Below are 144,179 nucleotides of genomic sequence, written 5' to 3'. Positions count from 1 at the left end.
TGATTTTTTTACCAAGTGCTGAATGCCGAATATGTGTTTAAGTTTCACCATTTAGCTGCCCTTCAGACATCCTGTTCTGGAACACGTTCTGATTTCTCCATTATGCTTAGCTTTGGAAGATTAGTATATATTTATTGGGCAATGATATCAAAGAAAGAACTGTTTCAGAAGCACTACGTAACAGCCAACGATTTGGCTAAAAGTTAACCATACTCTTTCCAATTGTATCTAGAATTTGCTTGAAGTAATTTATCGAAATCATTCAAACTACAAAGACAGAATATTGTGTTAAGCTACTGTTTCTGTTATTAGCCATCGATGATGCTTCATGCAAACATAATACAACATTTACTGCCCTAAAATAATCTTCTTGTAATTGTGAGAACATTTTTTCACTCTAAACTGGTATACGATGAGCCATTGTTGACTTAATGACTAGTTATAAGAAATTTTGTATTGTATTTACTCGAAACGTGGTCGCTACATCAATATTTCATCGCTACACACACTCTAGAAGTTAAGAGGAGCGGCCCGTGCCTATTTCCCCGTGTACAGTTCAATTTATTTAGACTCTTCTGTTGTCACCTGATGTGGGAAGCCGCTCGCTGCTGCGCTGATAGGTTCGTATTATGATGCATTAGTGCTGCGGAGAATTTCCATAGAACAAGCATCCGTAGCTGACAACTGAATATGTTAGATATCGGCGTATCAGCTCTCCCTAGACGGGTGTCTGTCAGTAGATTGTATAATGCGTCGCTAATGACGATCGAGAGCTTTTCGTCATTGCCGAAAACATATAAGAGTACACCGCTTATAGTCTTCCCAAAACTTCTGGCAGTAAATACCATTTATGCACAGAGACATCGAAGAAATCTGCGTGAAAACGATTACTGGAAGGGACGAAATAGTATTTGACGAACTGGATTCGGAAAGTGAGGTATTCCATTCTTCGAATTATAAATCAGTCACAATTCCTCTCTGATTACACAAATACCGATACCTACACATTTAGACGCATAGGACATTCTTGAAATGGAAATCATTACAGAAGAGGGGTCGGAAGAAGAAAGTGTTAATCCTTAATGTAGCAACCATCACTGTGATCATTTGTTGTGTTTTCTAATGCAGAAAATGCTGGTAATAAGTCCATTTGTTCGGTTATAAAGAGCTGTCTACTACATAAATTGTATTACCCTATTGTATTTATGGTCTTGTCTTTGAATTTAACCAATACATTAAGGACAATAACTTCAAAATTACGCCGAGCACTTTATTCTGCCGACCCCTTTATTTATCTCTGTGTACATAGGGATAACTTGTGACTTATAAGATCTTCGACAATTGAAAAATCAATATCGATGTTTTTTCTGATCCAATGGGTTTGATGAGGCTAAACGAAATACGAAGCAGCAGCTGCGACCGGTTTGTGCTTCAACGTCATTATCAGCAGCATCTGCGGAAGATGAGTGCATTTTAAGAGTAAACTTACAGTTCGCTACCGTAGCTGCGCCTGTAGCCGAGGTCGCTACCATCACCAGTATCTTACCGCTAACGGAGAAGTGGTAGTGCCGGAAGTTCCTGATTACAAGATAAGCGAAATTGTACAACGGTAATCTGGAATCTCTCTGTAGCATCTCATGAAGGGTAGGCATGTGATATCGTTGAATACGTTCAGTCAGTCGGATGTGAGTGCTAAGATTGGCGATACTCTTGGTGTGTGTCAACACGGGATTTCATCCTCTGCCGTGTACCTCTCTCTCTCTCTCTCTCTCTCTCTCTCTTTCTCTCTCTCTCTCTCATCGTCCTTAACATAAAAATGACTCTGCACACACATGTATGGAACAGTTAACTTGAATCACAACATTTACATTTCGCGAAGGAAGGTGCCTTCTGAAAACATAGAAATAAAATCTTTCTGGGTGAAACCCAAGAAGAACTTCAAAATAAAAATCCCGTACGGCATTATTTAGCTCACTATAGCGAAATAACAACTGCAAATGTAATGCAATATGCGTAGTAAGGCCAAAAGGCCAAATAACATTTGCTTAAATTATCACTGAGTTGTCGTTATAAAACGTCATAAAAGTCAAATACCTCTAGGTGTTTATCCGAAGTCATATATGGTGGTAAGATCACACTGTGCTAGTTATGGAGAAAGCTAAAACCAAATTGATAGTATTTAGAAGAATCCTAGAAGTGTATGATTCGTATATTAAGGAGGTCATAAACAAAGAAGGTTACATGTAGTACTGAGCATTGTTCGTCAGCAGTGAATATTTACTTAAATGAACTAACAGGAGCAGCACGGAAGATTCAGCCTAGGAGAACGCAATTTGTCGCGTGCTTTTTCAGTTTGAGCAAGAGCGTGGAAAATATTTTCAACGAACTTCAGCGGTAGATGTTGTACATCACAGAAAGGCGTATTCGGTAAAAAAATTCCGAATTTTTTAAATTATTAAAAGGATTTGTTACTTTGTTCTGCAGATATCTTTAGTTGCAAACATGATGGCTAGAGCATGGAGATCTGAGCTTATGTAGAGGTCGTGAAAAGCATTTATTCTCGTATCAGAGTCTCAAACGAAGTATGGATAGGGAAATGATACTGGTAGACTCTTTTTCGATCGTTACATGGCTGGCAGTGATTTGCATTGTACAGCTGTGGGTGTATAAATATTAAATGCTCAATCTACGCTTTCATTCAATTAAAAGCCAAATTAATTCTTCATTGCCTAGTCTGTGTGTGAGAGAATATATCGCATTAATCGAAACGTAAATAATAATATTTTATTTTTTGAAGTAGAATATTTTATGCCTCTTATTAAGCAGAACAAGCTACGCTTCAGCTCAAACCGCAGCAGATACATATTTCAAGAATATTATTTAACAATATTTAAATAATAAAATAAATGTATGTTACAGTCCGCGGTAAAGAATGCAGTAAACTCCATTTCGCCACACATAGTCAATCGATATGGCACTGTTACTTCTTCACAAGCTTTCTGATGGTGAAGATTTGGTTTAGGGAGTAGTTAGACCCCTAATTAAAATTAAGGGCAGAATTAAGCACATTGAAAATCATCTAGAACTGTCTTTAAACCAATCCGAATTGAGACAGATTGTGAACAGGCTGCCAATTTAGGCATTTGGTAAATTTAAATATGTTCACTGGACAGTGGTTTCATAAGCCGAAACGAGTTGTGAAAATAAATAAATAACAACATAAGTGAAGAAAAAGCACCTCAGTCATACAATAAATATTTTGCAGTGGTACCCTCCATGTTAAGAAATTCAGCTGACCGATAGTGAGAGCCAACACAAACTCACACTCTATATGCGAAATTCGTAAGGTAATTTTCGGAGCAGGGGGTGTTTTTGTAGAGCCGGGATTGACACGTGTGGATTCCCAGGACCCACACGGCTGACTTCTCGGGCGCGAACCGCTTCCGCACTGAGTTAGCGGAGTGTGTACACGGCGGAGGTACAGGTATTGGCCTCGAGGCAGCGGGCTACGACCAGTCCTCCGATCGTGCGGCTCAGCTGGTGCTTCCCATGCGCTGCTCTGTCCAGAAGGCCGTTGATAAATGGTTGCGTCGACGGCCCGTATTCGCGCTCGGGAGCCGAGATAAATTAATGTCCAGCATCGAATACCGTGCTTTCCTGATGCATATATTGCTGCAGCCTAGGAGCTCCTCGTAGCTTTGTATCGGCGAATGAATTGAAAGAGTGACGTATACAGATTTTTTTGTATACAGTTTGAAAGAAATGTAGGGGTGCATAAAGTATTACTCAGTACATAATGGATAGGGACGATGGGACATACATTTCGTACTTCGTAATGCAGTTGGTGTTTTTCAGTCCGAAGACTGGTTGGAGGCAGTTCTCCACGTTAAGTCTACCTTGTTCAAGTGTCTTCATGCAGTTAAACCATCTTGTTCTAGTTAAAATTTGGTCTCTTTCTACGCTTTTTATGATATTAATACATTACTTTCTCCTTTATTCAAAGTTTCTTTAATATTCCTATAGGTAGCATGTATCTTTTCATATCCAGGCATACTTCAGTGTCTTTGCATTTTTCCTCATTCTTACTGTACCATTTTGAGTTTCCCGCAATTTCATTTTAGACGAATGTATTCCTTCTTATCTGCTTCATTTTCAGCACTTAAATTTTTTTCCAACCTAATTTATAACCACATGTGTCATCCACAGATTTCTTCTGGATCTTGTCGTTTTGCCTACTTGTTCCTCTACTTTTTCGCCTCTAAAAGGTTCCCATTCATCTTCTGTTGTAGTCGTTTCCCGCATTGCTGTTGTGGTTTAAGTAATATTCCCTCTGAAACTCTCAACAATTAGTGATTCTTTTCATTTAGTGAAGTCTGAAGTCCCATCTCCTTAATTTCTCACCTTTTTGTAGGGTCCTCAAGGTTAGTCTGCAACCGAGAAAGAAAAAAAAAAAGAGTGATCAGTGACCACATATTCCCCTAGGAATTTTTTGCTGTTTCAAATCTGATTACGAAGTATCTGTCTTACCACTATGTAATCTGTCCAGTATCTCGAGGTTTCTAGCACACACACAAGCTTTTTATCATGATTCTGGAACCGAGCTCTGGGGATGATAAAATTATGCTCTGTGTAAAATTCTACCAGACGACTTCCCCTTTCATTCCTTTCTCCCAATCCAAGTTATCTGTCTTTCCCTTCTCTTTCCTAGATTCAAATTCCAATCCATTTCTCAATTCCATTTTTGTGTCTCTTAATGTACTAAATAATTTATTTTATCTTACACGTATTTTACAATCTGTTTATCATTTGCGAGCTAGTAGGCGCATATTCTTGTACAACTTGTTGTGTCGCAGCTTTGTGTTTGTCTTGGCAGCAATAATACGTTAGTCGGCCGCTGTGGACGAGCGGTTCTAGGCGCTTCAGTCCGGAACAGCGTGGCTGCTACGGTCGCAGGTTCGAATCCTGCCTCGGGCATGGGTGTGTGTGATGTCCTTAGGTTAGTTAGGTTTAAGTAGTTCTAAGCCTAGGGGACTGATGACCTCAGATGTTAAGCCCATAGTGCTTACAGGCAATAATACGTTCATTATGATGTTTATAGTAATTCAGCTACTTTCCTAGTTTCTTGTTTACTCTGGCATTACCATCATACTTTACTAAAGCTCACTACATTTGACTTCAGCTTATCTCTTTCACTTTTAACCTAACATACCTCCGTAATTATGGGATCTAACATTTCGCGCTCCAACCCACAGAACGCCAGATTCGTATTCGCGGTGACAACAGCCCCCCCCCCCCCCCCCTGCATTCCCTGGCCTACATCGAAGATCCGAATGAAAAGCTATCGTACCTGTTAATTAGTTTTCACTCAAGATTATGTTATTGTCATTTAGCCATACAGTAAAACTGTTTTCAGCAGTTTGAAGTACCAATATAGAGTGGCCATGTTGGTTAATGTTAAAAGGTCAGACCAGTTATTCACCATGAGTGTTGTCCCTTCAACTACAGAAAACGCTGCTTCCCCTCTTCAGGAACCATATGATAGTTTGGTCTGTCCACATACACCCGTCACATGTGGCTGCACTTGCGATACAGCTATCTGTATCATTGAACTAAGCAAATCACGCCATCATGGCAAGGTACGTGGTTGATAGTAGTAGTCGTAGCGCAGGTATCTCCGGACATGCAGTCGTATAATCTTGCATGTTGCTTTAAAGTATGTTTATATCTACAACCATCTCACACTGATTATTTAGAAAACTTTGATGACTTGGTTTTAATTTTAACATAATTCTCGCCTTATTTTTAGAACAGTAATACATCTCTACATTACATTTGCAGTCATGGTATCACAGTATCTCCTATCTGATAAGGTTTTAGCTTTTGCATTGTTTTATTTTAGTACTGGTGCAATCTTAGCGGACACGTCTTCTTTGGAGTTGTAACAAAGAAAAAAGAGTATGCCCAAAGTTGTGTATGTCAGTGTGGACCTGAAGCTAGGATAAATTTTTGAAGTAAGCATTATGTTTGCATTTGAGCCTCAGGTAGTGAGAAAAACACCGCATCCAACGATAATTCTTTATCTGTCTGTTCTATTAGCTTATTAGCTAGGTCTATTAGCTGTCCGAGTAACAATACTCAAGAACGGTTCGGACAAAAGTGCTGGAAGCAGCCTACTTCATAAATAAGTTACATTTTTATTCTCTCAGTGAGTTTTACCATAGCGTATTCTTTTCTGACAATTAGATTAAATTGATGTAAGGTTTTAGTGTTAGAGTCCAAGCGCTGCCTAATATGTTCTGGTATATCGTTTAGTCAAAAAATATATTTTCATTTGTACATTATATGTGTTGACATTGAGAATAAATTGTGAATATTTCCACAAAGTTACATTAATATCGAACTCATCCTGATTTTCGTAAGAAATTTCTACTGGTACAAGTATTGTCCACAGATCAACGTCTTCAGCTGACTGCCTCAAAGAATTCCAAATGAAACTTGTCACGTTATTTACGTATTTTGTTTACAGTGGTGATTCTGTCATTTTCTCTAGGTATGCCCACCAATATCTTCGCTTTAGACGATGTTTCCCTAGTGAAGAGGTTTTGTGATCTCTCAGGTTTTCTCGGTGTGATTGACTGATGGTGTGCTTTCGGATGTTCAGTCTACGCTTCCCACGCCCGGGTTCCCGGGTTCGATTCCCGGCGGGGTCAGGGATTTTCTCTGCCTCGTGATGGCTGGGTGTTGTGTAATGTCCTTAGGTTAGTTAGGTTTAAGTAGTTCTAAGTTCTAGGGGACTGATGACCTAAGATGTTAAGTCCCATAGTGCTCAGAGCCATTTGAACCATGTTCAGTCTAGATGTTGATATAATTAAATTATATAATTAGCATTTCGATTACCGACCAGTTCATCTCCTTCAGGTGCTTTGAGGTGTGTTGTTATACGTACTCGTTGTCTGGGCTCCAACCAGAGTGCTTGAAGTCTGGGCGGCTACTGGGCACAACGAAACTGATCTCACTACCTGAAGAAAACGACTGTTTCATAAAATGAAATAAAAAATCAGATGAACACCCGAAATACCACCATTATTGGTTTTTTATTTGATTACACATGGTAAAGGCGACAGCGTATCAATATATTCAGTAATGTGAGCAGTAGTATGGAAATGTATCAAAGACGGTCAGAAAGGCAGACTACTTTTATCGAGATCTATGATGCAACACTCAAAATACCAATTCTAATGGGAGCAAGTAGAGGCTGTGTCTGCTTTCGAAAAAAATACTATATCATACTTAGCGTTTTTATTAGTCTTAGCAAATAACCAACAGGGAAAAAGTTACGAATTGCCTCGCACTCGAATCCACCGTCTATCAATGAAACAGGAATGCATCAAGATAAGACGAGTCATGCAACAGATGCCAAATTTTTGATTAAGTGGACAACGGCTAAACTACAATGAAATGGTAATAGATGACAGGCTGATCATAGCTTGTATCTACCCAACCATACGGGCTGAGAATATTATTAAAGACTCAGTGAATCATACATGAAATGTGAATATGTTAATGTAAACACTTATCTCAAGAACTAAACAAGTTGCTAGACGGTAGAGAGCGTCTTCCGGAGTGCATATGTGCTGAACCTCAGGGCACCGGAGGTTGAGACTCTGAGGACGCTGGAGGATGCGCTGCAATTTACTCTGTGTACTGCAAAGCACGCATCGGGGCTCCTGCGTCGCGAACGCATTAGTTGGATTCAGCTGTGCATAATGCATGAAGTCAGACCTAGTCGTCTAGTGTGGAACGAGCTTCTCGTGATACCGAAGGACACGCCATGGGATTCACGCAAGCTGCATTTAGCAGTCTCATTACGCTTTCTTAGCCGTGACGAAGCTCACTGTGAGTTATTACGACTCGAGAGGACGTTTCAAACTACGATCATAAACATATTTGGAACGTCGTGGAAGTGTAATACTTTCTGTGACAGTATATCAGCTGACTATGGTCTCCAGACTACGAAGACAACGGCTACTAGTGCCGAATACGAGCATATTTCTTCCATGCGATTCCTTTCCAGGGTCCGCCGTTGAATGAATAAAACATGTGAGTACTTTCAAACCGTAGTACTCTGGGAAATCAAACAATTTTCCACTTAACGACGGAAAAAATCACAAAATAATTGATGTAGGGTAATGAAATTGGGAAGGGAGTGCGATAGGGTTGTAGCCTCTCCCCGATGTTATTCAATCTGTATATTGAGCAAGCAGTAAAGAAAACAAAACAAAAATTCGGAGTAGGTATTAAAATCCATGGAGAAGAAATAGAAACTTTGAGGTTCGTCGATGACATTGTAATTCTATCAGAGACAGCAAAGGACTTGGAAGAGCAGTTGAACGGAATGGACAGTGTCTTGAAAGGAGTATATAAGATGAACATCAACAAAAGCAAAACGAGGATAATGGAATGTAGTCGAATTAAGTCGGGTGATGCTGAGGAAATTAGATTAGGAAATGAGACACTTAAAGTGGTGAAGGAGTTTTGCTATTTGGGGAGCAAAATAACTGGTGATGGTCGAAGTAGAGAAGATATAAAATGTAGACTGGCAATGGCAAGGAAAGCGTTTCTGAAGAAGAGAAATTTGTTAACATCGGGTATAGATTTAATTGTCAGGAAGTCTTTTCTGAAAGTATTTGTATGGAGTGTAGCCATGTATGGAAGTGAAACGTGGACGATAAATAGTTTGGACAAGATGAGAATAGAAGCTTTCGAAATGTGGTGCTACAGAAGAATGCTGAAGATTAGATGGATAGATCACATAACTAATGATGAAGTATTGAATAGAATTGGGGAGAAGAGGAGTTTGTGGCACAACTTGACAAAAAGAAGGGGCCGGTTAGTAGGACATGTTCTGTGGCATCAAGGGATCACAAATTTAGCACTGGAGGGCAGCGTGGAGGGTAAAAATCGTAGAGGGAGACCAAAAGATGAATACACTAAGCAGATTCAGAAGGATGTAGGTTGCAGTAAGTACTGGGAGATGAAGAAGCTTGCACAGGATAGGGTAGCATGGAGAGCTGCATCAAACCAGTCTCAGGACTGAAGACCACAACAACAACAATCAATGAAATTTCGGGAATACACTGGTCTAGGTAATATATTTACGTGATTAACATTGCAAGATCACAGGTTAATGTAAGTGCTGGATAAACCATTGCAAACGTGAAATGCTGGTACATTAACAACCGGTGTGACGGCCAAAATGTTGAATGCAAGCACGCAGACTTGCATGCATTCCGGTGTACAGGCGCCGGATGTCTGTGGAATGGAATTCCTTTCCTGTTGCGCCTGGTCGGTCATTACAGGGATGTTTAATGCTGGTTGTGATGCTCAGGAGTTTTAATCCGAGGAAGTCCCACATGTGCTCGATTTGTGACAGATCTCGTGATCGAGCTCGCCAAGGCCACATGTCGACTCTCTGTACAGCATGTCGGGCTACAACAGCGGTATGTGGTCGAGCGCTATCCAGTTGGAAAACACCCCCTGGAATACTGTTCATGAATGGAAGCACAACAGGTCGAATCACCAAACTGACGTACGACCTTGAAGTCTGGATGCATGGAATAACCAAGAGACTACTCCTGCTGTCATACAAATTTTCACCATAGACAATAACTCCAGGTGTACTTCCAGTACGTCTAGCACGCTGATAGGTTCTACATCTACATCTACATCCACACTCCGCAAACCACCTGACGGTGTGTGGCGGAGGTACCCTGAGTACCTCTATCGGTTCTCCCTTCTATTCCAGTCTCGTATTGTTCGTGGAAAGAAGGATTGTAGGTATGCTTCTGTGTGGGCTCTAATCCCTCTGATTTTATCCTCATGGTCTCTTCGCGAGATATACGTAGGAGGGAGCAATATACTGCTTGACTCTTCGGTGAAGGTATGTTCTCGAAACTTTAACAAAAGCCCGTACCGAGCTACTGAGCGTCTCTCCTGCAGAGACTTCCACTGGAGTTTATCTATCATCTCCGTAACGCTTTCGCGATTAATAAATGATCCTGTAACGAAGCGCGCTGCTCTCCGTTGGATCTTCTCTAGCTCTTCTATCAACCCTATCTGATACGGATCCCACACTGCTGAACAGTATTCAAGCAGTGGGCGAACAAGCGCACTGTAACCTACTTCCTTTGTTTTCGGATTGCATTTCCTTAGGATTCTTCCAATGAATGTCAGTCTGGCATCTGCTTTACCGACGATCAACTTTATATGATCATTCCATTTTAAATCACTCCTAATGCGTACTCCCAGATAATTTATGGGATTAACTGCTTCCAGTTGCTGACCTGCTATTTTGTAGACAAATGATAAGGGATCTACATCTACATCTACATTTATACTCCGCAAGCCACCCAACGGTGTGTGGCGGAGGGCACTTTACGTGCCACTGTCATTAACTCCCTTTCCTGTTCCAGTCGCGTATGGTTCGCGGGAAGAACGACCGTCTGAATGCCTCCGTGCGCGCTCTAATCTCTCTAATTTTACATTCGTGATCTCCTCGGGAGGTATAAGTAGGGGGAAGCAATATATTCGATACCTCATCCAGAAACGCACCCTCTCGAAACCTGGCGAGGAAGCTACACTGCGATGCAGAGCGCCTCTCTTGCAGAGTCTGCCACTTGAGTTTATTAAACATCTCCGTAACGCTATCACGGTTACCAAATAACCCTGTGACGAAACGCGCCGCTCTTCTTTGGATCTTCTCTATCTCCTCCGTCAGACCGATCTGGTACGGATCCCACACTGATGAGCAATACTCAAGTATAGGTCGAACGAGTGTTTTGTAAGCCACCTCCTTTGTTGATGGACTACATTTTCTAAGCACTCTCCCAATGAATCTCAACCTGGTACCCGCCTTACCAACAATTAATTTTATATTATTCTATATTATTTCTATGTATTCGCAGCACATTACACTTGTCTACATTGAGATTGAATTGCCATTCCCTGCACCATGCGTCAATTCGCTGCAGATCCTCCTGCATTTAAGTACAATTTTCCATTGTTACAACCTCTCGATACACCACAGCATCATCTGCAAAAAGCCTCAATGAACTTCCGATGTCATCCACAAGGTCATTTATGTATATTGTGAATAGCAATAGTCCTATGTCACTCCCCTGCGGCACACCTGAAATCACTGTTACTTCGGAAGACTTTCCCCATTGAGAATGACATGCTGCGTCCTGTTATCTAGGAACTCTTCAATCCAATCACACAATTGGTCTGATAGTCCATATGCCCTTACTTTGTTCATTAAACGACTGTGGGGAACTGTATCGAACGCCTTGCGGAAGTCAAGAAACACGGCATCTAACTGTGAACCCGTGTCTATGGCCCTCTGAGTCTCGTGGACGAATAGCGCGAGCTGGGTTTCACACGACCGTCTTTTTCGAAACCCATGCTGATTCCTACAGAGTAGATTTCTAGTCCCCAGGTTGGTCGCGAGCCCTCTCCTTACCTGCTTCTAACGAACACAAGGCCATCACTGGCATCGAGGCAGAACCAGCTTTCAGCTTTCATCAGAAAAAATAACAGACCTCCAGCCTGCCCTCCAACGAGCTCTCCCTTGACGGCACTGAAGTCAGAGATAGCGGTGGTTTGGAGTCAGTAGAATGCACGCTACACGCTATCTGGCTCGGAGCTGTCCTTGAAGTAACCGATTTACAACAGTTCGTTGTGTCGTTGTGGTGCCAACTGCTGCTCAAATTTCTGCTACAGATGCAGTACGATGTGCCACAGCCACATACCGAACACGATGGTCGTCACTCTCGGTAATGTCACGTAGCTCTCCGGAGCCCTGTTTTCTTGTGACCATACATTCTCGAGATCACCGCTGTCAGCAGTCATGAGCAGTGGTTACAATCCTGCCAAGTCTTTCTGAAATATCGCAGAAGGAACATCCAGCATCCCGTAGCCTTATAACACGACCTCATTCAAACTCAGTGAGATGATAATGACGTCCTTGTCACCATAAAGGCATTCTTAACTAGCATTAGCTCACCATGTCCAATCTCGAAGGTAACAAGTGCTGATGACGGTGACAGTGGGCACTTAAAGCAAATCTGATCTGCATCCTCATAGTGGAACTACTAGCGTCATTCTTATACGACTGGCATGAAATTTGAATAAACATCATCTTTCAGATTTAGGATCACGCCTACCAACTGCTCTTTATCCCGCGTAACTCCTTCTTGGTGTTGCGATTTTTGTCCGTCAGTGTATTTAACAACGCACGTACATTGACTAACGCGTACTGTAGGAGAAGTAAACTAAAATCAAACGAAAGTACCTTGCACGTAAGACAACATACTGATCGGCACACTTTAGCATAAAGTGGCAGCAAAATGTAACTGTCATAATTACTGGACTAATTATGGAATGTGGGAAATTGCCTGAGTTTTCAGGGAACGATTCGGTTCATGTTCAAGTCTGATTCTTGGTAGTGTATTTATGTCGAAGCACGTATGTGAGCTGATGAATAAAATATTTGTGCAGATGTGTGGTATTCATGAAGATGATGTAATTCGAGGAAATATAACCTTCACTCAATCCAGGAAACAATATTCTTATATCGGGTTGAGCTTATAAGTTGGTTAGAAGATCGTATTTGTTAATGGTCTGGCCAGGTGTGACCACCATGTGTGCATTTCCCAGCGCAGTCGAAGGTTCTAGTGCGAATGAGCTGTGCACCGAATGAAGAGCAATATCAACAGCCACTCTAGTGAGTTACCGAAATCTTGTATCAGTTTTCTGATCGAATGGTCTGCACCGAATTATGCAAGATATGTTTAAGGAACTGCATGTGTGCTTACCGCGTAATTACAGACGGTAGTCAGATTGACTCCCCACTGTTAGATACTGGGCAGTTTCAAATTGTTGTACTTCGGTTAGCCACACCGTCCTGTCAGTACCTTCAAACTAATCTTTCATTAGTCTGCATGTGCAGCGTCGAGACCGAGCATCAGTTTCTCACTGACGAGGGGAGGCCGCCAATTGTGAAATTCAGATTCGGTCCATACTGCGCATAATAAAAGCTCATGGCCAGAGGTGTAATGTGGCAAAGCACCAAGATGCACTTCTCAGCCGTTGTCGAGAAAATCGACAGTTAAAAGAAACCATTGCGGTGAAATACTCGCTACGATTAATGATTCTTTACAGCGTCGTGGCGCAGCGGTAAGCGCTTGGGTTCGTAATCCCAAGGTCGCCGGATCGAATCTCGCGCTATGCAATTTCTTTTTTTTAGTATTTGTTTTTTTATAATTCAAATAATATATATATATATATATATATATATATATATATATATATGTTGTTGTTGTTGTGGTCTTCAGTCCTGAGACTGGTTTGATGCAGCTCTCCATGCTACTCTATCCTGTGCAAGCTTTTTCATCTCCCAGTACCTATTGCAACCTACATCCTTCTGAATCTGCTTAGTGTATTCATCTCTTGGTCTCCCTCTACGATTTTTACCCTCCACGCTGCCCTCCAATACTAAATTGGTGATCCCTTGATGCCTCAGAACATGTCCTACCAACCGATCCCTTCTTCTGGTCAAGTTGTGCCACAAACTTCTCTTCTCCCCAATCCTATTCAATACTTCCTCATTAGTTATGTGATCTACCCATCTAATCTTCAGCATTCTTCTGTAGCACCACATTTCGAAAGCTTCTATTCTCTTCTTGTCCAAACTATTTATCGTCCATGTTTCACTTCCATACATGGCTACACTCCATACAAATACTTTCAGAAATGACTTCCTGACACTTAAATCAATACTGGATGTTAACAAATTTCTCTTCTTCAGAAACGCTTTCCTTGCCATCGCCAGCCTACATTTTATATCCTCTCTACTTCGACCATCATCAGTTATTTTGCTCCCCAAATAGCAAAACTCCTTTACTACTTTAAGTGCCTCATTTCCTAATCTAATTCCCTCAGCATCACCCGACTTAATTAGACTACATTCCATTATCCTTGTTTTGCTTTTGTTGATGTTCATCTTATACCCTCCTTTCAAGACACTGTCCATTCCATTCAACTGCTCTTCCAAGTCCTTTGCTGTCTCTGACAGAATTACAATGTCATCGGCGAACCTCAAAGTTTTTATTTCTTCTCCATGAATTTTAATACCTACCCCGAATTTTTCTTTTGTTTCCTTTACTGCTTGCTCAATATACAGATTGAACAACATCGGGGAGAGGCTACAACCCTGTCTTACCCCCTTCCCAACCACTGCTTCCCTTTCATGTCCCTCGACTCTTATAACTGCCATCTGGTTTCTGTACAAATTGTAAATAGCCTTTCGCTCCCTGTATTTTACCCCTGCCACCTTCAGAATTTGAAAGAGAGTATTCCAGTCAACATTGTCAAAAGCTTTCTCTAAGTCTACAAATGCTAGAAACGTAGGTTTGCCTTTCCTTAATCTTTCTTCTAAGATAAGTCGTAAGGTCAGTATTGCCTCACGTGTTCCAGTGTTTCTACGGAATCCAAACTGATCTTCCCCGAGGTTGGCTTCTACTAGTTTTTCCATTCGTCTGTAAAGAATTCGTGTTAGTATTTTGCAGCTGTGGCTTATTAAACTGATTGTTCGGTAATTTTCACATCTGTCAACACCTGCTTTCTTTGGGATTGGAATTATTATATTCTTCTTGAAGTCTGAGGGTATTTCGCCTGTTTCATACATCTTGCTCACCAGATGGTAGAGTTTTGTCAGGACTGGCTCTCCCACGGCCGTCAGTAGTTCCAATGGAATATTGTCTACTCCAGGGGCCTTGTTTCGACTCAGGTCTTTCAGTGCTCTGTCAAACTCTTCACGCAGTATCGTATCTCCCATTTCATCTTCATCTACATCCTCTTCCATTTCCATAATATTGTCCTCAAGTACATCGCCCTTGTATAGACCCTCTATATACTCCTTCCACCTTTCTGCTTTCCCTTCTTTGCTTAGAACTGGGTTTCCATCTGAGCTCTTGATATTCATACAAGTCGTTCTCTTATCTCCAAAGGTCTCTTTAATTTTCCTGTAGGCGGTATCTATCTTACCCCTAGTGAGATAGGCCTCTACATCCTTACATTTGTCCTCTAGCCATCCCTGTTTAGCCATTTTGCACTTCCTGTCGATCTCGTTTTTGAGACGTTTGTATTCCTTTTTGCCTGTTTCACTTACCGCATTTTTATATTTTCTCCTTTCATCAATTAAATTCAATATTTCTTCTGTTACCCAAGGATTTCTACTAGCCCTCGTCTTTTTACCTACTTGATCCTCTGCTGCCTTCACTACTTCATCCCTCAAAGCTACCCATTCTTCTTCTACTGTATTTATTTCCCCTATTCCTGTCAATTGCTCCCTTATGCTCTCCCTGAATCTCTGTACAACCTCTGGTTCTTTCAGTTTATCCAGGTCCCATCTCCTTAAATTCCCACCTTTTTGCAGTTTCTTCAGTTTTAATCTACAGGTCATAACCAATAGATTGTGGTCAGAGTCCACATCTGCCCCTGGAAATGTCTTACAATTTAAAACCTGGTTCCTAAATCTCTGTCTTACCATTATATAATCTATCTGATACCTTTTAGTATCTCCAGGGTTCTTCCATGTATACAACCTTCTTTCATGATTCTTAAACCAAGTGTTAGTTATGATTATGTTGTGCTCTGTGCAAAATTCTACCAGGCGGCTTCCTCTTTCATTTCTGTCCCCCAATCCATATTCACCTACTATGTTTCCTTCTCTCCCTTTTCCTACACTCGAATTCCAGTCACCCATGACTATTAAATTTTCGTCTCCCTTCACAATCTGAATAATTTCTTTTATTTCATCATACATTTCTTCAATTTCTTCGTCATCTGCAGAGCTAGTTGGCATATAAACTTGTACTACTGTAGTAGGTGTGGGCTTCGTATCTATCTTGGCCACAATAATGCGTTCACTATGCTGTTTGTAGTAGCTTACCCGCATTCCTATTTTCCTATTCATTATTAAACCTACTCCTGCATTACCCCTATTTGATTTTGTGTTTATAACCCTGTAGTCACCTGACCAGAAGTCTTGTTCCTCCTGCCACCGAACTTCACTAATTCCCACTATATCTAACTTCAACCTATCCATTTCCCTTTTTAAATTTTCTAACCTACCTGCCCGATTAAGGGATCTGACATTCCACGCTCCGATCCGTAGAACGCCAGTTTTCTTTCTCCTGATAACGACATCCTCTTGAGTAGTCCCCGCCCGGAGATCCGAATGGGGGACTATTTTACCTCCGGAATATTTTACCCAAGAGGACGCCATCATCATGTAATCATACAGTAAAGCTGCATGCCCTCGGGAAAAATTACGGCTGTAGTTTCCCCTTGCTTTCAGCCGTTCGCAGTACCAGCACAGCAAGGCCGTTTTGGTTATTGTTACAAGGCCAGATCAGTCAATCATCCAGACTGTTGCCCTTGCAACTACTGAAAAGGCTGCTGCCCCTCTTCAGGAACCACACGTTTGTCTGGCCTCTCAACAGATACCCCTCCGTTGTGGTTGCACCTACGGTACGGCTATCTGTATCGCTGAGGCACGCAAGCCTCCCCACCATCGGCAAGGTCCATGGTTCATGGGGGGATATATATATATATATATATATATGTGCATATATATGCATATATGTGCATATATATGCATATATGCATATATATGCATATATGTGCATATATATATATGTGCATAATTGTTGCAAATGATTGCCGGGAATTATATATATATATATATATATATATATATATATATATATAATTCCCGGCAATCATTTGCAACAATTATGCACATAATAAGTTGTTGAAAGTCGTTTGTCGTGGAAAAACTGGCTACTATATATAATTCCCGGCAATCAGTTGCAACAATTATGCATATAATAAATTGTTGAAAGTCGTTTGTCGTGGAAAAACTGGCGACTTCGAACATCATTATGTTTTCCGCAAACAAAGTTGTATTTCACAAATGTTATTAATTGTCTTCATAATGTTAACCACGTATAGTTAACGGAAGACGTAGAAACGATATTCCGAAACGAATACGTATAGTGTAAGTCAAACGTTCGAATTAGAATAGGGACCCCACGAACACAAATTTGCTGTGGCAGGTATGAAATATAAACTCCGTTACTCGCTCGTTACACTTAAATGACAGATGTTGAATGGGCCGAAACCAGCCGCCGCATAACAGCGTAGTTGCCTGCTAACTTCGAAAGAAGGTAGATGCGGTCCCTAGCGCAACTTATAACAGTGTCGAAAATCAGTGCGGACGGGAGAGCTTTGGTGCACCCTGTTAAAAAAAAACGGAAAAATGGAGGCGGTACAATTGGAGAGCGATCCGCCTTCACCAACATGCATAAGCATTTCATTAATACTTTATATATATATATATATATATATATATATATATATATATATATATTTGAATTACAAAAAACTAATAATAAAAAAAATTGCATGGCGCGAGATTCGATCCCGCGACCTTCGGATTACAAACCCAAGCGCTTACCGCTGCGCCACGACACTGTAGAGAATTATTAATCGTAGAGAGTATTTCACCGCAACGGTTTCTTTTAACTGTCGATTTTCTCGACAACGGCTGAGAAGTGCATCTTGGTGCTTTGCCACATTACACCTCTGGCCATGAGCTTTTATTATGCGCAGTATGAATCGAATCTGAATTTCACAATTGGCGGCCTCCCCTTGTGAGTTATTTGTTACTGAATGTAGCGATACGCTTTATGGAATCACTGTGACTCCACATCTGTGACTGCGTGCGAAAAATTAGTTAAGCCTCATGTATTAATTTATGTACCTGGGAAAAGATTTTAACTATTTAACAGCAAACAAAATCAATTTACACCTTAAATCCTTGTATTCGTCGGGAAGTGAGAACATCAGTCAGGGAAGGTTGTGGGCAAAGAAGAGGAGCAAACAGCATGAGATGGAGATAAACTGACAACTAGAAAATATTGCTCAGAACGTCTAAGAAAACTAAAAGTATCTGTTGGGTATCATAAGTGTATTTGACATAGCATTTTTTTTTCTAAAAGAGAGTGCTATGTTACATTATTTATATCTAACGCAATAAAGCACAATATTTATTACCTTCTAAGTAATAAATAATTAAGTAATTTAAATTCCTCTCAGAAAACTGTATAATTCTGTAACTCAAGCAACAGTTGTTACGTTTTATAAATACTTCGTTGTTAAATAAAATTTTGATTTACTAAATGTGGTAATTTCCCTCCCTAATTCTTCTAAACTCTCCTAATTATACATAAACTAAAGAAAAGTTGTGATAATAAAGAATGAAAGAAAAACGGAATGTACAGAGTCAGTCTGACACCATGTCTGTAGTTATGTAACATGAATTCACGTCTGTAGTTTGGGGTGTACGGTGGTGAGATCCAAATGAATATTTCATAGTTGTTATATGAGTTTGCTGCATCCATTCGCGCTGTTCCCACCATTGCTTCTAACAGAAATGTTGTCACTTAGTATTCCACGCGTGTAAGCAGAAGGGGATGCCGGAAGTGGCGCAGACACGCAATGTGTCGTGCTGAAGGCAAAACGCGCCAATACCGCGGCAAATGTGCGGGTCATGGTTGTAGTCTCAAACTGAATCTTTTATACTACCCAAGTTTTCTACTGAGTATTTCTGAAAGGAAGGTATTTATACAGGCGGGTGAGAGAGTTACGTTTGCAGCTGCAGTTGCAGTTAATCTTAATCGTTTAAAAAGATGTTACAACGCAGAAAATAATAAAAGACAGACTGCAACCGTGTTAAATTCTTCTGTAACAGGCACCAAAACATTTCATCAGGTTAATTCTAACAGTCCATGATCGATTTATTGATTAATATATCTTGAAATTGGTTCAAATGGCTCTGAGCACTATGCGACTTAACTTCTGAGGTCATCAGTCGCCTAGAGGCAGGATTCGAACCTGCGACCGTAGCGGTAACGCGGTTCCAGACTGAAGCGCCTAGAACCGCACTGCCACACCGGCCGGCTGTCTTGAAATTAAACAAAATGAAGATGTATGTCGTGAAAAATCGTTACTATGAGTATCGTAAGATTGTGAAAAAAGATGCAATTTATTTGAAAAAGAAAATATAGTTAGGTAAAAGAAACTAGAGGATTATGTGTAGATAGAAGCAATAAAATGTGAAAGTAAAGTAAAAATGGGAGAAGCGTAGAAAGTAAAAAATAACACCGTATAGAATTTTTTTCTGGAAGATGTGGAGGAATCGTCTTAGCTTCATGATTGGAAAGTTTTTGTTTCTTCATATACGTTGAAATTCAAGCATTCTGCATTTAGTATGACTCCTACACGACTGTGTAATACTGTGTTTTTCATGTTATCGGCGACAGAGGCAATAATTGATATTGAAAGCTAACAATCTGTTGTAGGCTGGGCGTATATAGAAACGATAGGGTAATTACAGATAACTGGACATCTGGAGATCGCTCTCGATGTAGCTGAAAGGGTTGTCTACAGAACTATGGTACATAGCACTTTTGTGTCTACGTGTTCTGACGAAGCGCCGCCGTGCAATGTAAAGGACTCTCGAAAATATTGCCAAGGTATAAGGAAAAGATTAGTCAAGAAAATTCTGAGCAGTTATCGAGATCGCTAGTCGTAAATATAAAATCATATATTTACTTTAAATAACAGCAATTGTGACTGCAAAGAATATACAGATTTTAACGCAAGTAATCTAATTTATGCCAACTCATCACGTATTGCAATTAGGAGACGCTAACTACAAATCCAGATGTGAAATGTAGAATAAATTTATTTAAAAACTGTATTACCCAACTAAACTTCAGTTAACGGAGGATGAGTAGACCGTAAACATGAAATCATATTTGCAAAGAAATATACGGGACAGTTTCGGCTCTAGAGCCATTTGCATGTGGATTTGACTATGCAAGACCATTACTGTATGGCCGGCCGCGGTGGTCGTGCGGTTCTAGGCGCTCCAGTCCGGAGCCGCGCTGCTGCTACGGTCGCAGGTTCGAATCCTGCCTCGGGCATGGATGTGTGTGATGTCCTTAGGTTAGTTAGGTTTAATTAGTTCTAAGTTCTAGGGGACTGATGACCACAGCAATTGAGTCCCATAGTGCTCAGAGCCCATTACTGTATGTTAAATGACATGTAAGCTACAACTGGGGTATCTAACCATGCAGTTTATTATACCGCTGGTAAACACGTAATCATGAATCCTTCAGAACGAAGCAAAGAGCATGTGTTCACTCTTGCTTTCGAGCAAACAGTCTTTCTATCTCTGCAAATACTGACTCTTGGCAGAAATAATGTCGTCCTACAAGAAGTTTGAAGTTACTGGTGAAGCAAATCTGAAAAAATTTGATTATCTCATCTGTTGAATTTGAAATAACAAATGCTGAAAATTGTGTATATCTTTTGAAATATGTAATACCTATAAAACAATGTACAGAACATGATTTGCTGAATATTTCGAATTTCAACATCAATTTACTAACACTGTTTCCTACATAAAGGTATTTTAACAATTGTATCATCAGTTCCCCGGATGAGTGACCACTGCACATTCAGATACAACTCTAGTATTGAAAACTGGAAGCGACGGTAGTTGTTAAACTCTTACAATGATTCGATTTATTTAGGCGTTACAGGCTGTATGACAAAAGCTCAGAACGTGACACCCTGTTTTTCTGAATCTGGAAAGCACAGTTTTAATTAGTGAATGCCGATTTTATGGCAACTGGAACGGTAGTTTTCACTGATGTGATACCTTTTCTTCAAAATGTACTACTTTCTAATTCGAGTTTCAAAATATACAGACGAGCCAAAATGTGACCACTGCACACCGCGAGTCTGAACACCGCCTCGTGGCGCCGCAGGCTCTAACGCGACAAGAAAAGTACCAGGTGATCAAAAAGTCAGTATAAATTTGAAAACTGAATAATCACGGAATAATATAGATAGAGAGGTAGAAATTGACACACATGCTTGGAATGACATGCGGTTTTATTAGAATAAAAAAAAATACAAAAGTTCAATAAATGTCCGACAGATGGCGCTTCATCTGATCAGAATACCAATCATAAGCATAACAAAGTAAGACAAACAAAGATGATGTTTTTTACAGGAAATGCTCAATATGTCCACCATCATTTCTCAACAACAGCTGCAGTCGAGGAATAATGTTGTGAACAGCACTGTAAAGCATGTCCGGAGTTATGGTGAGGCATTTGCGTCGGATGTTGTCTTTCAGCATCCCTAGAGATGTCGGTCGATAACGATACACTTGCGACTTCAGGTAACCCCAAAGCCAATAATCGCACAGACTGAGGTCTGGGGACCTGGGAGGCCAAGCATGGTGGAAGTGCCGGCTGAGCACACGATCGCCGGCCGGGGTGGCCGAGCGGTTCTAGGCGCTACAGTCTGGAACCGCGCGACCGCTACGGTCGCAGCTTCGAATCCTGCCTCGGGCATGGGTGTGTGTGATGTCCTTAGGTTAGTTAGGTTTAAGTAGTTCTAAGTTCTACGGGACTGATGACCTCAGAAGTTAAGTGCCACATTGCTTAGAGCCATTTGAACCATTTTTTGAGCACACGATCATCACCAAACGACGCACGCAAGAGATCTTTCACGCGTCTAGCAATATGGGGTGGAGCGCCATCCTGCATAAACATAGTACGTTCCAGCAGGCTGGGGATGATGCGATACTGTAACATATTGGCGTACCTCTCACCCGTCACGGTAGCAGTTACAAAACCGGAATCACGCATTTCCTGGAAGAAAAAGGGCCCGATAACGGTAGATATGGTAAATACAACCCATACCGTGACTTTCTCGTCGTGCAATGGAATTTCCACGACAGTTCTAGGATTTTCGGTAGCCCGAATTCTGCAAAATGGTTCAAAGGGCTCTGAGCACTATGCGACTTAACTTCTGAGGTCATCAGTCGCCTAGAACTTAGAACTAACCTAAGGACATCACACACATCCATGCCCGAGGCAGGATTCGAACCTGCGACCGTAGCGGTCGCTCGGCTCCAGACTGTAGCGCCTAGAACTGCTCGGCCACTCCGGCCGGCCCAAATTCTGCAGTTGTGGGCGTTGACAGACCCTCGGAGTGTGAAATGAGCTTCGTCGGTCCACAACACGTTACTCAACCAATCGTCATATTTTGAAACGCCCACACCGCAAATGCTCTCCGCTTCACTAAATCGCCAGGTAAAAGTTCATGATGCCAATGGATTTTGTACGGATAGCATCGGAAGATACGCCTCAGTGCCAACCAAACAGTAGTGTATGGAATGTCGGTGCGACGTGCGACTGCACGAGCGCTGATTTCCCCATGCATAGACGAACCCGTTATAGTCGCCATTTCTTCCTGAACTGTCTCAGCAGCATTACGCCTTGTGCTCGGTAGGCCACTACGGGGTCTAACGTCTAAACAACCCGTGGCTTCGAACTTCTAAATCATTCTCGCCACAGCTGCATTTGTCAACGGAACTTTACCCGTTCGAATCCCCTTCCTATGGCGATAGGATCGTAACGCTGAACTAGCACATTCCCCACTTTAATAAAAGCGCCGTTTCAGGTAACGTCAACATGCTGCGACTGCTGCCGCATCTGATTCTATCTCTCATTACAGCTCCTTTTATACGCGATTGTCCTGCGCAGTCACTGTCGTTTTGCTGTCCAGCACCATCTGTCGGACATTTTGTGAACTTTGTTTTTGTTTTAATAAAACCCCATGTCATTCCAAGCATGTGTGTCAATTTTTACCTCTCTATCTACATTATCCGTGGTTTATTAAGTTTTCAAATTTATACTGACTTTTTGATCACACGGTATATAAGCGGGGAAGAACAAATGGGGAACCATTCTAGTGACGAGAGGGGCCAAAAATGTGGAAATTCATTGTTATAAACGAGTTTCACGAAGGATAGATTTTTTATGGCCCTGCGCATGGGAAAAAATTCTCGCGTACTACTCTCATGAACATCTATGGAGATGTTCGACGTCCAGGCCTCGTGGATATCGGAGACATATCCGTTCTTTGAGGCGGGACAGGTGGCAATCTCTGTCAGATACGACGACAGAGTACAATACTGGTGCAGGCACAAGTGTTTTGAGGCACACTGTCCAGCATGCATATTGCGCCTCGTAGCAGACGCACCGTATCTCATATCGTGTTGACCTGACGACGTTGTCGGTTACGATCACTGTGGGCACGAGATCATCGAGACGCCGTCATACGCGAGGACTGGCTGCTCGAAACATGCATGGCGCCAAAGACGCCGGGCGGTGGGGTTAGCATTATGCTACGGAGAGCAAAAACTTTACCTACCACAGGTTATGTGGTAGTAATCTAAGCTGTTAATTACGTGAACATTGTTATGGACCACGTACATTCCCACGTGCCTGATATCTTCCCCCGTCGTCAGTGGTATCTTCCAGAAGTGTGGTCAGAAAATATCTGAAACGCTTGTAGGGATGTTGCAGGGCAGGTTGTACTGCGATATGAATGTTACGAAAAAAATTCAAGTTTCAGCTAACGAGACAAAGCACTCGTTGGGCAACACAGCCTCTGGTAGGCAGCTTGAATGTGAGCGCGCGACGCCCCGATTGGCTAAATTCTCTGCTAAATAACTCGGAAACGGAGCAACGTATCGAATTTTTTTCTTAAAATTTATGTCTCAGTACAACCTGCCCTGCAACACCCTACAAGCATTTCACACATTTTCTGACCACCCTGTATGTCCATGTCACAATACGAGAATCGTTTTACAATGGTTTGAGGAGCGTGATAATTACCTAACTCTGATGTATTGGCCACCAAAATCCCCTGATCGGAACCAGATGGACCACAAATGTGACTTTATCTAGTGCCTGCTTCGCGTTCACCTGCAGGTAAATTACGGGAACTGCGTGACCTGTGCGTAGACATCTAGCGCCTTATACTTCTCGGTGCCTGCCAAGGACTTGACGGATCCATGGGTGTCAGAATACAGAAATAGTTTGGAAAAACAATTTTCAACATTACTAGTTCATGGAAATGTAAGTTGGCATATTTCTTACCTTAAAAGCGTTCAACGACGTGTAATAATCCTGGCTTGATAGTATAAGCATTGTCAAAAAGGATTAAAAGTTTTAGAAAAATATCTCCTAACATACCTCCTCTTAGAAACTGGATATGCCTCATGGAAAACACAGTATTGTATTCTTGCACCACAACACATTAAAGAAAAAAAATGGTTCAAATGGCTCTGAGCACTATGGCACTTGACTTCTGAGGTCATCAGTCCCCTAGAACTTAGAACTACTTAAACCTAACTAACCTAAGGACATCACACACATCCATGCCCAAGGAAGGATTCGGACCTGCGACCGAGCGGTCACGTGGTTCCAGACCGTAGCGCCTAGAACCGCTCTGACACCCCGGCCGGCACAACACATTTCACCAGTGCTATTGCATCACCTGTCGATACACTGATTATTCTGATAAGAACGTTAATCTACTTAGAATTACTCTTATACAACTAGTTTTTTTGTTTTTGTGTACTGTATATTGGACTGGGGACTTAGAAACGACGGAATAGGCTTCGTCCCCGCCGTAGCCCTCAGTGGTTCACCCCCACAAGAGGCTATAGTAGTCCACTAACCCCACCACCGCCCCACACCGAAGCCAGGGTTATTGTGTGGTTCAGCCCTCAGTGGACACCCTCCCCCCTCCCCCCACCCCTCCTCCCTCCGGGAACGCCTCATAATACCACACGAGTGTAACCCTAATGTTTGCGTGATACAGTAATTATGGTGCACGCGTACGTGGAGACAGTGTTTGCGCAGCAATCTCCGACATAGCGTAACTGAGGCGGTATAAGGGGAATCAGCCCGCATTCGCTGAGGCAGATGGAAAACCGCCTTAAAGTTTTTTTGTTGACTTTGTGTAGTAACAGTTTTAACTAACATAAAAACTAATTTTAGAATAAATAGTGTTCACATTGACGATGCTACCGTAGTGGCGAAACATGTCTAAGTGAAAAGAGTCAAAACCACAGTTTGCGAAAGATGGTTCAAATGGCTCTGAGCACTATGGGACTCAACTGCTGTGGTCATAGGTCCCCTAGAACTTAGAACTACTTAAACCTAACTAACCTAAGGACATCACACACATCCATGCCCGAGGCAGGATTCGAACCTGCGACCGTAGCGGCCGTATATATATATAATATATATATACACGCAGACACAAAACTATCATCTCTCTCAACTAACTAAACACCGGTCTTTATAACTGTTTATTGTTTCTGATGGTGTACTTCGTTAATGAAGAATGCAGTATATTCATTAAACTGCTACTAATAGCTGTTGAACATATAAAATGGTAACAAAAATAGGTTTCCGTCCGACTGCGAACAATGAAATGAATTTCATAAAGTGCGGAATACTTATTACTGTAGGTCAGTAGATAAGAAATGTTCGACTTTTATTTTGTGAAATTGATTTTTTCTGCAAAGTACATGAAATTCAGAAATGTGGCGAGAAATGACATAAATAATAATAATATAAATAGTAAACAAATTATGAAATTACCAGTATTTTATTGAAGGCACACTACAGAGTTCATATCAGAAATACGCGAGTAAGACCTTTGGCGTGGTATCATTTATTGATTAATTTTATATTATAAAGACTATCCTTTTCATTTTGCTAAACATGTAGGTACCGATTGCTCATAATTCGGCAATTCTGATAATTTCGTCTCATGACAACCAAGCGCAGTTACTAACCACACACATATGTGTGTGTGTGTGTGTGTGTGTGTGTGTGTGTGTGCGCGCGGGCGCGCACGCGCACGCGCGCTCGAACTTGTGTAAGTAAGTGAAAGAGAAAGGAAGAGAGAGAGGTTGAGTGTGACCCGTTTCAAGGATACAGCATGGTTGAATGACAAAAGGCCACAGACTGGATGCCACATGTTTTGGAAATTTAATCCAGGGGTGCTTCTGGGTCACAAAGTGACTCACACTAGGGCAGTATGTCACAATAGTTTTAACACATACGCTATTTGTAACGCTTATCTTCCTTCTTATTAACTCGTACAGTCACTTTAGTCCCAACAGAAATATCCAAAAATTGATTTTCTCTGCGTAAATGTTTCTCAGATAGTCCGCTGAGAATGATGAATGGCGACGCTCAGTTACTGTACAACCCTTTATCTTAATTTGTTATTATTTATTTTTCCTCGGCGTACATGAGTGAGGGGAGAACCATCACCCTTATTCAGCGGAAGGGTTTATAACATACGAAAGCTGATTTCAAGTATTTAATGACTCAACATACGTATAATTTAAAACTTAAAATACAGTTATTTTTGCGTGTTTTTGTAATTTCAAATAGACGGATTACTTTTTTTGACCTTGGTTTTGGGTTTTCAGTTAATGAGGGTGGTAATTTTTATGATAGTTACTTGGGAATCATGACACAGAACGATGCTGTTTTGGAGGTTTTATAGGTGAGGTATGGTAAACGTGAATTCCATGAAAATGAAAGGTATTGCGGACCTTTCGTAAATTTTTGCTGGGCATGCGAGGAATGAGATGGACGGGGGAGGAAGACATCCTGATCTAAGCTGTTGGAATGCGGAAAAGAGAAGCCTTGTCGCGCGAAAGAGCGTGGAAGATCCTTTGAGGGTGGGTAGCGCTCTTACGGATTTCATTGCCAGGTGGAGGCAGGCAGTTTATGTTCCATCCTTAGAGAAGGTGCGGAGTACAGATATAAGTGCTAATAAAAGCGAGGCGAAGTACTGGGCTTAGGGGAGAAACGACGTGATTTTGGTATCAAGTTATGGAAATAACGTTCGCTATGAGAGAATAGGGGGAGGAACTTGATGATTTGGTGAAGAGTTCGTCTCGGATAGGATAGGCGTATAGCATTACTCGCGTATGTCGACAGTTAACAGACTAAGCGCGACTTCAGCAATTTTTCTACTACAGAACCCCATTGATATAATTTGTAAGTTCTGACACTGGCGACCTCTCAATCGGTTACTACTGCTTTAATTTGCAGAGTGTCATAATGCAGGTCCACAGCAGTGCAGGTCCGCAGCAGAGATATCTCTCTTTGTTAGCGCCACCCCTCTCACTGTCGCCGCGCACGACGTTTTTCGCCATGTTAATCGATATGCTCTTGTCAACGCAACTCTAATACAATTAAGGCTTAATGGATGAAACAGGTAAAGTTTCTGTTAGAATAACTGACAGAAAAGAGGTGGGTCAACTGGCACTCTTACCTCTCATGGTTGTCTCCATTCTTTACGACACAATATGCGATACTGTTTTTATTTCTTCTAACACATGTTCCCAGTAACTGAAGTTTCGGCGCATTTTTAAGTATAGATAAGTACCAAAGAATGTAAAACACACAACGAGAAAATTTCATCAATCTCTACGACTTCGAGACCTCCGTTGTGTCACTAGGACAATTCTATAGTTTTAGGTACAGTACTATTTTAAAAATACGGAATCAAGCTGGACCAGACGATGAGCGAATATATTTATCGTCCATCTAGATTTAGAAAAAGAGCTATTTTATTTCCTCACAGAATAACACAACAACTACAAAAAACTGATTATAGTGATAACTCCGTGAGCACAGTGGAAATGAGACAAATACATCACCGAGTTTAAGTGTATGAAGAATTTTACAAGTTAATGATGATACCAATAATAAGAAGTGGTGATATGTATTACGCCACAAAAACATTTCGAGTCGTACACACACTTCTCGGTCGTTTGAAATGGCCTTACCACGATTACCCGTCAAAGGTGTCATGTTATCGCAACACACAGAGTCAAATTCGAATGGATTGTGTTAGATCCGAATGTTATACGCAATATGTCTCTTCTTGATAAACAAACTGCGTGACATCACTCCGCAGGAATGCGCTAGACTTAATGGTGTTATCTACGACACAGAATACATGGCAAGTGTGCGCAGCTAAATCTAAATACACTCCTGGAAATGGAAAAAAGAACACATTGACACCGGTGTGTCAGACCCACCATACTTGCTCCGGACACTGCGAGAGGGCTGTACAAGCAATGATCACACGCACGGCACAGCGGACACACCAGGAATCGCGGTGTTGGCCGTCGAATGGCGCTAGCTGCGCAGCATTTGTGCACCGCCGCCGTCAGTGTCAGCCAGTTTGCCGTGGCATACGGAGCTCCATCGCAGTCTTTAACACTGGTAGCATGCCGCGACAGCGTGGACGTGAACCGTATGTGCAGTTGACGGACTTTGAGCGAGGGCGTATAGTGGGCATGCGGGAGGCCGGGTGGACGTACCGCCGAATTGCTCAACACGTGGGGCGTGAGGTCTCCACAGTACATCGATGTTGTCGCCAGTGGTCGGCGGAAGGTGCACGTGCCCGTCGACCTGGGACCGGACCGCAGCGACGCACGGATGCACGCCAAGACCGTAGGATCCTACGCAGTGCCGTAGGGGACCGCACCGCCACTTCCCAGCAAATTAGGGACACTGTTGCTCCTGGGGTATCGGCGAGGACCATTCGCAACCGTCTCCATGAAGCTGGGCTACGGTCCCGCACACCGTTAGGCCGTCTTCCGCTCACGCCCCAACATCGTGCAGCCCGCCTCCAGTGATGTCGCGACAGGCGTGAATGGAGGGACGAATGGAGACGTGTCGTCTTCAGCGATGAGAGTCGCTTCTGCCTTGGTGCCAATGATGGTCGTATGCGTGTTTGGCGCCGTGCAGGTGAGCGCCACAATCAGGACTGAATACGACCGAGGCACACAGGGCCAACACCCGGCATCATGGTGTGGGGAGCGATCTCCTACACTGGCCGTACACCACTGGTGATCGTCGAGGGGACACTGAATAGTGCACGGTACATCCAAACCGTCATCGAACCCATCGTTCTACCATTCCTAGACCGGCAAGGGAACTTGCTGTTCCAACAGGACAATGCACGTCCGCATGTATCCCGTGCCACCCAACGTGCTCTAGAAGGTGTAAGTCAACTACCCTGGCCAGCAAGATCTCCGGATCTGTCCCCCATTGAGCATGTTTGGGACTGGATGAAGCGTCGTCGCACGCGGTCTGCACGTCCAGCACGAACGCTGGTCCAACTGAGGCGCCAGGTGGAAATGGCATGGCAAGCCGTTCCACAGGACTACATACAGCATCTCTACGATCGTCTCCATGGGAGAATAGCAGCCTGCATTGCTGCGAAAGGTGGATATACACTGTACTAGTGCCGACATTGTGCGTGCTCTGTTGCCTGTGTCTATGTGCCTGTGGTTCTGTCAGTGTGATCATGTGATGTATCTGACCCCAGGAATGTGTCAATAAAGTTTCCCCTTCCTGGGACAATGAATTCACGGTGTTCTTATTTCAATTTCCAGGAGTGTAGCAACATATTATAATTAACAGTCTTGAGACATTCACTTTTTCTGCAGTTTAGTCATATGATTTGATTCAATCGACAATTTTAAGGCAAATGCTGGGATCGTTCCTTCGAAAGTGCACAGCTGCTTTCCTTCTCTATCCTTCCCCAGTCCGGGCTTGTACTCCATCTCTAATAACCTCGTTGGCGACTGGAGTTAAACACTAATCTCCTCCTTTTCTTCGATGGACAGTTCACTGCTGTATTTATCCACTGAAGAGCAAAATCAGTGTACGAGTCTGTAATCGTTTTTAACACTTCTTTCCTAGTAATTTTTACTCTAGACCCTACCGTGTTTCGTTTAGTTCTTAGTGTTACCACTTTCGTCCTACGCTATCATCAGATTGTGTTCAACAAAGTGAAAAACGTTACCTAAATAACGATGTAACAATAAAAAATAAGTACTAGGCTGTATGGCGTAACATGATAGTCTTAAGTGTTCTGATGAAAGTATCAACTTGAATGTCACTCTATTCACATGTACTATTAAGTATCGCCACCGTCTGCGAGTGAGTAAAGGGTCTCTGAGCATATCTTCTCCATTTATTAATGCATACACAGTTACACTGGCATTCACATCTGTATCAGAGAAGCACTCTAGGATGGTTTGTTACGCCTTTCAGTTCTAACATGCTTATTTTGTACTGTTAGATTCTATCACATTAGTGATTTCTCATTTTGTTTAATAAAATCTGATGATGGCTTGGGCAGACCTGTAACACTGTGAAATGTATGAAATACTGAGCAGTATAGATTGAAAATTACATACTGGGTGCTTTAGGTTTTAGTTAACGTAAACAAATCAAAGTCAGCTGTTGCAAATTACACAGTGACGTTAAAATGAAACTTCCACAGCGCAGTAGTGACCAAGCTGACGACAAAGTTACAGCTCTAGAAATCGTCAACGACAAAGATTTATCGTCACCAACACCGTCACCACCACCATTACCGAAGTACTTGCAACATCTTCAGTCACATGTAGGCCTATACTTTTCAAGCCCCTGTGGAGTGAATAGTGAAGAGTGGCTCACACCAATATAACTACTCCAAGTATCACTCCATTCTAGTTTGGAGCTAGGGAAAAATAACATGATACGTACACACCTATATCTTCCTTGCAGTATTCTCACAGCCCCTAAGTTTAACGTGCGATGGAGGTAGTAATGGCTCTGAGCACTATGGGACTTAACATCTATGGTCATCAGTCCCCTAGAACTTAGAACTACTTAAACCTAACTAACCTAAGGACATCACACAACACCCAGCCATCACGAGGCAGAGAAAATCCCTGACCCCGCCGGGAATCGAACCCGGGAACCCGGGCGTGGGAAGCGAGAACGCTACCGCACGACCACGAGATGCGGGCATGGAGGTAGTAGATCAGCTGCACAACCTACCTGGAATACCGGTATTTTAAGCAGTACTTCGCAATGACAGTGTCGTGTTTTTCCCATTTCGTATGGAATGCATCAACATGTTGAAATCCTAGAAGTGCGACTCTGAATTCAAGATGTCTGAGAAGAAGAGAAAACTCCAGAACTGTACTCTAGCAGATGTCGCTCTATAGCAGGGGCGGCGAATATTTCAGCCCGCAGGCCGGGCCCTTCTGCGAGTGCCAAACCGCTTCACATTTATTCACCGCCAAGTGACACTGTCTGAGCGCAGTTGTATTGCGTACTGCTTCGCTTTATTATTTGGAATTTCTCAACATAATAGTCACAAACAAACAAATTTTCAGCATTATTTAATTATTTGTGGAGCGCTAAGGACAACAATTTTTACCTGGTACAAACTGTTGGCATAAGGACAGACGCAGACAATTTCAAAGTTTCGCACTCAAGTTGCAATGTAATCGTGACCTGCGTAGCTTCATAATCGAAAAAAAGTCTTTCACACAAATATGGCGATCGAAATATTGTAGCATTTTTGTACCCTCATTATAGAGATTGGGAATCTCTACCTGAAAAAGTAATGCAAACGTCCTGGACAGTTTTAACGTAAAAAGATTTGTCATTAAAACGGGAATTAGGTCAGTCAGTTTCATCTGCACAAGCACGGGGGCGCTTTCAATTGAACGGCCTCGTAAGCAGTTCGGTAACAGATGAAAGGTTGGCAGCGTACTCAAACGCTCTATAAAACAATCCTTGTAATTGTGTCAAGGCCACAGTGAATTCTTTAAACCTCGCATTTTGTTTAATGCCAGTTAGTTTAGTGAACTCGACAGTCTTCGGCGGAATGTGTCCCTTCTACAAGGTGATTTTCTTTTTAAATGCGTCACCATCAAATCAAAAAGAAGTTTACCTTGCCTTGTCTCCCTGTGGGCAGTGCACTCTCAAGTTCAAATGTTTCAAATGGCTCGGAGCACAATGGGACTTAACATCTGAGGTCATCAGTCCCCTAGACCGTAGAACTACTTAAACCTAACTAACCTAAGGACATCACACACATCCTTGCCCGAGGCAGGATTCGAACCTGTGACCGTAGTAGTCACGCGGTTCCGGACTGAAGCGCCTAGAAACGCTCGGTCAACGCGGCCGGCGCTGTTACATCAAAACTAGTTTCAGAACGTGATTCAGAAGTTCGGATTAACTGGTGATTTGTGGCGATTTGGAAAAGTTCTCCTTAGACAGACCGACGGCCATGTGCACCACAAATTGTTGAAGAATTTACTCTTGCCGTGGCTGAGAATACTGGACGCAATGTGCGACCTTCAACCAGTGCGCGAGCCTTGCCGCGACAGCTGAACATTCCCTGGTCCACCGCTCGAAAATTACTGCTAACAATTGTGAAATAGTATCTGTACAAACTTCAAAATTGTCTAATGACCCTGTGGTTTGATCCCTTTACTGCCCAAAGCAACCAACCAACCTACAAACTTCCAGGTTGTCGTGGTCATCGCACTGAGCAACTTTTGTAACCTGGAACGAAATCATGTTACCATTCTTTCTTTTCTTCCTTTCTTTTGCTTGTGCCGCTTTTCCTGCGGATACGCAGGGTCGGCATGGTTAATCGGATGTGGTAATGTTAGTTGAAATGGTGGCCGGATGCCCTTCCTGCCGCCACACTGTACCCCCCGGGAAGGAATTAGTGTACCCCAACTGTCTGCGACTAGGGTAATCCATGGAATAGTGCGAAAGTGTTCATATGTCTGTGAGCAGTGTAACTGATACGCGACGTGGGGACCAGCCCGGTATTCACCTAGGGGGATGTCGAAAACCGCCTAAAAACCACATACAGGCTGGCCGGCACACCGGCCCTCGTCGTTAATCCGCTGGGCGGAGTCGATCCGGGCCGGCGCGCCAACCCGAGTCCAGGAAGCAGCGCGTTAATGCGCTCGGCTAACCTGGCGGGTCGAAATCATGTTACCATCTCATGTGGAAATTAAAATGAGTTTCTTTAATGGTTTATTCGTTATTTCTCTTCTGCGTGTCCTACGATCAGGCGTTTTTCATGGGGTCAGTCTCAAGTAGCGAAAGTTTAATTATAACAACCATGTATTTCAAGTTTTCAGAAGTCATTCAACACAATATACATTCCATTGTCAGTAGCTTTCACTGACCTCATCTATGCATTACACTTTATATACCTTCTTAGTGTTACCCCTAATCATTTAAATAACATGACTGGATTCTGGAGACTGCAATAAATACTGTAGCTTGGTACAGTAAGGATATGTCTTTTTTATGAACATATTCTACGGTTTATCCACATTTAAGTGGACGAACTTTACGAGTAACTTTGCGTTTTCTTAGAATAATCCTGCGATTTTACGTTCCTATAGATAGTAGCATCGTCAGTGTACACTCTAAAGGGTTCCGCTAAAGCTAACTCTATGTAGTCAATAGATTACGAATATTGAGGACATTAAGGCAATTCTGTCACACTTTTCGTAATACTCCTGGTGTTACTTTCGGTTCTGTTAAACACTTGCCGTACATTATAGCACACAGGTCGTGGTGGACAGCAGGTTTGTATTGCATGATCTGCAATGGAGTGACTTCACGACTTCTCCGTTTGCTCTCTGATCTTATAACGCTAATTTCAGTCCGGTTATCAACACAACGTATCGGAAAGACAACACCTTGTGGAACCGCGATGCCGCTGATCGCTGTCTGGCGTTACACAACATTTTTACCTTCAATGAGCTGCTGTTACAAATAAAACTTTACCTAGCATTTACAAGTATGGCGGAATGTGATATAGGTGCACAATGGTATAAACCTCTATTAGAAGCAGCTACTTAAAATGAGTGCTGTAGCCATCTTGTCGATAAACCGAATTGTATCGCCGGCCACAGTTTGACATTTGGAGCGATCCAGCGATTGCACGAAAATCAAGTGGAATGGAAATTTGGAAATTTGTGGTAAGATCTTATGGGACCAAACTGCTGAGGTCATCGGTCCCTAAGCTTACACAGTACTTAATCTAACTTAAACTAACTTACGCTAAGGACAACACACACACCCATGCCCGAGGGAGGACTCGAACCTCCGACTGGAGGAGCCGCGTGAACCGTGACCGGACGCCTGAGACCACGTGGCTACCCAACAAGGCGAGTGTAAAGGAAGAGAGAAATGATTATGTTCTTTTTTTACAATTATTTACGTAATTGATTTTTTCTAATTATTTAAATTTTTTATCCACAGTGCTTTACATTTTAAGAACACAAATAGCCATGCAAGTAACGTAATAATTTATGCTCACAGCCAAGTTATTGACTAGACACAGATCGCTGTTTTCCAAACTTCTTCGAACTGCCATTCCCTAAATTTCATGGAGGCACCACGTCGATATAGTCAACTTCTTCCTCGTGCGCCTTTCTATGCACAAACCTCTTGTCTTGGGCGAACTACATCACTACACACAAACATATATAAAAAAATACGATCAAAAGACCCAAAGTTTCATGCGAAGCATTCTCTGCCATATAACGACGTAAGTTTTCAACCTATGCTATGGGTTGCGAGAGTGTATGCATCTAACATCAGAAAAGAAAGTGTGACGTTGTCACGAACTAGAGTCACAGCAAGAGCGGGATCTGACAATACAGTGCCAAGGGGGTGTCACCCGTAATACAGGAGAAAATATTAAGCACAGAAATATACTTCAGACCTCAGCCTGCTATACGTAAAACCAATCTCACCGTGGATTGTTTCACGTAAAAGTGACTTTCCCAGGGACGCGCATTTTATTATTGTGAGCTGGTCGCAAATGACTAATCTTATGTGGTGGTCAGTTTTTCGAATTTTTGAGAGAAATCCCACTGGTAGGTATTTACAGACGTTATAAATTTGGATACGTCACAGCGGAACTCTTAGTCCAAGACCAGTGTTGCGTGAGATGCGAACGATGCAATCTGAGTGGTAGAATTTTGGCGGAGAGTCGTTCGTGCCAACAAAATAGTACTTAGAATATTTTAGCATGATCTTCAGCACTGTCATTTTGTCTGTGTTAAATAGGACTACTAGTTGCTACGACAGTAATTCAGTTTCTCACTATAAACTGGATGATGGCTAAAATTTATCGCGGCTGTTTGGCGTGGTACCCTGTAGCTGTTTTAGTGCACAGCGAATCTGTTGTATTTGCCCTCTGTTGAATTAATGAAATTAAATTCTAAACTTAATTGAACTAAAGTTCGGTCTTATTACTGCAGATGGAACTTCATTTAGCGTTGGAGGTTGTTTAACGCTAAAACCATGTTAAGCTTGGGGATTAGCAAGTTGTTCCTAACACAGCATACAACCGACTGTGCAAGACCACCAATTACAAATTTTTTATTGATCTTCTTCGACTCAATAAACAATCCATTTCAAATATACTCTAATTTGTTTGCCACTGTTATTTAATGGTTCAAATGGCTCTGAGCACTATGGGACTTAACTTCTGAGGTCATCAGTCCCCTAGAACTTAGAACTACTTAAACCTAACTAACCTAAGAACACCACACATCCATTCCCGAGGCAGGATTCGAACCTGCGATCGTAGTGGTCGCGCGGCTCCAGACTGTAGCGCCTAGCACCGCTCGGACACTCCGGCCGGCACTGTTATTTAGTAACTATGAATATTCGCTTTATGTTTTTGCCATTGCAAATTATTTTAGCTCTTTTTCAGTATTACAATGTTTCGTATACAATAGGTGTGGCATTAAATGCGGCGGATGTGCCACGAACACCTCCCTATACACGACGTAACAAGAGTCAAAACTAAATGGAAGATTGCATAATAGAACAGAGGCCTCCATTTTGTTGCTGGACGTGTGTGGGGTGTGTGGGGTATGTGAGGTGTCGCTAGTCAAAACTTGCGTATCGACCGCACGATTGGGTAGTTAGCGTTTTTGCGTGATCTCTAGTTTCAAACGTTATAGTGTATTCTGAAGTATTTATTTTTGTTTTCCTCTCTCGTATCAAAAAATAAATGAAAAATGAAATATCTGAATTTAACTTACCGTCGACGTAGAGGTAATTTGTGATGACGCACTGAAGCAGTTTCTTGTTGCACACTGCCGGTATTCTACCGAAACACAGTTTTTATAATTCACTGTTACTTTGGTTCATTAATCATGTTGATTAATCTCAGAAAAGAAAAAGAAAATTACGAGGTACTCGTACAGGCGAACAGGAGAAAGTTCAAGAATCGTAAACAGTGTAGCGCCTCGTGTATAGCTATAAATCTTGGACCACCAGCGTCACTTCTACGTGCGTTGATCAGAATAAATGAAGCAGCCGGTGGATGTGAAACACGCCAGGCGCCATCAGACGGGCTGCACTTGTTGCTTCTGTATTCCCCGCGCCGCTTCTTTTGTCTCTGGGCCCGGGCCGCGGCTCCTCAGACGCCTTTCCTTTACTATTGTGCGTTGGTTTTCTCTGTCGCAGCCCTCTTTTTACTCAGTTATTTCATTTACTGAAGGTTCGTAACGAAATGTAATTCTTCGCCTGCTTCCGCAACGAGCTAAAATTTGCTGAGTTTTCTGTAGCATTAAGACCACGCTGTAACACATCTTGTCCTGTCCCATTAATTATTTCATTTCTATGAACTTACTGTACTGCAATATGCATCTATATTTCATTTTTATTTCCTCGTTAGCTTTACTACGTATAGTATGATGCAATTACCGAACGTCAAAAAGGCGATGAGCAAATCGGTTTCGAACTACATGTTTCAGACGGCCATCAACTTTTTACCAGTAGGCTACCTAATGCCCTATTATTTATTAACTTTTACATTGCCCACTTTTTAATTCTCGTATATTTTCATTAACAATTTTTCAGTGTAACCTTCTAGCTTTTTTGACCCGTTTACTCTCTTTCACTTCGACAGCACAACTGAAATCTCTCAAAACTAACAGAAATTGTTTTGGAAGGTGAAACAATATTTTATTCAATTTGCGACTGCCAGAAACAACCTAGCTATAGTCTTGTAAAACATTTGAATGAAGAGATCGATTACCATTGGAAAAAAAATTAGACAACTATTGGCTTGCTGATTAGTTCGTACACGATTCCGAAAACAGAAAAATATTACGGATAGCCTCGATATTTGAGATGAGAGTAGGAAAGGTAAACGACGCACAGAAACCTAGACCTGAATTGCAAAAACTATGTTAAATCTAGTATCTGAAGCAACAGCAGTAAAGAAGCTCCTTCTCAAACACCTTTTCGCTTATTTCACTAGTAAAATTACAAATTAATTGAAAAATATTAACGACTTACGTATGCCTAGTTGCAAACACGGCACGAATAAACGGATCAGATAAAATCACTAATCTCCCCAACACCAACGCATTGGTTTATGAAACACGCCTTACACTCATTGTTATAACACGCATCATGATAATATCTCATACAGATTTTCTATGCACAATCACAGGAACAGCGATAGCTTCAAATTCTAAAAGTACCAATCAATGAAATATTAAAAATTAGACACTGTAAGAACATAAAAGTAATTAAGGATGAGAAAAATAAAACACACGCCAAAGAAGTTATCACGAAGGGTTGCCGAACAAATGCGATCCACCCTAAGAGCTACATCAACACGATGAACACCACATGTCACATCGTCAGTCACAAAATAGCCACATCTCGCTTGCAGCTACAAAACATAAACATATTTCTATTGACGAGCGCCACAGAAAACCTGATTACCAAAAGCATCGTTTATATCACATGACACACTTCGTCATCAGATGTTTCAACGAGATTTTCCCTTTTGGTTGGAAGCCTATCCGTAATTTTGTTTAAGAGCAGTCATAGGGCTGCTTTAAACACTATCTGATAAAAAGTATTAGGTCAGCTATTAGCGGGTAATAATATGGGGTGTGTCCTCCTTCGCCTTTATGATAGCTCGAATTGTGTTAGGGATACTTTCAATGAGGTGTCTGTATGTCTATGTAGGAATAACCGCCCAATCTCCTTCAGGAGTCGAAACCAGAGAATACGGTGATGGACGCTGGGGTTTGGAGCGAAATCGACGTTTTTCTAAATGTGTTCCATTAGTTTCAGATCGGTACTCTAGGCAAGCCAGTCAGTTCAATTCTGGTATCTTATTTTCCAAAAACCATTGCGTCACAGATGCTGCATTATGACACGGTGCATTGTCATGCTGATACATACAATCATAGTCTCTGAACTGTTCCTCTACTAAGCAATTCAGAGGCTCTATTACATAATCTTGCAGTTCCTGTGTCCTCTTTTAGTTCACAACATGCCCACCCATTGCTTGCTAGCCACCGACTGACTCATGCTACACAGGAGCCTTGCAGCTCGACCGCCGGATCCACCTCCTCCATTCCCGTCTAGAAAGTTCCGTTGTGGAGGGACTTCTATCCAATTGTTACACGATTACAAATCTACTTTTCGTAATCATGAACCAGTACTGCAATTAAATTTTTAGTTCTTACGTTCCTTTACAACCCATTACTTTTGAAATTATATTCTCAGACTAATTACAAATACATAAATTATGATAAATAAAGAATAAAACATTTACATCGATGTTACATCCAAGAGAATAGTTATACAGAAGTCACATTAGGTAAAAACAGAAAAAATTTTGGTAAGACCACTATAGTTAATATCACTAGTTGTGTTAGAAGGGCTCGTGCTTTCTATGAGAAGGCAACTCAGTCCCGCTTCATCCTGGAACTAGGCCACCAACAACACCGCACGCCGACAACGCCCTCGTCGGATATGCTGCGAGAATAATTTCTCCGCAATAACCCGAGGACAGCTCACTCTCACATCATATGAGGCCAATGCTGCTGCTAGAATTATTTTTCTGCAGCAGCCTGAGGACAAACGCATCTCCATATCACCTGAGCCTTACCCAGCAAGTCAGATAATCATAATGCCACATGAAGAGGTTCTGCAAAAAAATGGCTCTCAGCACTATGGGACTTAACTTCTGAGGTCATCAGTCCCCTAGAACTTAGAACTACTTAAACCTAACTAACCTAAGGAGATCACACACATCCATGCCCGCGGCAGGATTCGAACCTGTGACCGTAGCGGTCACGTGGTTCCAGACTGTAGCGCCTAGAACCGCTCGACCACTAAGGTTCTGCAGGAATAACATTTTAATGTTTGACCCGCACACATGCCAAGCTAAGATAAGCGACTAGTACGCTCCAGTTTTGAGCACAGTCAGATGTCTTTTTACAAACTGTAAACCTGATGGGATTTGTTGCTTCTTCTAACTAACAGCAGCTATCTACATTGTCTCTACACTTCGCAGCCACCTTACGATGTGGGACTGAGAGTACCACTACCTTTTCCCTCCTTCCCTGCTCCAGTCACGAATGGTACGTGACAAGAAATAATGCCAATAAATCTCGGCATCAGTTATAATTTATCAGATTTTCCCTTACACTGCGGAATAATACTCAGGAATAAATTACGTTTTTTAAGATTATTGAAATTACATTCAGTCTGGTATCTGCTTTACCTGATATTCTTCGTTATGTGATCATTCAACTTGAGGATGCTCCGGAAGTTAATACTGAGACTTTTACGGTAGCTAATGCTAGCAGTGGTTTGCCCCCAGTAGTCTAATCTATATATGTGCAATAGTCTTCATTTATTTACGTTCAGGATCCGCAGCTAACGACAGTAAGCCACAAGGCGCGGGCCTTAACGTAATTCGCTAGTAGGACCGAACTCTGGCGAGTCCTGACCACCTTACGGATGTTCTAAAGACAATTATGTTTGTAGAAATCGATATCGTATTACAGAAGGTATCTTTGCCGTGAACCTGCGACTTCAAACCACGTGAAATAAATTAATAGTGAAAGTTGCAAACTTGATAGCCAACTTTCAGTTTCTCATAATTTTGCTTTTGAATTGATTTAACGATTTTTGCACATTTTGGTTTTGTTCAACTTTTGTTTCTTAACTAGGCTTTTATCTGGCTTAAATAGGTGAAGAAGCTTACCTTGGTTTCGTAACGACTTTCTAACCACGCTATTGGACCACAGTGGGTCTCCTCTATCGCATCAGCCTTGTTCAATACTTACCTGCATAAGACGTATTGAACAATGTTTTTTTGAGTTTTATCCATTTTTTCTCTCCACATATTCGTTCTCAGGGCTGAATACTTGACGATGACAAATAATATGAAATTTGTTTCATGACACTCTGGCTAAGCAAGTATATTTCCTACTTTTCTCAACGTTCCTTGTATTACCTGTCGTCATTGATGCTATCACACCCTTATGATCACTGGTGCGCTCCTTTAAGTTGACTTGTTCGAAAAGTTTGATTCTGTTAAATACTAGGTGGTCTGAGACGTCGCTCTCAAGCGCTCAAGCGCTGCTTATCTAATTACCTGCTCGAAGTAATTTTCAGACAAGACATTCGAAATAATCTCACACGAATCTGTGTGTCTGTGAACAATTTTAATCCCATGAATCTCACATTTCACAGCTGGCACGTTGTATCCTCCACCTATTACAAACTTACTCGTAATATTCTCCAAGTTTTCATTCGGTCTGCCACTACAGCTCGCGAACCACGTGGCCTTTAAAAGCATCCTTTTACCATTATAATTGGCCCCGTTTTGAAGCTTAATTTTTCCAAATCACTTCACATTCTGCATCTGTAATAACGTCACTTGATACTATAGAGTTCTATACGACACCTTTACGGTACCTGTCACGATTAGTGGGATTCTCCGAAACGCGTACACCTAAGAAATCTTTGTTAATACTGTACCAAAACTATACTGCTGACAACAAGTTTGCAACATCAGCAGAAGTAACAAATTTAAAAAATGCATATTGCGCGTGTACAGTATACTAGGAAGAATCATCAAAAATTAAACAGTGAAGCACTTTGCATCGCTTTGTACATCTGTCTACAACTCGCATCCTGTAATAATTCATCCATTTTCTATACCGCCTTCTCTTATCGTTCCACCTTCAAATCCAGTACATTAAGTGGAAACGTCACTTTCAGATCGCAATATCCTATCTAGTAATCATAATTCGAGGAACATGCTCTTGCTACACAGATATTCCATATACCACTCACCTCTATGCCTTGTCCATCCTCTCCCGCAAGAACTCCTACAATTTCTCACTTTCTGACCCTTTCTCGCCCCCTAAAAGTACACTGTCCCTAGCACTCAGTGTTTTTAATATTTCATTATAGTAAAGTCAAAAATGAACATGCTCGTTTTTAATCATTACGAGCCCGGTAGTCACATCTTTGCACCATCGACATTCTCATCTCTCTGAAATTTTAACTGTAAAATATGCTGTTAGTTTTAAAATACATCAAATTGTCAGCTACGCGTAACTTTTAAAACCACAGCTACCACCACATTTGTTTTATGTCGTGTTACAAACTTTAACTCAATAGCGATCTCTTCTGCTGCCAACCTATCCTCACATGAGACATCATTTTTCAGTGGTTCGTATGAAGATACCTGAGAAACGTTCAGCCTAAATCTCGAGATGAGAATGAAATTTCGTGCTGGTAAGGAAACAAAGATTGACTGTAGTCTGAAACATCATCGACCCACAGACAGGGTGATTCAGCCGCGCGGAGTGGCCGCTCGGTTTGAGGCGTCATGTCACGGGCTGCGCGGACCCTCCCGCCGGAGGTTCGAGTCCTCCCTCTGGTATGGCTGTGTGTTGTTCTTACAAGGGAACCTCCCCATCGCACCCCCCTCAGAATTAGTTATAAGTTGGCACAGTGGACAGGCCTTGAAAAACTGAACACAGATCAATTGAGAAAACAGGAAGAAGTTGTGTGGAACTGTGAAAAAATAAGCAAAATATACAAACTGAGTAGTCCATGGGCCACATATGCAACATCTAGGACACTAGAAACGCAGGAGTGCCGTGGTCTCGTGGTAACGTGAGCAGCTGCAGAACGAGGGGTCCTTGGTTCAAGTCTTCCCTCGAGTGAAAAGTTTACTTTCTTTATTTTTGCATAGTTATTATCTGTCCGTTCGTTCATTGACGTCTCTGTTCACTGTAATAAGTTTAGTGTCTGTGTTTTGTGACCGCATCGCAAAACCGTGCGATTAGTAGACGAAAGGACGTGCCTCTCCAATGGGAACCGAAAACATTTGATCGCAAGGTCATAGGTCAACCGATTCCTCCACAGGAAAACACATCTGATATATTCTATACGACACTGGTGACGGCATGTGCGTCACATGACAGGAATATGTTGTCGACCCACCTAACTTGTACACTTGGCGAATGGGTAAAAAGATTCTTCTACCTTGCCCGATTTAGGTTTTCTTGTGGATGTGATAATCACTCCCAAAAAAGTGATGAAAACATAAAGAGTTTGTCACATAAACTGAAAATAAAAAATTAAGTTTTCACTCGATGGAAGATTTGAACCAAGGACCTCTCGTTCCGTAGCTGCTCACGTTACCACGAGACTACAGCGCTCCTGCGTTACCAATGTCCTTGATGTTGCATATCTTCCCATGAACTACTCAGTTTGTATATTTTGCTTATTTTTTCACAGTTCCACACAACTTCTTCCTGTTTTCTCAATTGGTCTGTGTTCAGTTTTTCAAGGCCTATCCACTGTGCCAGCTTATAACTAAATCTGCGGGGGGTGCGATGGGGAGGTTCCCTTGTTAGCATAAGTTAGTTTAAGTAGGGTGTAAGTCTGGGGCCCGATGACCTAAGCAATTTGGTCCCTTAGGAATTCACACACATTTGAACATTTGAGGGTGATTCAGCGGCGCCTACTGCTGGCGTTTCACGCAACCCACAACACATCTGCATCAGGAACGCTATCCAGACAAGCGACAGCTTCGTAATCGATTTAAGTTCCCTCTCAGGGCTTTGGGCGACTCTTACCAAACGGAAACATATTTTCAAAAGTAGAAGTGAGGATTGGCCATGAGTTAACGTTATTTTTGGACCAAGATATATCTTATGTCTGCCATACTTATCCAAGTGTGTCCAATCTTTGTTCGTGGAATTAGCGGTGTACTCATACAGGTTTTGGGTGTCTCTGTAAGTTTAAACCGTTTATACTGATTCAGGAACAATCCTCACAAAGTGCGTTTCACCATCTAAAACAGGGAAATTAACAGGCGATATTAAATTGGGAATCATGGAAGTAACAGTTTTCTGGTACATAACTTAATGAAAAATTGATATATGACTCACCGCGTTAATGTGATAAAGTAGTTTCATACGCAAAATTTTGTATGCTATGTCTAAGATGTCTTCAGTTACTTTACCAGTTATTCTGCGACATTTTGACACTGCGCATCACGCCTCCAGAGTGAATTGGACAACAGCATTGCTCTGTCATGTGGAGTTGCGTAAACCGAATCGGTAGGGGCAACTAAATTACGATGTATATTACTTTTCTGTGTGAACATGTAACGAAATTGGAAACGATATAAGTGGTATCGATGGCAAATTTCTGTCAGCTGAATTTATTGATGAAACTGACAAAGTAATTTTTCCGTAGCATTAAACCACACTACTTGAAATTTCTATGAAGTGAATGCATGAGGGCAACAATGAAAGTGTAACAATGACTGTACTTCGTTTAAAGTAAGCGTGAATTGGGTGCAGGAGGAAGTATCTGCAAACGCTACACTTTATAAGAAAATAGGCCTGTTTTGTAATGTGCAATATCTATCATACTGCTGATTTGTATAGATTCAGAGTGAATCTTTGGCTCTGTAGTGGAATGTATACGCTACAATGACATTTTCTGAAGGATTAAAACTGTATACTAGACGGTACACAGCTGAGCTACCCATTCAAGCCTCACTTCCTGACATTACAGCACATACTTCAATGCAGAGTGCGAGAACGTCAAAAATAATTTTAAAATGATTTAGACAAAATATGTGAATGGTGTGTTGGGAGAATGGTGGAATGACGGGCCGGGGAGGCCCAGTGACAGACTGGTGCTCGAGGGAAATACTTTATTATACTTCAGTTACACATTTCGTCATTGTCCACGTGAGGGAGATAGACCCCACTCCGGTGTGGCGGGCTGGCAATGGACAGTGTGATGTAGACGTCAGGTCAGTCAGTTGACGAGGGCCCTGATGTCAGTGGTGCTTCCCTCCTTGCACTGCAACGAGTTCCGCTGTTGAACGACTGTGCCCAGGCGATGCAGGCCTGGTTCGTGTCCACCGCGGTGATAAGGGAAGACTGCTGTGCAAGGGGTATGACCTGCTGCCCCCTGGTAGGAGTCTGGCAGCATCAGACACAGACGGCAGGTGGGCGCAGCTGTGGCATCACGTCCCACAGGGTGGACTTAGTGTGAGAGTTGGCTGCCCTGACCTGGTCTCGAACCCATGGCTGCAGCCTGTGATACCCAGTCATCTCGTTGTGTAGCGTAGCCATTGTGCTGTTGGACTCCGGCAGGATCTGCCTCAAAATTTATAGTTATTTCTACGCCTCCAGGGCGCATTTGGTGCACTATTAGCCATCCCCCGGTCACGTAACTCATAACATGGTGTTGTGACACTGCCCTGTCCACTCTGGCTAATAACACTGCACGGAGCGCGGCTAGCCTGTCTCGCAATCCTTTACGTGCGTTTTGCTGTAACCCATATGTTGCCATACTGTTCTTACCAGCCAGCGGTGGCTAACACAACACTCCATAGTAGCTTTCTTACAAATTTCTACACGTTTTACTTAAAACCAATTAGCCACGCTACAGATGTGAAAGGCGGTAATTGATCATGATCAAAGAAAAGTGGGTGTTCTTCCACATATGAGCGAAGAGACTGTCTGTGAAATGCTGTTACATAATAAATGATACAAGTTTAGAGAATATTGAACTGAAGCTCTAGGGATTACTGTTAGCAATAACTTAAATTCGAATGATCATATAAAAAGATTATAGGGGTGGTCAGTCTAAGACTTCCCTTATTGGTAGAACACTTAAAAGATCTAGAAAATCCGCTAAAGAAATTTCTTGACTATGCCTGGCCATCCTCTCCTATTTTAGTGTTAGAAATATTGGATACTTACCAGATAGGTTTTAAAGAAGATCTCTACAAAATTCGAAGAAGGGCCGCTAGTTTTGTACTATCATGAAATATGGGAGACAATGTCGCGGACACCACGATTATAAGAAATTAGGACGGTAATCATTAAAACAAAGGCATTTTTCTCTGCCGCGATATCCTTTGACTAAATTTTAATCATCAACGTTCTCCTCCGAATGTTAAAATATTTTATTGCCTATCATTTATGAAGGGAGAAATTATCATCGCAATGAAATAAGAGTTATGGGAGTTCGCAGAGGAAGCATTGTGCTTCATTTTTCCCACGTATTCTTCGAAAGTGTAACGGCGAGATGTAGTCTGAAAGTATACCCTCTACCAACCATTTAAGTGTTAATTGTACAGTAGCCATGCAGATGTCATTGAAAGCACTTTTCAGAAAATAACAAGTACGTGGTGGCCAAACATCCTCCACCATGCCATGCCTCTCATGTGTGATATGCACGAATAGGTCCGCGGAGCTTGGGGAGTGGATGAGAGATACTGGAAGATTGGTGCTTGGAATCCGGATTCGTGCCTGTGTAGCTCAGCTGTGTGAGAGAAGTGGCTGCAAGTCCTAGTACTGTGGACAATTTTCATATGTGAAGACGTTCATTTCTGTACGTATTAATGTACGGAGGAAATTCAAAAAATTGCTTTCCAAAAGAAAAGCGTTGATGGATGACTTTGCGCTAGTGTCATGAAATAAACATATATATTTAAGATATGAAGACATGAGAAACGAAACAATCTGTGAAACTGTTATCTTAAAGTCCGTGACGGTAGGTACGATAGTCAGAAATTGAATGTTTCACTTCCGCGTGACGTGTTCGATATCTTCACGTAACACGAATTCAACGATCTGCATGAAAAAAGAAATATAAAAACTAAAAATGCTTGGAAGTAACTATTTTTATGTTACTGATGGTGTGATATTGAGTATGTGTGCTGCTATATGTCTTCTATTTCTCGAACAATAACGTGGAAAGCACAGGGCAGACGCTGGTGTTTAGCTTCTGTGAAGCTATCGTTCGGGGCTACATAATGCAGTGTGGCGGATTACTGGTACCTCCAAACGCTCGCTTTAATTATAATTTGTTGCGAGTGCACTGTTTCATTTCGTGTGTACTAATTTCAAGTACCATTTCACTCGTGTTCGCGGATAAAGCCCAAACGGTCGGTTTATTTTCGAGGGTTTAAAAGTGCATCGACGAATACATTAACATATCGAACGCGTTACACCACAGAATCTGCCTCGGAGTTGAGTTCGAAAATACTGTGTGCCGCTGCTGCTACGACAGACTTAAATGCAGGGTCGCTTTTCATATTCGCTCTGTGAGAGGATGAATCTTTAGTGATTCAGTTTCTAATCAAACATGTAATTTCTTAAAGTATCCCGTCTCTTTCGTTACTTGTGTGACTGCACTGCACACAAATAACGTGACAGAGAATTTGCCTTTAGGCATTGCGATTTTTTGTGGGCACGTTTTGTTTTGCACCCTTCGACTCGATAGTTAACTGAAATTAAAACGACAAAAGATATTCACGTTACATATAATTTTAAAGGCACTTTCTAATTTTTACTATGTGACTTGATAACCAAATGAAAATAAATCATAAAACGATTGTCACGCTATCAATTCCTTTCACCTCGACACTGACATAAAGCCGGCTTCTTACTGGTAGTTACTCTTCCTTAATATCTTCATTGTGTTTGCAATACGCATGTAATGACTGCGTTCTGAATAATAGGAATACATCCACAACATTCCATTCTACGCAGTTTCAAATAGACATTCAGAAACATATTGGATTACGTAGTGAAAATTATGGCCGAGACTACAGTTACGCCGGCCGCGGTGGCCGTGCGGTTCTAACGCTGCAGTCCGGAACCGCGGGGCTGCTACGGTCGCAGGTTCGAATCCTGCCTCGGGCATGGATGTGTGTGATGTCCTTAGGTTAGTTAGGTTTAAGTAGTTCTAAGTCCTAGGGGACTGATGACCTAAGATGTTAAGTCCCATAGTGCTCAGAGCCATTTGAACCATTTTGAACTACAGTTACGCCGTTGCTTTATACAAGAAGTTAAGATAATGGTATATTAAGTTATCTTATTGTCCTATAACTTAACATCTTGAACGAGGAGAGTTGCATCAGATACAGTGAATTTCAACCTTATTACACAAAAGTTTGAAACTTGATCTGGCAATGAACACAGATGGTCGGAAATGAACCGCGTGAAAATTATAAAAAGATTTACTTGCAACTTAAAGCTGACCTTCAGTTATCATCTTACGTCCGATTCTTATATTTTGAAACTTCGAGTATGCTTAAACGGTACAACGTAATTAGCTTGTAAAACTGACAACTAAAAACCATCTTCAGTTGACAGCACATATTCTTCCAGTGAGCAAAGAAGATAAGCGAAGGAGAATTCAGCTTATATTTCTGAACAGTAGATATGACACCAGGAAAGAAATGTAGCCATGGACATAACTGTCATTTTATTAATGGCAAAATAGCTATCGAGTGCGAATTTCGCAACTGAAGCGGGAAAACGTTAAGAAGGAGCAGACAAAGGATGGAAAGTACACACACAGCCTTATCGTTACATAAAATACAGTCCTCACTGCATAAAAAAATCATCTTGTTTGTCAATAATTAGAATTTAGTTTATTTTCCATAATTTGAGGGTTGACCTCAGGCGTGTAGATTTAGCTGTAAATCTTTCACATTTTTCTTTCTTGTCGAAAATTGGCATGATGAGGCCCTTTACTTTATCATTTCGATAAATATGTTAATGTAATTACTCGCAAAACCGGTACGGCTGTCTCACCCTTTCACCTCAAACATACTTGTCGCGATTTCCGTAAGTAATCAGTATTTATTTTACCTCTATAAACAGCATAATGAAGACACCGGGCGAGCAAAGTATCGACCATGAGCGAAACCTGCAAATGCAGATGTCACGCAATGCGGTGTACACGCACAGCTTGCTAAAAGCCATCTGTTAAGTCACGTCTCATGAAGGTTACGCTTACATTCCAGTGGAAAAGTTCACAACACGTTTTACTGTACATACATGTAATGTCTAAATTCAACCGTAGTAGGAATGTCAAAGTACGATGACTACATTTCTGCAATGATATATTCCACTTGATTTTTTTCTGAGATGTGGTTGCTCTCCTACTGTCTGAGCTGGTTTCTAGCAGTATAGATCCTTTTTCCGATACTGAAAATAGAAACGAATTCTATTGTATAGCTCACCGACATCAAGTTCATTACAGATTTTTCAGAATGTTGCAGGACTACGTCACTTATAGAGAATACGCCCCTGAGTGAGGTTTACGCATTGATTAAAGCAGTGGGCGCGCATGTGAAAGGATCAGGAAAGGAATTCTATCGCACACATTTTTCAGACTTTTATAGGACTAATGCTTTCTGTATACATCAATGATCTGCCACTATACACCGGAGACGATTTTTCTTTTTTTTGCAGCCAAGTGCCATTGTGAACAAACGTAAGGCAAACGATTTTAGTAAACAGTGGAGTGAGTATCGTCAACTCGTGGACTGTAGACGACAGAGTGTTGCATAACTGCAACAAAACAGAATGCACATAATTTCTAATAAGAATTACTCGCAAAAGCGAAATTTTGCTACCCCAACGCGACCAGATAATCTGTACACACTGTCCACTCACAGAGTATAATCTTAGCCCGCATCGGGGAAAGATGAGGAAGAAACCTGCACGTACTTTCCAGGGGAACCATCAACAACTTGCTTTAAGCAGCTCAGAGAAATCGCGGAAGATCTAAATTTGATTTGTCGGTCAGAGATTTGAATCCTGATCTTTTAATATGCGCGTCCACTGCCTTAATCAATATGTAAACCTCTCCCAGGGACGTATCCTCTTCAAGTGGAACTGAGCACTATGCGACTTAACTTCTGAGATCATCAGTCGCCTAGAACTTAGAACTAATTAAACCTAACTAACGTAAGGACATCACACATATCCATTCCCGAGGCAGGATTCGAACCTGCGACCGTAGCGGTCGCTCGGCTCCAGACCGTAGCGCCTAGAACCGCACGGCCACTCCGGCCGGCCCGCTTCAAGTATTTTCCAGAACGTAGTCTTTTGTTGTAATATGTTATTTGTGTGTATATATTACAGCAAACGTTTTGTTTTCATGTTTCTTCAGTTTTTTATTTTAACATTTTTATCCTCATTTCGTGAGTTACATAGTTACTTATTACACGGCCGAATAGTTTTGGATTATCTACTCTCGTGGCTCCCGAGAAAGAAATGAACGCAGAGTACCATCTCAGCTGCAGAAGGCTGTGTCAAAGAAGCTACTGTGACACTTCAAAGCATCCAATCCAGTAGAGATTTACGTAAACCATGGAAAAACTAAATCATGACGACTGGACGTTGATTTTAACCCAGCTCGTGGCAAATACGGAATAATAAGTTTAGATTTCGAAGTCCCGTCGTCAGCTAGGTTCAAATGGTTCAAATGGCTCTGAGCACTATGGGACTTAACATCTATGGTCATCAGTCCCCTAGAACTTAGAACTACTTAAACCTAACTAACCTAAGGACATCACACAACACCCAGTCATCACGAGGCAGAGAAAATCCCTGACCCCGCCGGGAATCGAACCCGGGAACCCGGTCACCTAGGTCATTAGAGGTGGAGCATTACGTTAGACTAAAGAGAGAGAGAGAAACACAGAGAGAGAGAGAGAAAGAGAGAGAGTGACAGAGAGAGAGAGAGAGAGAGAGAGAGAGAGAGAGAGCGAGAAATAATTGCCAGGAACTATTCCAGCATTGGCGTCCCTTACTGTAGAAAAGTCACAGTAAACCTATATCGAAATTTTCGTACAGGTATTTGAACTTCTCACCTCCAGAACACGACTTCAGAGTCTTGACCATTACATTTTGTACGTCGGTTACTGAGTACACGTCCAAAGCATAACCGGTGCGTCACCTCCATACGCTATGCAGCTCTTTATGTAGTGATTAAGACGACTGCGTCAATGTAGTTTCGTGTTTGCATTGTAGATGGAAAAGGAATATCAATTGTCGGCACATAGCACCTGTCTTTCGAATAGCACCAATTGAGCCGTCAAGCGTAATGTCTACATCGTATAGACCGATCACCGTCAAAAGTGTGACGTCATAAGATAATTAGTTGAGAACATGAACTAAATTAAAAATATTGGCTCACTGCCTTATGCTCAGGGATTGGAAACCACCACGTACGCTCAGTTTGCTTGCCAAATACCTCTAATTAAAATTACTTCTTACATCTGAAATTTACGAACATACACACATCAAAAAGTTTTGGATCATCTTGTTTCCGAGAGTTCCGAACCTGTACAGAAAATTGGAATAGAGATCAACATAAAAATCATTTCCGCCCTTTTATTGCTAATGAAAACCACACAATGCATGTTGTACCACCATACAGCAAGATCTTCAAACGTGGTGGTCCACATTCTTGTACACACCGGTACCTCTAATACCCAGTAGCTCGTCCTCTTCCATTGATCCATGCCTATATTCATCGTGGCATACTATCCACAAGTTCATCAAGGCACTGTTGGTCCAGATAGTCCCACGCCTTAACTGCGATTCGGCGTAGATCCCTCAGAGCGGTTGGTGGGTCACGTCGTCCATAAACAGCCATTTTAAATCTATCCTAGGAATGTTCAATAGCGTTCATGTCTGGAGAACATGCTGGTCACTCTAGTCGAGCCATGTCGTTATCCTGAAGGAAATCATTCACAAGATGTGCACGATGGGGCGCGAATTGTCGTAGATGAAGCCGAATGCCTCACCAACATGCTGCCGATATGATTGCACTATCGGTCGGAGGATAGCATTCACATATCATACAGTCGTTACGGCGCCTTCTATGACCACCAGCAGCGTACGTCGGCCCCACATAATGTCACCCCAAAACAGCAGGGAACCTCCACCTTGCTGCACTCGCTGGACAGTGTTTGTAAGGCGTTCGGCCTGAACGGCTCGCCTCCAAACACGTCTCCGACGATTGTCTGGTTGAAGGCATATGCGACACTCGTCGGTGAAGAGAAGGGATGGCAATCCTGAGCGGTCCATTCGGCATATTGTTGGGCCCATCTGTGCCGCGCTGAATGGTGTCGTGGTTGCAGAGATGGACCTCGCCATGGACGCCGGGAGTGAAGTTGCGCATCATGGAGCCTATTGCGCACCGTTTGATTCGTAACACGACGTCCTGTGGCTGCACGAAAGCATTAGTGAACATAGTGGCGTTGCTGTCAGGGTCCCTCCGAAACATAATCCGTAGGTATCGGTCATCCACCGCAGTAGTAGTCCTTGGGCGGCCTGAGCGAGGCATGTCATCCACAGTTCCTGTCTCTCTGTGTCTCCTCCATGTCCGAACAACATCGCTTTGGTTCACTCCGAAACGCTTGGACACTTCCCTTGTTGAAAGCGCCTCCTGGTACAAAGTAAAAATGTCAACGCGATCGAACCGTGGTATTAACCGTCTAGGCATGGTTGAACTTCAGACAACACAAGACGTGTACCTACTTCCTGGTGGAATGACTGGAACTAATCGGCTGTCGGACCCCCTCCGTCTAATAGGCGCTGCTCATGCATGGTTGTTTACATTTTTGGGCGGGTTTAGTGACATCTCTGAACAGTCAAAGGGACTGTGTATGTGAGACAGTATCCACAGTCAACGTCTCTCTTCAGAAGTTCTGGGAACCGGGGTGATGCAAAACTTGCATGTGTCTATAGCCGGACCAAGCATAGTAACGTTGTGGGTACGGAAACGCCTCGGCAGTGTTACGTGGGATAGCACTGCAGTTATGTTGTCGGAAGTGGATATGGAATAAAAGCAAAGAAGAGAACGATTCTCTGTGTTAGTACGTAACTTTCTCTTCTCCCTCAGCGTCTGTAGCTCAGCGATCAGGCTGTCCTACGCCAAGCAAGGACCCTGTCATAAGTTCCCGTAATTGTCAGGTTTTTCTTTGGTGAGCAGACCATAAAGGACCGCACATAATGTCGTGAGGACAAACAATAGGCTATTTAAATTAAAAGTAGCGCTTCTCTTAAACAGAAAGATACACTATGTGATCAAAAGTATCTGAACACCTGGCTGAAAATGACTTAAAAGTTCGTGGCGCCCTCCATCGGCAATGCTGGAATTTAATACGATGTTGGCCCACCCTTAGCCTTGATGACAGCTCCATTCTTGCAGGCATACGTTCAATCAGGCGATGGAAGGTTTCTTAGGGAATGGCAGGCCATTCTTCAAAGAGTTCTGCACTGAGGAGAGGTATGAATGTCGGTCGCTGAGACCTGGCACGAATTCGGTGTTGCAGAACATGCCAAAAGTGTTCCATAGGATTACAGGGATGTTATTGTTGTGTAACCACTCCGCCACAGGCCGTACACTATGAACAGGTCCTCGATCGTGTTGAAAGATGCAGTCGCCATCCTCGATTTGCTCTTCAACACTGGGAAGCAAGAAGGTGCTTAAAACATCAATGACTGTGCAGTGATAATGCTACGCAAAACAGCAAGGGGTGCAAGCCGCTGCATGAAAAACATGACCACACAATAATACCACCGCCTCCGAATTTTACTGTTGGCACTACACATGTTGCCAGATGATGTTCACCGGGCATTCGCCATACCCACACCCTGCCGTCTGATCGTCACTCGACACAACTTTTTTCCACTGTTCAATTGTCCAATGTTTACGCTCCTTACACCAAGCGAGGCGTCATTTGGCATTTACCAGTGAGATGTGTGGCTTATGAGCAGCCTATCGATCATGAAATCCAAGTTTTCTCACCTCCAACGTAACTGTCATAGTACTTGAAGTAGATCCTGATGCAGTTTGGAATTCCTGTGTGATGGTCTGGATAGTCCAATTAGACTGTTTGCCGATGATGCTGTTGTCTACAGGAAAGTAGTATCACACGAAAGTTGTGAACAGATCAATGAGGATTTGCAGAAAATAAGTGCGTTGTGTAATGACTGGCAGTCATCTCTCAATATCAGTAAGTGTAACCTATTGCGTATAACAAAGCGAAAATCCCCATTAATGTACGAGTACAAAATAAATGCCCAGTCAGAAGCGGTAACATCCGTCAGGTATCTGGGTGCGACTATTCGAAATGATCTCAAATGGAACGATCAGATTACACAAGTAACGGGTAAGGCGAACTCTATATTGCGGTTTATTGGTAGAATCCTGAAGGGATGCAGTCCTTCAACAAAGGAAATTGCTTACAATACTTTAGTTCGTGCAGTCTTTGAGTATTGTTCGTCTGTATGGGACCCTTACCAGTTGGGTCTGATTCAAGAGATTGAGAAGGTCCAAAGAAGAGCGGCTAGTTTCGTGACTGGTACATTTAGCCATCGCAAGAGCGCTCAAATCTCATAGAAAGTTTGAAGTGGGACACACTTACTGACAGACGACGCGCTAAACGGAAGGGGCTGCTCACTAAATTCCAAAATCCAATCTTCGCCGAGGATGTAGATCATATATTATTACGATAAACTTTCAAATCGTGCAGTGATCGCCATTCAAATATAAGGGAACTTAGAGCTCGTACTGAGACGTTCAAACAATCCTTTTTCCATCGCGTGATCCGGGAGTGGAACAGTGGGGTGGAAATATGACTTTGGCACGAGTGGTGCCCTCCGCCACACACCGCTTGGTGGCTAGAGGAGTGTATAGGTAGATGCAGGTGTAGATAGATGACTGCCGATTGCAAATTACAACCCTCTTCCACTGTCGGCGATCTCTGTCAGTCAACAGACGTGGTCAACCTGTACGCGTTTGTGCTGCACATGTCCCTTCACGTTTCCACTTCACTATGACATCGGAAACAGTGGACTTAGGTATGTTTAGGAGTGTGGAAATCTCGCGTACAGACATATGACACAAGTGACACCCAATCACCTGACCACGTTCGAAGTCCGTGAGTTCAGCGGAGCACTCCATTCTGCTCTCTCACGATGTCTAATGACTACTGAGGTCGCTGATATACAGTACCTGGCAGTAGGTGGCAGTACAATTTTTTGGAGTGTCCGATACTTTTGGTCACATAGTGTAACAACTTCGGGGAATGATGTGCTGACCACATACCCCTCCATACTGCATAAAATGAAGCTGTTATCAGAGGTGGTCTTTCAGAATTGTAAGGTCTTCAGGACCAAAACGCAAAGCTATTTTTTCAGTACTTGGATAACGTGGTTATGGAGCTTAATGTCCTTGGAGCACCATCAACAATTTCCCATCTCTTTACAACAGTAGACGTTACAGAGAGGTTTGAAATTTAATCCACGATAGTGACAACTAATCTTGTCAGGGAGAATACGCCACTAACTGTACTTCGCCTGTCGACTAAGTATCAGATGATGAGCGGCGGATTTCGAAACAGTTAAGCTTGCACTTTTTCTCTCATCTACGCTCCGTTTATACAACTGCACATTTTGATTCATTGGTATTTCTATGGCCGAAATCAATCTGTATCAGACCACGGTACTCCATATACTTCACGTACAGTTGTGCTTCATGGATTTGTTTTTCTGCTGAATCTTATAGGTCGTCGTTCGTTATCCTATCTTTCCGTGCCGTCTCGTAATCTTTTCTTTGTCTCTTGCCCTAAAGCGGGATGGAGCCGAATCGGCAAACTGAATTTAATTGTCTTTACACGAGGTTTTGGATTGGTAATAACCACTTATTGTTCCTGTCAGCTTTCTCCACTGGATGATCTATCGTAATTAATGCTGTAAATGCATATGATTGGAAGTACACGATGCTATAAGCAAAAAAGTCTAGTAAACATGGACCCTAAACATATCAGTTCTGCTGCAAACTCGTTGCATTTCGTACTTTTGGAGCAGGTAGTATGGACCAAAACAATAAAAATTGTGTAGTAAACGTGGTGTCTAAAATGCATACCTTAACAGCTAAGAGCTCTTGTTCAATAGAAGAGATGTGTTTCACAGTAGTGACGATGAAGAAGTGCTCATAGCTTTTAAGGTACGTACTTTAGAGCCCATGTTAGAAGGACACTTTTTCCTTGTTTTGGTCCATACTACTCCCTTTCACAATACGCGAAGCCAAGAGCTTGCAGTAGAAGGGATTTGTTTCACAGTATCGAAGATGAAGAAGTGAACATAGCTCTTAGTGTATGCACTTTAGATCCCATATTTAGTATACATTTTTGCTTCTAGTATCGTTAACTTTCAACTGTACGCGCTTACGCCGTTAATTACGATACACCCTGTATAATACACTTTAATAGAACACCATGTACCACTGCTTTAGTTGAACCTTCGCGTGACTAATTTTCTTATCATCCACAGGCGAATCATCTCAAAGTCAAATTCTCACAATCGATCCGTGGAGTTACTGACCACGACACACGCTAACAGCTCCACCAACCGACTACCGCTGCCCGTGGCGCTAAAAACAGGACAAAACTAACTCTTTGTTGTTGCCAGAGAGGCAGTTTTACTTATTCGCAAAACTCGCCGATGCTATTGCTTGCTAGGCTGGTATGAACATATCAGTATTCCCACCTTGCTGTGAGAACGTAATCTGAAACCTTCTAAGTATTTTATTTTCATTCACGTTATGACAATTGTCTAACGTTCATATCACGAAAGAAATACACTGCTGCAAAATAAATTAGCACACCTGGAAAGACGTCATAGATTTTGGTCCGATGACGGCAGATGACACCTGCGAGGTGGTAGATGTACTGATATTGGTTCCAACGTCGTCTGTGAACAGCTAGCGCAGTGGCATAGTTACCAGAGTGCGATCTGTGTCAACTCTTTACCAGGGAATTCTCTCAGTCAGAAGGCCCAGTGTGGGACAAAGGGGTGAAAAAAGCAGGCAACCATGGCATAGAGACGTACTCGTCTTCCTCCAGCCAAATGAGCGACTTTGAAAGGGGTCAAATTGCGGCCTTCCGAGTGCTGGGATGGTCATTTCGGAGAAGCGCCACACAAGCTGGATGTGCTGCGTCAGTTGTGCAACGATGCTGGTATAAATAAATGGTCGCGTGAACATTCTCACACCCGCAGACGAGTTTCTGGACATCCACGCGTCGTCGACGCCCTCCAGGGTCGTCGTGTTGCAAGGGCGGCAGTGGCAGTCGTACAGCTACCACGACACATATAATAGGGACTGTGAGGCCAGACATATCAACACGAACTGATGCGAACCGGTTATTAGCAGTGGGATTATGCGCACGCACACCTCATGCCCGTCTTCCACTCAAGCCACAGCATTAACAAGCACGGCTTGACTCGGTCCGTCGGAGGATCATCTACTTCTACATCTGTATATATACTCCGCTAGCCACCAATCGGTGTGTGGCGGAGGGCACAATTCGCACCAAAGTCATATTCACCCCTTCCTCCCCCCCCCCCCCCCCCCCCCTCTTTCTGTTCCACTCACGGATCGCGCGAGGGAAAAACGACTGTCTGAACGCCGCAGTACGAACTCTTAATTCCCTTATCCTTGAATGATGATCATTAAGCGATTTGAAAGTTGGTGGTAATAATATATGTTCTACATCCTCGGCGAATATTGGATTTCGGAATTTAATGAGCAGCCCCTTCTGTTTAGCGCGTCGTCTATCTGCAACTGTGTCTCACTTGAAACTTTCTATGAGATTTTTAACGCTCTCGCGATGGCTAAATGTACCAGTCACGAATCTTGCCGCTCTTCTTTGGACCTTCTCAATCTCTTGAATCAGACCCAACCGGTAAGGCTCCAATACAGACGAACAGTACTCTAAGACTGGACGAACTAACGTATTGTAAGCTATTTCCTTTGCTGAAGGACTGCATCGCTTCAGGATTCTACCAATAAACCGCAATCTTGAGTTCACCTAACTCGTTACTTGTCTAATCTGATCATTCCATTTGAGATCATTTCGAATAGTCACACCCAGATACTTGACTGATGTTACCGCTTCCAAAGACTGATCATTTATTTTGTACTCGTACATTAATGGGGATTTTAGCCTTGTTACACGCAGTAGGTTACACTTACTAATATTGAGAGATAACTGCCAGTCATTACAACACGCATTTATTTTCTGCAAATCCTCATTGATTTGTTCACAACATTCGTGTGATACTTCTTTCTTGTAGACTACAGCATCATCGGCAAACAGTCTAAGGCCGCTGTCAGTACCATCAGCCAGACCGTTTATGTAAATTGTAAAAAGCAGAGGACCTATTACGCTGCCCTGGGGCACACCTGAAGTTACTCTTGTTTCTGTTGAAGTTACCCCGTTCGGGACGACATACTGCTCCCTGTCTGTTAAAAAACTTCCTATCCAACCTCATATGGTATTGGATAGACCGTAAGTGCTCACTTTTTGTAGCAAGCGACGGTGCGGAACTGATTCGAACGCCTTTCGAAGGTGGAGAAATATGACATCAACCTGGGAGCCGATATCTAGAGCCTGTTGTATATCATTAACAAAGAGGGTCAACTGTGTCTCGCATGACCGCTGTTTCCTAAAACCGTGCTGCTTTATGCAGACGAGCTTCTCAGAGTCTAGAAAGATCATTATGTCTGAACAGAAAATATGTTCGATGATTCTACAAGAAATCGATGTCAGTGAAATTGGCTGGTAATTATGTGCATCCGATTTTCTACCCTTTTTATAGATTACTATGTCCTGGGCCTTCTTCCAGTCCCGTGGAACTTTCCGCCGTTCCAATGATCTCTGATAGATGATGGATAAGAATGGTGCTATATTTGTAGCATAGTCAACTTAAAATCTTACGGGGATACCGTCTGGGCCAGATGCCTTTCTGGCGTCTAAGGATCTTAACTGTTTTACAGTCCCACATACACTAAACACTATGTCAGCCATCCTTTCGTTAGTTCGATAATTGAAAGGGGGAATGGTGCTGCAGTCCTCTATCGTAAACTAGTTTTTCAAAGCTAGGTTTAAAATTTCGGCCTTCTGTATATCATCATCAGTTACCAGTACTGTTAGCATGAGAAGGTATTGAATTATTTGTAGCGTTCATAGATTTTACGTACGACCAAAATTTTTTGGGGTTATTTTTAGAATCTGCGGATAAAATATTGATTTCAAATTCGTTAAAAGAGTCTCTCATTGTCCTTCTGTCAGCTGCTTTCATTTCGCATAATTTCTGTTTATCAGCGGGGCAGTGACTACGTTTAAAACGACTGTGGAAAATTCTCTGCTTTCTCAGCAACTTCCTAATATGTTTTTTGTACCAAGGTGGATCTTTTCCCTCCCCTATACTTTTGCTAGGCACATACTTCTCTAGCACATGGTGGACAATACCTTTAAATTCCGACCAAAGATGCTCAATATCTTTGTGTCCCGCGGTGAATGCTTGGAGCTGGCTATGAAGATATTCACTTTGAAGATGGAATGGCGCGCCACCCTCTTCAGCGATGAAAGCAGATCTGTCTGCACACAAGAGCTGGTCGTTTACACCTACGAAGTAGACACGGTGATTGCTGTCTTGTTGAGAGTATTCGTCCAAGACACACTGGAGCCATTCCAGGCCTTGTGGTGTCGCGTGCGATAAGCTACAACTCTCGTTCACCCTTGGTGCAATAACGTTCCGGCCAGTACCATCTCCAGTCTTGTCTCCAATCCAGCTCGTGTGAGATATGATGGGACGAGAAGTGAATCGTGTGACTCGTCAACTAATAGCTCTTACAGGACTACGTGAACAGGTCGAGCAGGCGTGGCATAACGAATCCCAGGATAGCATTCGCCAACTGTACGATCGACTGGATGCCAGAATCAGCGCCTGCATTGCCGACCTGTGGAGGCTACACCACATACTAATATCGATGTTTCAGCACGGGCCGCTTACCTGGTACCTCAGAACCGCTTGTGGTATTCATCTGGACATGTGATCATTTCATATACTCCATATGTACTGTTGCAACAACAAATCTTGAAACCTCAAAAAGGATTTACGAATTTTTTCCATCAGTGTAATTTCTTAATACTAATCGTAACAAATTTCCTTAAATTATTTTTCTGGTTACCACAAGATCCAAAAATACCACAAACAGTCTCAATGATAGCATTTCACCACATCTGCTGTCACTGCATAGAGATAACTTCTCTTTATTTTGTGATTCTTCAACTTCTCCCGGCGTACTTCTTGCTCGAACAGTCCACGGGTGTACTGCCGGTCCATAGTGTCCAACGGGCACAATATTTCGGCGATCAGACATGTCGCCATCGTCAGGCGCGCTGACGAACTGAGGTCCTGAGGGCGGGCGGCCGTCCTAAATCCCCTTCCTCCACGAGGCGTTCTCTCCGCGGTACGAGCCGGCGGCCGTGCGTCGGCGGTCGCTGAGAGGCTGGCGTCGGCGTCAGTGGTGGCGTCTGTGTAACTGCCTCGTCCGTCCTGGTCACTCGTTCCTTCTCTTTGCTGAGCCTCTTTTTAATAAGACTCAGTGCTGGTTCCCATGCCTTGCTGAGGTTATAGCCGCAATCTCTGTTGATGAGTCCGCCCCTGGTACGAATTTCGATAGCCTCTCTGACGACGCTGTCCCAGTATTTAGATGTCTGTGCCAAGACCCTGGTATGTTGGTAGTCCATTTAGTGATTTTCGGATAAACAATGCTCTGCTACTGCCGACTTTTTGGGGTAAATAAGTCGAGTGTGCCTCTAATGTTCTCGGCAACGATCTTCGATGGTGCGCACTGTCTGTCCAATGTAAATCTTCCCACACTCACAAGGAATCTGGTATATGCCGGCCTTCCTCAAACCGAGATCGTCTTTGACACTCCCCAATAATGCTCGTGTTTTATTGGGCGGGAAAAAGACAGTTCCTACTCGGTGTTTCCTTAATATTCGTCCTATTTTCCCTAATAGTGCGCCAGTATACGGTATATAGGCGGTGGCTATACCTTCCTCCGTGACTTTGTCCATCTCCACACGCTGTACTGTAGAGGTGGGACGGAGAGCGCGTCTGATCTGCCATTCCGAGTACCCGTTTTTCCGCAATACAGTTTTGAGGTGTTCCACCTCATGGGGCAGACTCTCTGCGTCCGAGATGGTGCGCGCCCTTCGTTTTGTTCACATTATTATACATTTTCTGCTGTGAAGTCATTTGCAAATGCGTGCGTAACTTCAACTAATCAGAGCGCCCGTACTTGGATCAAATCTGAAGAGCTCACCAACTCACGCAAGTAATACGTAATCGTAGCAGACGGGGCAAATTATCAGACTTCGCACTATTAATCTTGACAATACGTGTATCTTGTACTACAGGTATCCATCGTATGAGTTAGAATAGAACGAAAGTATTAGATTACGCATGACAACATCTTGTCGCTACACGTAGTATATTTTCGTTCCGGGGTTGGACAAAAATACACTCCTGGAAATTGAAATAAGAACACCGTGAATTCATTGTCCCAGGAAGGGGAAACTTTATTGACACATTCCTGGGGTCAGACACACCACATGATCACACTGACAGAACCACAGGCACATAGACACAGGCAACAGAGCATGCACAATGTCGGCACTAGTACAGTGTATATCCACCTTTCGCAGCAATGCAGGCTGCTATTCTCCCATGGAGATGATCGTAGAGATGCTGGATGTAGTCCTGTGGAACGGCTTGCCATGCCATTTCCACCTGGCGCGTCAGTTGGACCAGCGTTCGTGCTGGACGTGCAGACCGCGTGAGACGACGCTTCATCCAGTCCCAAACATGCTCAATGGGGGACAGATCCGGAGATCTTGCTGGCCAGGGTAGTTGACTTACACCTTCTAGAGCACGTTGGGTGGCACGGGATACATGCAGACGTGCATTGTCCTGTTGGAACAGCAAGTTCCCTTGCCGGTCTAGGAATGGTAGAACGATGGGTTCGATGACGGTTTGGATGTACCGTGCACTATTCAGTGTCCCCTCGACGATCACCAGTGGTGTACGGCCAGTGTAGGAGATCGCTCCCCACACCATGATGCCGGGTGTTGGCCCTGTGTGCCTCGGTCGTATGCAGTCCTGATTGTGGCGCTCACCTGCACGGCGCCAAACACGCATACGTCCATCATTGGCACCAAGGCAGAAGCGACTCTCATCGCTGAAGACGACACGTCTCCATTCGTCCCTCCATTCACGCCTGTCGCGACACCACTGGAAGCGGGCTGCACGATGTTGGGGCGTGAGCGGAAGACGGCCTAACGGTGTGCGGGACCGTAGCCCAGCTTCATGGAGACGGTTGCGAATGGTCCTCGCCGATACCCCAGGAGCAACAGTGTCCCTAATTTGCTGGGAAGTGGCGGTGCGGTCCCCTACGGCACTGCGTAGGATCCTACGGTCTTGGCGTGCATTCGTGCGTCGCTGCGGTCCGGTCCCAGGTCGACGGGCACGTGCACCTTCCGCCGACCACTGGCGACAACATCGATGTACTGTGGAGACCTCACGCCCCACGTATTGAGCAATTCGGCGGTACGTCCACCCGGCCTCCCGCATGCCCACTATACGCCCTCGCTCAAAGTCCGTCAACTGCACATACGGTTCACGTCCACGCTGTCGCGGCATGCTACCAGAGTTAAAGACTGCGATGGAGCTCCGTATGCCACGGCAAACTGGCTGACACTGACGGCGGCGGTGCACAAATGCTGCGCAGCTAGCGCCATTCGACGGCCAACACCGCGGTTCCTGGTGTGTCCGCTGTGCCGTGCGTGTGATCATTGCTTTTACAGCCCTCTCGCAGTGTCCGGAGCAAGTATGGTGGGTCTGACACACCGGTGTCAATGTGTTCTTTTTTCCATTTCCAGGAGTGTATTAAAATAACGCGACAAGTGCGTGCTTTAACATAAATGCAGATGCTAGTGGAGCCAGTTGGTTACGCTGTCGTATTTGACCACGAACATCACCTGTGCAAAGTCCTCAGTACGTCGTGAACGTAAGTCGTGTTCATAACAGTGTTCTGTGTACTTGTGAGTGTATTATGTCGAGGCTAAGTGAATGTGAACGTGGGCAAATTGTTAGTGCTGGTAGGTGTTTCGTAACCAAGGTAGTCGAAGTGTTTGGTGTTTCAAGAGGCACCGTATCGAAGAATTATACCGCATAGACGGTAAGCGGAAAATGCCTTCCGCTAATTTATGCTCGTCCAAACTGGGCCCCCGGGGCGCCAGCGCTCGCGATCGCCCGCGGCCAGCGTCCCGGGCGAATTCGTATGTTGTCGCAGTGGCCGAGCCGTGTCGCTTAACTGACCGTGCGGACCGCCCGCCGCGCCTCGACATGCCGCTGTACGCGCCAGCAGCGGCCAAAAGCGATACAAAGCCGTTAGTCAACAGACGTAAGGCTACAGTGGTTCGGGATGGGTGGTCAACAGCAGCACTCAGAAAGAAAGAGTAGCGGCGAGTCCACACTATTTAAACCCGAGTGGGAAATTAATTTCCTCTGTACTGCTGTCGAAAATCCTGCCAAATGTTTAGTATGACATCGGAGCCTCATGTATTTAAAAAAGTACTCGATTGAACGGCACTTTAATACCTGTCACAAATATCAGTTCGAAATTTTGTCGCAAGAGGAACCCCAGTCAAAGCTTGAACAACCGAAAGAAAATTTCAAGCAGCATTACAGTGAAGTAAGTGTTTCCTATCGTATGACTCTTTATAATTTATAAAGATGATAAATAAAACTATATTTGATAATCTGTCACTTAGCAATGTGCCAATTATCGAATATCAGATTGTCAGCAACAAGGAACATTTTTTTTCGGTTAATTTTTATATTTGGGCTGCATTAAATCGCGTCGCACAGACATAAGAAAAAGTTTAAGGTGTGTTATTTTTTGCCACTTTCTGAAAAGCCGTCACAAACGCTCTCTCGGTCAGCAAAGAATCATTAAGAGTCATTCTTTGTTTTTGTGTATTTGTGTTTTTATGGATGACAAAAGATATGTTGTAGTTTGATCTATATTTTAAATTAACTAAAACGCAGGTCTTCCAATAGATAAAAATTTATTTTGCGACCACATTTCGCTGTCCTGGATAGCGTCTAAGATCGCTTTTCGGAGGAACTGAGGGAAAACGCAACTAAAACCAATCTTTTTTTGTTAGCTTTTTTATTTGAGTTTCAATGAATGAAACAATTGTTAATATGATAAAAGTGTTTTAAAAACAGTAATGTGCAAAATTAATTCTATGTTCTTTTTTTGCCGTGGTAGGAGTAGGAAACAGGTGGGCAAAGTTTGCTCGCAAGTTAAAAATGCTCGCTGAGAGTTGGGAAAGCAGGGAAACCCTATGCGGCTGGGAATCTCATCAAGGATTGCCTGGTCGACTCGGCTTGTATTTGTCCAGCAGACCTCACGGAAAAATTTGAAAAAATAGCTCTTTCGCCTCAAACTGTTACTCGCCGAGTCGAAGATATGGCCTCAGATATGGAACAGCAGTTAATGGAGAGAGCGGCAAACTTCATTTCACTTTCTATCGCTCTTGACGAGTCTGCAGACGTTGCGGACATAGCTCGTCATATTCATTCGAGGTGTCGACGATAATCTGCGTGTTACAGAAGAATTTCTCGACCTTATACCTCTAAAAGACACAACCACGGGTTTGGATATTTTTCTAGCCGCAGAAAACGTGTTAGAGTCAATAGGTTTAAAATGGGAACTCCTGACCAGTGTAACAACGGATGGAGCCCCTGCGCTACGAGGGATATGCACTGAATTTCTGAGTTTTGTCAGTTCAAAAATAGCTGAAGTTGACTGTTCCTTATTCGCGGCAGTCCATTGTCTGATAAACCAGGAGGCACTTTGTGCGAAGATTGTCAACATAAAAAATGTTATGGGCACAGTTTTTCGAACGGTTAATTGTCTTCGATCGCATGAACTCACACATCGCCAGTTTAAAGAATTTCTGGCTGATATCGAAGCGGAATACCCCGACATCCCCTACCACGCCGAAGTAAGCAGAGGAAAGGTGCTTCATCGGTTTTTCTCCTTGAAAGGCGAAATAAATACCTTTTTGGAAATGAAAGGTCGTCGGGAAGAATTACTTTGTGATCCTATATGGGTGGTGAATTTGGCTTTTTTGAGTGATCTTAGTGGTCATTTAAATACTTTAAACATTTAACTCCAAGGCAAAAATCACTCTGTTGTTGATTTAGTGCAGACGATTCAAGCATTTCAAAAAAATCTTATTTTGTGGGAAAAACAGTTGCGCGAGAAGAATTTCTGTCACTTTCCTGCACTAGACAGCCTTAAAGTGGATTTTTCAGATTATGTTCAAATCATTTTCGAATTACAAGAACAGTTTGAAAACAGATTTTTGGAGATAAGTGAGCTTCAGCCGGCCTTAGATATATTTGTTCGCCCGTTTTCCCTTCGGGCACAAGACGTCTCACAAGTGCTTCAACTAGAGCAGATTGACCTGCAGTGCGATATCCGCCTGAAGGACCGCTTTCTTATGTGTAAAACTCTGAATGACTTTTACAGCTGTCTTCCACGAGAGAAATATCTTCTTTTTCACAAGCACGCGGCCAAAGTACTGTCAATGTTTGGTTCCACATATATTTGTGAGCGCTTTTTCTCTCTGTTAAAGCTTGTTAAAACTAAGAACCGTTCATGACTTGGCGATAAAAATTTGAGTAATTCTTTGAGGTTAGCAGGCTCACGGAATATTGTACCAAACCTAGGCAAAATCGTTCCTTCGAAACATATAAAATGTTAATTGTCTTCTTTAACAATGTTAGGAATTAAAGAGCTTTATAATGTTAATTCTATTTTTAATAAGTTTTCAAACTTGGTCAGTTAAAATTATTGCCAGCCGGGGTGGCCGAGCGGTTCTAGGTGCTACAGTCTGGAACCGCGAGACCGCTACGGTCGCAGGTTCGAATCCTGCCTCGGGCATGGATGTGTGTGATGTCCTTAGGTTAGCTAGGTTTAAGTAGTTCTAAGTTCTAGGTGACTGATAACCTTGGAAGTTAAGTCCCATAGTGCTCAGAGCCAGCCAAAATTATTACGTACAAAACAGCAAACTAAGCATCTGATTTCTAAACTCTGAAAAGGGATACAAAAATCTGTAGCACGAATTATAACAAAAAATATTTACTTGTAACTACTGACAGTAGGAATGAGACTCTATATCTCTTACATAAAATTATTTCTAAAATAGAATATTTATGACTCTAGTTCATTTAAGAAACTGATATATTTTTCAGAAGACGCCTATTGTACATACGATGAGTGCTCATGTGCAGTACTAGTAGAATCAACCTGTGGGTCATAAAACTACTAAGTTGTTCTTCGATTCTTGTTTTGGATATTGTTTTATAAAGCTTTGCGCAGTAATTCTGCCACACGAACACTACTTGTTACCTCAAAAGTAAATGGTCTGCTTGTTCTACGGCTCATGGACCACTTTTACAGAGCTGCGCTTCCTTTTTTTGTTTACCTTTGATCTGACCGCGGGACAGTCCAGCGCAGACCTGTGCTGTGAGATCTCACTCGTTCCGCAGCTCTCTCTCGCTCCTATGGCGACACTAGCGACACACGGTCGCGGACGGGGCGCTGAACTACACTGCCTTGCACCCGCGGGGCGCGGGCGCGCCCGCCGGGCGCAATTCTTGGATGTGCCTGCGCTAATTTATAACGCGGACGAAAGTGAATATTGAGTGATCGCAACGGGCGGACATTGACGAGGACTGTGGCGAAAAGTGGGGGAGAGCAGCTGCTACAATCATATAAAAACTGAAGCTCGCACTCACGAAAATAACACGAAGGGATACTCAGAGATAAAACAAAGAAGTAGGCTTTTACCAGAAATACTGACCCTTAATAATGTGTCTAATAGTATATTTTAAATACGACAGTATGCCATCTTAGGCACTGTATAACATTAAAATACTTGATAATGGCAACTTAAAGCCGAAGTCATGATCGTGTTAATATACCACTGCAAATAAAAAAACAGTCTAATGGCGGTACTGACTTTAAAGAAATATATTATGAATGTGGCCCCACATTATGAAAAAATTATTAAACACAAAGGGAGTTTCATAATCTGTCAATTACAGGTCTAGCTGGAATTCAAAAACCATTCATTAGTGATGCAAGTGTTCGCAGCATGCAAACGTGGTGCTGATGCCATAAAACCTCGAATATAGTCTTGTTGCACTCTGTTTCCAATTCCTGGCCGACTTTGCGTCCAAAGAGTGAAACATGGCGGGAGTTCGGTGATGGTTTGGGAAGTCAGTTCGTGTTATTTCATGATCCTCATGGCTACTCCGTAGGGGCGCATTACTGCCAATGAGTATGGGACAATTTTGTTTGATCAGGTCCATGTTGTTGTTGTGGTCTTCAGTCCAGAGACTGGTTTGATGCAGCTCTCCTTGCTACTCTATCCTGTGCAAGCTTCTTCATCTCCGAGTACCTCCTGCAACCTACATCCTTCTGAATCTGCTTAGTGTATTCACCTCTTGGTCTCCCTCTACGTTTTTTACCCTCCACATTGCCCTACAATACTAAATTGGTACCGAGCGAGGTGGCGCAGTGGTTAGACACTGGACTCGCATTCGGGAGGACGACGGTTCAATCCCGCGTCCGGCCATCCTGATTTAGGTTTTCCGTGATTTCCCTAAATCGCTCCAGGCAAATGCCGGGATGGTTCCTTTCAAAAGGGCACGGCCGACTTCCTTCCCCGTCCTTCCCTCATCCGATGAGACCGATGACCTCGCTGTCTGGTCTCCTTCCACAAACCAACCAACCAACTAAATTGGTGATCCCTTGATGCCTCAGAATATGCCCTACCAACCGATCCCTTCTTCTAGTCAAGTTGTGCCACAAATTTCTCTTCTCTCCAATTCTATTCAATACCTCCGCATTAGTTATGTGATCTACCCATCTAATCTTCAGCATTCTTCTGTAGCACCACATTTCGAAAGCGTCTATTCTCTTCTTGTCTTACCTCCATACCACGGTTCAATGTGTGTTCCTCAATGAAGACGCTGTGTTCCAAGTGACAGGACCCGTGTTCCCACAACTGGAATTGTTCAGGACTGATTTTGTGAGCACGAGGATGAATTTTCACATCTCCCCTTCCCAACAAAGTCAGCAGATCTCAATATTATTGAGCCTTTTTGTTCTACCTTGGAGAGGTGGGTGCGTGATTACTATCTAGCTCCATAATCGTTATCTGAATTTGCCACAATTCTGGAGAAAAAAGACTTAAGATACCCTTGACACCAACACAGGGCCCTTATTTGCTCATTCCCAGACTACTGGAGGCTGTTTTATTACCAACGGTTTTCCTACACCGTATTAGGCGTGATAATGTGTTGTGTTTTTGGTGTTTACATATTTTTGACCACGCTCTTTGAATCCCCACGTTATATTCTTGATAACTACCACATAAAATAACCTTACTTCATGTCCTTCAGCATAAAATCTAATAATGTTACCACCACAAGTGATACCGTAATTGCTGCGTTCTTGGACTCGAAATTGGTGTGCTGTGCTTGAGTATGCATTTTCAAATGGCTTGGCAGTCTAACTGTACATTGATGGAAACAAAGCAGAGGAAATTTTCCTTCACTAAGTGAAAATTAGTGTGCTGAAATGTTAGCATGCAGAAAATTAGTTAAAAGCATCTGCGTGAAATAAATTTCGAAATTGTTTTGCATGATGTTGTAATATGACTTTCGTATCATTGAAAGTTCTGTATATTTAATTTTGCATTGGTGACAAGGAATATTAATATCACTCAACGAAAGTGAGTCATTTAGTTACGACTTTCCAAAACATCAAGGAAATATTAAGGAGTGATCTGTTTTCTTTTGATGCAGTAAATTCACAATATATGTTAAAGAATGTCAGCTGCAAAGAAAGAACTCAACCAAGGTCGCACACTTTCTGTGAGGTCAGTATGATGGCTTGCTTTCTTAAGACTTAGTGAGATGGCCTTCACGTAGGTAGCAAGAAGCGGGCTGGTCGACTTGAGGAGGCGCAGCTCAAGAGATTGCTGCCGGAGTTTCCGGAACTTTGTGCGGGTGTTAAGCTCAGCGCTGCTGTCGAAAATACGACCTCTCTGCCAATCGATACCACAATAACCAGTCCCAGAGCTGTGATTTGCAGACCTCGGTCTTAATGTGAGATACTCTCAGCATTCCGCGCCAGTTTATGAAGCAGAAATTTCTGTATACATAGCTGTGTAAACGTATTCTTTGTTCCACCACCACTCTAACCTCAGTTCGTGAGTTCAACACAGTTCACGACGACGTTCAAACAATTTTCAAGAGGATACCGAAGATTGCTTCCTGAAATAATGGCCTGCTTTTCGCCACCATTGCTGATTAAATTGCGCTGATCCCGTGGAGCCCGAAGGAAGCTTGGTCTGTTTGCAGCCTAGTGGTGCGAATGACATATCAAAATACGAAAATCTTCTTCTGGATTTTAGTGAACTCCGAAAACTGTATATTTACTCAATATTAATATATTAAAATGTAAATCTGCAAGAGGGACACTATCTAAATACTCTTATAGTGTCTATTACTGAATGCGAACTTGAAGTATGTTATGTATGGAGTTCACACTACACACATTTTAGTCTGCGGCCTGTTCCATTAAAATTAATTACTCTCAATATTCTCATCTAACAACGAATCTCTCTCTCGCGTGGCGGCTTCGCATCCGGATGCAAGTCTTATTAGGTAACGCTATTTAGGCGACTTGCGTCTCAGTGATGATGAATCGATGACGAGGACCATACGACTTCCAGTCCTCGAGTGGGGAAAATCTCCAACCTAGCTGAGAATCGAATCGAGATCCTTTCGGTTGACACCGCAGCCACCGACGTGGGCAAATAGTGAATAATGTTGTTACTTTTTCATTAAAACGTTTGACCATCAATCTTTACAGTTTTGTTACACCATGATAATGATAACTTATCTGGCCCTATTTTGCGCAGCAGTTTCGGTTTTTGGGTTAATCACCTCTCTGCCTCTTTTGTTGTAACCAAGCTGCAGTCTCTGTGGCTGCAGCGTTTGTCGTTTACCGGTTGGTCAATGTAACTTAGCTCAGTTTGCTTCCCTGCTTTACTTTCCTTCCACTGTCAATTCCGAAGCAGTCTCTTTAGTCTATATCAAATCCAAGTGTCTATTCATGAAGTTAAAATGTTGCATATGTTAGTTCAGTTTCAACAGAGATACTACTTCTTCGATGGTTCTTCCATCTATGAGATTCGTAACAAAATGGTTCAAATGTCTCTGAGCACTATGCGACTTAACTTCAGAGGTCATCAGTCGCCTAGAACTTAGAACTACTTAAACCTAACTAACCTAAGGACATCACACACATCCATACCCGAGGCGGGATTCGAACCTGCGACCGTAGCGGTCGCTCGGCTCCAGACTGTAGCGCCTAGAACCGCACGGCCACTCCGGCCGGCTAGATTCGTAACGTTCTTCGGGTAAACCATATCTCAAAAACTTGAATATTTGTTTTGCTCTGATTTTTTGTTATTGTTGATGACGTTGGACTTTCATGTAATTCCATGCTCTATACAAAAGATCTGTTCAGACTCATTCGTATGATTACTCTCAAATACGTTCTGTTTCTTGGTTACGACTAAGTTTTGCTATTTTATTCTACTCATAGCGTTTTTTTCGTGTTTACTATCAGTTGCCAACTTACTCCCAAATTACGAAAGCTGTGCATTTTCCACATGGACATTACTCAGTACTCTCTGTGCTAATATCGTTATTATGATGCACTACATACACTAGAATTGTGCTTTATTGTCCGTCTCCGTAATTGAGTGGTCAGCGAGGCTATCTGTTCGTACAGAGCCGAGTTCGCTTTCGAGTACCGCTAGGAATTTTTTTCCGTAGTGGGAGGATTGGAACGGAGTGCACTCAGCCTCGAGGGGCCTGCTGAGGAGCTACTTGACCGAGTAGTAACGACTCCAGGTCACGGAAACTGACAGTGGGTGGGAGAGCGGTATGCTGAGTTCGCGCCCGTCCATACCGCATCCACGACGCCGTTACCACAGGATGACACGGTGCAATTGGTACAGATGGGCGCGTCAGAGCCTAGACACAGAGTTACAAGTTACTGTGCTTCTTTACTAGCTAGACTTTCTTCTGGTTGCTTTCAACCTATTTCAAATATATGGTCCTGAATAATGGCCACCATACTGGATCAAAGTGAGTAAATTTTTATGAAGATTGTTCTTATTCCTGGAAGTGATTCCGAGAGTTCCGCTGTTGGTTTGAAAAAGTGATTCATTACTTACGACAAATTTCATCAAAGAAAAGTTTGCTGAGAAACAGTAGTTAGTTTAGAATGAAATGTTCTCGGGCTGCCATCCGTATCAAGTAGTTAAAATGCCACGAGCTATTGTCAGGTGAACAGTGTACTAAACAACATTACATCAGTGTTTACTTCACTTGCAGATTAATAATTATAGCTATCACGAGTAGTATGTTTTTAGTTTGGTTAGTACCTCCAAGTCCACGTGACGCAAGCAAGCCATTAATAGACTTCACGAAAGAAATTTCCGACTTTTATTGCACTGGGGCATTGAAACAACTCTGTGGCGACATATGAAAATTTGTGCCATTCCAGGTTTCGAACGGGGGTTTCCTGCTTTACGCGAGCGGTCACCTGAACCGTTTTCTTTCTTTTTCTGTCGTCTTAACTGTTTTACAGTGGTACAGTGCCGTCCAATAACGGAATTTACTTAAAGTAAACGTCGTTTCCATAATGTTTATAAACAGTTACTAGCTACAAATGATCGATACAGATGAATTTAATTACAATTTCAATAACAGGATAACTTCTTTTCGTTCGGCTAACCGAGCCATGTCTGAACCAAATTTCCATATGCTGAACATTGCAGAGTAGTGTCCCTGGTCTATAATTGTTCTTCGCTCGCAGCCCTACTGTATTTCCATGAGAAGTTGAAAATTATTGTGCATCTGCACTGAAAGATCGACACGCCGTCAGGCGCTTGTATTATGCAGGTATGGTGCCTTTTATTTTGGGCATGAATGTCCGATATAACAGACACCACACCCATATAACAAGACATTAATGTTTATTTTCTCCTGAGTGGCAAGTCACGTATTGAGGTATGGATGCGTGGACGCAAGATGGACAGTCTACCCTGTAGGCGTAGTCCACTTCACGACACAGTTACCACCGTGCAGAAAACATGAGGCAGTAAGTTACTGACGTGTTTGCGAGAACACTATTAGACATAGAGAAAAGCAAGTAACACCCTGAAGTGGATACATATTAAGATGCTAATGGTCAAAATATCTTAACCTATAGCTCCAACACCCTGTATATTCCAGCTGCCGGATGTGACGTCACTGGTGGCTACGGTATCGCCACACAAGGTCATACGTTGGCTCCGTTTTCGATGAGCCCTCTTCAAACTCGCGATCGCTGGATTCCACGTCGCATTGAGATGCAGACCGCCGCCTCTGAAGGGTGTTAACAGTGAGATTTATTTCAATGGCTCTTTTAATTACGCAATCCCGTAAGCTATTAGTGCGAGCCACGCCAAAGGTTTAGTTAGATTTGATGTGATGACCGTTCTCCATAGCATGCCTAGCTGAAGCACATTTTTCGGCGTAGTGTAGGCTACAAAACGCCTCATACTCTTTTCTGCGTTGTTCTACAGTGCAAACTGTTTGTCCGAGGTAAGATAGTCCGCATTTGCAGGGTATTTTGTAAGCATCAGGTGCTCACACACGTGTCGCATCTTTAAATGATCTCAGTAAATGCCGTATTTTAAACGGAGACCTGAAGATCGATTTGATTTCTTCTGTTTTTAACAGGATTTTTATCTTACACAACATGGCGTCACAGATCGGCAAAAATGTCAACTTCTTTTCCCGATCAGTGTTGCTGATAGTATTATGGTTCTTACTTGAGGTATCTTCATTTATTTGTTAGTCGTCGTAGCCGTTGTTCTGAAGATCTTGTGTAAGTGGCTCAGTTCACAGAGTCGGTTATTGGTGCCTGATATCGTTCGGTGTTCCACAGTGCTGTGCGTCGATTTTGGTTGGTATGCTGATGTAATATCTCCAGATTTAGCAGTCATATACAACAGCTCACTCGACGGAAGATCTATATCTAAGGAACGGAAAGTTGCACTGTGGTGTCACCGCCAGACACCACACTTGCTAGGTGGTAGCCTTTAAATCGGCCGCGGTCCATTAGTATACGTCGGACCCGCGTGTCGCCACTGTCAGTGATTGCAGACCGAGCGCCACCACACGGCAGGTCTAGAGAGACTTCCTAGCGCTCGCCCCAGTTGTACAGCCGACTTTGCTAGGAAAGGTTCACTGACAAATACGCTCTCATTTGCCGAGACGATAGTTAGCATAGCCTTCAGCTACGTCATTTGCTACGACCTAGCAAGGTGCCATTACCAGTTTATATTGAGATGGAAATGATGTATATACAAGAGCGATGTTCTCCAATTATGGATTAAAGTTAAGTATTACATCAACTACGTACTTTATTTGCTACTACTAAATTCCCTTAACTGTTCCAGACCTCACGCCAGTCTGCGTGAGCTTAACGCGTGCCTTTCGGCATCCTCGCATAGTGACTTGGCTATCTTGCCAAGTCACAACATGCACAGGTCACACTAATACACAAGAAAGGAAATGGAAGTAATGTGCTGAATTACGAACCCATATTACTGACGTCGATTTGGAGTAGGATTTTGGAAAATATGCTGTGCTCGAACATTATGAATTATGTCGAGGATACACTCTACTGATACATAGTCATCACGGATTCAAGAAATATAGTTCTTGTGAAACACAAGTGGCTCTTTATTCATACGAAGTAATGAGTTTTACAAGCAGGGAATCTCCAATTGACTTCATATTTCTAGATTTCGTAAAGGCTTTTGACACGTTACTTCACAATCAGCTTATAGAGTATCGTCGCAGTTGTACTACCGAATTCGATATATACAATGAAAAAGGTCACAGTTTGTGGTAACAGGCGGAAAGTCATTGAGTAAAACTGTTACAAGCTCTCTCTTGTTCCTAATTTACATAAACGGTTTAGGAGCCTACTAGAGCAGCCCTCTCAGGTTGTTTGCAGACGATGCTGTCGTTCACCGTCTAGTAAAGTTATCAGAAGATCAAACCCGATTGCAAAATATTTTAAACGGGTTATTCGTACTGTGTGAAATGTGGCAATTGACTCCCAGCAAATATAAGTGTAAGGATATAAACATGAGTACTAAAAAGAATCCGTAACATTTCGGTTACATTATAAATCGCGCGAATTTAAAGACTGTTATTTCAACTAAATACCTAGGGATTACAATTAGGAGTAACTTAAATTGGACTGTCACATAAAATATTTTGTAGGGAGGGCGAACACAGACAACGCTTTATTAGCAAAACATTTGATGCAAAAATCTACTAAAGAGGCTGCCTACACTACGCTTGCTCGTCTTCTTCAGGAGTATTGCTGAACATTATGGGACCCTTATCAGATTCAATTGACAGAGTTCATCCAAAAAGTTCAGAGGAGGGCAGCTCGTTTTGTAATATAGCGTAAAAGAAAGGAGAGTGTCACGTATATGTTACGCGAGTTGGGGTGGCATTCATTAAAACAGGGGCGTTGGTCGTTTCGGCCAGATCTTTTAATGAACTATCAATCGCCAGCTTTCTCCTTCGTATGTGAAATATTTAGTGGATGACCAGGTACATAGAGAGAAATGACCATCGGAATAAAATGACAAGAATAAGGGTCTGAGCCGTGACTGGCTCATGTTATGCGTTGGATTAAACCTTGGTTGCTATTCTGTGTTTAGTCTCCCGCGGCTATCGCGATTATGCTTTTATCCTCTCTCACCACGAGTGGCAGCAGCGGTGTGTATCGATATTCGCACCTTGTACTATCTATGGCCTGGCGCTTATAGTTTCCGGCTGTGCGGTGTGTGAGCAATTGGTCGGTTGGCGTGGAGCAGCGAGGAAATCTCCGAGGCGCGTAGTTGGCCGAGACCGCTGGCGGCGTCCACGTGCGGTCGGAGTGTGTGGTGCTGTTCCCATTGCTACGAGGTCCGTGGCTCACCGATCCTGGACACGAAAGAAGAGTTTTGACTTCATCTACCAGCAAGTCACGACTGTTCACATTGTATCGTTTGGATTTCGTTGTCAGCTGTTGGGTCATTCCCGCAAGCAACAACGTGTGTTTTCAAGTTGGCAACTTTTAAAGCTCTTAAGGAGTCAGATTGTTTGTGCCTTCAGCCTAATTAAAGAACTGTTTTAAGGTAAGGTCTTCGGCCTTTTAAAAATTTATTTTGGTTTGAGTCTTAAGTGATAGGCTTTCGGCCGATTTTTAAATTAAAGTTGTTTTACTCTTAAGGTGTCAAATTGTTTGGGGCTTCAGCCTAATTAAAGAACTGTTTTAAGGTAAGGCCTTTTGTCTTTTAAAAATTTATTTTGGTTTGAGTCTTAAGCGATGAGCCTTCAACCGATTTTTAAATTAACGTTGCTTTGCTCTTAAGGTGTCAGATTGTTTGGGCCTTCAGCCTAATTAAAGAACTGTTTTAAGATATAGCCTCTTGCCTTTTAAAATTTCTGATTTTGGTTTGAGTCTTAAGTTATTGGCTTTCAGCCGATTTTAAATTAAAGTGGCCTTGCCCTTAAGGCACGAGATTGTTGGCGTATTCAACCGGTTATTAAGTTCCAAAAATTAATGCTGTGGTTTTTTTTTTTTTTTTAATTTTCTTGGCTCTTGTAATGTTTGGTCAAATAAATAAAGTTGTATGATCGAGTGTAACTGACAGCCGCTTATTTTGGCCCCTTTTCACAATTTAAACTACTTGTCCTGTCCTGCGGGTTTCCCACATGTTATTCGAAAATGTAACAGTAGAGAAATAGTCTGAAATTGGATCGATGAACCTTTTGCCAAACGCTTAAGTGTGAATTGCAGAGTAATTCATATAGATTTACACTGTCTGATCAAAAGTATCCGGACACTCTTATGCAATGCAGAATTGACCACTAGATGTCACGACAGGCGGACCCACCAGTGTAAATAGAGGCAGGGAGTGCTGTGTTGTCGGTACAGAAACAGTAACACCAGAATGGATCGGTCAGCAGAGCTCCGTGACTTCCAACGCGGACTACTCATTGGATGCCACCCGAGTAACAAATCCATTAGGGATGTTACAGCCCTTCTAAAGCCCCAGTCGACTGTTGGTGATGTGATTGTGAAGTGAAAACGGGAAGGAACCATCATAGCTGAACTAAGCCCAGGGAGATCTCTTATACAGACAGGGACGGTCGAACATTGCGAAGTGTGATCGTAAAAATTGCATAAAATCAGTGGAAGGGATCAGTCGTAAGTTTCAAAATGCATCCAGCACTCCAGTTACCATAGCATCTGTACGTAGGGAGTTAAATAGAAAGGGGCACAATGGAAGAGCAGCTCCTAAAAAATTACACATTTCTATAGTCTGTGCAAAGCGATACTTGAGGTGGTGTAAAGAGTGAAGCTACTGGGCAGTAGATGACTGGAGGCGAGCGATTTGGACTGATGAATCACACTATGGCCTGTGACAATCCGATGGCAGGGTTTGGTTTTGGTCAATACCTGGATTACCTTACCGCCATCATGTGCAGTGCCCACAGTTACGCACGGAGGAGGTGTGTTACGGTATAGGGGTGCACTTAAGGAAACTCTAAAGACGATGATTTATTGTTTCGGCATGACAATGTACCCTATCATAAAGTAGCAACGTGGAGGCAATGGTTTGTGGACAGCACCGTACCTAAAATTGACTGGCCTGCCCAGGGTTCCGACCTGGACCCACTGGAACATTTTTGGGATGAGTTAAAACATCGACTTCGCTTTAGGCCCCAGCGTCCAAAATCATTACCTTCTCTAGTTTCTGCTCTTGAGGAGGAATGGGCTGGTTATCCTCCACGGACATTCAGACTCCTCACTGAAAGTTGCCCAGAAGAGTTCAAGCAGTCATAAGATCGAAGGGTCGACACGCACCACATTAATGTCCACTACTAAGTCTTTTGATCTGATAGGGTAGATGTGGATGTATATGGCCCATCCCTATTACAATACTCTTGAAAAAATGAGAATGAGCAAGAACACGTGCACCAACATACCAGCTAGGACCTACATCTACAGCCGCCTCTACATCTACAAAATACTCATCAAGGAATCATACGGTCCATGCCGGAATGTACCTTGTACCACTAATACTCATTCCCTTTCCCTTCCTATTAGCAGATCGAGCAAGGGAAAAGACTTGTTACGTACAATCCCTAATTTCTCTTATCTTGTACCCTCAATGTCTACATGCCTCCGCACGAGCCCTAATTTCTCTATCTTGGTTTCACAGTCTTTACGTAAAATGTACGTTGGTTACGTTGACTCTTCCTGGAGTCTGTCGCCAATGCCGGTTCTCTAAACGCTGACGATACCCTTGTTTCTGATGAACACTCACCATTCAGGCTACGTAATTCTTTCTATTGTATTGCTTAAGATATCGTCGAACCACTCATATGAGCACTTATTCCATATGCTCGGACATTCGTCGAAAGTTCGCTGTGGAGCACTGTCTCAACTGCATTCCGGAAATATGGGAAAATGGAATCTGCTTGTTGCCGTTCTTTCATGGCTCAGAGGATACTGTGCGAGAAAGGGAAAGCTGAGTTTCGCACCAATGATCCTTTCTAAATCCGTGTTGATTTGTGGACAGACGCACTTTAGTCTCAAGGAAGTTTATTTTATTCGAACTTGGAATATGCTAAAGAAATTTTCATCAAATCGACGTAAAGGATATTGGTCTATAATTTTGCTGAGTCCGTTCTTTATACCCTTCATATATACTGGAGTCACTTGTGATTTTTTTCCAGTCGCCTGGGACTTAACGCTTGATGAGAGATTTGCAATAAATGCAAGTTAAGTAAGGGGACAATACCGAAGAGTAGTCTGTGAAACCGGATTGGGATTCCATCTGGACCTGGCTACTTGTTTGCTTTCAGCTCTTTCCCGTGCATCTCAACGATAGGATGCTATGTCCTCCCTATCAGAGTCTGGTCGACGGTCAGACGATGGTATGTCTGTACGATCCTTCCGCGTTAATGATATTTTAACAGCGAATTTTAAAACTTCAACTTTCCTTTTGCTGTCTTCTGTTGTCACACCAGAATGGTCGAAAAACAGTGAATATAAGCCTTCGGCTTACGTATTGATTTTAAGTAGGACCAGAATTTTCTCGGATTATCGGCAAGATCTTTCGCTAACGTATGACGATGGAAGTCTTATGCTTCGTGCATCTATCATTTTGAAGTTACAACAATTTCTACTAAATTTTGCGTGTCGACATTTCTGCATTCTTTTTTGAACCGAATATGTATCATTCTGTTTCCTGAGCATTTTACGAATTTTGTTATTAAATCACGGTGTGCCTTTTCGTCATTAATCCAATTACTCAGATATGTAAAATTAGTGTTGTTAATGTTCAACTAGATTGTTTAGCCTTTGTTAATGTGATGACACTATTTGCCAAAGACATCACCGACGCACAAGCGAGACTTCCATGGAAATTAGGCTACTAATTTTATCCGAAAAAAATCATGATGGACATAAAAAAGCTTCGGATAACCGCAAAATTGATAACAACGTAGTATTTCGAGTTAAAGAATTCAAATTCTTTGATGAATTGATCACTGAGAATTGTAACGAGAGAAAGACCAGAAAAATCAGACTTAGGAAACCGGAAATCACATTTCAATTAAAAACAAGATGTGTAACTAAGAATGCCTTTCTTGAACTGAAAAATCCAACGTTTTGCAACAGAGACGCCGGCTTTCTGACAGAAAAATAAAAAAAAACAATATAGAAATCTGCAGAGAAAACCCTAAAATTATGGTCACAAAGTGTATGCGATGAATCAGACTACTGGGACATACAGAAAAATATGGAACAAAACAGTGTAAGCCATCTGAGTCGCAAATTCTAGGAAAACAAGGTTACCAGACCCAACTGATATAAACATGCAAAAAAAAAAGTTATGGAATTACAATCAACAAATTTACAGGACCGACATACAATGAGGGAAATCACACAAATATAGGTTTTCGAGGAAGAAGAAAGAAGAAGCAAACAACAGACATGGACGGAGCAACGGAAACGTCCTCTCCCGTTGCTCATGAAGAAATATTGACCTTGAAGGGAGGTACGCAAGCACTGACTGCCAACGATTCTAAGCGACGCAATCGCGAAAGAAGAACGCTACTTTTATGTTGCCATTCCCAGAATACGTCTGTCAAAGATCATTCAAGATACTTGCGAAAAAACGTCTGCACGTTTCGTCTGTTCGAACATTTGAACCAAACGGTTGCTTGAATCACTCTTTCCAACAGTCATTCTGCTTAACAAAATTTCACAATATTTCTTGAACACTTACCATACTTATCAATCCACTCTTGCATTATCTGTTCACTGTACCTCACCGTTTTATCGATGGATCATTTTTGCTTAGCTTTGACGTTTGGATCAGTACACGTAAAGAACATCAGGTCTCATACATCCTAGTTTTCAGGACGCTTGAGGCAGGTTGGATGCTAAGTTTTCCGTAATATGTTTTACTATGCTGCAAGTCTCGAAGACATTTATGAGCAGGGCTCTTCAATGAGTATAGTGTGGTCGTACTATCATTCTAGCCTCTCTTCACATTCTGTTGTTCAATGGGTATAAACATTTTTTATTATTGGCTCTGAGCACTATGCGACTCAACTGCTGAGGCCATCAGTCGCCTAGAACTTAGAACTAATTAAACCTAACTAGCCTAAAGACATCACACACATCCATGCCCAAGGCAGGATTCGAACCTGCGACCGTAGCGGTCACGCGGTTCCAGACTGAAGCGCCTTTAACCGCACGGCCACACCGGCCGGCTTTTAATTATTCAAATTTATTTTAAATGAGTTTAGTTTTAGTTAATACAGTCCGGCTTTTCTTTGATTCATGTTATACGACTTCTCAGCATTCTTACATGAAAGATATCCAATTTTTCTCCATTCATCCGGGATGGACAAAGCTGCGGACAACGCGACACTTTTCCTCAAGAGGTTAAAGATACACCTTAAGAGCAAAAATATTGTAAACTACTATGTTTTAATCATCGTTGCAGCCACCAGCACCATTTTACCAATTAATTTTGTTAGAACAATGCCCTGTAGTAATTACCGGACCTAGGACTATAACATGTCTGAAGCGCTACGAACGAAATCACATCGCAGTGTCCACTAACTACGTGGTGTGTAGTAATCCGTAACAACGTCCCACAATGGTATTCAAGTTAAATGTCCCCATGTTGCGTTTAAACATTTCTGAAACGCCCGTAATTATAGCTATATAGTTAACAATGTCAGCACCCAATTTTTACGCTCAATGATTAATGTCATTTTCATAGAAGAGTTATCGAGTATTTAATTCAAATCGTTCAAAGCAGTGTATGAAAAATACCGTACGCTATAACAAGTTTTATATCAACGAATGTTTACATTCTTTGGGATCGTGCGTGTTTAATAGTTTACAACTAACCTGATTCACATGCAGAAATTTTCGGTTATCGGATTTTATTGTGCGTCCATACTGCACGACAGAGAGTCCGCAGCGCATTTGCAAAAACCACCACTGCAAGTAAGACCGTCTAATAGAGAGATCAGCAAGCAGATGGATATGATAAGTCGGGAAAAAGCTTTAGCCCTTTTTATACTTTGCCAATTTCATGCCGATGAGCCAATGAGTGTATTCAAATGAATTAACAGCTCGCGTAATTAACTGGCTTTCCGTTCCTGAATTTCGCTTAAGCCATCGTATTTTCAAATTTAAGCTGTGTGATGCTGCAGCGCTACCGAACAGCGGTATGCGCTGCCCCTTCGCCCACCACACACATACACACACACACACACAACACACACACACTACAACAAACGGTAGCAAGAGACAGAAAATGATTGGAGTGAGAGAGATCCTTTCTGCCAAATTACTGCCGCGGGCACAACATGCAGTTTTGAATAAAACCCAAAATCTCGGCGACAGGCGTGAGCGGACGCGGAAAATATTCAGAGGCAGTTAAATCACGCATCATTTACAGCGATGGGTGCACGTTTCGTTTCAGCTCTCCTCGCAACATCGTTAGGCGGTCGGCAATTTGCCGAGTTTAATTGGAAAACGGCCGCGCGATCATTAAAAACCCATTTCGGATGGCGTTCAGAATGATCTGCGCAAGACTGCAGGTCCTAGTCGGCCGGCTGAGGTCCGTTTAGCCCGTGGCAACTGCGATCCTCTAAATATCCCGAAGCGTTATTTCTGCAGAGCGAAGTGGACGTATCAGACGTTCACTCTTTACGAACGTCAAGCGGTTGTTTTGGGAATTATACTCACTTCTCTGAAGACAGCAGATACGTACATTACATGGTCTAGATGGTTGCTTCATCAGGCAATATATATCATATGCCTCTGCCTTACTAACAACGCCATAATGTCCGATTATCTGCTTTCGGTTTACTGAGAATTTAACTTGTTACAGTAGGATAACCGTTTAGCTACTTCCCTAACAACTGAAATGTCTGCATATTGCCACTGTCTTAGTGTTTTCACATCTAGTTTCTTTCCCTGCATTTTAATGTACTTGCTTTACGATCTTTTATGGCGTAGAGGAAACAAAAATGACCACAGGGAGTACGGAATACTATTGGACAATTAACTACAGATAGCTGATAAGTCAATTCACTTAGGATAGTATCAGAAAAAAAGATGAAATACAGCAGAAAAGCAGAAGACCACAAGTAACGCACGGCCAGTACACTGCTTGTTGGAGGCTTCCTTGTTGTCTTACGAGTACAAACATTACACGGCGCATATTCAGTACCACGTATTATTCTCAGCACAAAAAAAAGCAACAGACGCAGACTCAAAGCTTAAAGAAAGCATGGACACACATGTGAAAAGTCACATATGTGAGGGCGCACTGGGAAGTAATGCCTACGAATTTTTTATGTGAAAACACTTGAAGCTTTTTAAGTAAAACAAATGTTATTAACATTCATCATCTTTAGTCTTCACGTCTACATACACTACTGGCACATTAAAATTGCTACACCAAGAAAAAATGCAGATGATAAACGGGTATTCATTTGAGAAATATATTATTCTAGAACTGAAAAGTTATTACATTTTCACGCAATTTGGGTGCATAGATCCTCAGAAATCGGTGCCCAGAACAGCCACCTCTGGCCGTAATAACGGCCTTGATACGCCTGGGAATTGAATCAAACAGAGCTTGGATGACGTGTGCAGATACAGCTGCCCATGCAGCTTCAACACGATACCACAGTTCTTCAAGAGTAGTGACTGGCGTATTGTGACGAGCCATGTGCTCGGCCACCATTGACCAGACATTTTCAATTAGTGAGAGATCTGGAGAATATGCTGGCCAGGGCAGCAGTCGAACATTTTCTGTATCCAGCAAGGCCCGTACAGGACCTGCAACACGCGGTGTTGCATTATTCTGCTGAAATGTAGGGTTTCTCAGGGATCGAATGAAGGGTAGAGCCACGGGTCGTAACATATCTGAAACGTAGTGCCCACTGTTCAAAGTGCCATCAACGCGAACCGACCGACCGAGACGTGTAACCACTGGCCCCCCATACCATCACGCCGGCTGATACGCCAGTATGGCGATGACGAATACACGCTTTCAATGTGCGTTCACCGCGATGTCGCCAAACACGGATGCGACCATCATGATGCTGCAAACAGAAACTGGATTCATCCGAAAAAATGACGTCTTGCCATTCGTGCACCCAGGTTCGTCGTTGAGTACACCATCGCAGGCGCTCCTGTCTGTGATGCAGCGTCAAGGGTAACCGCAGCCATGGTCTGCGATCTGATAGTCCATGCTGCTGCAAACGTCGTCGAACTGTTCGTGCGGATGGTAGTTGTCTTGCAAACGGCCCCATCTGTTGATTGAGGGATCGAGACGTGGCTGCACGATCCGTTACAGCCATGCGGATAAGATGCCTGTCATCTCGACTACTAGTGATACGAGGCCGTTGGGATCCAGCGTGGCGTTCCGTATAACCCTCCTGAACCTACCGATTCCATATTCTGCTAACAGTCATTGGATCTCGACCAACGCGAGCAGCAATGTCGCGATACGATAAACCGCAATCTCGATAGGCTACAATCCGACCTTTATCAAAGTCGGAAACGTGATGGTACGCATTTCTCCTCCTGGTTCAAATGGTTCAAATGGCTCTGAGCACTATGGGACTTAACATCTACGGTCATCAGTCCCCTAGAACTTAGAACTACTTAAACCTAACTAACCTAAAGACATCACACAACACCCAGTCATCACGAGGCAGAGAAAATCCCTGACCCCGCCGGGAATCGAACCCGGGAACCCAGGTGTCGCTACCGGCGCCAACCTTGTGTGAATGCTCTGAAAAACTAATCATTTGCATATCACAACATCTTCTTCCTGTCGGTTAAATGTCACGTCTGTAGCACGTCATCTTCGTGGTGTAGCAATTTTAATGGCCAGTAGTGTATTTATCTCTCAATATAGTCACCCTGGCGAAAGACAAATTTCTCCCAACGAGAGATCAATTGAGTGGTCACGGATTAGTGTTTGGCTTTACCGACTTATCCACATCCCCACATATGGTAGCACTGCTTCATCACCATCAAAGTGAAGTTCTGGATTGGATTGGATTGTTGTTGGGGAAGAGACCAAACAGCGAGGTCATCGGTCTCATCAGATTAGGGAAGGACAGGGAAGGAAGACGGCCGTGCCCTTTCAAAGGAACCATCCCAGCATTTGCCTGGAGCGATTTATGGAAATCATGGAAAACCTAAATCTGGATGGCCGGACGCGGTGAAGTTCTGTAAGGTGTTCTTTGGGAACAGATGAAAATCTGATGGTTCCAAATCGGGATTGTATAGACGATGACTTACGACAGTGAACACAAAGCAGATGTCGCAGTGTTCGTGTGTGGTCTGTCGATGTCGTGCTGAAGGAGAAGGTGCTTTATGTGTGGACGAGCTTTTCACATTTAAAACTCGATTACAACATGCTGTTTCTCATGCAACGACATAGTTACGTTACACACCTCCGTGTTACACACTGCAATTCGAAGTCCTATAGCGGAGAGGCTGCCAATATGTAGACATAAATAATAAAGTTGTAGAATGTTGATAACGTTTGTTTTATTTAAAAACATTTAAGCGGTTTTACATAAGAAATTCGGAGGAGTTACTTTTCAGCACGCCCTTGTGTGAAAGATTATTTGCGGCACTTGGAATGTCGAATATGGGTAATCTTGCCTGCCCGGTTGGCCGTGCGGTGTAACGCACGACTTCTCGGGAGGGAAGGAGCGCCTGGTCCCCGGTACGAACCCGCCCGACGGATTTGTGTCGAGGTCCGGTGAACCGGCCACTCTGTGGATGGTTTTTAGGTGGTTTTCCATCTGCCTCGGTGAATGCGGGCTGGTTCCCCTTATTCCGCCTCAGTTACACTATGTCGGCGATTGCTACGCACACAAGTTATCCACGTACGCGTGCACCACCATTACTCTACCACGCAAACGTAGGTGTGAGACGTTCCCTGGGGGGTCCACCGGGGGCCGAACCGGACGATAACCCTGGGTTCGATGTGGGGCGGCGGAGGGGTGAAGTGGACTGCGGTAGTCGTCGTGGGGTTGTGGACCACTGATGCTGCGGCGGGGACGGAGCCTCTCCGTCGTTTATAGGTCCCCGGTAAACATACATATATACATGGGTAATCCTTTTCTAATTACTTTAAAGTTACAATCAAAACATCAATGCATTTCGCATAAACGGTAAGAGCAATAATTGACTGTAAACAACTAAACGAAATAAAAAACAAATGGTTCATTAATTAGTGTAAAAGATATTATTATCCCAATCAAAACTGATTATGTTTATAAAATGAATTTCTAAGAAGAAACTGAGAGCTTAGTTAACTTCACACTGCATGATAGTAATATACCGGCATACTAAGCGAGAAAAAAAGACAGTTATTTTAAAAGATTTTCATATATTTGCTATTTATTTCATTCCATGTGAAATATCACTTTTTGCATTAATAACTTCGGGAGAGTACAATCTTCTGTAATACTTACAGATATCCGAATCCTCTTTTAGAATTGTAATTTAGATACTTTAATTTCAATCACCTGCAGTCACTCGTCTTAGAATGTCTGCGCAGCTTCTCAAAGTATGGAATGATGTAACAGACGGTTGAATAATTTTTCTAGAGGATGCCTAAGCGTGTATAGGGCATTCACATGTGGCATGTTCCTTCAGAAGCACCGCATTCAGTAGTTCGCTTATGAATTTTACCGAGCCTGACTAAATATGGTTTGCTGATGCGGTCGCCGCTAAGTAAGGGTACTATCCCCCAGTTTATTAAGACCACCATAATTTCAACCTCTTTAGTAAATCACTTCACTTAAGATGAAAGATATTATTTGGTTTACGCGACATATTAAGGATACTGTAAAGATTGGTAATGCAGAAGATTTTCAGTTAGCTTTAAATTCAACAAAAATTTTAAACTGAAATTTATGTTGTGTTGTCACTTGTATTTTTTTTTGGGTGAGGGTGGGAGGTTGAATGGTTACTAATGGGTGAAAAATTATCTAGAGAGTGATTTGCAAACAGAAATTGGGGAAGTTAGCCAATGTGAAACTCTGCAATCTACTGTAAGTTTCGTGTGCCACAAAATTTTCTGTGTCGCCACCCAGTTTAATCAAAATTGACAAAATTTAAAATAAGAACTGAATTAATCACTGAACTGATAATCATTACTAACGTGTTGATATTAATGAAAGAACCAGTGATTACATGGAACGAGCAAATGGGAACAATTTAAGTACAACTGTTAAATCAAATAATTCAGAGCAAGCAGGAGCTTAAACTTTAAAAGGAAGAATAAGATAATCAGACGAAGACTACAAATATAAGGCCTCCTTTTGCGCTTCAGAAACGGCAGTCGGGATATATTAAAAATAATCTTACAATCGAGGATGGGCTTGTCAGAGCAACAGTGATCACTGTTTAGCATATTTTATGAAAATAAAACATCATACTAAAATTTCACAAGATAATTCTAAACTATGATCTGTCGTTGCGTGGTACGTAATTTATTAGCCCACTCATATTATTGTTATATTGAGTGCCGAGGTACACTGTGGCGATAAATGTGAAGGAAATCTTAGGCTCGGACGCGAAAAGTTCACACAAATCTACTAGATTTAAACTCACAAGAATAAAGATAAAAAGAATTTAGCGTGTCGCAATAAGTCAGAGTCTCAAAGGTTTATCCCTATCGCTGTGATTGGGCCGCGCGGGATTAGCCGAGCGGTCTTTGGCGCTGCAGTCATGGACTGTCCGGCTGGTCCCGGCGGACGTTCGAGTCCTCCCTCGGGCATGCGTGTGTGTGTTTGTCCTTAGCATAATTTAGGGTAAGTAGTGTGTAAGCTTAGAGACAGATGACCTTAGCAGTTAAGTCCCATAAGATTTCACACACATTTGATTTTTTGCTGCGATTGAATTATTGTGAATACGACTACTATGGAACACTTTCCGACAAAGAAATTTATCTGCATCACCTTGCACATGAAACTAAGCTACGGTGGCGTGAATCACCCGCAAATGCCGTTGCAACATACACACTTACTCATTCATTCATACAGATGATAAAGAGAGAATGGAAATTTGGGAGCACCAACTGTAGGTAATGTGCTGGAAAAATCGATACTTTAATGTAATTGTGTACCACTGAATGGTGACAAACACGAAGCACCAAACTAAATTACAAATAATTGAGAGGGACAGCACGAAATACAAGTTAAATAGCATGAAAGAAATCTGACAGGGACGTTTCAGGGTTTGTGTTCTATATGAAGTGCTAGATACCTCAAGAAATATCTTTCAGTACGAGACAGAGAAAGTATGTTATCTGTGATGCGTAAATTTGTGGGCTAGTAAAGTAAATACTCCAGGAGTTGAGATCCTAGTAGGGGTTTTCCAGGGCAACCTGGTGTAGAACGATACCTATTAAAATTATTACACACACACTATCATAGTTAGGACGTTACCTGTTCTCCAGATTCACTGGGAAAGTTATCATCTACTCGGGGAAAATTACTACATACCAGCAAACACCTTAGTTGTAACGCTATATGCCATTTACAGAAGCACCTTGCTCATATCTGGTGTGGAGAAATACCACCGCGCCTCCAGGACTACAGCTGATTGACCAATTGAGTGTCGAGTGGAGATGGGTCGTCTTTTAAATTGCGGGGCGCCGTAACGCCCACATTCAGCGTGGCTATAAACCTTCCGGACACTGGACGCCAGCCAGCAACCCTCACTCCCTGCCCTAGGAAGCTTCGTCACTTCACTATTCGCTTTGCGGAACGTTGCAGTAACACGGCACGTTCAGTGCGTCTGACTTTTCTTTTAGCATTTAGTACGTCTCTAATTTTCCACCCTATGACGTTAAGGGACTTTAAAGTATTTCTGAGACCTAGTGTTACCTCTCGGAACATTCAGCAATTAGGGTGTTATTTTGTGCCGTCCATAAGAATCTGTATGGCAAGTAAATCACTTTTTACTGGCTTAGCCAACACTCAATGAATCATTTTGAGCATACTTTTAGTTAGTGCTCACGTTGAGCAAAGTACTTTATCGACGCAAACCACTTTTTTTCCGTGTGGTTACCACTTTACGACAGGTTACTTCGGAGAACATTCGTGTTAAAGAACTTTTAGTTTAATCTATTTGTATAAAGAAGAGTGTTTGTTTGTTTGTATTTCTTACAAATCTACAATTTTACTCCGATCTTGCTGTAATTTTGCACACTTTACGTTCAAGACAAGAGGAAGATCACTTTGTAAATAAGATTTCGTAATCCGACTTGAAACATATATGTATCTAATACATAAAGGGGAAAGTTGATAACAAAAATTTCTAGAAGTTCTTGCCCGATTTACGTCATCTAAGAACAAAGTTAATGAAAAATTAAATGCCTAACAAACGGAATAAGTAGTAGTAAACTGACTGTAATTCCTACCATGAGAATAAATTACAGCGGCAGTACCCGTCTCGGATATAGAACCATCAGCCGTCATTATCTTGCGGGACGGGCGAAAGCTCGAAAATTTGACAGAAATGTGACTGCAAATTCTTATTTCTTGATTAGTTGGCGTTATTACCTATGACATACATCCAAGAAGATACTTTATTCCGTATTTCACGGTTATTCATATTATTAAAACCCAGAGTGACATACAAACGTTAAGGCAGGTCGTGGATATAGCAGCAACAAAAGACACTAGACCGCAAGCCTATCAAAAGATCGAGCAGGACCCGAGATATCACGAACTGTGACTTAAACTGTTCGAATAATTCGAGACGTGTTAAAGCACAGCCCTACTTGGGAAGTGGAAATTGAGCAGAAGAGATAGAAAACGAATATTCCAAAATCACAGTGAGATACTTGTCACAAAATGTAACAATAGATGGCGCAACTAATCATCTTTTCATACATGCAAAGACGTATTCACTCGTCGCATTCCGTTGACACCCAGTGATTCAAATATGCCATTCGATTTAAAGCGACTGCAGTTTCCCAAGCGGTTCGCATTCTCTATGAGTATCAACAAGGCACAGGGTCTATTCCTCTGTGTGGGAGATAAACATCCCGGGCAACGCGTGGCATTACAGCTAGTTTATGAATAATTAAGATTTAGTTGTGATGATCTCGTCCTTCGGGGACGTGTCTGATATTCTAGAATTATTTATTTGGATTTGGTTTTAATTCTTCAGCGATACTAAGCGCTGCCCGAATATCATGGTAACGATTTAAGAGCAGCTGCATGGAGAAGTACTCAACAAAGTAAGCTGAACACGTAGCACGTATGGTGGGTAGCCAGAGATGGTCAGTTTTGATGAGTTCTTTTTGTCACCGTAACAATGCAAGATTTCACGGCAGTAAAAAGTAATCTCAATAGAAAAACGTTAAAACAGGTTTTTCAGAATTTCCAGTCCCTCAAATCGTGTGTAATTCAGTCTAGTTGAAGAACGGTTTACATTTATTGTAATACTGATATATCTCTAATGGCATTAAAGTTGTGTCTGATAATACGTTCTGTGAGTTATTTTCCGTACAGGAACTCACTCATACATATTACGGAATCCAAAAGTTCGGTTTCAGTCAAATGACATGAATGCGTGGTGTCTGTTCTTTCAGACATGTCCGAAATAACAGACACCACACATTCACATAATTGATACGCCTAGCTGGGCGGTGGATCCACCTTGCTCAGTGCGGATGCACAAATACGTCTGACCTCTTGTGGGACTCACAGAGTAGCGAACAGTGAGTCAAGGGACAGGGACTGCAGATAGGTGGCGCTCGGTGGAAATGTGGATCGGCCATGAGGCGTGCGGAGATAATTCGTGCAGTGGCGATAACGCTGTGTCCCGGATGGCGCAGTGGTTAACGCACCTGTCCCATGAGCAGCAGATTCTGGGTTCGAATCCAGGTCTGGTACACATTTTCGCTCGTCGCTACTGATTCCACGTAATGTCCCGCTGCAGCTGACAGCAGTGAGTCCCTTCAATTTACATCAATCAAATAACACACAAATTCAAAGTGCTAGTTATTCTCATAGGCAAGCAACGAGCGATAGACACAATCCGGAAAGTTACGATTGCTCGACGTCATTGTGGAGATAAGTTGACGGTCCTTCCTCTGACGTACGTGTACGAATTTTATGGGTTGTTGTAATGATTGTTTCTATAAATAAGGAATAAAAGTCTGGGAAGTGTGAAAATCGGTGAACGTAGCTTACGAGTCTCGAGTAACACCAAGGAAGTGTCGTCCGTAAGACGAACGGATAATCGTCAGTATTAACTTTTGCCCTCATTACATGAGACAATGGTGACGAGATTTAGAATGAAATCCAGGGCTTGGTCACATCGTGCGGTGATCAGGACTCAATGCCACTAACTCTCCTCCCTTTACAAAGCGAATCACAGCGATAAAATTTTACAGAACCAGTTTTGGTGATGGGTAGACCCCAAAGCCTACTAAAATGATATACACATAGGAAATGAAATATGAGAAAAGGAATTTAAAAATATTTTTCTGAATAAAGTTCAGTCCTCAACTAAAAAATATTATATCATTGTATGAGAAATATCATCCTCAGTTGATTAAACGAACATAAGTTCTCGGAAGATTTCGTATGTACTCTTTCTTGTACAAATAGTTCAAATGGCTCTGACCACTATGGGAATTAACATCTGTGGTCATCAGTCCCCTAGAACTTAGAACTACGTAGACCTAACTAACCTAAGGACATCACACACATCCATGCCCGCGGCAGGATTCGAACCTGCGACCGTAGCAGTCACGCGGTTCCAGACTGAAGCGCCTAGAACCGCAAGGCCACACCGGCCGGCTTTCTTGTACACATAAAGTTTTTACGTTATATATGTCAACTTGAATGGCCCCTTCACTCATTAGATCTTGCCTCTAATTGAGTACCTTTGGGACATTGTGGAATGGCTAACACGACCGCTCGATACGTCCCCCCGCGGCCGAGTGGACATTGAATACCGAATCGCATGCTTCTTGGTGGCCCAACCACACCATACCAGTATTACAACTACCTCCACCGCTGTACGATATTGCGTTTTCGGATGTTGACTGGACAGAAGAACAAAACTCTAACATATAACTATTTGCGTAGATTTTATTTAATACTGCGATCACTCTCAATGCAGTACGCTAGCAGGTTATATGTTACACATACCCTGGACGCGTTTCGACACTACGTCATCCTTCATTCATCCCTTCTCCACTCGCGGTTTCCAAAGATATTATTTTACGGGTATCAATAGCAGAGTGCTGCCAAAGAAAGTACTGCCAAACCTAAGTCAATTATGACTATACACTACACCGACAAGTCACAGCTAAAGAGGAAAGAGTACAACGTCAATGTTTTCTTTTGAACTTTCACTTTGTGCGAAGAACGCAGCCGTTACGTTAATACAGTACAGTGTATGAATTAGGCAGACCAGTTGTCTGGCGAAAGTCAACTGAATTAAAAAAACGTAGAAACTGTAATTGTTTTTTGGCACTTCCGCTATTATCTGAATACTGCTTTCTCCGTAGCAAATATAATTGCATTTGCTGTTCCGAATTTCCGAATGTGACTGGATGGAAGGGTAGGCGTCCTCTTTGTTTGCCGCAGCTGCCGCTGAGATAATTCGTTTCGAGCTCCTGCGCATTCCGCTAGGATTCCCTCTGGGACAATTCAGATCGGGCTTCAGTCTCTGATAACGAAAATTCAGCGTTGCTGGGTACCACATTTTGCCACACTGACATTTCATTAGTTACATTTCAGTTTGTGATTTTAAAGTTTGTACTAAGTCATGGACAAGCATTGCTGAGAGAATACTTGTGTATCGTGAATATTGCCGTATGAAGGCAGGCGGAAACTCGAAATGTCCTGCAGTGTTTTGTAATTACATTCCCAAAGCATTCTTCCACGTTATCCGTTACTAGAATAACTTCATTATTTTCGTAATTTACGCTCATGTTGGATATTAGGAACTTGTTAAAAAAAAAATGGTTCAAATGGCTCTGAGTACTATGGGACTCAACTGCTGTGGTCATCAGTCCCCTAGAACTTAGAACTACTTAAACCTAACTAACCTAAGGACATCACACACATCCATGCCCGAGGCAGGATTCGAACCTGCGACCGTAGCATTCGCACGGTTCTGGACTGCGCGCCTAGAACCGCGAGACCACCGCGGCCGGCAGGAAGTTGTTCAAATCAAAATCCGTGGAGAGTTCAAATGGTTCAAATGGCTCTGAGCACTATGAGACTTAACTTCTGAGGTCATCAGTCCCCTAGAACGTAGAACTACTTAAACCTAAGTAACCTACTGACATCACAAGCTTCCATGCCCGAGGCAGGATTCGAACCTGCGATCGTAGCGGTTGCTCGGTTCCAGACTGAAGCGCCTAGAACCACTCGGCCACCCCGGTCGGCGCATCACGACAGTGCCAATATCATGATATGAAAGGTTTGACAGTCGTGTACAAGGTCAGACACAAAATTTAGGAACGACCATAATACACTACTGGCCATTAAGATGGCTACACCACGAAGATGACGTGCTACAATCGCGAAATTTAACCGACAGGAAGTAGATGCTGTGATATGCAAATGATTAGCTTTTCAGAGCATTCACACAAGGTTGGCGGCGGTGGCGACACGTACAACATGTTGACATGCGAAAGTTTCCAACTGATTTCTCATATACAAACAGCATTTGACCGGCGTTGCCTGGTGAAACGTTGATGTGATGCCTCGTGTAAGGAGGAGAAATTCGTACCATCATGTTTCCGACTTTGATAAAGGTCGGATTGTAGCCTATCGCGATTGCGGTTTATCGTATCGCGACATTGCTGCTCGCGATGGTCGAGATCCAATTACTGTTAGCAGAATATGGAATCGGTGGGTTCAGTAGGGTAATACGGAACGCCGTGCTGGATCCCAACGGCCTCGTATCACTAGTAGTCGAGATGAGAGGCATCTTATCCGCATGGCTGTAACGGATCGTGCAGCCACGTCTGGATCCCTGAATCAATAGATGGGGCCGTTTGCAAGACAACTACCATCCGCACGAACAGTTCGACGATGTTTGCAGCAGCATGGACTGTCATCTGGGAGACCAAGGCTGCGGTTACTCTTGACGCTGCATCACAGACAGGAGCGCCTGCGATGGTGTACTCAACGACGAACCTGATGCACGAATGGCAAGACGTCATTTTTTCGGGTGAATCCAGGTTCTGTTTACAGCATAATGATGGCCGAATCCGTGTTTGACGACATCGCGGTGAACGCACATTGGAAGCGTGTATCACCCGGCTTGATGGTATGGTGTGTCATTGGTTACACGTCTCGGTCACCTCTTGTTCGCATTGACAGCACTTTGAACAGTGGACGTTACATTTCAGATGTGTTACGACCCGTGGCTCTACCCTTCATTCGATCCCTGCGAAACCCTACATTTCAGCAGGATAATGCACGGCCGCATGTTGCAGGTCCTGTACGGGCCTTTCTGCATACAGAAAATGTTTTACTGCTGCCCTGGCCAGCACATTCTCCAGATCTCTCACCAATTGAAAACGTCGGGTCAAGGGTGGCTGAGCAGCTGGCTCGTCACAATACGCCAGTCACTACTCTTGATGAACTGTGGTATGGTGTTGAAGCTGCATGGATAGCTGTACCTGTACACGCCTTCCAAGCTCTGTTTGATTCAATGCCCAGGCGTATCAAGGCCGTTATTATGGCCAGAGGTGGTACTGATTTCTCAGAATCTATGCACCAAAATTGCGTGAAAATGTAATCACATGTCAGTTCTAGTATAATATATTTGTCCAATGGATACCCGTTTATAATCCGCATTTCTTCTTGGAGCAGCAATTTTAATGTCCAGTAGTGTAGAATACGACGATTGTGTTCCATCAGCACATGCAATTAAAACACAGAGTTGTAATTTCGGGGAAACTCCATTCCGTGTTCGAACCGTTCATGCACCAGACAAAATCTAGCTGTTCGAGATGCTCTCGGCAGTCCCTCGTCACTCAGTATCTTTACAGTTGTATAGTTCAAGTGTTCGAAGAATATTAGCACCGGGCATGCAATTCCGTCCATAGAACTTGCTGATCGTCCACGAATCCATTGATCATGTTATGCTACGATAGTTCTGTGAATTGATGCTTCAAAAGATAAACGAGAACGAGGATTTTTACTAACAAAGTGTGGACGTCAGACGAAGCCCATTTCCACGTCAGTGGATTTCTTAACAAACGAAATTTTAGATATTGCACACAAGGTAATCCTACGGAGCTACATGAGCGTCCATTGCACAGCAACAAAGTTACCCTGTGGTGTCTTACGTCAGCATACGGTGAGATAAGCATTTTTGTGAATGGCCATGAGGTTACAGTCACGTCGAATCGTTACGTTGCCATGCTTGAAACCTTTATTTTGCAACAATTACGCAGACTTCCACACATTATTTACACAACCTGGTTTCCATAAAATGGATCAACGTCACACACAGCACGAATATCGATGCCTGCTGTACGCCAGTTGTTTGGGAACGTTTAGTTTCAAGAAATGGTGATACTCAGTGGCCTCGCAGATCCCGTAATCTCTCAGCTTGTGATTTCTTTTTGTGGAACCACCTTAGAAGCAAAGTGTTCCTTAGTCGACATGCGAAAACGGAAGAATTGAAGGCTTGGAACCGAGAAGCAACTATCGAAATTCCAGTTGATAAGTTATGTCAGACCATGAACAAGGTAATGAACAGATTGCAGGAATGTTTGCGTAGAGAAGGAGCTCACGTGCCAGAAGTCATTTTCAAAAACTAAATTGTACAGTATATATTCTGTACTGGCATTTTTAATTATTAAATGAGATTAGGAAACATTTAAAGAAAATTGTTTTCATGCAATTATTTAATTCACAAAATTTCCCGTTTCTTTTGAAGCTCAAAGTTCATTGCACCAATTTATCTGGAACTGTACAAGTTGTGAACATGCGTCAGGTCAGAGCATTGCCCTATTGCCAATTATCAAGAAGAGTACATGCTCCCTTGATTAATTACAAACGGTGATCCAGCTTGAAAGAATAGGAGAAAGACGAAATAATGATCGCCAGTTTCAAATTTCTGAAGATGGAGGCTCATTACGAGAACACGTGTAAATCACATATGTCCAAGTATCCTATCGACCATTACTGATGTTCCCCTGTCTAAGCCTCGTAGTAGAAAATCTCAGTAAATAATAAAGTAAGTTTTAGTCTTGATAGGACACAGAAGATGTTTTATTAACATAAATAGAGTACTTTAAGGCAGTCGCAGGGAATGAGTGTTACTGGATAGAGTAAAAGGATGAAATTTTTATTGTTTTAGATTTTCGTCGGTTTATCCCTTCGGACAGGGTACATATCATCTCAGAATTTTATTGAACTTATCTGAAATTCTTTGCCTTCGTTACCTACTTAGTTACGCTACATCGAAATTTGTGTAACACATGGTGAGTAAATACTTCCAGTATGATTAACAGTTATCAAATACGACACATTAACCAAGGATTTGACTATGAAGTTTTCTCAGCCTTTTGTTCCTCATATTCGTAACTTGAAAACTGAGAAGTTCGTGTTTCCTTGATAGCCTCAGACAGTTTTTCATTTCCATCTTTTATCATACGAAGATGTAAATTTCGTTTCAACTGAGTATTTTTACATATGACGCTGATAACGATTACGACACCCACTTCTTAAAATGATATCCGATGGTGTAATTAATCTTCCCACTACTTTTATGACATTTTACGTAGAAAGAATATAGAGAGGAAAAAATTTTAAGATTGGAGAGAAAGAGTATTTTAAGTTCCTGAAAGTTTCAGTACTACGTAAACTATTGATTATCTTGCGAATGACATTCTCATTAACATAAAGCCATATAGTTGGCTTTCATTGAAGATGATACGAACATTATAAATAATCCCAACAGAAAAAATTTCTAAATAGTGTCCATAGCAAATCATAGACTGAGACATTAAAATTGTTTTTCTTTGCTAAAAAAGGGAAGTACAAAAAATACATATACGTTTTCAGTTCTGCAATTCTTAAGCTTCATGAGCTTCTTAAATGATTTTTTTTTTTGTTTTTAGATGCCGCCATTGCAAGTCTCGTAGAGTAGCCAATCAGTAAGTAAAAGCAATTTTGTTATATCCTCTATACAATATCCTGTGTACATAAATTTACCTTTCACTTCTAGGTAAGAAAATATTCATTGAACATAAGCGTATACGAAATCAACAAGGGGTTTTTATACGATTGCACTGTAAGAACCTGTTCAAAGGGTTAGGCATTTTAATTATAGCTTCACAGAATGCTTTTTCTCTCGTGAAATTCTCTAGAGAAGTAATGATGCACATTAGAAGAAATACATGATTTTAACTTTTCTTTAATAAAACTGAAGTTATTCCATTGAGGGGTGAATAAGCCTACTAGTAAAATATTGAGTACTTCATCTAAACACACATTGTTACACAGATAGCAAAAGTCAAATTGAGAACAAGGTAAACAAAATTTCTTTTTGTGTAAGGTTGAGTAACAAGTACACCGTTTTTGTTCTTTTACGTAATTCCCTTTGGTTCACAAAAAATATGTGTAGCGGGTAGCAGTTTATGTAGTGCAAAATCAATACGAACTTACTGCTTTTACTGAACCATATACATTTGTTACTTTAATATTTACTCGTCTATTAATGCTTAGTGCTTCGCTTTATTTCAATACAAAGTTCGTTATGTAATTATCAGTCATTACGTTATGTTCTATAAATCATCTATGGAACATGTACCTTAATAATCTGATATTAGATGTATTTAACGCGTGAAATAATTCACTGGAAGTAATTTTGTATGGAATAATTTACATATTTTTTTATGGAATGGATTAAGCCTATAACTCTAAATTGGAAGGCTAAATTTAAAATAGTAAACAGTGCATTTGCTTTGTTTTTAAACCAGTGTGGCTTTCCTCTCCTCCTATAAGAAGAAGCGTATATGTATCGAAAGAATGCTTCTTTTTCATGGGATGGTTTTGGTGAAGGAGCCCGCTCAACATGTGTTCAGGTGAAACATCGTCATCTTTGTGTCACGAAGGTTGTTGTTATATCAAGTTCAATTTATAAACGGATACCGTTGTTAGTGTATTATCTTCTTTGGCATATAGTGTATTATAGTCCTCTAGAAAGGTCACGTCGAAATAATTAGCGATTAGACATAACGGTTGGAATTGCTTTAAAAAAAACTTATACACCGTCAGAGGCAATACAAAGTAACGGCTATGCAGAACATCGTTAACAGGTGCATGTTTCGAAAAAGATTATAATTAATAATTATCAATAAGCAGTTCCGTATAAAAAGAGCACTGTAAAGTGTGTGTTTAAATATTACTCGAGGAAAGTAACAAGCAAGTAAACACGCTTTCTCTAAAAACTGGATGCCTTGCTGTAAAATAATGTCGTTATTATCGGTAACTAATTATTCAACAATATCATTTTAACTAGAGAGACTGAGTCTCCCGACTTCAGATCCTTAATGTTCCATTGATGATTATGCACTATCTCGATTAAATCTTCTGTTCCTCTTTCGGATAACTTTCTGTCAGCTGAGGAGCCGTGTGCATTAGCGCAGACTGGTGAGCATAGAAAGGTTAATTGATCGTGGTATTTTCAAACCATCTCTTCCGGAATACGAATTCCACTTCCGCTAGCGTAATTTTTAACTATATTGTCCTCCCTCGTTGAAGTGAAGTCTGAACAAACACCTGATCATTTTGGAGCAGTGGGCAAACACATTTCCAGTATGTTGCCATGCCCAATGCGTAAACGTATTGTCTTCCTCTCAACGCCCCCCCCCCCCTCCCCCAAGGCGTCACTCAGCTGAGCTCTGAATATAAACCAGTGATGCTCATAATAGTAGTCTCCCAGTCCTCTATTGTTGCATAATGACAGGGACGCAACACGCAACGTTTATCGACTGTATGGATTAAGACGAAGGACCCGTATTTGGGAGGTGCGTTGTACAAATTCTCCTTTCCAATGTTAGCCTTAAACCATTCCATACGATTACGAATATGACACTTTCATGAATAAAACATCCCTGCCTCTTGTATATGCAACTAGTCAAGTGTTCCAGTTCTAATCGCGTTGTCGACCAGACGTTAATACTTAACCTCTCTTACGTCGCTTTATTAACGTTTGTTATCCGTACATCCCTTGTGTATTTTAATGTACATATACGAGACGAAAACTGCCAGAAATTTAACATATGGTTATGAAATAGGCCACATGTTTACCTCCTGCATTTGAATTTATTAGTGTTGGACGAATTAAGCCATTATAAACATGACGCTAGATTTCGTGTGTTTCTAGGCAGCCTTAATCTGTATTTTCGGTGCCGTATGTATGTAAATCACAAAAGAAGTTTATGTAAACTACAGCTACATAACTCTTATTTATAAAGGGTGTCCCAGGAGAAATGGTCAGCATTCAAGGATATAAGAAGAGCGCTCATTCGGATGAAAAGTATCTAGTAAACATGGCTCTAGACGCATACCTTTAGTCTCACGACCACTTCATCTTCGATACTGTGCAACAAATCTTTTCTCGTACAAGCTCTTTGCTTTCTGTATTTTGGGAGGAGGTGGTATGGACCACAAAATAAAAAAAACTGTTTAGTAAACATGGGGTCTAAAATGCTTAAGAGCTATGAGCGCTTGATCAGCGAAGATGAAGAAGTGCCCATAGCCCTTAAGGTACGTATTCTAGAGCCCACGTTTACTAGACGTTTTTCAAATGATCGTTCCAGTCATATCCCCGACTGCTGACCATTTCTCCTGGGACACCCTAAATACTGAAGACTCGCGACCGTATCGTGATTATCACAAGTCAAACATTTTAATGCGTCATATATGGAACTAAACTCAGTAGAGTTCGATATTACGTTACAGGCAACAGTAATTGTGCTTAGGTAGTTCTGATATTAACAATATGCACTTTCCACGACTAGCTGTAGCCAAGTAATATAAGACCAGCCCCCGAGCCACCTGAAAGGGACGGGCATTTTAATCGTAGAAGTAATGTGAAGTAAAACAGAATGGTCGATCCGACTATACACAGTAGAAATGTTAACTCGACAAAATACTGGTCATCCCTTTTTTTAAAAAAAAAGTGGTTGTAAGAAGTGCTGTAAATAGTATTAAGCTGGTGCCCGGTAATCGTGTGACCCTACACTTCATGACAGTGAAGTGCTGTGTATGTCCAAGTCGTGTGCAAGGAATCAGCGCAGTAAGAAGGGTCAACGACGACAAGATGGGACTGAAATGCGGAAAGGAGCTATTGTGTCGGGACGTGTCCTTGACCACACCATGAACAAACTTACCCAGTTTTGCGTTGATCAACGTGGACCGTTCATTATGTCTACAAGGAACGGTGTATCACTCTCAGCCGTGCAACACGGCCTCAGAACATTGACTGTAAAAAAGATCTTAACCGACAGGCACCGAAGACAAGTGAACATTCGGCGTAAAACCCAACAGTAATTTCTGCTTTCAGTTAGTGCAGGTCCTTCTGCCAGTCTGCGAATGAGCATTGCGAAGGGAACTGCCTGCAATGGACATTTAGAAACTGGCACCTCACAAAAGGCCGTTCATCACGGCGTCATATATAGCTGCACGTCTTCTAAGGACTAAACACAGACACTGGACAGTAGTTGATTACAGGCGTCTAGTGTGGTTCGGAAAGTCCCAGTTTTGTCTCTTGTCGGATGATACAACACGTCGAGTGCACCTGCGGCGTAATGATGCATACAGTCTCTCTGAGTCATGAAGGTCTATTTGAGGCCCACTGTGTTTATGTAATGATTTGGAAGTGTTTTTCGTTCCATGTCTTGAGCCCATTCATTCAGGTTACCGTGAATGTGAACCAGAATGCTTATTTCGCCTTTCTCGGTGACCCAGTGTTGCTATTTTTTCTACATGATGTGGACACTGTCGTATTCTAAGATCACAACACACGCGTTCATAGGGCTAAACGCGTACTTTCTAGTTCGACGAACACGCAGGCAACATGTAATACATTCACTGGCTCTCTAAATCATCCCATCTTAACTCTACAGAAGATGTCAGGCACAGATTGGAACATCGGCTGGAATGTAGTAATTAAACGCCATGCGGTTTGGAGCCTCTGCGGAATCTAACAATCGGAGAGTGGCTTCATCCGGATGTGACATAGGCGAAGAAACTTGTGGATAATCTGTCTCGCAATATTGAGGCTATTATCGAGGCTTAACATAAGTTTACTGCAGGACTATTGAACATATTCTCAGTTCGAACATAATAAATTTTCTTGAGACGGACTAACTTCAGTCCATATATCAGCATGTCTTTGGAAGTCAATTCAGCTTGCCTTTTTCTCAGATGATATCCTGCGAGCCATGGCTGAAGGGCAACAGGCAGGTTCCATATTCCTAGATTTCCGAAAACCATTTCACGCGGTGCTCCAATGCAGACTGACAACAAAGGTACGAGCTTATTGAATAGGATCCCAATTGTGTGAGTGGCTCGAAGACTTTTTAAGTAATAGAACCCAGTACGTTGACCCCGACGGCGAGTATCCATCAGAAACAATGGTATCGTCAGGATTGCCTTATGGAAGTGTGACAGGACCACTCTTATTCTGTATCTACGTAACTGATCTGACCGACAGGGTAAGCAGCAATCTGCGGTTGTTTGCTGATGACGCTGTGGTGTAGGACCTGGTGTTATCGTTGTGTGACTGTAAAACGAGTCAAGATGAGTTAGATGATTTCTTTTTGTTTGTGTCATGAATGGCAACGACCGCTAAATGTAGATAAATGTAAGTTACTATGGATGAGCAGGAAAAACAATCCCGTAATTTTAGAGTACACGATTAGAACTGCACTGCTTGACACTGTCATATAGATTAAATATCTGGGCGAAACGCTGCAAAGCGATATGAAACGGAGGATTGTGGTGAGGAATGACGAATGGTAGCCTTATGTTTATTGGGAGAATTTTGAAAAGTGTGGTCCATCTGTAAAGGAGATCGCACATAGTGCGACCAATTCTTGAGTACTGCTCGAGTGTTAGGGATGCTGAAGAAGTCGGATTAAAGGAAGACAACCGGAGGCGAACTGCTAAATTTGTTACATGTAGGTTTAATCGACGCGCAAGTATTACGGAGATGCTTCTGGAACTCAGATGGGAATCACTAGATGGAAGGCAACCTTATTTTCGAAAACGGAAGGAAAATTAGAGCTCCATCCCGCCTGGGGCGATTTAGGGAAATTATGGAATATCTAAAGTTGAATTGCCCGATAGGGATTTGATACGTTGTGCCCCCGAATGCGTGTCCAGTGTGCTAACCACTGCGCCACCTCGCTCGGTGTTCTTTTTGAGGAACACCATTTGAAGCTGACTGCAGAACGATTCTACTGCCGCAAACCTAAATTTGGCGTAAGGACCGCAAAGATAAAATAAGAGAAATCAGGACTCGTAGGATCGTTGTTTTTCCCTCGCTCTGTTTACGAGTGGACCGGAAAAGGAAATGACTAGTAGTGGTGCAAGGTACCCTCCGTCACGCACCATCCGATGACTTGTGGAGTACGTACGCTGTTGTAGAAGGCTAGAGCCAGTGTTACGTGGTATTAATGTTTATATCTTCTGTGTAACGTATGTTCAGTAGTTTCGCTAACATTAAATTTTGCAAAAATAGTTAACAGATATTACACGTTGAAACAAATGTAGTTTCAAACTTCACTTCTACAAATGATTGCGAAGAAATTATGCAGTCTGATTTCCGATGTATAGGAATTCACCTATTAGGACGAAATAAATTCTGTTGTAGAGAAAAGCTTGTTTAACGGAAACAGACACTCTGGCGTTAAATGTAACTGAATGCGGTGTCGCAACTCTGTGAAGATAATCAAACTTTTATGTGTGACATCAGCAGTAACTCAGGCGATGCGACAGGAAATGGCTTTGCTCTCATAACAATGCCACAGCCGTGTAATGTTTTCAGCGGCGGACCGCCGTTCTATGCATATCGGTTCGCCCGTAATATCGTGTTACCGTGTCTGTTCTCGAGAGACCCCCTGCATATGCTGCGAGTATCACCATCTGAGCACAACCCAAATGTTGTACTGCTCCATCGCTGGTAGGGCTTGCTTGGGCTTGCCGCTACGACACCCGCATAATACTTGGAAATATATATAGCTAGGGCCCTGCTTCGATCGAAGAGAAGGCCGCGCTATCTGAATAATCACTCACGCAATGTGTTATAGCTCAGGCAAAATAAAAACTTACACTCTTTCTTCTCTGCCGATGCAGAAACGGCAATCAGGTACTCCCTTTTACCTGAAATGAGTAACTCTGTCCTAAATTTTTCTATTTTCTTGACTGGGCTCTCTATCCTCATTTTTGTGATAAGAATTGACTTCCACAAGTTACAAGATCTACTGTAAAATGAAACGCTTTGAACAAATTTTCGTTTAACTCATTCATACATAATTCATTCGGAAATACGCCATTGATAAATCTCACAGTTTAACTGGGAGGATAAAATCTTCTACAGTTTAGAATCAGCTTACAAATATGTTTTTTAGCTGAAACAAGTAGAAAAAGGAATTTTCTAATAATGAACTGTCTTCAGTCACATTTGCTTACTGTTCTGATGATGCCAGATGATTTTTTTAAATCAAGTTATAGTTTTCAAGAACTACATTCGGATTTTAGACATTAAGTCTGCTTAAGTTACTCATCAAGTAGTAAATGAATTAGCATTACTGCTGATTTTCGTAGAATCCCTGTCAGATTAAATTTAATGCAAAATGATATTAAATATGAATTCACGATGATTAACATGTTTCAGTTACTAATTTTTACAATGAAACATTCCTTCCTTCGTACTCACAGCCCAAAGTAGCTGACATCTTCGTCATATACTGACGGAGTCAAAAGCTTGCTGAAATTTTCCCTTTTCCATTTTCACAAAGTTAATTAGTGCATTCTTATTTCCTACATACTAAAAAATATTGTATTATTTTAATTTATGAATTATCCACACAGACGAATTAAAATGTTTGCAGAGAAATTGCTACAACGTGGAAAGGAACTCGAGTAAGTGATGAGTTGTGACAGGCTGGTTGAAATGTTACGCCGTATGATGAGGCCTGGATACTATTCGTTAACTGGAAGAAATTACACAAATTAATATTAGCAGTCTCATAAGTAACACTGTTACATTGTGTTATTTATATTGTACACACACACACACACACACACACACACACACACACACAGTCTCTGTCTCTCTCTCTCTCTCTTTCTCTCTCTCTCTCTCTCTCTCACACACACACACACACACACACACACACACACGCACGCACACACACACACGAAATAAAAAATATAAAAATATAATAATGACTTCACAGTCCGTTTATTGGTACTTCACACGGTACAACAATTTATTTATCTTTAGTTTATGTTGAGCGTAGCATTTAAATTTGTGTGAGTTAGTTACATGATTGTAGCAAACAATCCACTTCCATCGCTGAAGTTGCTAATGAAAGTTTTTATGGTAGTGGTTCGACTCGGAGGTACACGATCTAAGTTTTTAAAATATCGTAGTGGTGCCCGCGTAAATATTTCTTGTTAAAGGGATTTGGAGATGAAGCCCGGGTTATTTCAAACCTTCCTTCTGTGTCTCACGGGTTGTGAGGATATGTGTCATTGTTGACAGGGATGATAAGAAGGATGCCCTCCCGCTTGTTATCGAGAGGAGTAGCTTATTTGCCAGGTCCGTGACTCACGCTTTACTTTACCTCTCATCGTCATCATTATCAACGATGCAAAGACGACACTTAACGCCACAGCTATCACTAAACAGTTATACTTACAACACGAGAAACGCGAGCCCTGCAATGACGTTAGATAGAAACGCTTGCATCAGGCAATAAACCACACGAATGAATAAAGGGAGATAGAAAAAAACAAAGTAAATAAAACCATAAATAGGAATGGTACAATCAGAGTGGCATTCGAATTGGAGACCTTTGTGTCAAGTGTGATATTCTGTAACCATTCTGTCACGATCAGCCCCATTACATTCGGTAATCTGTCATACACGTTCTAGCAGGTTTGTGCATGATGGATAGGCCTCGAAAGAGCTTGAAACAGGAAATGCCAAGCTAAGTGAAATACCAAGCTAAGTGAAGTCGAACGTGGGAAAATGGTTGGTGCTCGTATTGTGGGTGCTTCCATAACCAAGGGAGCCGGGGTGTTTTGTATTTCGAGAGACACCGTATATAAGATTTATACCTCATACAGCGAAAGTAGAAAAACATTATGCACTAAGACAAAGACGGTGAAGGTGTGTGTCGGGTGATCGTGACAAACGGTCATTGAAGAGGATTGTGAGTAAAAATAAGAAGATGAGAATTGCAAAAGCCAGTGCAGAAACGAATGTCGCACTCGTCAACCCTGTCAACACCAAAACCATACGAAGGAAGTTCCATAATCTGGGAATTGCACGGCGAGCTGGAATTTCAAAGCCACACATCAGTGATGCAAATTCCCGCAGTGGTTTTTCCATCACGTGTGACTGACTACGTATGCATCTACACCCACATACATACCCCGCAAGACACTATTACTGTTTGACGGAGAATACTTTGTACCTCTGCTATTGCCTGTACACTATACCTAATTCCCTTATTTTGTCCTTAAAGTCCTTTCCCAAGATGAGCATGGAGGTTGTAGAACCACTCTGCAGCCTGGGGCAAACGCGGCTTCTCCAAAAAAGCGTTTCACGGAAGGAACAATTTCTTCCATCCAATGATTCCCATCTCAGTTCGTAGAGCTTTTCCGTAACAACGTACTGATCGAACGACCGGCAATAACGTTAGTTTTACGCAGCGAATGGCTTCGATGTGTTGCTTGACTACTACCTGATGAAGCTCCCAAATACTCGAGCAGTAATCATGAATCGGTTACATGAGCGTTTTGTACGCTGTCATTAATAAATAGGCTACAGTTTCCCAGCAGTCTCCCAATGAACCGTCGTCAGTCATTCGTCATCAGTACTACCAAACTTCTGTGCTGGCTCTGTTTCTTTTCGAGACTTTACTCCTAGATATTAAAGCATACCTTGAATACTGCTTTCGAAATTACAGACATGTTACTCTTGTCCATCCGCTTTAACTTACTTTTATCTACATTTGAAACAAGCTGCTACTGCACAAACAGAAATTATGTCAGAGGTATCCTGAATCCTCCTGCAGTCACTCAACGACGAAATTTTCCCTTCCACAACAATGTCATCCGCAAATAATCTCAGACTGCTGTATACACTGTCCGTCAGATCATTTACATACATGGAGAACAAAAGCACTTCTATCACTCTTCCTTGAGGCACTCCTCACTTTATCTTTGTTTCTGATGAATTCTCGCCATACACGACAATGTAATCGGTTCTAGTGTTACCCAAAACGTCTTTGAGCCTCACACATATAAGAGGGCACGTATCGTATGCTCGTACCGTTGGTATCAGTCTACTGTGTGTTACAGTGTTGAATATTTCTCGGATACCTAGTAATTTCAGAGACTGAAATAATAAAAAGTAGAGAAAAATTGAGATGGTTGTTTTCACGCTTCGGGTGTTCTACATAGTCTCAGCGTACTCGAGTACAACACACTGAAGATTCGTACAACCATGTGAAACTATCAGAGAAGTCCTTCTTTGGTATGTCGTTCAACTCACGCGTCACATTCGCACCTTCTTTGGCCTTGGCAAACCATCAGAGCCCCAGACTACACCCTGTCGTTTTGTGTTAGGTCCGAATGATAACATAAAGTCTCCTCACCAATAATAATATTTTGCCAGAAAAAAAACTGTACATGTTTCTCATTTCCATCAAGTCGTCACCGCGTCATTGTTCGTGTTCGAGAGTCAAGGAAAGCAGCACGTACTCTGCAAACACTTTTCTCTTCTTAGAGACATTTTGGAGAATGCCTTGAACAACTGATGTATAGGTGTTTAGTTCGTTGCTCCATTGCGATTTGTGGCACATCAACGTAGACACACTCCGGCTGGCTAAACTAAGTCACTACTGCACACTACCTGTGCACAACTGACTGGTCGAAAGCACATCTGTTGTTCACAGTTGTTAGTCGAAACAGTCACCACAGTCACTGAGCGGACGTCGCTTGTAAGCCACGAAAAACTCAATCTCGGAAATTTTTGGACTGTCGTTGTATTATCCTTAAGATGATCTGATACTTGAATGCCAATTTCTTCACTTGGCAGAAGCAGTTCTGTGCATTATTCCATGTTTAAGCACCATAAGTGTGGCCTTCTTTCTTCTTCCGCTACTAAACTTTCTGGGACCTTTCTTTATATCAGGTGGACCCGATATTTGCGACACTAAATGCATCCGACAACTGACAAACAAACGTTAGCGATGTCAACTGTCAGCTGGTCTTCCACTCACCACTCGTGTTAACTGTGCAATTACTTCCAGTGACCCGTAGCGCAGCGGCTGTCACCGCACAATTTCCATTCTGTTATGGGCGACACTAAAGCATGCGACGACATTCCGCAGCCACAGACTTCCTACGCTGTATGAAAAGTCGCATCAAGCCCTTGCGCCCAAACGGTGTGTCCGCTGTCGCCACAACTGCCCTGGCGCATACATTTCACTGCTGTGCTCCCGGCCTCGGAGGTCAACGGCGACCGCTGTGGTGGGCGTCAAGCAGACTCTGCAGGCGATGGTGTGGAATGCTGCTCTCGGGAATGTAGCCCGCATCTGCTCGTCACTGCTTCGCTAGCCCGCTGGACGTTGCTGAGCCGCCCGTGTGGTAGGAACGGATGTCGTGGCTTCCAGCTGACCGAGCAGCCAAACCACTGAACACACGTCTGCATAATTGAATTGGTGGTTCGTCCCACGCTCTACGCAATAAGCAGTGGATTAAACCGGACATTGGCATGAAGGCGACAGTCAGCGTCCTAAGTCTAGACTACACAGGCTGCCTGCTACGATGTGTTTGTTGTTTCAAGAGGCATTATTGATATCAGAATGTTCACCATGTTGTAGTCTGCCGATATCTTCCGATGGAGGATACGTCCTTGTACATGTTGAGTGTTAAACATTTCTTACTACACTTTCTGTATTGATGGAACCAAATAATTACTTCCCTTAATGTTCCATCGATGTCGAGGCCATTAGAGACGGAACTAATGATGGAATCGGCGAAGCAGTGAAACTGTTTGTGTCTTTCTCAAAGGTGCGCCGGCCGTTGTGGCCGAGTGGTTCTAGGCGCTTCAGTGTGGAACTACGTGACCGCTACGGTTCGAATCCTGCCTCGGGCATGGATGTGTGTGATGTCTTTAGGTTAGTTAGGTTTATGTAGTTCTAAAATCTAGGGGACTGATGACCTCTGCAGTTAAGTCCAATAGTGCTCAGAGCCATTTGAACCATTTTTCAAAGGTGGCAGTCCGGCATTTGACCTTAAGAGATTTAGGGAAGCCGTGGAAAACCTAAATCTGGATGGACGAAGGTGTATTTGAAAATCCGTCCTCCCCAATGTTAGGCATAGCATTTAACCCAAACGCTAATAGTTCGTACTTTAGTATTCGAATAAAAAAGCAACGGGTAGTAACATATTGGTACATTACATATCTTAGTATTTTATCGAGTTCATGTTACAACTATCGGAAACATTTACTAGTATAATTTTCTAATTTTAGTTATAGCAAACACATTCAACTTGGGTCTGCTAATAGCAAGTATAGCACGCACTTGTCAAGAAATGAGCTTGTTGATATGGGTAAAATGTTTCTGTATTGGTACACCTTCGCACAACTTAATAGTATTATTATAGCGAGGATAAGCAGCCTCCATAGTACCTATTATTCTCATCACGTCAAATCTTATTTGCAAATGGCTTCAAATGGCTCTGAGCAATATGGGACTTTACTTCTAAGGTCATCAGTCCCCTAGAACTTAGAACTACTTAAACCTAACTAACCTAAGGACATCACACACATCCATGCCCGAGGCATGATTCGAACCTGCGACCGTAGAGGTTGCGCATTTCCAGACTGTAGCGCCTAGAACCGCTCGGCCACTCCGGCTGGCTAAACTAAGTCACTTTGTCTTCGTATATCCATAGCTGAAATGGAGGACAGTGGGACGTCAGCTGGTATAAATTTATATTAAAAATTAAGAAATTCCTCGAGCTGTATTTAAGGTGTCGATTTTATCTTGGCAACTAGTTTCAACGTTGTAACAACGTCATCTTCAGGCCCATATACTTGTTGACGTCAACTGCGTGCGGCTGATACCAGAAGTCAGTGGTAAGATACGGACTTGCTGCGTCTGGTAGGTGGTTAGTATCTCAACCACCACTTTGTGGTTCGGCAGAAACGTATCCACTGTCCTAGAATGTTATACGGTCTGTCGGTGTAGTGCTGCGACATGTGTAGAATAGGTTGTCAGTATAGTCAAACGTTTCCCTTCGTATTAGAAAAGCAGCAGAGATACGAAGCTCCAGCGTCGGAAACACCCAAGCTAAGCCCCAGTTGAGAAATATAAAGGTTGGATTTTCATTGTTACAGCAGTGCACCACAGTCGTGTAATTGAACACTGGTCGAACCAGTGTCAAGGAGTCTGCGATGCTGAAGGGTGCGGCCAGCGTTGATTCAGAGATAAACGTGAGGTGCAATGCTTCGAGTTGTACCACCATCACGGCCTGGTATTACCGGACCAAGTCCGTAGGGCCTTTTATCGTGACGACTCACTGTTTACATCGGAATTCAGTCCGTGCCGAGGAACCTGCAGCGTAGCTACGCAACTAATGAAGATATACAGGGGTGGACAAAAACAACACATTACCGTGCCTAATACGGTGAAGGAAAACCATTGGCATTCAAAACAGCTTCCAGTCTCCTCGATGTGGATAAATACAGATCCTGCATGGTTTTCAACGTAATGTTCTTGCAAAATAGTGGCAACCCAAGTTAACGACGATAGACTTAGATTGAGATCACACTCCTTCTTCTCCAAAATAGATGACAAAGTCTTAATAATAGTGAGATCTGTTGACTATGGTGACCAGATGAGATGCGAAAGAGTATCCTAATGCTTTCGAAACTGGTCCTGGACGATGCGAGCTGTGTGAGCTGGGGCTATTGTCTTGGAACACAACATCACCAGTAGTGTACAAACATTGAACCATGGGATGGACCTGATCAGCCAAAATGGTCACATAATTCTTGGCGGTAATGCGTCCTTGCAGAGTAAGCATGGGACCCTTGAAATACCTAGATATGGCTGCCCAAATTATCACCATGTTGCACTCTGGGGGCGTAAACTCGACCAGAAGTTGGAAAAAGTGTAGAAGAAAACTCATCCGACCAGAATACGTTCTTTCATTGCTTCATAGTCCAAGTTTTTTGGCGTCGGCACCACGTCTTCCTGTTATGGGTATTTCCATCTATGATAAATAGTTTTGGAATTCCTGATCGCCCGACAATACCCAGCTTAAGGGGCTCACTTGGTGTTGTTTTGGTGCTGACGGGGTTCGCGAGTGTGACATTCTGTTCTGCACTGACTTTTGCAGCTGTCGCTGTCTTATTTTTCGTCATAATACGCTTCAACGACCGTCCGTCACGATCAATCATCACACATTTTTGGCCGCGTACTGAGCTAGCGAATGATGTTTCTCCGCTTTCCCTGTATGCGGTATAACTTTTCGATACGGTTCCTTCTGAAACACCAAACATTTTGGTTACCTTGATTACAAAGCACACACCATACGAGCACCAACAATTTTCCCGCCTTGCCTCGGTCAGGGATATGTGTGATGTCCTTAGGTTAGTTAGGTTTAAGTAGTTCTAAGTTCTAGGGGACTGATGACCTCAGAAGTTAAGTCCCATAGTCCTCAGAGCCATTTGAACCATTTTCCCACCTTAGAATTTACTTAGCTCCGACATAATGCACTCACTACACAGAACATTGGATTGACCATGACAAACAATTGCAGCGTATTGACGACATCTCGAAGGTGCACGCGTGGTGAAATACAACAGCGCAACCTCCATACTTTGCTAAATTCTGCTCTTACGTTAAAGTAAGCATTTCATTCAATGTTTTCATATTTTTGGCGAACCCCTGTATCTAGTAAGCTGGTTTACTGTTGTGTTCCTATAGATTTGTACCAAGAACATCACGGATTAACTCTTTCACCAACCTTGTCCAGTTTTTCTAGTTCTTCGTGTGTGTGTGTGTGTGTGTGTGTGTGTGTGTGAAATCTTATGGGACTTAAGTGGCTGGTTCAAATGGCTCTGAGCACTATGCGACTTAACTTGTAATGTCATCAGTCGCCTAGAACTTAGAAGTAATTAAACCTAACCATCCTGAGGACATCACACACATCAATGCCCGAGGCAGGATTCGAACCTGCGCCCGCAGCGGTCGCGCGGTTCCAGACTGAAGCGCCTAGAACAGCAGGGCCACACCGGCCGGCTGGGACTTAACTGCTAAAATCATCAGTCCCTAGGCTTACACACTACTTAACCTAAATTATCCGAAGGACAAACACACACACCCATGCCCGAGGGAGGACTCGAACCTCCGCCGGGACCAGCCACACAGTCCGTGACTGCAGCGCCTAAGACCGCTCGGCTAATCCCGCGCGGCTAGTTCTTCGTCTCCGCGAACGTCTGTCGGCGAAGATGAAAATACCGTCTAATTCCCGCTCATTCGATCTATCGAATTTTCCCCAGAAATTCGATTTGCAATAATAATAAGATATCCTGTTACTTTGTTTCCGACTTCGTGTAGCCAGTTTTTGTATATCCATCTTTGGTAGCAGACGAAACAAGAATTTAAGCTATGAATTCTTTGTACACAACATGCCAACAATTAATTTTTCTTGAAATATTCTGAAAGCAATCTGTGGTTTTTCTGAGTTCGGTTATCTGACGAGAGATGAAAGCAGTGGATTATCTTGATTGAAAAAAGCATGTATTCGACCTTGCGCTGATTAAACCTACCGCAGCATCCGCAACACGAAGTAATAATGAGAAAGGTGCTCCTAATGAACAGCTTGGAATTTCTTCCCGAGTTCTATTAAAGGAAGGGTCGTGTTCTGCAACACTAATTACTCAGCTTCCTGCGGTCGTTAAAGTCACACCACTAACATTCGCACAGCCTGTCTGATTTCCTCAGTAGGTTTGGCGACATTTCTGTTTTCTCACCAGACCTTTATCAGAAATACAAGACGACTGTACTTTTCTAGAAATTGAAGAATTTCTCTTGAGATTTGTACATTTTAAATTACTTCATGTTAATTAACTTTGCACACATTAACTCCTCCATTTACGGTGGAAAATTCTTTGGAAAAGGCTCCTCCAAGGTAAGGATACGAAGAAAATGAACTAAAGTCGATTAACTGAACCTGTGGCAAACGTTTTGCAAATAATAGTGGTTCACCCTTTACGTATGTCGTCGCATAAAAACCTGAGAGATGACAGGATAAATAAATGGGTGACATATACTAAATGGCGCTGTAACATTTATAAAAAGAAAACCGCGAGTTATTACAATGATTTACAATTTCACAAATAATATTACTTGGAATTTTAAATGTTTCGCAAATGACATAGCTGTCTAAGAATAACTGGTATCCTCCACGAACTGTGGCAATATGGAGGGTGGTCGGAAACAGTTTCAAAAGATTTTAAGGGTGTTGCAGGGTAGATTATTTTGTTATCTGTTAAGAGAAAAATTCGATACGTCTCGAAGTTTCTAAGTTAATTAGCACTGAAGTTAGCTAGTCATGCCTTTGCACGCGCAAATTCAAGCGGCCAGCTAGATACAGTTAGCGTCACTTGTTCTGATATTATAGACGATAGCACACGAGACTCCTCACTCTTTGGCTTAAGTTCGATCCTTACTGTTGTCCATGTACAATTTTTGTACTGCTGTTTCTTCTGGTTTTAGGAAACCAAACGAGACACACGTTTGGTGCGCCGCTCGAATTTGTGCGTGTGACGGCCTGATTGGCTAACTTGAATACCAATTAAGTAGGAAACGTCACAAGGAATCGAATTTTTTTCTCGACAATTATTTCTCAGCACGACCTTCCCTGCATCACCCATACAAGCTTTTCAGACTGTTCCTGACAACCCTGTATACTCAGACCGTGACAGATTATCTGCCCGGTGCAAAGTATAACTGTCTACTTCTGATCACTAGAAATTCGAGCGGGAAGATTTGGGACCGGGTCATCATAATGGAAGGACTGGGGTACCCACATAACTGCTTCAGCATTTGTCATTTTTAATACGCAGTTTGCCTTTATTTTAAAGTCAAACGAGGTTTAAAGCAATGGGAAGGGGGAGAGGACGATCGATTCCTATCTGGGACAGTACGGCCGTCGTCCCTCTACCCTTTTAGCCTGCAACTGACCGGACTCCCTTCATTAGCATCGAACCAAGATAGCAGTCGTAAATTGTTGTGGCTGTGTTGGGAAAATACAAGAGCTCCAAGCGCTAATACAAAACACTGATGCTCAAATCGTTATAGGCACTGAAAGCTTCTAAAGCTAGAGATAAGTTGAGTGGAAATTTTTTGGGTAGAGGCTAACGGTGTTCAGAAACGATAGGCTAAACATAGTTGTCGGTGGCGTTTTTGTTACTGTTAGAAATAATTTATCATGTAGCGAAATTAAAGTAGATAGTTCCTGCTAGTTAGTATGGACAGAAGTCACTCTTGGCAATCGGAATGAAATAATTATTGGATCCTTTTATCTACCTCCCAACTCAGATTGTACAATTGCTGAAAGGTCCAAAGAAAACTTGAGTCTAATTTCAAACACGTACCCGACTCATACAGTTATAGTTCTACATCTACATCTACATCTACATTTATACTCCGCAAGCCACCCAACGGTGTGTGGCGGAGGGCACTTTACGTGCCACTGTCATTACCTCCCTTTTCTGTTCCAGTCGCGTATGGTTCGCGGGAAGAACGACTGCCTGAAAGCCTCCGTGCGCGTTCGAATCTCTCTAATTTTACATTCGTGATCTCCACGGGAGGTATAAGTAGGGGGAAGCAATATATTCGATTCCTCATCCAGAAACACACCCTCCCGAAACCTGGCGAGCAGGCTACACGGCGATGCAGAGCGCCTCTCTTGCAGAGTCTGCCACTTGAGTTTGCTAAACATCTCCGTAACGCTATCACGGTTACCAAATAACCCTGTGACGAAACGCGCCGCTCTTCTTTGGATCTTCTCTATCTCCTCCGTCAACCCGATCTGGTACGGATCCCACACTGATGAGCAATACTCAAGTGTAGGTCCAACTAGTGTTTTGTAAACCATCTCCTTTGTTGGTGGACTACATTTTCTGAGGACTCTCCCAATGAAACTCAATCTGGTACCCGCCTTACCAACAATTAATTTTATGTGATCATTCCACTTCAAATCGTTCCGCACGACTCCCAGATATTTTACAGAAGTAACTGCTACCAGTGTTTGTTCCGCTATCATATAATCATACAATAAAGGACCCTTCTTTCTATGTATTCGCAATACATTACATTTATCTATGTTAAGGGCCAGTTGCCACTCCCTGCACCAAGTGCCTATCCGCTGCAGATCTTCCTGCATTTCGCTACAATTTTCTAATGCTGCAACTTCTCTGTATACTACAGTATCATCCGCGAAAAGCCGCATGTAACTTCCGACACTATCTACTAGGTCATTTACATATATTGTGAAAAGCAATGGTCCCATAACACTCCCCTGTGGCACGCCAGAGGTTACCTTAACGTCTGTAGACGTCTCTCCATTGATGACAACATGCTGTGTTCTGTTTCCTAAAAACTCTTCAATCCAGCCACACAGCTGGTCTGATATTCCGTAGGCTCTTACTTTATCAGGCGACAGTGCGGAACTGTATAGAACGCCTTCCGGAAGTCAAGGAAAATAGCACCTACCTGGGAGCCTGTATCTAATATTTTCTGGGTCTCATGAACAAATAAAGCGAGTTGGGTCTCACACGATCGCTGTTTCCGGAATCCATGTTGATTCCTACAGAGTAGATTCTGGGTTTCCAAAAAGACATAATACGCGAGCAAAAAACATGTTCTAAAATTCTACAACAGATCGACGTCAGAGATATAGGTCTATAGTTTTCGTATCTGCTCGACGACCCATCTTGAAGACGGGGACTACCTGTGCTCTTTTCCAATCATTTGGAACCTTCCGTTCCTCTAGACACTTGCGGTACACGGCTGTTAGAAGGGGGGCAAGTTCTTTCGCGTACTCTTTGTGGAATCGAATTGGTATCCCGTCAGGTCCAGTGGACTTTCCTCTGTTGAGTGATTCCAGTTACTTTTCTATTCCGACTACAATTTACCCTCGATATGTTGGTGAAAATAAATGTTTAAATCCGGAATTACGCATAAAATACCGTCCGAAATTGCGTTAAACGCATTCTCCGAAAATTATTTCGAGCAGTTAGTTCATGAGCCCACTCGAATAGTAAACAGTTGTGAAAACACACTTGACCTCTTAGCAGAAAATAATCCTAAGAAAATAACGAGCAACAAAACGGGTAAAGGGATTACTAAGCAAAGCGTTGTCGTAGCTTGACTGAATATTTTAACTCGTAAATACTCCAAATATAAACAAAAAATACACGCATTCAAAAAAGCCTATAAAATTCACTTGACGCCTTCCTGAGAGACAACCTCCACTTCTTCCAAATTAGCAATGTACCGATAAGTGTAACCGAGCGAGGTTGCGCAATGGTTAGCACACTGGCCTCGCATTCGGAGGACGACGGTTCAATCCCGCGTCCAGCCATCCTGTTTTAGAATTTCCGTGACTTCCCTAAATTGCTTCAGGCAAATGCCGGGATGGTTCCTTTGAATGGGCACGGCCGACTTCCTTCTGCATCCATCCTTAATCCGATGAGACCGATGACCTCGCTGTTTCTTCTCTTTCCCCAAACAACCCAACCAACCAATAAGTGTTGACCAGTTCTGGCTTGAATTCAAAGAAACAGTATCGAAAGAAATTGAGAGATTTACACCAAACAAATTAACAAACGACAGAACTGATCCCCCTTGGTACATAAAGTGGGTCACAACGCTGTTGCAGAAACAACGAAGAGAGCATGCCAAGTTTAAACAAACGAAAATTCCCCAAGATTGTCGATCTTTTACAGAAGCTCGAAATTTAGCGTCGACTTCAATGTGAGATTCTTATAATAGCTTCCACAACGAAACTTCTCGAAACCTGAAAGAAAATCCAAAGAGATTCTGGTCGTATGTAAAGTGCGCTGGTAGCAAGACACAATCAGTGCAATAGCAGTTTAAATACTATCGATGACAGTGCTGCTAAAGTCGAGGTACGAAACACAGCCTTCCGAAATTCCTTCACCAAAGAAGATGAAGTAAACATTCCATAATTCGAAGCAAGAACAGCTGGAAAAAAATGGTTCAAATGGCTCTGAGCACTACGGGACTTAACATCTGAGGTCATCAGTCCCCTAGAACTTAGAACTACTTAAGCCTAATTAACCTAAGGACATCACACACATCCATGCCCGAGGCAGGATTCGAACCTGCGAGCGTAGCGCTCGCGCGGTTCCAGACTGAAGCGCCTAGAACCGCTCGGCCACACTGGCCGGCAGAGCCATTTGAACCATTTTTCGTTCTCTCGTATATCATCCATAACTTTAAACGTCTCGCTCGTTCGGCCGACTAGCTCCGCATCACACACACACACACACACACACGCACACACACACACACACACACACACACGCACACGCACGCACGCACAACCTTCATGCTTCGCGGGTTTTGGCCACACCGATGGCTCCAATGGCGTATCTCCAAAGTCATCCAGACAAAGATCGTCAACAAGGGCTGAAATCGATATAAGGCCGAGCCTGCGCGTCTTAACATCTGCACCTATATTCTGCAAGCCACACTATGATTTATGGCGTTGGATAATTTTAGTACAATTATTATTTTCCCTTTTCCTGTTCCAGTAGCGAATGGTTCACGGGAAGAACAATTGTTGCTAAGCCTTCTCGTTGGCTCGATTCTCACTAATTTTATTTTCATGGTATTTCGCTAAATGTAAGAAGGGGGAAGAAATATACTAGTTGACTCCTTTAGGAACTTACGTTCTCTGAGCTAACAGTAAACCATAACGTGATGCAGAACGCCTCTCTTGCAGCGTATGCCACTGGAATTGGCTGAGCATCTCAGTATCGCTCTCGCGTTTTCTTAATGAACCTGTAGCGTAACGCGCTGCTCTTCTTTGGATCCTCTCTATTTACTCTATGAATGATATATTGCATGGATCCGAGACTCATAAGCAATATTCAAGTACTGGTGGAACGGGGGTTCTTTGAGCTTCATCCTTTGTGGGTGGACTTCATAACTTTTATTTGGTCGATCCACTTTAAATATCACTCAGCAGGCATAATCCTAAATATTTCATGGAATTAACTGCTAACAGTGATTGTCCTCCAATAGTGTAATCACACAATAACCTCCCTTTCTGCCCATTTATGCGCAGTGCGTTACATTTATTTATGTTGAGGGTCGATCCCACTCCTTGAACTAAGCGTCGATCTCTGCAGGTCTACCTGCATTTCGCTATACTTTCCTATCGTTGCAATTTCTCTGTACAAAACAGCATCAAATGCGAAAAGCCTCATTTAACTTCTGACGTTATCTACTTGAACATTTATGTATATTGTGAAATGTTCTGTTAGTTCTTGTTTTACGTAAGTGAAAAGTGTGTTCACTTCACGAAACTAAAGAACGTAGTAGGCTTCGACAACGTGCTTAATGTGTCATACGTGGAGTCACTCATGCCCTAGAAACACCTCGGGGTAGCAGTGAGCAAGAATGTGAAGTGGAAAAGTCCATAGACTCACACTTAGTGCCGCGCGGGATTAGCCGAGCGGTCTCAGGCGCTGCAGTCACGGACTGTGCGGCTGGTCCCGGCGGAGGTTCGAGTCCTCCCTCGGGCGTGGGTATGTGTGTTTGTCCTTAGAATAATTTAGGTTAAGTAGTGTGTAAGCTTAGGGAGTGATGACCTTAGTAGTTAAGTCCCATAAGATTTCACACACATTTGAACATTTCACCCTTAGGCGAAGCAAATGACATGCTTCAGTACACACTACCTGGTCAAAAATATTTGTACACTACTATGTAATACGGAACTGACCACTAGGTGTCACATCAGATGCAGCCGCCAATATAAAGGAGGCGGGGAGTACTGTGTTGGCAGTAGAGAAACAGTAACAGCAGAATGAGTTTGACAGGAGGGTTCAGTGACTTAAAACATGGCTATTCATTGGCTGTCACTTTCGTAATAAATACATAAAAGAGTTTCTACCCTTCTAAGGCTGCCCAAGTCGACTGTTGGTGATGTGATTGTGAAATGGAAACGCGAAGGAGCAGTAAGCTCTAAAGTAAGACCATGCGCTGACGGACAAGGTTTTGCCGGACAGGGTGCCCGAGCGGTTCTAGGCGCTACAGTTTGGAACAGCGCGACCGCTACGGTCGCAGGTTCGAATCCTGCCTCGGGCATGGATGTGTGTGATGTCCTTAGGTTAGTTAGGTTTAAGTAGTTCTAAGTCTAGGGGACTGATGACCTCAGAAGTTAAGTCCCATAGTGCTCAGAGCCATTTGAACCATTTGACGGACGAGGACCGTCGAGTGTTACGAAGTGTGGATGTAAACTGATACACGAAATCAGCAGAAAGAATCACTCTTGAAATCCAAAGTGTTGCCAGCAATCCAGCTAGCACAATGACTGTGCGTCTGGAGTTAAAAATAATGGGGTTCAATGGTCGAACAATTCCTCATAAACCATACATTTTTGCAGCCAGTGCTAAGTGACGTTTCAAGCAGTGTAAAGAGAGACGCCATTGGACATTGGATGACTGGAAATGGGGAATTCTGAGTGATAAATCACGGTATACCTCGTAAAAATCAGATGGTAGGTTTTGGTTTGGCAAATGCCAGGGTAACATTACCTGCCATCATATGCATCGCCAGCAGTGAAGTACAGAGAACGTGGTGTTACGGTATTGGGGTATTTTTCGTGGTTAGCATGTAGTCCCATTATTGTGCTCATGGAAACATTATAAGTGATATCAGGCTAGTAGAAAGTTGCATAGTGGCGTATCGTTCGTCTTGAACATCAGTGAGTAGCAAGCGTGAATAAACCTGTACAAAGCACAATAAACAAAAATCTCTGGCACATGCACTGCAGCAACCTGAAGAATATAATCTTTTTGGAGCCCGCAATCTCCTCGGTAGGAATCATCTGGGTTCCATGAACAGCAATATTGTGACTCTCAGTTGGCTCTGTTCTTCCTTGGGATGCAGAAAGAAGTAAATAACTGTGCCCAGGTTAATGCTGTGTTCCTTGACTACCAGAATCCAAGTTTCCCATTGTCAAATGTAGTGAATAAAATACAAGCTTATATAACTCCACACCGTTACTGTTATTGGAGAAATTCCTGAAGAAAGAGATTGGGACGCTATTCGTAACCACGGAAAACATTTGATGTGGAAGTAGATACTGGCACACACAATGAAGGGAGTGTTAAACTGCTTACGCTGTTCACGGCCTAATTATACTAGCGATGTGATGAATAACGCCGTTTGATGGTGATGCAGCGCCAAAAAATTGTAGTGAAATGTTGGAAGTTGTAGGAAATGCAGATGCCAGACTGAGATTCATTGGAAGAACCCCAATGTAATGTTTTTATATCTTACAGAACAATCTCTCGAGAGATTCTTAAATATTGCCTGTCAGTCTGGTACCCTAACCAAGTACGGTAAGTACGATTAGTACGGGAAATAGATAATATTTTGGAAATTTGTGGTAAGTTCCTACGGGACCAAACTGCTGAGGTCATCGGTCTCTAAGCTTACACATTACTTAATCTAACTTAAACTAACTTACACTAAGGACAACACACACACCCATGCCCGAGGGAGGACTCGAACCTCCTACGGGGAGAGCTGCGCGACCCGTGGCAAGGTGCCCTAAACCGCACAGCTACCCCGCGTGGCAGAGAATATTCATACAACTAGCTTACGATATTGCTTTAAGGTGCAAGTTATAAATGTAAATTAATAACAAAATATTCATTTTCAACCATTTGTTTCTTATCTTAAAGTAGTCAGCCTGGTATCTTCCACTACCTGTATAATTTTCGCCCTAAAGGTTTGAGGCACAATGTATATAAGACTGACAATTCTCCGTAGGTGAAATCCCCTAATGTTTTGTCGTAGAGACTAAAGATACACTGATCGGACGGAACATAATGGTCACCTACCCAATAGCCATTATGTCCGCCTTTGGCACGGATAACAGAGACGAAGCGTCGTGGTTCAAATGGCTCTGAGCACTTTGGGACTTAATATCTGTGGTCATCAGTCCCCTAGAACTTAGAACTACTTAAACCTAACTAACCTAAGGACATCACACAACACCCAGTCATCACGAGGCAGAGAAAAACCCTGACCCCGCCGGGAATCGAACCCGGGAACCCGGGCGCGGGAAGCGATAACACTATCGCACGACCACGAGCTGCGGACGACGCGTAGTGGCATGGGAGCAATGAGGTCTTAGCAGGCCGCTAGAGGGAGCTGGCTGCTCGTATGGCGGGACCTCCATAGCCAAACCAGCAAAAGTGTTTGCTGTTTCTAGAGGCACCGCATTTAAGATTTAAACCGCATACAGGGAAAGCTGAAAAACATCGTGTGCTATGTCACAACGTGGCGGAAGTGTCTGTTGAGTGTTCTTGACAGATGGACATAGAACAGGGGTTGTGAATAAAAATAAGAATACGGCAGCGGCCAAATATCACTGCACAATTGAATGCCTCACTCGCGAATCCTGTCAGCACCAAAACCACATGATGGTAGTTTCACAACTTGAAATTGAAGGACGAGATGGTATTCGAAAACCACGCAATAGTGATGCAAATGCCCGTAACAGGAAAGCGTGGAGCCATAAAGTCTGGACTACGGAGCAATGGAAGAATTTCATTTTTTGGGATGTGTCTTGCTTGACACAGTTTCCAACTTCTGGCAGAGTTTACGCATGCCGTCACAAACCTACGATGTAGACTACTTGCTGCCAAGAGTGTAACAGCAAGTGGTTCGATGATGATTTGGGCAGCCATATCGCGGTATTCCATGGGTGTCATGGTTACATTTCTGATAATTATTATTTGATCATTTTGGCTGATCGGATCCATCACATGGTACAATGTCTGTTCCCCAACGGTGAAACTCCGTTGTAACAAGACGGGGCCGCTGTTTATACAGCTCGCGTTGTCGACAAGTGCTTTCGTGAGCACGAAGATGAATTTTCCCATTTGCCATGGTCACCACAGTTACCATATCTCAATATTACTAAGACTTTGTGATTCACTTTGCAGAGAAAAGTGCGCGATCGTAACAGTAACTCTTTAAATATTTTAGAATAAATTCGTTTCTAAACTCCAGGGATGCTAATCAGATGTGCATTTCTTCGATATTTCTATTTTTGAACGGTTTTTAACCTATTTCGTTATTTGTCGATTATAGCGCCATCTATCTCGCAATGAACAAATTTTCAACACAAAAGTTACGTTACTGTTTCCCGGAGGATTCGAATTCGCAATAGAAAAACTGGGGTTCCTGTATAGGATAGCGAAGTTGACCGCCGTTCCGCCGCCTGGGATTGGGGCCGGAGAAGTCCTGTTTATTCTCATTGGACGTCACCGTTTGGGACGAAAAAATTTATTGCAATCTTTCTCTAATCCGATTTGAAGTTTCCCAGATATTTACAACCACAGTTTTAAACAGCTCAGCCTGTATACAGGGTGAGTCACCAACTATTGCCACCAAGAATAACTCCGAAAGTATGATAGGAGCTGAAAAGTTTGTGGGACAAAAGTTGCATGGGACAACTGGGGCCGTAATATGACGTTGGTCTTTTGTTGCTAGGTGGGGTAGCTTCAGAGATATGAAGGTCAACTTTGTTTCTTTAAATTGGATGCTATAGTTTGGTACTTATTTTCTGATAGTGGCTATCGAGACGAATACAATGATGTGTAAAAGTAAGGTGTTTGGAGGGTCAACGAAGATCACAAAGGTGACATTAACGTCCATCTACAGAAGGTGTTCGAAGTGATGACCATTAGTATCAATGCAGTGCTGCAATCTTCTTATCATGGATTGAGTGGTATTCCCTATTACATTGGCACTTATCGAAGCACATGCTCTGACAATTCTCTCTCGCATATCTTCAGGTGTAGTTGGAACGTCTTTATAAACAATGTCTTTTACGAATCCCCACAAGAAAAAATCGAGAGGCGTCAAGTTTGGCGAACGAGCCGGCCACGATACATCTTCTCCGCGTCCAATCCAACGATTTGGGAATTGTCTCTGTAACTCGTTTCTAGCCATCAGCGAAAAATGTGCTGGGTACCCATCGTGTTAATACCACATTCTGTTCCTTGTTCCAAAAGGTATTTCTTCCAATAACAGACCTAATGTTTCTTGCAGGTATGTGGTGTACTTCCTACCATTAAGATTTCGTTCGATGAAATAGGGGCCTATAATTCTGTCCTCCAGAATCTTACACGATACATTCACCGACTGCGGTTTTTGGTGTGCAATTTGCCGCAGCCAACAGGGATTTTCAGTTGCCCAATAATGCATGCTATGCAAATTAACATTTCCATGGTTCGTGAATGTAGGTTCGTCAGTAAATAAAATCAAATTAATAGATGTGTCATCTTTCTGAATCTGAAGATAAGCTCATCGGCAGAATTCAATGCGACTCATACAATTCGTACCAGTTAATTCTTAGTGTAGAGTTATATGGTAAGGAAGATATTTATGGCGACGCAGAACACGAACAACACTAGTCTGGCCCATGCCAGAGTCCCTTGCGATTTGACGAGAACTAACACAAGGATCTCGAAACACAGTGGCAAGGGTGCCAATTTCCGTTTCCTCGTTAGTAGCTTTCCTTTGCCACATATGTTTCCGATGCGTTAAAGATCCAGTTGTTCTCAATTTATCATATACGTATCTAAATGTATGACTTGTAGGGTGAGTACGTTGAGGATATCTTTCAGCGTATATGTCTCTAGCTCTCACTGAATTTTGTTGGCATTCTCCGTAAATGAGAATCATATCGACTTGTTCTTCGAGGGAATACATCATTCACATTCGCTTGATTTAACGATACTAGTCTTACCGTTCCTATTAATGTTGTATGTCGAAACCGTCGAATGGTGCTTATATGTCGAAAGCACGTTAGATGGATACGCCGTATTCGGCGAATATTTACTATTTGCACGATATACGAGAAAGAACTGTCAGAGTATGTGCTTCGATAAGTGTCGAAGTGATAACGAATACCACTCATTCCACGATCAGAAGATTGTAGCACTGCATTGATGCGAATGGTCATCACTTGGAACACCTTTTGTAAATGGACGTTAATGCCACCTTTGTGACCAACAAGTATTTAAGAAGAAATTAAAAGAATTTCTGAATGACAACTCCTTCTACTCCATAGAGGAATTTTTAGATATAAATTAAGAAAAAAAAGAAAAAAAAACAAAACAAAAAAATTAAAAAAATAAAAAAAATAAAAAAAAATAAAAAATAAAGAAAAACAAAAAAACACAAAAAATAAAGTTGTTATATTAACTTAAGTATGTTGTTAAATTAACCTAATTATGTAATGTATTGGAAAATTCGACTCGTTCCACATCATTACGAAATATCGTATTCATGATGCATGGAACTAGTATTAATCTAATCTAATCTAATCTAATCTGACCTTCAAAGACCTTACTGTTACACGTCTCGATAGCCACTATTAGAAAATAAGTACCAAACTATGGCACCTCATTTAAAGAAACAAAATTGACCTTCATATCTCTGAAGCGACCCCACCTAGCAACAAAAAACTAACGTCATATTATGGCCCCCGTTGTCCCATGCAACATTTGTCCCACAAACTTTTCAACTACTGTCATACTTTCGGAGTTATTCTAGGTGTCAATAGTTAGTGACTCACCCTGTGTACAGTATTATACTGGGTGTTTCTCCTAAGGGTCGTCAGGTGCATTTTATGTGTTGTTTCGGCAGGTATTCGCAGTTTTGTTTTTGCAGGTTGTAGCTGGAGACAGCCCAAACAAGTACTGCTCACCATGTCTTTCATGCGACGCCCAGTGTCGTAGGAAAGCGTCAGTTTGTTTCCCTTTACAAACAAAATTATTTTCAAAGCGGAATTTTAGATGCTCATTCGACAGAGCGGCCCCACATTAGTCTATTGTGATACTTGTTTTATCGACATGAATAAAAAGTGGCAGTAAAACACTCCAGCGGTGACAGCACGCCCTTGGTACGTGCTGACTGCTACCGCCAGGAAGTAGCTCTTGCTCAGCCGCTCCTGGAGTGCTGGTTATTCTTCGTGTTTTAATGTCCCTGTTAATACATATCGATAAAACAAACATCGCACTAGATTGATTTCTGACCGCTTTATCGAATGACCACGTAAATTTCCGCTTTAAATAGCAATTTGTGTGCAAAGGGAAACAAACAGGCGCTTTCCGTCGACAATGGGCGTCGTATAAAAGATGTGATTTCCTGTATTTGTTCGGACTTACTCCAGTTACACGTTGCGAAAACTTAACTGCAGATATATGCGGAAACACCAGAAAAACGCACCTGACGACTCTTAGGGGGACACCAGGCATAGGCGAAATTTTTTCAGAGTCTTTTCTATCAGAGCTCAGAACTGTTTTCTCGTTCCTCAGAAACAGAATTAATGTCAATGGTGGAATAGCGTCATTTGCTCTTTGAACTGATAGAAGAAAGATATGACTTAGCCAGTTATAGATAGAATTCAGTGGAATCCGAACCATGGTGCAACTCGACATTTCTCGTATTAGCGAACACTGGCAGATGTGTATTTGACTGACAAAAAATTTAAATATCTTGGTGACTAAAGAAGCAGTATGTTCTAGCCTCTTCCGTGATATTCCGCTGTCTTGCAGTGCAGCGATGTAATTTTGGTAATTTTGTTTCTCATTGTTCAGATATAGTAACTTGTGTACGTATTTGATTTTGTTTCGCCGCATGGGGTAACCTTGCGGTCTCACAGGCGCCTTGCCCGGCTCGCACGCCATCCCCCCCCCCCCCCCCCCCCCCCCGCCCTAGAGGTTCGAGAGGTTCAAGAGTCCTCCCTCGGGCATCGGTGTGTGTGTTGCACTTAGCGTAAGTTAGTAGTTTAAGTTAGATTAATTAGGGTGTAAGCCTAGGGACCGATGACCTTAGCAATTTGGTCCCATAGGTACTTACCACAAATTTCCAACTTCATTTTGTTTTGAAATATTTGAACGTGTGAAAAAAGTATATTGTAGCTGCTACAGGTAACAACAACGGCGGAATGAATCGGCTGTGATTGCTGTTGGAAGATCACCAGAGTGTTGTCCTACGTGGATTTACGGAAACCACGAAAAGCGTGGGCGGAATTATTGGATCGCGGGACTTTGCCAGCGCCTTCGGACGACGTGCCCAGCGTCTTAAAGGACGCGCAGCCTTGCTCCACGCAGCAATAAACGAGCGAGTTCCCTTCCATGCTGTAAGAACTCGAAATACACGTTACAGATACTGTTATCACATGATTTAGAATTCCCAGCTGTTAAATCGTAAATATTAGCACATCATTGCTTCTAAAAATCTGTAACAGAGAACAATGAACAAAATCTTAAGGTAAAAAATAAAGTGCTTTGTTATCAACGTATATTTGCAGATGAATTTAATATTTTATTTACTAAAGCATTTTCGTATGCAATGGAACATAAGTATACTTCCAGTGTTTTGTAAATTCAACGTGATTCTCATTTGTCTGAAACAAATATTCTTGTTTACACACTGTACTCATGATTTCTTGTAGTAGGAGATGCTGTGGCGTTTCCTGCATATTAACAGTAGTGACAACGCATGAATAAGGTTCAAATGGTTCAAATGGCTCTGAGCACTATGGGACTTAACAGCTAAGGTCATCAGTCCCCTACAGCTTAGAACTACTTACACCTAAGGACATCACACACATCCATGCCCGAGGCAGGATTCGAACCTGCGACTGTAGTGATCGCGTGGTCCCAGACTGTAGCGCCTAGAACCGCTCGTCCACCATGAATAAGGCTATGAGAGATATTTCTTAGACAGTGCATAGCTTTAGCTGTATCTAGTAAATTTATAATGACAGTATAGTCTCATTCAGTCCCATAATTTACTTGACATGTGTAATTTTTCAGATGATGTGATTGAATCGCTATCGACATTAAGACCTCAATTTGCTGAGAAATCATTCACCTTGACAGTATCAAAAATATTTCTATTGACTGTTATCTTCACTACTTCCCTAATTCTAACTGTATTAACTTACAACTCCGGTGTAAAACCTGTGACTCCACGTCTATTTTCGTTGCACTCAAGATATGGAGGAGCTATTAAAACGTTTCTGGAATACTTTTATTTTTCACTGTCACATTGTCATCTACAATTTGTCCCTACTGATCAGTCTAAGAAAACAACCTTCAAGAGTCTATTTTTTTTATTCTCTCCAAACGGCTGCAGCTTATCAGTACCAATGGTTCATGACTGGCATCGTTCTCAAAAATTGACAGTATAACAAATTAATGTTGTTACTCTGTATTACTAGACCAGAAGTCGGTCTAATGTATTACCAAATATGTTGCGAACATTTGTCGCAGCGGTAATGTTCTGGAAAATTTCATTACTATCAGCTTTTGTTTTTCTATCGTAATTTACTAGTGCAGAGTTACTTATAGACTAGAAATGATTGAAATCTGAAAAGAGCGAGCATAAACACAATTAATTACAAGGTGACATAGACAGCACAACCCCGTGAAAGATGCCTAGATACAACAGAACGTAACGTGTCTGAGACAGAAACGAAACAAAATGTAGTCTCCTTTAGCCTGTATTTTGTGCCTCATCTTCGTAAAGAATTAAAGTCTAATGGTTCCTACACAAACGAAAATACTGATTATTACCTTCAAGGATCTATTATTTCAAAATATGAGTTATATGTATGCCCATATTCCGTTCTAACTTACCTTAACCATGTTGTTAAAACATGTTTGAATAAACAAAAGCGTTTAAAAGTGACTGACGAGTACTACATCTTTAAACGGTCTCAGTGCCTCACACGTCCAATACGGGTATTATAGTAACCGTATCTAGGGCGAATAAATAATCACAACTCTGTTTAATGCTTACTATACATGACAGGGAATGTGAAACGAAGAAATTGTAGCATTGTAGCATTTCTACCAAGAAAATAAGATTGACTCTTGACTGGCCCATTTTGATGAACATCACAGCGATGGAAATGGCCACCGCTGACGTCGATGCAGCGTTGTAATCGATTTATCACACTATGAGAGGCATGTAGCAGGTCTGCCTGAAGCAATGACATTTCAAGTGTTCTGATGTAGCTGTTGCAATGTGTGAGAACTATCTGAGTACACCTGGCCCTTCAATTTTCCCCACAGGTAATTTCCGCAGGCAAAGAGATGAGGCGTTCGAGGTGGCAAAGCGATTGCAATGACTGTCCGCTCCTCACCGAAAGCCTATGTACTAGTGACAAGGTTATCAAGGCGAAGTGTGCTGCTGCTCTGTCTTTCTGAAAACATCCACATATTTTTCATCTTCTGTGAGTTGATCCACATACGAATTAAACAATTTCTTGACGTAACGGTGAGGATTAACAGTATGGTGAAAGAACAGTGTTAGGCCGCGGACACCAGATATTGTGGGCCAGACACGAATCTTGAGATTATGCAACGCCTCTTCAAATTATTCATGTAGAATTTCTGACGCATAATGGTGAATTTTCTGTGAGTTCGCTCACCACAATAGACTGAAACAGGATTTACCTGAAGAAACAAAAAATTGATGATCCAAAAGCCTTGATTCTGCTTCATTTAGTAACCATCGGCAGACCTTGACACGTGGAAGTTCATCTGGAGACTTTAACTCACGTACAACAGTAAATTTTCTGTGATGGTCAGTTTTCCCGTCCATTAATAAGGGTCATTTCTGCGTGAGTCTTATATATATTTTCCAGGCCAGTTTTATTTGGGCGACAGCAACATAAGACTGAACCTTAATGTAACCGCTGCAGAGCGGTAGCTATGTTGGAATGAAATTTTATGAATGATACGTGATTTCATTGTTGCAATAATTAACATTATTGCTACAAAAAGCATAAAAATGGTCACCCTGGTCATCGATGCAGTTTTTCGCTCGAGTGATCGTACAGGGAGTCGTGAGACTCAATTTTTTTTTATTTGTCAGTTGCGTTGATTTCTCGTTGAATCTTCATTTTCGTTTCATCAGTCTTGTGGTCATTAGATGCACAAACTGTTTTATCTTTTAAGTGGCTCCAGTGGGAAAGAATTGCAAGTAGACAACTCTGGGGAACGCGGGGGCCACCGTCCACTGAAGACAACTCGTTCATGTGTAAAAACTGCCTGAACACGATTCAGTGAAACGTTTGATGTGTGACACGTTGCATCGTCTTGTTGGAACATGCTGTTTCTTTTTTCATTATCGGTTAATTCTGTGCAGAATTTATCGAAAATTGTGAGGTAAACCTGTATATTCACAGTCCGGTCAAAAAAATTGGACCCACTATACGATTATGGGAAAAAGCACACCAAACGCCAGTTTTCTCAACGTGGAATGGACGCTCGAATACCTCATGAGGACTCCTCGCCATCCAATACCTGGCCGCATAAATGAAATTACGTTTCGTCTAACATGATATACGACATCGGGTCTATCTGTCCTCAACAATATTTTCGAAAAGCCTGTTGCGATAATCAAATGGCACAGAGCGCTATGGGACTTAAATTCTGAGGTCATCAGTCCCCTAGAACTTAGAACTACTTAAACCTAACCAACCTAAGGACATCACACACATCCATGCCCGAGGCAGAATTCGAACCTGCGACGGTAGCGGTCACGCGGTTCCGGACTGAAGCGCCTAGAAACGCTCGGTCAACGCGGCCGGCGTTGAGATAATCAGTTCGTTTCAATTTCTCTGTCTTCATCAGTTGTTGCACCGCTGTTACACGACGTGGTTCAAATTTCAACTCATGAAGAATTTTTCAGCAATATGTGTATTTACCACAAGATTGTTGGGACAGCTTACGTACTGATTTTCTTTTTATTGCCAGTAATTCTCCATTCACTATCGACAATGGCCTGTGGAGTCCTAACAGAACCTTTTGACAGCCATTTTTTAACTGAAGCGTGTGCGCTATTCTTCGCTGGGACACTGGCAATCGGAAGTTTTTCTACTAACGCTTGACGTGTTTCTTCAAACGACTGAGAACGAATACAGACCTCAGCCGTAGTTATCCACTCCTGGACTGGATAACAAGCGCAACTGCAGTCACAATACTGCACTGGAATGAAATGTGTGCTGCACTGACAGGTAACCATTTGACGAAGAGCAGCAACAATCAGTCATAACATATACATCCGCTATTCGCAATAGTTGAGTGGGTTCGTTTTTCTGTTGCTCTCTCTGTAGGTGCAAACCAAACCTATAGGAGATCTGTAACAAAATACATTTGGGAATGATTTGTTATTTTTGTCTGGCAGTTGTATGTAATGCGTAGCTGTAGAGAATCCATGAACGTGATGAACTGATATTTCTTACCATCATTGACATGTCTGCATAGTGAGAGGAAGGAAAGAAGGAAAATGAATGCCGTTATAGGCAGAAAGCCTATTCTTATCCGGAACACTAAGGAGGTAGGCAGAAATATCGTTGCTATCCGAAATATAAATCACCGCCATTCTTCAAGCCTTAAGACACCGCGGAGAGCTATGGAAAAAGAAAGAAACCTTAGGATTTGAACGTCCCACCACCATCGAGGTCATTAACGACGCACCATTAGCTCAGTTGTAGAAGCACGGGGAAAGAAATCGTCTGGGACCTTTTTGTACATAACATCGTGGTACTCTGGTGAAGTTATTTCGGGAGGATACGGAAAGCCTTTAAAGGTGGGTGGACGGTAATTTGCACTCTTTTCCTCCCAAGTAACAGGCCGGAGTATAAACTGCAGCGTCAACCCACCTCGCAAAGCCGTAAATTTAAACAGGGGCTTTGGTGCATAATACAGGTTGAAAATTATGTACACCGACTGGAAAACAAAACAAACATTTTTTTCATAATTAGGTATGAGCATTTTTTTAATCCGGTAGAGGGCGTAACAATTCTCAGCACTCGTGCATTTGCGCATAACTTGTGGACGAGTCAGACGAATGTAAGAAACGTCCTTCATGAGCGACTGTTAATGCATTTCACTTGCAGCGTGTGGACAACGTGGAACTAGATGATTATACACTCAGAGCACAATTTTCGCCGTGACACCTGGAACAGTGTCAAATGCCTCCTACATTTCCGTCCTCTGTGCTGTTTCCGGCTGAAGGAACGTTCGGGCGTGATGTGGTCTTCAACATCCACAATTCTCATGTTTTGAATGAGGTTAATCAACATCCACATATACTCGCGCACATCAGTTGTGGTGAATGTGTGGGCAGATGGTGTTGGTGACTGTTTAATTGGGCCGTATTTCCTGCTTAGGCCATTAAATGACAAACATTATCACAATTTCCTAACCATAACATTACCATAATTGCTGGATGACGTGTCACTTTCTACAAGACAGCGCATGTGGTTCCAGCACGACGGGGCGCCGGCACATTTCAGTCGTCATGTGTACCGATGCTTTTACCTACAGTGTCCAGAAAAGTTTACTGGCAGTGGTGGTCCTGTACCACGGCCTAGTCTATTCCCTGATTTGACACTCTACACTTTTGTGTGGCGAGAGATGTGCAGCCTTGTTTACAAAACCCATGTTGAATCAGGAGAGGATCTGGTTTCCCCGATGGTAGTAGTAGCGGTGGGAATTAAGGATATTCCTGCAGCCTTTGGCCGTGTTAGAAAGAACATGACCCACCAGTGTAACCTCTGCTTACAAGTCAGTGGGGGAGTTTTTGTACCTCTACTGTAACTGAAGTAATCGTGTCGTGTCAATGTTGTTTTCTCTGGGTAGTAAAGAATTAGAATTAGTTTGTTACTTTTTCTCCACACAGGAAAACACATTTTCCCACGCAACCTCCCAGTGTTTGTTAGTTTAGTTAATTTTCATCCAGAGAAAACTCACTCCACCACCCGCCAGGGTAGCCGAAAGCGCTAATGCACTGCTTCCTGGACTCGGGTAGGTGCGCCGGCCCCGGATCGAATCCGCCCAGCGGATTAACGACGACGGCTAGTGTGCCAGCCAGCCTGGATGTTGTTTTTACGCGTTTTTCCACATCCTACTAGGTGAATACTGGGCTGGTCCCCACGGTCCGCCTCAGTTACACGATTCGCAGACATTTGAAACAAACACATTCAAAATATTTCACGACTTCCACTAGACGCAGACAGCTGGGATACTGGGGTACACTACTTCTTTCGTCCCGAGGGGGGCGGCAGGAAGGGCATTCGGCCACCCCTTAAAACTAACCATGCCAATTCCATATTTAACAATGCCGACCCTGCGCACAATGCGGGATAAAGGCAGTAGCAAAAGAAAGACAGACTCTACCGGTCAAAAAAATACTCACAGGAGAATGGGATATTAGATAAAATATTTGTCTCAGTATCCTGTGCAACCTTCCATATTTTGTCGGTTTAAATTATTTTCACCCTGTATTATGATCGGTAATTTATGCTGCCACTTGCATACCGTGCTAAGGAAATAGTCTTTATAGAAGCAATTTTCTTGGTGACGCATCCAGCACCACATCTGGGCGGTCCAGTGAGCAAGGAGACTGGACAACTGCATGTCAACTGGTCTGCTCAATACTATTTTTTATCCACTTCATGGACGATGTTTGGTTTGTTTGAGATAAATTAAATGTTCAATTTCAATACATTTTTCTGCCAGTTTTACTATTTTTTATTGATTTAATTTATTTTGTTACTTAAATGTTTTGATAATTAAGTGCTTCTAATAATTTGGGACTATGGTAATGGGAATGGCTTCTGGTGTCACCGTCTCTTTGAAAAGCTGGTTCAGTTGAGGGTACTGCACTTTTACCTCAAGAGTGATGATCACTTTCAAGTTGACAATGCACCGAAAGATACAAGTTCTGCTGAGTTACACGCGTTGGTTGTCTTGAATGGTCCCCACGCTCAGCAGACCTCATTCTGCCTACACCAGTGGTGCTTAATGAAGCGAAAATCAGGATACTCAATATTTCCTACTCATCCATATCGATACAGATAGCTGTACGTATCCAGAGTGCTTAGTAATTCCTACAGAATACCCATTACAACATTTTCACATTTGAATTGGTGTTTTACAGAACGCGAAAGAAGAATTTACAGAGTAGCAGGTCGATGTCCATTTATCAGAGATCACAAGGTATGTTGAGTACAGATATTTTTGTGTGCATTTTATTCTTTTTTCGCATATAAATTCACTACATTATTTACCATTTATTACGTGTTGGTTGATAATTAGAGAATATCTGCAAAATACATTGTTTTCATTGGCATGGGACGTCCATATTTGCTTACATGCAACTGACCTACTAGGTAAAATTTTTAAAGAAGCTGGACGTACAAAACGCTTCTTTAATTTAGTTCAGTGCAGTACAGCATAAAGCGTGTCGGAACGAAGAGCAAGCGAGAACTATGAGCGGCAGTCAAATGAAAACCGAACACCCGACACAATGGCTGCCTCATGGAATGGTCCATTCAAAAGTAATCACCACAAGCGTTAAGACATTTATCCCACTGGGAGACGAGGCGATCAATTCGTTATTTGTACGTCGCGGTCGATCGCTGACAGGACGACTCTTCCACTACCTCATCCAACTGAAAGCGACGTCCACGCACGTCTTTATTCAGGTCTCCAAAGATATGACAATCACACGGTGAAAGATCCGGGAAGTACTGAGGATGTTGAAGTGTTTCCCAACCAAATCGCTGAAGCGTAGCCTTCGCCCGATTGGCAGTGTGTGGGCGGGCGTTATCGTGCAACAATATGCTTCCGTCCGACAGCCCGAGGGCAAACAGTAATGCCAACAGCGGAAACATCCCACATCTCCCTCGCCAAAAGAAAGCTTTTCACGCAAGTTCCGGTAAAGTGATGATGAGATTTTTTTTCGACAGCAGGAGCCCTCTGCCCGTGGAATTCGTCGAGCGCGGATGGTTCAAATGGCTCTGAGCACTATGGTACTTAACAGCTGAGGTCGTCAGTCCCCTAGACCTTAGAACTACTTAAACCTAACTAACCTAAGCACATCACACACATCCATGCCCGAGGCAGGATTCGAACCTGCGACCGAAGAGGTCGCGCGGTTCCAGACTGAAACGCCTAGAACCGCTCTGTCACAGCGGCCGGCTCGAGCGCGGAACCATAATCAATGGGCAAGTACTACGTAGACACTTTGCAGAAACTGTGACTCGCCATAAAGTCAAGAATCCCTCGACTGATGTCCGACGGACTCACCCTGATGCATGATAATGCCCGCCGCCACGCTCCCAATCGTACGAAGGCTAAGCTTCAGCGATTTGGTTGGGAAGCACAAATATCCTCCGTACAGACTGGATCTTTCATCGAGTGATTTTCACATTTTTTGTGACTGGAAGACTGACATGCGGTATGCGTAGACGTCGGTTTCAGTCGGGCGAGGAACTGCAAGAGTGGGTGCGTTTGTGAATGCATCAGCGGCTTACCGTGTTCTACAAAGCAGGAATTGATAGTCTCGTCTCCCAGTAGGAGACATATCTTAGTGGTTACTTTTTAATGGAATTATTTCGTGGTCCCGTTGTGGCAGGCGCTCGGTTTTCATCTGGCTACCTCTTAAATGGACTGCGATGTCGTCTAGAGAAAGGCGCTGTGAGTACAAAACTGGAGGGTCTGTCAGCTGGAGCGCTCTCGATGGCAGTAACACGGCGATCATTTGTTGCAATGCTTAGCAAGCCCCAAGGGAATCGAAGCAGACGGGAAACTTTTTGTTCTAAAGACACCTCATCCGCTACAGTGCTTTCAGAACTGTATGGAGCTCTGTAGTAAACACAGTGTATTAACTTGGAAGACATATCCCAGACACGCAGTCGGGAGACATAACTATACAGCCAATGTAGTGTCCTTGCGTTCAACCATCAGTGTGAACTATTTTAAAACTGTGATGCGTATGTAAGTTATTATGAAACTCAGATTTAAATTTTAAATCTACTGTGCAATCTTTCTTAAAATTTTTCAAATCTAAAAGATTTAACTATATACAGGGTGATCAAAAAGTCAGTATAAATTTGAAAACTGAATAAATCACGGAATAATGTAGATAGAGAGGTACAAATTGACACACATGCTTGGAATGACATGGGATTTTATTAGAACCAAAAAATACAAAATTTCAAAAATGTCCTACAGATAGCGCTAAATCTGATCAGAATAGCAGTAATTAGCATAACAAAGTAAGACAAAGCAGAGATGATGTTCTTTACAGGAAATGCTCAATGTGTCCACCATCATTCCTCAACAATAGCTGTAGTCGATGAATTATGTTGTGAACAGCACTGTAAAGCATGTCCGGAGTTACGGTGAGGCATTGGCGTCGGATGTTGTCTTTCAGTATCCCTAGAGATGTCGGTCGATCACAATACACTTGCGACTTCAGGTAACCCCAAAGCTAATAATCGCACGGACTGACGTCTGGGGACGTGGAAGGCCAAGCATGACGAAAGTGGCGGCTGAGCACACGATCATCACCAAACGACGCGCGCGAGAGGTCTTTCACGCGTCTAGCAATATGGGGTGGAGCGCCATCCTGCATAAACATCGTACGTTCCAGCAGGTGTTTATCAGCCAGGCTGGGGATGATGCGATTCTGTAACATATCGGCGTACCTCTCACCCGGCACGGTAGCGGTTACCTGCTGTCCAGCGCCATCTGTCGGACATTTTGTGAACTTTTTTTTTTGTTTTTTCTAATAAAACCCCATGATTCCAAGCATGTGTGTCAATTTTTACCTCTCCATCTACATTATTCCGTGGTTTATTAAGTTTTCAAATTTATACTGACTTTTTGATCACCCGGTATATTAAGATAGTAACTATTCTCGAAAGAACAGATACCATTGATGAGCGTGCAGCTTCACTAGAATAAATAATAATTAATTGAAACTCTCAGCTGCCGACAGGTGTTGTTGATATACCTCGATGGTGACAGCTGAAAATGTATGTCCCGACCGGGACTCGAACCCGGTATGTCCTGCCGGCCGGAGTGGCCGTGCGGTTCTAGGCGCTGCACTCTGGAACTGAGCGTCCGCTACGGTCGCAGGTTCGAATCCTGCCTCGGGCATGGATGTGTGTGATGTCCTTAGGTTGGTTAGGTTTAATTAGTTTTAAGTTCTAGGGGACTGATGACCTCAGAAGTTAAGTTGCATAGTGCTCAGAGCCATTTGAACCAACCGGGATGTCCTGGTTACATGGCAGATGCTCTGTCCATCTTTCTTTTTATGTCATTTTGTCCGTTTTAGTTCGATGCATCTGTTCGGGGCGGACGTCGTAACACACTCGTTTCAGTTCGTCCTTGATCCATTAACTCAGTGTCTTTTTTTATTATTACAGAGGGCAGCTAATCCTCTGACCGAACACGCTGAGCTACCTCACCGGCTCCATCTGAGCCACCGAGGACACAGATGAATAGCACGACTGCAGGGACTTATCCCTTTCACGCTTCCCGTGAGACCCACATTCCCAACTGTCCACAATCTACATTCGTAATGTACCTAATAGATATTTGCCCATCCACTCATTACTCACGCACACTAAGGTGACGATTCCCGTAAGAGTTCGGGCAACTTGTGCGCATTCGCACAGACGAAGGTCAATGGCTGGGTAGCCTTTAACGAAGGTCAATGGCTGGGTAGCCTTTAACTATATATATGAAGATAGTAACTGTTCTCGAAAGAACAGATACCAATGATGATCGGAACAGATACCAATGATGACCCTGCAGCTTCTCTAGGATAAATTATAATTAACTGAAACCCTCAGCTGCCGACAGGTGTTGTTGATATACCTCGATGGGGACAGGTGACAATGTGTGCCCCGACCGGGACTCGAACCTGGGTTGGAGTCCCGGTCGGTGCACAAATTTTCAGCTGCCCCCATCGACGTATATCAACAACACCTGTCGGCAGCTGAGGGTTTCAATTAATTATCATTTAAAAGATTTAAAATCAGTCATACCCACCCCTATTCAAAAGGAAATCGTTCGTGCGAATCCCATAGGATCTTGTTCCTTAAAAAGTCTCTTCAATGGTGAGGGAGCAATAATAAAGCATGCACGCGTCTGTGGCGAGGAAAACGTCGTATAGGCTTGTTGTCCTACGAGGAGTCGCTGCAGGATGGAGCCGACAGGCTCGGTCTGCTCCCTATTAACTGTGGCTTGTACATTTTAAAATTTAGCACTTTTAGGGGCCGGGCTTTCAGTTCCCCTAGGTGTGGTACCCAATGCAAGTTTAAAATAACGTGGAGTTCAAAAACCTCAATGTTTCTTTAAAACTGAGAACAGCGTCCCTCGTCGTCAACTCACGAAAGTTAAAAACTGAACCTGAGCTGTGAAAAAGGACACACAAAGGCTTCTCGTGTGAGACAGGACAATGTCTCTTCTCCGTCCATTCCTTCATCTAACAGTCAGCTGCAATTGGCTAGTTGTTGGAATGATGTAGGAGGAAAATAAGCTGCAGAAACCGTCCACAAACAAAGAGTAATACAAAGCTGTACTTTTAATATCGACAGACACACTTAAAATGCTGTCATAATGTAATTTTAGGCCTGTTATCATGCTTGCAGAAAGTAACAATTAATTAAAAGGGTTCACTTTCTTGCAAGAACTTAACTTTGTTTTATTATCCAAACATGTTTCGCCACATCTTCTATGAGTTTCCTTTTTATTGTTTATGGAAGATATACAAAAGCAATATGATTAGGAATATTAATATATTGACATTAGACATATTTTATTTGTTGTTTAGATTACATATGTCAGTTGGACATCACCTTTTGCTACAATGCGTGTGCTCTCTGGCTGTAAAATTCGATGTAGCGTAGCGACAAGGATGACTACGTTGGCGCCCTCCCAGATATCTTTTCTATCTCTTACCGTTCCTATGCGAATATACCTTGAAGGCAACAGAAATTTCACACTGTGTCCCTGGAATATTAGTTCGCTGAATTTACTCAGTAGTGTTTCGCAAGTACAACGTCTCCATTCGTCCACAGATTCTTGGGAACCAGTGGAACACTTTCATACAGACTATATCGACCTATTACGACCCTCACAGCATGTCTCTGAATTGATTCGATATCGACAGTCATATCTACTTAGTGGGGGCTCCAGTGCTGGAGCAGTATTCTAGAATTAGTCGCATTACCTCCTTGTACATGGTTTCCTTACATATTTAAGCATTTTCCTAGAGCCCTTCCGAGTTTCTCTTGACTTCCCCGTTATTGAATTGATTTGCTCGTCCCAATTCATATACGTTTGCAGTGTTACAATAAACACATAAACGATGTTGTGGTCTTCTGCAGTATGCCAGTGATCTTGTAATCTGATACTATCTAATTCTTTCCTTTTGTTATCGGCAACATATTGTATCCTCGTGCAAAAAGGGCTTTTGTGCAATACATCAAGCGTAAAAGCCTTCAAAGTCGTTTCTTAACATCATACAGCGAAGATACTTGCGGTGAAGACAACAACATTTCCAAAGAACAAGCTGATCCTATCTGATAAACCGTTTATGCATATTGAGAACATTAATAGTTCTATAACGCTCCAAGTAGGAATTCGTCAAGACCTGATGCCCTGTTCTCTTTGAGCAGCCTCAATTCATTTTCAGTATTACTGATGACTGTATGTGTCTTGAATTTCAACACGAGAGTGAACAACTATCATGTAACACAGGTCGAACTGGTCAAGGGGATTAAAGGAGTTGGCCTCCAAAAATTAAGCACCATTAAACTGAAGCAGCTTACAGAAATGACGAGAAACCTGGGACAGGACGCCCAAGTTGTAGGTGGAGAACATATGCAGACAGTCAAACGCGAAAATGTTGTTTTTCAAAATACTTTCTGTATTTTTTAACATAACACGCAGGCGGCCCATCAGCACTCATTTCTATCAACGCTCCACTAGATGTTGTCCACATAAAAGGGAGAAACCATGTGTAACAGGGTATGCACATTCTTCGTTTTTACAAGCTTGTTTTCTAAAATGTTTGGTTTAAAAATTATGTTCTTATGAAATATGTGCAGAAGAAGTGGCACTGTCGTGTCTCAAAATAGGACCCTTTACTTCCTCGTACACTACTGGCCATTGACGTTGCTACGCCAAGAAGAAATGCAGATGATAAACGGGTATTCATTGGACAAATATATTATACTAGAACTGACATGTGATTACATTTTCACGCAATTTGGGTGCATAGATCCTGAGAAATCAGTACCCAGAACTACCACCTCTGGCCGTAATAACGGCCTTGGTACGCATGGGCATTGAGTCAAACAGAGCTTGGATGGCGTGTACAGGTACAGCTCCCCATGCAGCTTCAACACGATACCCCAGTTCATCAAGAGTAGTGACTGGCGTATTGTGACGAGCCAGTTGCTCGGCCACCATTGACCAGACGTTTTCAATTGGTGAGAGATCTGGAGAATGTGCTGGCCAGGGCAGCAGTCGAACATTTTCTGTATCCAAAAAGGCACGAACAGGACCTGCAACATGCGGTCGTGCATTATCCTACTGAAATGTAGGGTTTCGTAGGGATCGAATGAAGGGTAGAGCCACGGGTCGTAACATATCTGAAATGTAACGTCCACTGTTCAAAGTGCCGTCAATGTGAACAAGAGCTGACCGAGACGTGTAACCAGTGGCACCCCATACCATCACGCCGGCTGATACACCAGTATAGCGATGACGAATACACGCTTCAAATGTGCGTTAACCGAGATGTCGCCATACACGGATGCGACCATCATGATGCTGTAAACAGAACCTGGATTCATCCGAAAAAATGAGGTTTTGCCATTCGCGCACCAAGGTTCGTCGTTGAGTACACCAGCGCAGGCGCTCCTGTCTGTGATGCACCGTCAAGGGTAGCCGCAGCCACGGTCTCCGAGCTGATAGTCCGTGCTGCTGCAAACGTCGTCGACCTGTTCGTGCAGATGGTTGTTGTCTTGCAAACGTCCCCATCTGTTGACTCAGGGATCGAGACGTGGCTGCACGATCCGTTACAGCCATGTGGACAGATGCCTGTCATCTCGACTGTTAGTGATACGAGGGCGTTGGATCCAGCACGGCGTTCCGTATTACCCTCCTGAACCCACCGATGCCATATTCTGCTAACAGTCATTGGATTTCTACCAACGCGAGCAGCAATGTCGCGATACGATAAACCGCAATCGCGATGGGCTACAATCCGACCTTTGTCAAAGTTGGAAACGTGATGGTACGCATTTCTCCTCCATACACGAGGCATCACAACGACGTTTCACCAGGCGACGCCGGTCAACTGCTTTTTGTGTATGAGAAATCGGTTGGAAACTGTCCTCATGTCAGCACGTTGTAGGTGTCGCCACCGGCGCCAACGTTACGTGAATGCTCTGAAAAGCTAATCATTTGCATATCACAACATCTTCTTCCTGTCGGTTAAATTTCGCGTCTGTAGCACGTCATCTTCGTGGTGTAGCAATTTTAATGGCCAGTAGTGTAGTTCCGTCATAAAAGTAAGATGCTATGGGCGAAAAAAATCTCTTAGACTCATTGAAAAGGTATAACTCTAATGACCGTTTGTGATATTGATATTAGAACATATACTGCAGGATTAGGTGTTGTCAGTCAGACGCATTGGGGTCAGGAAAGGGGCTCTGTTGACGAAAGAGAGTAAACGACAAAATGCCTAACTAGTAACGTTCCCATACGTGCTAGTCTCAGTCTTCGAGCTTTGGCCGTACTGACACTGTCGGATGCCATACTCGTACTCCGTGGAGTTACTTGTCGAGCACACACGTAGATGTAAATGTGGATGCATTGAATATGTCTCAGAATTGAAGTAGAAAGAAAGCATGTCTTCTAAGGTATACATGATTTGTACTATCGAGAGGTCCACGCCCTATACTTGGGATAGGTATAGGAAGCAGGACAGCCGAACACTCGTAGGTATAAATTTTGTCTCAAATTGTTCTTGCAGATGAGATCCGGAAATTGAGTCGGTAAGCATTACTTTTTCTTTCTTCGAATATCCGCTCTCGAATGAGAAAGGGTTCATTGTTGACAAGATATTGTGGGAGTATGTTCGAATTTTGTGAGGCTGCCCGCACGACCACAAACGGCTGTAAATCACAGCAGTATTAACGAATAATTTCAGAAGCTATCTGACTTGTCCCCAGCGCCGTTTCGTAAATTGAGATTAATGGCCCCATTGCTAACTTCTGTTACTCCCCGAACTGCGCTGCTCGAAGGCGGGGAAGGCGCCTGCGGATAGCAGCCCTGCCGAAGAGCCAATGTTTAATTCAGGTCTGTGCCTTATCGTGCGGTCGCAACCACCTAGGGAAGAGAAATTATCCGCGCTCAAGTGCTAGACGTCCGTATTATTGATCAGAGCAGTAAAAGAATGTCATTCCCCTACATGAAGTTAATGTTTCGTCAAACGAATCGTTTTGGCGGGAAAGAAACGAAGATTAATGTATAACGTACAGCCGACGGCAAGATCAATGGGGACAGCACAAACTGGCGTTGTGGAAGATTAAAAAAAAAGGGTCTTTCGTGTCCTTTTCAAAGGGATCATCCTGGCATTCGACTTACTAGATTTAGGGCAAACACGAAGAAGCTGTATCTGGTTGGTGGGACGGAGATCTGAACTGCAGTCACCCTGAATGCGACTGTTTTACCTACTGCACCACCTTGTTTTGGGGAAGCAATAAATTTTGCGAATAGTGTGCAGACTCGGAATAATTTCATAAGCAGGGTAAACAATGCCATGCTCAGTACTCTCCTGCTTTTTAGTGTACCGGAACAAAATTAACGCTGAAAGTACCACAATGAAGGCATGGGTGCGCTTTTCAAGGAGTAAATGTATCAGAGGAATCGTGTCAATGTTGTTCTAAAAGGCGGCCGCTATGGCCGAGCGGTTCTAGACGCTTCAGTCTGGAACCGCGCGACTGCTACGGTAGCAGATCCGATTCCTGCGTGATGTACTAATCCTGTGTGATGTCCTTAGGTTAGTTAGGTTTAAGTAGTTGTAAATTCTAGAGGACTGATGACCTCAGATCTTAAGGCCCATAGTGCTCAGAACCATTTGAATCTTTTTTTGTTCGAAAACTTTCTGGAATAATAAAACTGTGCGCTTAAGCGTGAGTCGCAACCAGCACTTGACTTTATCAGACAATGATCTTACAGACTGAGGTACCTAGGCACGAGTTACCACCCGCCATAACAGCCTCACTTCTGACATTCTCCATCTTTTACTTTCAGGAGCATTAGTCCGGCAAGGCATACAAGTTTGTAAAGAATTCAAGCTGCGAGGATAGGTGAAGACTGGTTCGTGGAAAGCTTTGTAGGTTGGTTGTTGGGTTGGTTGATTTGGAAGGAGGGGACCAAACAGCGAGGTCATCAGTTCCATAGGATTAGCAAAAGGATAGTTTAGGAAGTCGGCCGTGCCATTTCGAAGGAACCATCCCGCATTTGTCGATAGCCATTTAGGGAAATCACGGAAAACCTGAATCAGGATGGCTGGACGCGGGTTTGAACCGTCGTCCTCCCGAATGCGAGTCCAGTGTGCTAACCACTGCGTCGCCTCGCTTGGTAGCTTGGTAGGTAACAGGACTTCGTGTGAAAGGCACGATTACATATCGAAGTGCCGGACAGACACACACACACTGAAGAGCCAAAGAAACTGATACACCTGCCTAATATCGCGTAGGGCCCCAGCGAGAACGCAGAAGTGCCGCAACACGGCGTGGCATGGATTCGACTAATGTCTGAAGTAATCCTGAAGGGAATTGACACCATGAATCCTGCAGCCCGTAAGAATACGAGGGTGTGGAGATCACTTCTAAACAGCACGTTACAAAGCATCGCAGATTTGCTCAATGATGTTCATGTGTGGAGAGTTTGGTGGCCAAGGGAAGTGTTTAAACTCAGAAGAACGTTCCTGGAGCCACACTGTAGCAATCCTGGACGTGTTGGGTGTCGAATTGTCCTGCTGGAATTTCCCAATTCCGTCAAACTGCACAATGGACATGCAGGTGATGAGACAGGATGCTTACGTACGTGTCACCGTCAGATCCGTGTCTGGACGTATCAGGGGACCCATATCACTCCAACTGCATACACCCCAAACCAGTACAGAGACTCCACTAGCTTGGAAAGTCCGGTTCTGACATGCGGGGTCTACGGGCGCTACAGTCTGGAACCGCACGACCGCTACGGTCGCAGGTTCGAATCCTGCCTCGGGCATGGATGTGTGTGATGTCCTTAGGTTAGTTAGGTTCAAGTAGTTCTAAGTTCTAGGGGACTTATGACCACAGCAGTTGAGTCCCATAGTGCTCAGAGCCATTTGAACCATTTGAACATGCGGGGTCCGTGGATTCATGAGGCTGTCTCCATTCCCGTACGCGTCCATCCGCTTGATACAATTTGAAACGAGACTCGTCCGACCAGGCAACATGTTTCCAGTCAACAACAGTCCAATGTCGGCGTTGTCGGGCTCAGGCGAGGCGTAAAGCTGTGTGTCGTGCAGCCATCAAGGATACACGAGTGGGCCTTCGGCTCCGAAAGCCAATATCGGTGATGTTTCGTTGAATGGTTAACACGCTGACACTTATTGATGGCCCAGAGCTGAAATCTGCAGCAATCTGCAGAAGGCTTGCACTTATGTCACGTTGATCGATTCTCTTCAGTCGTCGTTGTTCCCGTTCTTGCAGGATCTTTTTCCGACCGCACTGATGTCGTAGATGTGATGTTTTACCGTATTATTAATCTTCACGGCATACTCATGAAATGGCCGTAAGGAAAATCCTCACTTCATTGTTACCTCGGAGGTGTTGTGTCCCATCGCTCGTGCGCCAACTATAACACCACGTTCAACTAACTTAAATCTTGATAACCTGTAGCAGTAACCAATCTAACAACTGCGCCAGGTACTTGTAATCTTATATAGTCGTTGCCGACCGCAGTGCCTATTCTGCCTGTTTACATATCTCTGTATTTCAATACGCATTCCTATACCAGTTTGTTTGGCGCTTCAGTGTATTTAAACTGCGGGGAAGCCAACATCCTGTTTCAAAGAGTAATATTTATACTGCCTGTCAATGTTGACCGTATATTTGCAGGAATACAGGGTGCATCTCTTCAAAGCTGTCAAATGGAAGGTGGTGTTGATGTGCGGTTTACATGGAAATGGAACTTAATCAAAGGCCCTCACTGAAACTACCACACAGATTTTAAAAATCACTAGAATGGGAATTTATTTTAGAAATTCACATTTAACAAAATGAGACAGTGTCAACTGACTTTAAAAAATGATACTATAGCATATTACCTTTTGAAATAAAACACTTGAATTTTTTAAACAGTGCAGTAATGTTGTTCGATATCTACCTAAAAAGCAGATGCCAGCGCGGTCAGAATTCGGTGGAATGTTTGTGTTTGAACACTGTGCTATGTGCTGAACACGTGAAACTGCAATAGTATCCCTCTTACGAAATTTTTACAAAAGTGAGGTGAAGAAAAAAAAGAAGAAAATCGCTAATGCAGAGTAAGAAGAACTGGTTTCAAGAAAGGCGAGAAATTGCCAAAATTGATGTTCAACCAACTTTTTTCAACCTTTATCTTCGCTGGCGGAAAAGGAAAAAGCGGTGGTTTGCAGAATACGTAAACAAGACGCAAAAACAACGTAAATATATTCACGACCACAGAGGATGATTTAGAAATAAAAGCTAAGTACATAAGTTGAAAAATATTCTTTAATTACTTGCAGTGAACTTAAGACGGAAAAATTTATAATAACTGAATTAGCAGTAAAAGACGTTGGCATAACGTAGATGAGCATTTACCTTGGGAAGAACAAACCGTTGCAGCATTCAGGAAATCTCCTCTGCCTACATGCCGTCCGAAAATTATTTAAAATTAGTTCAGTCGTTAGTCCTTCCAAATCTCTACTATTTCGATGTAGTTCAACACGGAGCACATATTGAAAACCCCAGACGACTCGAGCTGCGTAAGATATGGGTGCGAGATTCAATTCTTTGATCACATAAATCTTTCCTGTACTCAGACTGAATGTGATCGGATCGGCGAGGTGATTCTCAAGCGGTTGGTTTACTTCACCGCTTTCGTAGTCACCAGTGTCCTCAATACCTCTCCATACATATAACACACAAACAATAGCATTCTGTAACTGCAATACCAGATCTGTTACGTCCAACATCTTGGGTGTACACTCGTATAACTAAAAATGGTTCAAATGGCTCTGAGCACTATGGGACTTACCGTGCGGGGTGGCGCAGTGGTTAGACACTGGACTCGCATTCAGGAGGACGACGGTTCAATCCCACGTCCGGCCATCCTGATTTAGGTTTTCCGTGATTTCCCTAAATCACTCCAGGCAAATGCCGGGATGGTTCCTCTGAAAGGGCACGGCCGACTTCCTTCCCAATCCTTCCCTAATCCGATGAGACCGATGACCACGCTGTCTGGTCTCCTTCCCCAAACCAACCAACCAACTATGGGACTTAACATCTTAGGTCATCAGTCCCCTAGAGCTTAGAACTACTTAAACCTAACTAACCTAAGGACATTACACACATCCATGCCCGAGGCAGGATTCGAACCTGCGACCGTAGCAGTCCCGCGGTTCCAGACTGCAGCGCCTATAACCGCACGGCCACAGCGGCCGGCTACGCTCGTATAACTCTCGTCCTCCTTTTCAGCCATACGTCTTACCCTGTATCTCGCGTCTTATCCTAAACCACTCTGTACTGAGGAGGAGATAAAACTTTATCTATTGTAAAATGCATAGCTTCCCACTTTCTGTCCAACAACAGCTATCTTTCACATATTGTGACCACATTCATTCCTTTCTATTTATATATTATTCCTTTCATCTTAACTGATAAAATTATTCTATAATTTTCGCTTTTCCACTGACCAGCCGACGTCTGCTCCACGACAAAATACGAGGGTATGGAATATGAGACCAACAGTGTGAGTGGGCTGAAGAGTTTCTAGCAGAGAGGACACTCACAGCGTCTTTCTGAACGGAGAGAAGTCTTCATACGTGAGAATAACATCGGACGTGCCACAGGGGAGTCTCACGGGGCCATTAATTTCCACAATATATAAATGACTTAGTGGATAGCGTTGGAAGTTCCACGAGGCTTTCCGTGGACGATGGTGCTGTATAGAGTGAAGTCAAGAGGCTAGAAAAGTGTAGCGAAATACAGGAAGACCTGCAGAGGATCGACATTCGGTGCAGGGAGTGGCAATTGACGGCCAACATAAACAACAGCAACGTAATGCGAATGTATAGAAAGAAATACCTTTATTATATGATAACAAAACTGATGAACGATCTCTAGAAGCAGGTAGTTCGGTAAAATATCTAGGAGTATGCGTACGGAGCGATATGGTGTGGAACTGTCAGATAAAATGAAACGCAAGTAAGACAGATTTCAGACCGAGATTCATTGAATAACTCCTCAGGAAAAGAGCAGCACGTTTCGTTACAGATTCATTTAATTAACGCAACAGTGCCACGAAGATGCTCACCTAACTCGAGTGACAGACAATGCAGGAGAGGCGTTCTGCATCACGTTACTGTCTATATTTAAATTTCCAAGAGCTTACGTTTCTAGAAAATTCAACCAATATATTGCCTCCTCCGAGATATATCTCTCGAAAAGATCATAAGAATAAAATTAGAGAGATTCAGTCCAGCATGGAGGCTTACCAGCAATCGTTCTTCTGGAACAGAAAAAAGGGGAAGTGACAGTGTTACACAAAATACTAGCCGCCACAAACCGTATGGTGACTGGGGGAGTGTAGATGTGGATTCCTTCTGTAGTGCAGCCACATGTTTCTTTTAGATGTCATTACGCA

This window comes from Schistocerca serialis, chromosome 3 (genome assembly GCF_023864345.2).
Source record: "Schistocerca serialis cubense isolate TAMUIC-IGC-003099 chromosome 3, iqSchSeri2.2, whole genome shotgun sequence".
Classification (NCBI taxonomy): domain Eukaryota; kingdom Metazoa; phylum Arthropoda; class Insecta; order Orthoptera; family Acrididae; genus Schistocerca; species Schistocerca serialis.
This window is presented reverse-complemented; position numbering follows the sequence as displayed.